Source organism: Phaseolus vulgaris, chromosome 9, assembly GCF_051622355.1.
Source record: "Phaseolus vulgaris cultivar YP4 chromosome 9, ASM5162235v1, whole genome shotgun sequence".
NCBI lineage: Eukaryota > Viridiplantae > Streptophyta > Magnoliopsida > Fabales > Fabaceae > Phaseolus > Phaseolus vulgaris.
In genome coordinates, this window is record NC_143506.1 from 16,242,812 (window position 1) to 16,386,990 (window position 144,179).

Sequence of the window (144,179 nt, forward strand, 5' to 3'; positions counted from 1 at the left end):
TGGGAACCATATGGTGATCAACAACCAGAATTACAAAGGTTTGCTTTTAAAGTATTGAGAATCTCAAGTTCTCCTATGATTTAGGATTCTTCTTTCCTGTGGTTTGTTCTAAGTGAACCATGGAAATTTTTGTCCACCAATGTTCCAATAAATCATATTCATTGATATTGTAGAATTAGCAATAAATGGTTCAAATCATATTAATGATGATACTTATCAAATTTTAAAATTTACTTGGCCTATGATTTCACATTTATGAACACTTGCGTCAAGAAATGCAAATAGCACCTTATCACTTTTTTAAGAGTGGAAGTTCAAGGTCCCAAATTGATGAGAGGGTTTATAACGATTGCAAGGTGATTCCAGGATGCTGATAAAAAAAAAGTGATTCCAGGAAAAGGCCTTACAACTATAGCAACAATAGGAAACTAGGACAAAAGATAGTTTAAGGTTGTTAGGATGCGTACAAAGGAAAGCCAGGTAGAGAGAGTAGATAGTATGGTTTTTAGTCCATAAAGTTTAAGAGAGGGAGGCCAAGAAGGACATTGAGGGATTAGTCATATAAATCTCGTGGAAAATATATCTCTGAAACTTTTCTCTTGAGTTGAACCAATGGGCTACCTACTGCGTATGATCCAAGTATATTATCTCACCTCAAGGGATACGGCTTTGTTGTTGTTGTTGCTACATCATCTTTATGAATCTTCTAATATTCTAAAATTTCACGTATGAACCACTAACCAGCAGTAGCCCAAGTTGACACCCCTAGCTCCACATCAAATCCCCAAAGCCACTAACATTCGTGCCCAGTATCACAAACCTACTTTACGTCACAAAACCAAAAATAGCCAAATATTCAATATTAAATAAACATAAAGGTGAAGGGTGAATCTTATTAAATCTGGAGCAGATGCAGCAGAGTGTGTGATGCCCCGGTAATCAAATGTGGAGGAAAACCATTACTAAGGTGAAGCCAGTCCAACCCCTCTGCCATAACAACTGGCACCAAGCCCAACATCCCTCAGACCTAGCACCACTGTTGACACTTGACACCACTCCAAACCCTCGCTTAACTCATTCCCCAGCAAACCAATAACCAACAAATGATTAAAAAATGAAAAAAAAAAAATCTCATGACCTAATTATTTTTTCTTCCCTTTCATACTCCATTTCACATATCTCTAACTAAACAATCAAAGATTGACCATGTCAACTCCAGCATGTTAACAGTATCACCACTTACCAATTAGAACCAGTAACTTTTTAAGCTTTATATTGCGTACGTCTACTATAACAACACACACACCTCACTGAAACAACATGCATGCACAAAACATGCATCAAATAATAATAATAATGAAAATAAAGCTCAAAAATCATGAAAAAAATGAGTTTAAAATAATATTTGAAGGGAAAAGATATTATTACTTCTAGAAGTGAGAGGAGCTCCTCCACGGACGAAGGAGGGTCTGCGAGCTTGTTACCGGCTTCAAGGAGTTGTTCTTCCAATTCTTTATCGGTAGATGTCATTGGTGTTGCAGTCTCTGCTTTCTGACCTTACACTCTCAACACTCTCCTCTGCTTCACTCCATTGCTGCCCTGTCCTTATAGAGACTAGAAGCTGGTTTTCCAATAGAACCAGAAAATTAGGGTTCTTCTCTGTTTTTCTTTTCTTTTCCTTCTTCTTTCTACTTTTCCCGCTATATTTCATTGATTGAAAAATCTCTCATAAATCCTACTTTGTTCTCTCAGGTACTTTGGTTATATCTTTTTTTTAGATAATATTTCCTAAAATACAATAACATATCTCTCATATTTTAGTTTTTATTAAGAAAATAGAAAATATGTACATATATATACATATACTTCTGAAAAAGAAAATGCAAGTGCAATGAATAAAAATATGTGTATAATATGTAACTAATGAAAAAACAGATATTTTAAACTTTATTTAGGTTAATTAATTGATTAAAATGATTTTTTATAATATTTATTTAAACATAAATTATTGTATATAATTTTTTTGAATAAATAATAGATATGTTAAATAATATACTTAAAATTAATATATATATATATATATATATTGAAATGTCATATGGAAAAATATAATTAATTTTAGGTATCTTGATAATAAATTTTCTTACTTTACTATTTGATGATATTTAGAATAAATACTTAAATAGTTCTGCTCAAAATATTCTTTTATTAATTTATTATTAAAAACTTGCATTCATATTCATAAGCATTAAACCCATAAAAATAATAAAATGTAGCTATTAGAAAATAGAAACAATATACTATGAACTGCTTCTTCTTTTTTTACGAATATATGTTTTGTTTACAAATTTTGAAATTTAAATATAACTATCTGTTTTAGGATTTGGCTGGTTCTGAACTTGAGGTTGAGTTAATATGAAACGAATTTCTCCTACCTGGATAAAATAATTTTCATGTGATGTTTTTTTATTTCCTTGCAGCATTAACGCGTGCATTTTTTTTAGTTTGTGATTTGTAATTATAATAAAAAAGTATTTAAAAATAGCTAATTGTCAATAATTAATAAAATAAGATAGAAAATAGATAAAAAGATAGGTCGAAGTGAAGTGATAAGATTTTTATATGAAAAAAAGAAGTGATCTGCACACATCAATTATCAATTATGTGGAAAAATTCTTTCAGGACCTCCATATCTTCTCACTTCATTTGTATATATATATTTTTTTTTAAATTTTAATAATATCATTTTGAATATGATAGAAAATGTGATTTTTTTAATTCTAATAGTATCATTTTGAATATGATAGAGAATGTGATGTGTATTTTTTTTTTCAAGTGATAATTGGTTGTTTGTGGTGATTCATAATGAATGAAAATAGTTAATATAAATTTTACAGTGTTTTGATATGTACTTATGATTTTGTTCATTATTTACTAACTTTTTTTTTTTTTAAAGTTATGCAATTCAGAAAAAAAAATCAACAAAGTAAAAAAATACAAAACTGAAAAAAAAATACCTTTATAGGAAACTATAAAAAAATTACCTTTATACTATAAACACCGAATACAATGAATCTTTTCTCAAACCCGATGTTAAGAGGAAAGAAAGTGATATGAGGTGCCACTAAAGTTATTTAACATGAGATTATATTTTATTTATATTATTTTTTAAATTTAAAAATATTAAAACTAACTTTCCAGAATTTATATAAGGCTTCTTCTTCCTGCACCTCTACATTTTTCTTCCTGCACTCCCAATATTTTCTAAATTCCAAAATTGGCCTTGACCTTTTATTTAAAAAAGGATCTGGGAGTGTGCTACAGATTCATCAATCCAGAACTGAATCATTTTTTTTTCTGGATGAGGGGGTGTTCCATAAGTAAATTTTGCATAAATTATTGATTTCCAGACTGCTGAATCCGAAAGCCTAATTTTGTTACGGATTGGTGGATCCGAATTGCTTTTTTTGAATGATGTATTTTTGAATGTGAAATGTATATTTTAAATTATGGATTGGTGAATCCAAAATTTTACCAGAAGTTCCAATCTGAAATTTTTCCAGATTCCATAATCCAGAATGCAAAAAAATAAATACAATTCAACTGCATTCTAGAGTTTTTAAAAATAATAGGGACAGTTTGGTCTTAGCATAATATTATGGAGGTGCTGGAAGAAAAAATGTAGGAGCAAAGGAAGAAACTGTCTTTATATAAAGGTATAAGGGAAAGTAACGGAGGGAGAATTTACATTTTTATTTACTAGGAAATATTTATTAGAAAGGACAAAGTTTAAACATAGCATATATTACTTCTTCTGGATCTTATTAAAAGATTTGGAATGTACTATGTTAATGTTTCCTTACATTTGTAATTAATTTTATACAATAATTATGTTATTATAATATGCATGTAACTAAGACAAAATTGTGCTTGTATTTGTGAAAATATACTTATATGGAAGTATTAATTTTTATTTTGCATATGGATGAACTCATACCTATCTATCAAAAGTTGTATTTGACCTATTTTGTAATGTTTAACACAATAATATTTTATAGACTATATCCTTAATATATATATATATATATATATATATATATTAAGAAAATATTTCTTTCATCTCTTTAGAGCAATTACCAAACAAAGGGTTAGTGTCCCCCAACTGACCAACTTTAATAGCTTCCAGCACATCAATCATGTTGTAAGTAATGTCTCAACAAAACAACAACCATAGCTCAAACACTGTGAGATTTGATTGAGTAAGTAGTCAGCATTCTTTGAATGAAGGTTGCTAGCCAAATATTTTCAGGTGTTGACTCAAATAACTAAAGATAGTACCTTATACAAGAACTAAAGTAGCCTAACTAATAACTAAAGATAACAGTGCTAACATCGGGATAACTACCACAAAACGATGAACAACTACCTGATACATGGCTTAAATTCATTTGATCACTCCAGCCATAGGAAGAAGAATTAAATTCTCTGAGGAAGAATAAACTGATAAGCAGAAGACAAGCACCCAGTTAAGGAATAAACAACATGACAAAATATCCACATCTAGTTTTTTCGACGCTTCTTTCCACTCTTGATCTCACTTCCTTGTGCCTTCGACGAAATTAAAGTCTTGCCCTTATCTTCTACCTCTCCTTCAGAAACATCTAAATTATCATTCTCAAAATCTTTTCTCTTCAATAAACCAGATTTCACCTTGCCGGTACCATTAACATCAGTCTTTCTACCACTTTTGGGAGATTTTCCTTTGGAAATGACAGTCTTTGGCGTTGTTTTCTTGGATTTTCCACTTTTTAGAATTTCTTTCTTAGACTTGGAAGTGGTCTTTGACATGCTAGTATCATGGTCCTTTGATTCCCTAGTCTTGGCAGTATCAGTATTTTTCAATTTATTACTCGGTTTCTTAGTAGGAACAATGGATTTACTGCTAGAACTTTTAGGAGTACCATCCTTAGATTTTCTATTAACTTCATCCTCAGATTTGCTATTTGTCTTGGAATCTTTCAATTTGTTGTCATCTTTGGACTTTTGGCTAGACTTCGTGGATACATTTTTTGATCTACTAGACGATGTTACTCCACCACTGCAAATTGATGAGAAAATTTAGATATCCACCAAGAAGTGACACTAAAATAGATAAATTGATATTAAACAACCTTCTGGAGGAAACATCCATCTTTCCTTGCTTGGCTGTTTCACCATCACTCGTTTTCCCTTTCTTCTTTGGTTGCCTGAATAGGATCAGAGAACAATACAATGTAAACAAGACCAAATAAAGAAACAGCTTGAAAGCCATGTTTGCCACAACATAGAAGAGAATTAGCAAAGAGAGCAATAAAGAAGACACATCCATTTGAATCCTTCAAAACAAAGGAAGAACAACAAAAAATCTACTATCACGTTCTTAATTGATACAAATCTAACCACTGCGCAGCAGATAGCCCAATTACTTCACAAGGATAGAAACAGACAGCCAAGTCCAAAGAATCTGGAACTTCTCAATCTCAATCTCTCCTTATGTGTGTTTGTTTGTCCGTTTGTGTGTTAACAGAGTAAAAACACAGCTACATTAAATTAAAGGATATTAATAGTTTTTTATTTTTAAAATGTTTCCTTTAGCACTCAACACAATATATTAAATCTATATGAAAATTCACAACCTTTACATTCTCTGGATTTTCAACCGCTTCAATAATTAAAGACCACAGATATTATTTGAAGATCAAATATACAACACAGTATTAAATACCCTGGACATATCAAAAGCACCAACGTAAGACATAGGCAAATCATCATTCACAAAATATACATGCAGAAGGAGTACGTTCCGGTTTTGGGATCCTGTGTATCATGGCCGCTTTCTTTTAAAAAACGTATCCAACAAATCAGTAGCAAGCACAAACAAAAGCACCAACTAAGCCAAGATCACACAGACACAATTTCAGAAAAAAGGGTAACATAATACACACAGTCCACTCCATAAAAACATGCGCCTGAAAAATATAAGATAATACAGCCATACAATATATATCTATAGAATTGATATTAACAATATGCAGCACATACATATCAGTGGAAGCATCAAGACTTGCCCGATCACTTCGTTCTTCCTGTCCACAGAAATAGTCATTATTAATTTATAAGCAGAAAATTCAATGTAAAAAGGACAAGGCACAGACAAACCTCATCTGTATCTGAGTCCTCTTCAATGACCTTCCATTTCTCCTTCCCGAGATTTAATATTTCTTCATCACCATCATCATATGAGACCTAAAATAGAGAACAGTTGCCAGAACATAAAATAGCCTGTATTTGGATAAGCTTTGAAAAAAGTGTTCGTACAATATAGCTTTATGTTCAAGCGCTACTCATTCCAGCTAATAAGAAAAACACTAAAATGACCTCCCTTTTCATTGTGTTTTACTTTTATTTTCCAGAAAAAACATTTCCAGATACTTCCTTTGTCCATACAGATAAGATTGTTTTTAGAAAATTTTGTCCATTTCTAAAGACTGCCTTCCAATTGTTTCTTGCATTAATTTTTACCAAAATACTCTAAATTACCTTGATTTTTTGTAGTAAAGATATAAATACTATAAATTAAGAAGATAAATATATTCTCTCTATTGTGTTAATGGGAGAAGATGACAGCGTAAATTAACTAACTCTGATGAATCCCAATAATCAGAAGGGTAATTTTGGTAAAATATAATAAATTAACAAGTTTAACTCCACTGACTACATTAACTAATCCTCTTAACTCCCGTGAATTATATGCGGGGAGGTAAAAATAAAAATTCAATTTAAAAAATGTATTTTACTTTTTCTCGTTAAATAATGGCTCAAACAAATGGGCCAAAACAGTAGTAGAATATCATATTTTACTCACAATTTGAAATAATACCAATAAATGTAAGCCCCCCATCCAACCTAAAGATATTAAGCCATCTGAAGTATAGAGCAAATGTGTGTTCAAGATACTTAAATGGCAGTGCAAAACAGAAGAAAAAAAAAGAATATAAAGCTTTTTGTCAGCGATGGTAAGGGTAGAGAAAAGATTTAATAAACAGTCAAATCACCTTGTGCCTCTTTTTAGCAGAATCAAAAGAATTAATAACACCTTTGTAAAACCTGTAACAGATTAAATGTCAGTGAAAGTATATATAAAATGTTTCCATTACATCGATTTGACCAAGCAAACTGATCATAAATAGAATGTGCATGATGATATACACTATTTTAATTCAAACATATACTCTGTCAATATATTTCATATCAAAACTTAGTCACACTAAATTTTACAAAAAGATACAGTTTATTATAAGTAATTTGTGTAATTAGAAAGTCAAAGTCCAACATATAAACTGTCAAATTAAATTAAGAAAAAGTGTGTGGGACAAGTAGGGGAAATCTTGAACTTTAACCATCAAGACTACAATAACTTCAACAAAAAGCATTAAAAAGCTTTACACAAAGATACATGTAGTAATTGTGACTGTAAATATGCAAATATGCATAACACAAACATCATGATCATTGAACACAAAACAATATTAGTTCAGATTAAGAAGTCTAAATACATGTCACACAGCTCAGACAACCATATGCTAAAATGTACATATTAAAATTTAAAAGTAAATGTAAAACAGAACAAAGCACTTCCCAGCTGCTTCTTAAAAAAATTTACAGTGACAGCATATGAAAATTGAAGACATACTAAGTACTTACTCATGATCCTTAGGCCACCAAACTTTGACCCGTAAACCGACAAGGTTTTCACCATATTCCTTTATATCAGATTCCTGATACAACAGCCAGTTAATTGGAAATCAATGCAAGAAGACAATTAAATCCTGGAATATGCTAGGAATGTCAGATAAAGGACTCTCCCAAAGAAAAAGTTCCCCAACGAATATATCCTTTAAGTATCAATAACATAATTAAAAAATTCATACAAAACAGGATACATACATCTTCTTTTCCAGAAGTAAGCTTCCTTTTCACATTTGCCTTGGGAGTCTCCTCCGAACTTTCATCTTTTGTAGATTTTGTACCAGACCTCGGAGAAGAAACCATTTCCTAAATAAATAACAATGATTCCTTTAATGTTTTAGTTTTAAGAAAGTACAAAGTATAATAGATTTATGTAGCAATAATCTTGAAAAATAGTAGCAAAGAAGTAAGCACAGTATAAAACATCAAAAATATACTTCGTCCAAATTCATAGCAAATGATTTTGCTACATCTGTTTCAGACTTAGCTTTACCCCGCCCTCCTTTTTTTCTGTCTTCCGCCTGCCTTGAAGAGGATCCACCACTACCCTTTTTGTTTTCATCTAATTTCTTGGCAGAGTTTTTTTTAGCATCAGCATTATTTGCTGCCCCGCTTCCTTTTTTTACTGAATCTACCACACTATATTTTTTCAGATCATACTTTTCACCAAGTGCCTTTTTCACTGACCGCCTCACAGGTTTGGCTTCAGAATCACTAGCTCCTCCAGACACCTTTGAAACATCATATGCAGCCCCTTCTTTTACAGGGTTGTCTTTCTTTTTTGATCGCCCAAGTTTCTTCGAAGGATTTTTATCATTGAGACTCTCACTTGGAGGAGAAGTAACAACTTCCGATTCATCATTTACTGCCTTTGGTGATGAAATCTTAGCATCAATTTCTTTCTTATTCTCTGAAGGTCCTGCTGCTTCGACAAAATGTTCCTCATGAGGGGAACTGGGAACTATCTTACTGTTACTTTTCTCAGTTTCCTTCTCATTAGCAGCAACTTGAACCTTGGAAGGTTTTGCCGATTTAGTTGAAGAGCTTGATTTCTTTCGTGGTCTCTTAGTAGCTTTTCCTTCCTTTTGTTTACTATTGTCAACCTTTTCAGCGTCCAAATCATTATGCACCTCACGATCAGATATATTCAATCCTACGGAGTGATTAGAACAATCAGCATCCTCTTGCTTTTTAATGGGATTAGCAGTATTTTCTCCAACACATGCAATACCATAGCTCATGACTGAGTTAGGAGATTTATTAGCATCAGGATTTTCTTGTTGAGAGGATGTAACTTCCTTCGAATCCTTTTTAACCCCCTGCTCAAATGACAATCACCATATTTCAGTGTCAATTCTGGATAATAAAAGTCTAAAACAACACATAAAAAACAGGAGCATTAAAGAAGGAACATACCTGTGTTGACTCCTCCAGTGATTGTTTTGCTGACTCGCTCTTATCTTCCTGAAAAAGATCAAAATGAACACAAGAAAACTTCATGAATGTTCTCGTCATGAAATGTTTTAAACATTAATTGCCAAAAGACCAACAGAAAACTTACCACATGCTCACTAGTCACACATGTATCATTTTTCTCCAAATCATCAGATGTATCTTGGCATATTGAAGCAAGTACAGCACTATAATCATCCACAGATATACCCAAGGATTTCACTGCTTGAACCAAGTAGGGTTTAAGCTTGGTTGCACAACTTTCAAGAACCCTCTCCCCCAATTTTTGGGCAATTGGAAAAGCTTCCTAGATTTCAATGATTATCAACATCAAGACAACGATAAAATTTGAACAACAAAAACATGGTTCAGGTTTAAAATCACAATTTACTAAAAAGGATGAAATTGTAACCGTCACAACCTCATTGTCTTTCTTAATGCTGTCCAGTAGTGGAGATAGCAGGTCCAATGATATATCTTCACTTTCCTCTACAACAAGTGTCATAATTGTTTCCATAGACGAAAAAACATTTTCTGGATGATGTTCCCTGAAATTTACAAAACGAACCTCTCTCACTATGTTTTTCTAACTATCTACAAAAATGAATTTGTATACATGTAACAATTATGTTGCACAAGTACAAGCATTAGGTTCAATACAATACACAAATTGAACAATTTTTAAACAATCAGGCATGATAGAGATGAGGCACTATATATTAATATATTGCTTATAGTTTTAATAATTTGGTTTCTTATGATACTTTGATTTTTCCTTAATATAACTGATATTTAGGTTGATTTGCTACAATCATCATATTTTTGCTGGTCTTACTGGAAAAGTATATTGTAGCCAAATTTAAATAAAAATGTTAGATTCAAGTTAAGATACAGATTCCTTCATTATATACACACACAATAGGGTAGAAGATAAAGACAGCTATGTTCTAATATTTGGGTATGGTCAAATTTAAAGTATTTGTGCATCCAAGTGTAGAAATACATTGAAGGAAGTAATCAGTCATCACACAAGTTAGTAAATGTTCATAAAGTACCGAGCAAAAAAAAAATAAAGCATTTGAAAATAGTTCACAGACTATGTAGTAATAGGGGACAAGATATTTAAATTTTGAAGCCGTGATGATGGTGAACTTGTCTAAATCCAGTAGTCCCTACCTTACAGCTTTCAAGAAATGTTGAAACATATCCGAAATCAGAGCATCACATTCAAGGTCCAGCATTACCACACATGATCTGACTTTTGCAACAGTTTCCAAAATTGAGATTCTCTTGGCATATGATTGACTTAACTTGTCATGCAAATTTTCAAATGATGATACTATTAATTGAAAGACCTCCTGCAAGAAAAAAGCCATCGATAAGATTCAATTGATTTACTGATTTTTTCTGTAAAGAGCATGATAATAGTCAAGTGCATTCATAAACTGTGGTAAAAAAATTCTGCACACCTTCATTTGATCATCATCATAAGGAGCTTCAGGTGCAGTAATTCTTGTTATTTCACTGATGCAAGAGGCAACTGCAACTTTGACATCCTTATCTGAGTGCCTTAAAAGTTGGTCAGCAATCAATGCTTTCAATGATGGAGAGAGTGCATTTTGCATAGAATCTGCCGGTGACTGTTCAACCCTTGATAGGCAACTTTCTACTTGCTGCAGTGCAAAGGAAAATACAATATATAAAGTAAAATAACTTTAATACTTTGACTAGCCATTTAGTTAGGACTATTTTTTTATAATCACATATCTTTTATGAGAAAGGAAATTTTCCTCTTCACCTCAAACTCATGCTGTACTTTATGGTTTTTATATTATAAAACTACAAAATCAATTTTTCCTTGAATTGCCTGGATTCAGAGACATTATTTATATCAGAATAATTCTTCATCACTTGTGAAGCTAAACAGCATATAGATTACACACATTAAACAATGCCGCTCTTTCACACTGCTGTAATTTACAATAGATGCTAAATAACTAAAAAAAATACAAACCCAGAGCAACACCAACAATATAAAGTGTAAGATCTATGTAAGATCAGCTACGATATACTTGAGATTTATGTAAGATCTACTTGAGATTTATGTAAGATCAGCTACGATATAAAGTGTTTAGTAATTTAGCATAAAAAAAACATAAGGCAAAGACAGCTAAGGAACACAACCAGATGTGTATATGAAGAGTCTCTAAATTCAGAATATAGTATATTGGTCACTAACAAAAACTAGTGACAGAGGATTATTGCTAATTTTATATTTGTAACAACCCCTGTTGTACCAGAGCAATATTTGACCATGTTTTGCAATATAATTTACTTCCTTTTAAACTATCTTGTTTTAAAAAATTGTATTCACAAAACCCAGCATTGTGAAACCAATATATGAAAAATATGTCACAACTATAGTATAGTGTTAACCATGAATTCAACAAATATTACTAATATGCTATTAAATTGTCCAGAGCAATAAAATATATTCAACTTATAAGTGAACAGGGACGTATCCAATGATTTCCATGTGACTTGAAGTAGATACATTCCCTATGATCAACAAGTTCCAAAATTTTATTGCAGAAGATAACTGTTTAACAGCAAAATCTGAAGGGATAATTAGTTCTTTTTTAATATTTTGATATTCCTTTCTTCAATCTCACATAAGAAATCCCTCCACAGTTGCAACTCCCCTGCCAACACCACTACAACCAAGCTTGACATTCTCAGACCTGGAATCACTGTTGCCAGTTGGCACCTCTCCAAACCCTCCATTACTACACTCACCAGCAAACCAGTAATAAACAATTGATAAAAACTGAACAATACATATTTCAGGGCCTAATTCAATTTTCTTCACTTCCATAGTCTATCTCATACATCCCTACCTAAACACTCAATAATATTGACTTTCATTATAATCATCAGTTACCAATTAAAATATCATAACTGGGTACAGGGAAATAGCATATATATGATCTTAGGATGTCTATTATAACACATTGGCCATGACACCTATCTCATTACACCAAACCAGTTGAAGTTGCAGAATAATAACTTGAAGTCAAACTTGTCTATGTACTCGTTCTTGTTTCCAACAAAATCTTAAAAAAAAAACATCAAGGACACAGAAATTCAGCAGCAAGTTTGCTTTTCCAGACAAAAAAACAGGAAGGGCATGCTACAATAAACCCCTATTAAAAAAAAACAACCCCAAAAAAATATCGACAATCACGAAAATTAGTTAAAACAGCATTTCAAAGGAAAAGGCGTTACCTCTAAGAGTGAGAGGAGCTCCTCTACCGAAGACGGAGGATCTGCGAGCTTTTTACCAGCTTCGAAAAGTTGTTCTTCCAATTGTTTATCAGTAGACGCCATTGCTTTTGTCCTCTCTGCTTTTTCTGATCTTACAGGGACTGTCACCACTCTCGTATGCTTCACTCCATTATGCCCTAAAAACTCACACCATTCAAAATCTGATTTTGAGAATAAAAATGGAACCGCAATATTAGGGTTCTTCTTTGTTTTTCTTTTCTTTTCCTTTCCTTTGGTTTTCCCCCCTTTACCTGATAATGAAAAACATAATAGAGGTACAGCAACACAGAAAAATCTAGAAAAAATAAAATAAAATTTGTTTGTTTTAAAAAATAATATATCAGAGAGAAAAACTGAATTAATGGAAAGAAAAACACAATAAATATATATATTTTAATGTTTATTTATTTATATATTTGTTGTGTAATTAATAAGTACTTCAAAAGTACATTTAAAATAAAATCATTATTATTTGTTATTTTTCATTAGTTGATAATTTTAACTTTTATATTAACAGTTAAAAATATATAGATATTAAACTCCAATAAGAATAACAAAGAAGAATAAAATGTGAAATATTTCTTACTAATTTAATTTGAGTATTTTTAATGAGACACTTGTCTATGATTTAAAAGTTCAACCAAAAAGTTGAATCATAACTAAACAGATCTTATCAAAATAATAACATAGGTATATTATATCACAACCAAAGTACTAAAAATGGAAAATAACATGAATTTATAAGATTTTCACATTCAAAATATATAGAAAATTTAAGTCTATTATAATATTTAAGTTTAATATTCAACAATATATAATAGTATTTCTTAAAAAAAACTTTTTTTAAATGTTAAATACTTTTTCAGCTTTTATCTTTAAGGACAAAAGATCAAAATACTTTTATATTACAAATTATTATAATTTAAAATAAAATACTCATCAATTCTAAATCAACTTTTGGCTAATTTTTCAATTTTTTTTATGTTGTTCATACATTTTTCAAATACGTTCAATTGATGGGTTTGTAATTCAAATAATATAATGTTAATACTGTTTTTCAAATAAATAAATAAAATATATTAAAAGAAAAAACATAAGTACAAAGTATCAATAAACAGCTTTTCTAGTGAATATGAATCTTATAGGTGTGTTTTTTTTGTTCGATATTAAGAATATTATAAAGTTTTTTTTTTATTCATAAGGAGATCACTTAAATTAATGGTATTGTTTTATTTATTTATAAAATTTGAATTAAAGTGCCTTATTTTATCTTTTGTATGAAACACAACTTTTTATTAAAACTATGTTAAGTGATATTAATTTTAAACATTCAGTTATTTAGATGGGTTTACTTGATTATGAATATCAATAATGAAAGTGAGAATAACAGCAAAAACAAATTATTCTTTATGTATTTTATGTTTCATGACTGTTGTTGTTGATATTTAAACTTTGAAGAGTATTAAAAAAAATACTAAATTAGTCATTAAAGTAGTTTATAGATGTGAGAAAGCATTTTTGTTATGTTTTATAACTATTATATGATGTTATATTAGAGAATATACTTTTTCCGAAGCTTTTTAAAAACAACAAGTTTATAAATAATATTTACTTATTTTTATCACCAAGATTATATATAATTTTGGTTTAACTCAATAAATTATATTAACTAACTCGAATTCAATTATTGTTTCAACTTACTAACTGCTTTTAAAATATCATTTATTTACTAAAAACATATTATTTATCACTAGTCTCGTCAAACTTTTAACATGTACCCTAACATCTTAAATGAATAATTAAAAAAATATAAAAAATAATTATAAAAAAATTACTATATTAATTAAATTATATATTATTTTAAAAATAAAAAATTATTAATATTTAAAATAATTTTTATTATTAATAAATAGTTTATATATTTGTATTACCAATTATTTTAAATTCTAAAGTTTATAACTAATTAAATATCAATTTATAAATTATTTTAAATATCAATATTTTTATTAATATTTAATTTAGTTAATATAATAATTAATTATTTTTTGTCTTTAAGATTAATTTTTATTTAATGAATATATCTCAAATATATAATTTTTCAATAACTTTTCACTATGAGATATTAGGAAAAAAAACATAGACTTGTTGTTAGTAAGATATTTTAACGTCTCAAACATCTTTTGTTATATTTATAAGCATCTTAAGAAATGTAATTAGCGTGCATTTATTTTTATTAACTAATTTAAAGTCTACAGATAAATAAATATATTTAATTAAGTTTCAACAATTTAAAAGTGTGAGTATCTTCGATTTACTTACTATTTTCAAATTGTTGTTCTGTTTAAAATTTATATATTTTACATTTGATAGTTAATGGTGTAACAATCTTCCATCATTATTCCTTATGTGTTTCATATAGTGAATGAAAAAATCACATAATTAAAATTTGAAATATATTATAAATTGAGTATTTTTAATTAATTTTTTATTATAAAATATTTTTTGTCGATTAATTTTGATGTCAAGTAAAATTATGTAATTGATTAATTTTATAATCTTAAACATAAGAGACAACAAACCAAAAACATATATGAAATTGAAATTATCTTTATAAGAATATATGAAATTTAAATTATGAAACTAGAGACAACACATTTTTCAGTGAATCTAAAATTTTTTGTTATTATTTATATATAGTCATGTTTAACATTAAAAACTAAATAAAATAGATTCTAAGATTTTTAAAACTAAAATTATCAATTAAATATAAAAATGATAAATAATATTTTAAAAATTACAGTGTCACAGCTAACGTTACATCTAAACAAATATAAATATATGATTGCATCATTTTTCAGTAAACATATTTTTCTTTACATAAAAGACTGTTTTTTCAGTAAACATATTTTTCTTTACATAAAAGACTGTTTTCACCTTCTTCCATGTACTTCCTCATTTAGTTTTCTTTACCACTTTAGATTAATGACTTTTACACCTTTATATAAAACATTTATCTATTTTGATCAAAGAGAGACCAAAAGTGCCAAATGGTTAATATTTATAAAATAATTATTTTAGTGTTCTTGATAAGAAAAAAAATAAATTTGGATCTTTAATAAAAGAAAAAAAGAACATGTGCTTGATGATGACAATTGTACACCAATATAAAAAAATAAGGATGAAATTATCTAAAAAAAATGAGAAGTCTCCAATAAAAAAATTTTAAAAAAAAGATATGAAAGAAGGGAATGAGGTTTTCCATACATTATTATTGAGTAAGAGAGAAGTGAAAATTTGTTGTGATAGAGAGGGAAGTCAAAACTTTTTTTTTTATAGAGAGAGAAAAGTGGGAAATTGTTAAGTTACATTTAATTTGTATATTATATAATTAAAAAAAAAAGTAAATAAAAAAAAAAGACAAGAACATTCAAGATAACAATGATATGATAAAAAAATATCTTATTATATATGTTTCTAAAATAAAATATTGATATAAGGATAAAACGAAAAAGTAAATGTATAAAAAAAAAGGTTACGAAGATAATTTTCTTTATATATAGGTATAAATGAGAAAAAAAAAATCATCTTATATTATATATTTATAAAATATAAAAAAATATTAATATAAAGATAAAATAAAGTAAATGTGTAAAAAAAAGCAATTATAAAAAATATTTTATATATATTATATATGTATAGATTATACAATTTTTTAAAAAATAGAATAATAAAATAAAATTCAAATCAACCACGTGGAGACACAACACGATTTCATTAAAATTTCATAACATTATATTTTTATTGTCATTGGAAGAATGTGAAATCAAATGATTACATTATTATAGTTAATAATAAGCAGTTAATTGAAAAATATAAATATTTTGAATTTTGGTTACTTAGATAAAATTATAATTTTATAAGGACTAAATTAAAAATACACAATGAAGTTTAAACTTAATCAAGTTTTTAATTTAATAAATTATACAACTTTGAACTTAATTAAGTCTTATTTAGTTTAACAAATTTTATATTAATAAAAAAAAAATTAATTCAAATAAAATTTTGAATTAGCATGATTTTTATATTAAATTAACACGAAACAAGTCCAATTCTATGACTGAAGATTTTTTAATACAAATTTAAATTAAACTAAATAAGAAAAATTAACTTATATTTTACTATTTAAATCATTATAATGGATGTGTGAGGATTTGAGGGAGTAGATGTGTGAGGAAAGTGTGAAGAAAGTGAGGGTGTTTGGATTGGGGTATGTTAGGGTGGATGTATGAGGAAAGTTTATGGGAGTTTGTGAGTGATGTGATGGTTACGATAATTTTTTTTTTTTTTAAAGGTATGAAATGTTACTTTACAGATTAACCCTTGTCTATTAAAAAATTTAATAATAAAATGAGTTGTTTTTGTTTAAAAATAAAAAACTTTCACACATTTCGTAAATTTAAAAATTATAATTAAAAAAATATATGTTAAATGTAAATATGTATAATATAAAAACTATAATTAGAAAATAAAAACATAACAAAAATAAAAATAAAAACAGAATTTCAAATAATTTTTTTAAATATTAAACATATACTATAAAATGTTTTTGTTATATATATTTTAAACATTGTACATTCAAATGAAGCATTGTGATACATTCAAATGATGGTAAATTTGGAAATAAGGGATGCTTACGTGACTTTCCTTCTACATCTCTTCATTTTGAGGGGAGATGATATTTATTGTTCACAAGTATATCATCTCCTTCACTTCCTTAGACATCCCTTAGGGTCTGTTTGCTTCAAGGGAAGTACTGTTCACCAGGACGGAAGTGCAGTGATATCCCCTATTTGGATCAAGTGATATACGCAGAAGTGTGAGGAAGGATATCCACATGAACAGTGAAAATCATATTCCTCTAATATGCAGAGATTGTTGTGGAAAAACACGTCAGCATTGGTGGTTTTCCCAATTTACCCCAGATTTTGTTTTGACATGCTAAAGTGAAGGCAAAAGAAAAATAAACAAGACAAGAAAACAAATAAAAAAATAAAGATAAAATCATATTACAAAACAAAAATATTAAGAATATTTATAATAAAAATATAATTATTAAATATAATTATAATAAAATATATAATCAATTATGAATAATATATAATTGATTATGTATATAATTTCTATAAATTATTTTTTAAATATTATTATTATTTTTATATTTATATTATTATTATTTAATTTTAAATAAATAAATATATTAATTAATTCTTTTTTTAAATATAAGAATAAATTTATAATCTTAATATTTTATTAATTAAAAAAATTAAAATTTCAATCATACTCGTCACATAATTTACAAACTTATTATATTTATGAAAATTTTCTATGTTCAAAGAATGATAAGAAATTCATGTTTTTTTCTAAATAATTATTCATCGGTATTGGAAATAATTAACAAAATTTTAATTAACTCAAATTCATAGAAAAATATTTCATATTTCATTATTCAAATATTTTTAAAGACAAGGATAAATTTGTAAACTTACATTTTACACTTTTAAAAATAATCAAAATTTTCTCACAACCATTCCATAAATCACAAATTCCCATAAACTTTCCTCACACATCCACTATAACATACTATAATCCAAACAACCTCACTTTCTTCACACTTTCCTCTTACATCCTCACACATCCACTCTTTCAAATCCTCACACATTCACTCTCCAATCCAAACACACCCTTAATCCAAACCATGGATATCCACTCACATCCTTCCTCTTCAACAGTACATCCATGGAAGCAAACAATGGGTTAGGGTCTCTTTGTATCCTATGATAGAAATACAATATTTTACTGTTTTAAATAAAACACAAAAAATAAGAGAATTATTATGCAAAACGAGAACGCTTTTTAAGCTCAAACTTTCGTTTTTCATAAGACATTTTCGAAGAAAGTTTTAAATATGTATATTTTTATAATTTTATTTTTTATTTTTTTCTATTTAAACTCAACTAATTTTTATTTAAAATAAAATTGAATAATTAAATTTAATATAATAATAATAAAAAATATTAAATGTTAAATATATTTATGTTATAAAAATATATAATAATTAATAATTATAATGATTAATAGTTATTATAAAATTATAATTATAAATAATAATAAATAAAAAATTTATAATAAAAAAAATATAATAATTATATTAATTATAAAAGAAAATAAAGATAAAATAAATAATATTATTTAATATAAAAATAAGTTTTTATTAAATATTTAAATATTTTTTATCAAATTTTATATATTTTGTATTTTTAAAAAAATTAATTGTAATATATTACCGAAAATAATATTTCAAAATCACTGAAAATATTATTTTAATTAAAATTAATTATAATTTATAGATAAATCAATCAAATTAATTTTTAATAATTTTTAAATAGAAGGATAATTTTGTAAACTTATATTTTTATCAATTAAAAAAATATGATTTTAATTATATCCATTACATCACTCACTGTTCTCGAACGGGTTTGGGTCTAGAGAACTATTGCTTCAGTTTTCACCCTCGGTCGGTCTACGATGCTCCAAGTTCCCTGCTACACCTTTCCTTCTCTCGGTCGGCTAGCTCCATAAGCGGGGGAGGTATCTGCAAAAGACACTTCAACACTCAAGTCAATCAGGGTCTTAGTGCTCAGGTGTCAGAGTACTGTAGATGGTGACATACCTTTCTACTTGAAATGCATGGTATTTATATTACATTAATGGGCCTTCATTGGTGGGTTAAATTATGGAATTGACCCGTGTTTAGGGTTGTGCTAAACAACCCTTAACCACGGGTTAATTCTGCTGACTTGGTCAACCCTTGACTCAACATTAAAGGTCAATCGATCACGTGTTGTCACGTGACCTTCTCGCAATGGTTTGGACGGTGATTTGGTCTGAGTGTTGGCCGACTCATTGAGTCGTCAGGTCACACCAGTACACTCTCAAACTTTCAGAAACTTTTCCTACAATTTATACTCTATTTACATTAATCCAAACAACCTCACTTTTTTTTTTTTATAAATCATCTCAAATCCACTATCTCAAATTCACTCTCTAATCCCCAATTAAAGCATTAATGACATGTCGTGTTCAATGATAGCTTTATACATATTGAGATTTAAGTTTGGTTATTGATTACGCATGATTTAATGTTATTTTTTCATTATAAATTTTTAATATGGAGTACAAACTTTTTCCATTTAAAGTACTATTTAGACAACAATGCAATTATTGAAGAACTAAAATACGTTTGAAATGTTTTATATTCCATTTTTTTAGACGTATAAAGTATAAAAGTGTAAAAAACGAAAATTTCAAAATATAGTTTGAGGCATATACCATTTTCTAAAAATAATTTATGTTTTTTTTATAGCTAAATTAAACTAAATAGATAATAAAACATGTAATAAAAGCAACTAAAAACGCGTCAAGAGAGACACAAAAGACGTAGCATAAGAAAAAAAGGTATTTCTTACTGCACCCCTACAAATTTCTTCTTCCATTCCATATTTTTTTTAAAATACTGTTTTGCCCCTTTTAAAAATAATTTCCAAATTACTCTTTCAAAAATGTTTCTAAAGCATATTTTCTGGAACACATTTTATAATTTGTATATTGACTCAATTTTGGAAAAAAATTGTATTTCTTAAAGCACCTCCTCAAATTTCTTCTCCCATTCCATATTTTTGGAAAATACTGTTTTGCCCCTTTTAAAATTAATTTCCAAATTACTCTTTCAAAAATGTTTCTGAAGCATATTTTCTGAATTTTTTTTATAATTTTTGGATTTAATGTAGAAGTAAAAAAATGTGTTTTGAAAAAAAAAAGGAATAATTTGTTGTCTTCTATTCTATCTAAAATTACTCAAACCTGTTAAAGATAATTTGGATATTTTGAAGAATGTAGGGATCTTTTCTTTCTAGGGGTGCAGGAAGAAACAAGAAAATGTAGGTGCGAAAAGCAACCGAAATGTGAAAGGGCCCAAACATTGCCCAAGTGTATCCGCGGAGAGAATTTGAACCAGTAATAAGCATCCACGTCATGCAAAGAGCCACGTGTTGAGTGTAGATTGGGCGAGAGAGTGTAGAGTAACGTGTCTCCAAGATTCCAGCGTGGAAGAAAAAGTAAACTTGCGTGTCGTTCCCGGTGCGTGTGGTCATTGCAGCAAGAGCATTTAGAAAGCAAAGGAACGTTGGTTCATTTGGCAGGGACGTGAATGCGTTTTTCCCCTCTCTTCCGATCTGGATAGTAAATCGGGTCGAACCGTGGCTTCCTCTGGGTCGCAGAACCTCTCTCGAAGAAAGGCTTCTTCTTCGTCATCGTCTCAGCAACAAACTTCCGGGTCGACCCGGATCGTTTACCGGGAGTCGCGGAGCACCTCCGAATCCGATTTCCCGATCTGGCAGCAGAACTGGTTCATCGCATTACTCTTCGTCATGGCTCTCGGATTCTTCGCCCTCGCTCTCTTCCTCTTCCTCACTCTCGACTCTGACGTTGCTTCTTCTTCCACTGCTTCTGCCTCTGCCTCCGCGGCTTCCTCCGAAGGCGTCGAGGTTTCATTCTCTCTTTTCGTTTTACGTTTCTTCGTCGCCAAGAGTTAGCGATCTTCAATGATTTATTTTCCGATGCAAAATTTCGATAACTAACAATAAATGACGATTAATAAATAATTTCTCGCTGATTGACGTTAGTTGTGCAGGTTGAGGTTACCTATGGCACGGTGCTAAAGCTTATGCACGAGAAAACCAAATTTCGGTTGCATTCTCATGACGTGCCCTACGGTTCTGGAAGTGGACAACAATCGGTTACTGGTTTCCCCAGTGTTGACGATTCCAATAGTTATTGGGTAACTTTCTTGTTCATATGTTTTTTCTTACATGAATTGTGTTCTGTGAAGAAAAAAAACCTAAGGTTATGTTTTTGTAACGACTTGAGTGCCATGATTGCTGCATTACCATGGAGATTTGAGTTTAGTTTTGACTTTTAATAGTTAGGTTAGGAATTACCCTAAATGTGACTTTTAAAGTAACCATTACAATGTAAACAATTTTTTTATTGTGTGATAATTTATGACTAGATGACAGTGTTGATCGGTGTCTTACGATTAAATTTTATAAATTTTGCTCGGTAGGCTTTGGTTTTTGTATTCACTTTAGATATGTGCATTGTTTTGTAGGTTGTTAGACCTCAGCCAGGAACTAATGCCAAACAAGGTGATGCCATTAAAACTGGTACCATCATTAGATTGCAGCACATGAGGACAAGGAAGTGGCTGCACAGCCATTTGCATGCATCCCCTATATCCGGCAATCTCGAGGTGAGTTCATTTTTCTTCAGTTGTTGCCTATCTGTACATGCTTTAGAATTTGTTGATGCTTGCTGTAAGTATGTTAATATTGTATTGTAAGCTACATTTTCTACCTTTGTTTGTATGATTGATTACAAAGACTTGCTATGAGTATCGCACGTGGCACCTCCTCTTGCACTTGTGTACAGTTTTTTAGTTAGATCTTAGATTGGAGTATTGTCTCCAAATATTGTTTCATATCTGCTTCAACTCGCCAGGTATTAAGTCCCTCATCTACGCAAAAGGCTGGCAAGGGTTACCTCGCGAGTCATTTAATTTTGGTTCACCACTTTAGTTGCTCAAAGACTTTGAGGACAGATCCCAGATCCCATTTAAAAAGTTCATTTTTTTAAGGACAAAAAACTTTAAAGAACTAATGTGGGGAGTCATAGAACCTTGAAGGACTAAATTGAGAGTTGTTTTTTTTTTCCCTCCGGGGAAGTATGTGATATTTTAAATAAACGGTGAATGATATTATCATACTTTGGAAGATATGTAAGGATTTTTTTGTATTACAATTTACACATTTACTGTTAATGTACACAGTCAATGGCCTCCTTGTCCTCCTCCATCACTATCTGTAAAACAAACTGTAATGTATTAACCATAACCCCTTGACTAAATCAAACTTGAATTTTTGAATAGTTTTTTCCCAAAATTAATTGCTCTTTAGTCCCTAGTTCTCTATGATCACGTGTGCACTATGTATCTTCCTAGCGGAGTCCTTTTCATCTTTAATTTTAATGTTATTTTCCCCATAGCTTTCAGTAAACCCATCACTTTTCATTTTACTGCTCGTCTGTTAATTTGAGCATCATCTGCTGTGCATTCATTTTTAATATTCTTTTAATTTTCCAACTTTATTTCCAAACATGCATGAATAACACGACTAAAATCTGATTAAATAGTTATTGGAATATGTGTCTGCGCTTGAGGAACTAATGTTAGACCGATTTATCGTGAAAGACATTCTATTCGATTTTATACCCCATAATAAATCTATCATTTCTTCTATTCTCGCTAATTTATATTTAGTACCATTCCAGTGATTTATATAATATAAAGACCGATTGTGTGTAAAGATTCTCTTGACATTTCCGTCTTAATTTATTTGTTTTTGGCCTCAACTGGTATAATAGCTCTCCAAACTTGTCTTTTGTATTGAGCTACCAAAGGTAAATGGAAATGACTTACTGTACTCCTTGATGTAACTGTTATTCATTTTTTGTAAGAAAAAACTGCTATTAATTATCCCAATTTCTTCAATTAATCTACCCATATGTAGCTGAACTTATCATTAGGGATAAGTTCCGGTACTATAAATCTACATTCATGCAATTAATTACTACTATAAGCTGTCTCATTGTATCTCTGTCTCCTTCTATAGACTAATGCAAGAAATATTGACACTAAAATTCTTGAACTATCAAACATTATATAGGGCATTTTTTAAAATATCTCTTTTATTATCCTTCTACATACTTTGCATTCTGCCTGTTATGAAATATAACCTATTTTGGACTCTGCCTGTTATGAAATATCTGACTATAACTTCGAATTAAAAATAGGTGAGTTGTTTTGGAGGAGAATCTGACTCTGACACTGGGGACTATTGGAGGTGAGACCTTTTTTTCCTCAATGGATATTTATATCTCAATATTCTTGAAGGTGCTTTATGTAGGTTTCATTGTCCACAGGCTTTCAATAGAGGGAAATGGGAAGACTTGGAAGCAGGATCAGAAGATTCGCCTTCAGCATATTGACACTGGAGGCTATCTACATAGTCACGATAAGAAATACAGCCGAATTGCTGGGGGACAGCAGGAGGTGAGAAATCGCCTGGAACATGAAAATCTTCTATTCTCCTTTCAACAATATTTTATAATACTACAGATGTGCCAATTATATTTTTCGATGCTTACTGCTTTCAGCATGTTTTTCATTTGGATACCGAATCTCATATTTTAATTTTACTTGCATGGGTTTAGAGTGCATCAACAAAATCAGTAAAAGTATTTTGTCGGTGACTTTGTCACTTAGCTATAGTTTTTAGGTTTGCTTTGCCTTTAGACAGTACAGTGGATAATGGATGATGATGGTACATCGTACATGTGATCAATTTTGATAGTGATCCTATTTTATTTTTTAAGTAACTAAAATTTTGGAATTATATCAGGTTTGTGGTGTTCGTGAAAAGCGTGCTGACAATATCTGGTTGGCAGCCGAAGGTGTCTACCTTCCTGTCACTGAAAGCAAATGAGTTGATTGGTGTCAATACCTTTTACAAACGGCTGGCACTGATTCTGAATTCTGATAGCATATGCAGAGATATACGCGAGTATGTAGGATGAGATAACGGTAGTAATATTTTTCATAGGTACACTTTGTTGTTATGTAGAAAGTCATGCCCCTTTCTCCTCCCAAGAAACACTATGTGTTCGATGTTTTGTAAGGCAGTATTCTAATCGGTCATTCCTCTGATAAGACTATGAAGGACAAAGTGTGGCTATGAATCTATTTTTCAATTGATTTAGACGGTTAATTATACGGATAACAAGGGCCTTTAAGGATGCGTTTTTCTTTTTTTATAACGAAAGATCAAATACTAGGTGTGTACAATATTTGAATCCTTAGTGAATGGATATTTTCCTGAAAACAAAAAATAAGTTTAATTGTAATTTTGATCTATGTTAGATCATGTGAAATTTTGGTTCTTCTCGATTCTGAGTTTTTTGGCTGAACAAGAGGCGCAGTCAGCCCAAAAACAAACTCCAACTAAAGGCATGTGGATGGAACTCGGGAGTGTTTATAGAGTTGAACTTTTTTAATATAAATAAATTTTTCTGTTCTGTACTTTTTCCCATCTCAACTCTCCAATTTTGTTCTTATGCAAATATCTAGAAGTTTATGATAAGATTTAACATATACACCGATTTTAAATTTTGAATAAGAAATTTAATGAAAGTTTGATCAAATTTGAAGGATAGTATGAAGATAGATTAACTAGTGAAAATGGGGAAAATGATAATTTTTATTTTGATGATCTTTTTTTTTTGTTGGTGAGTTTTGAGTAAATGAAGATTTAAAATAATTTAATAGGTTTGATTTGTCTAAATTTCGTATAAAATAACGATACGAAACTTTTGGACTGGTATTAAATTTCCTTGAATATGAATTATACGCAATTCAAATCAAAGTGATAAAAATGTAGAAAAATGTAAGTAAAACACTTATTGTACTTATTGAAATTAAAATAAAAAATAAAACAAATTATAAGTGTTATTTTAGCTTAAGTTTAAATATGTTGTAAATTTGATAATTTTTAATTAATTTTTTATTAAATATTTTTATTCTTATTAAAAAAATTATATTTTATTTATCTTTACGTATAAGAAAATATATCTTTACGTATAAGAAAATATTAAGTTTTGTGATTAATATAAATGAATTAGACTGGAAATTGGAAAGCAAGACAACCTAGTTATCAAATGAAAATAATAAATGTTACTTGTAATTTTACATCAATAATATTATTTTGTTTGTTCCTTCTTCTTATTTAATTATCTTTACTTATAAGAAAATATTAAATTTTGTGATTAATATAAAATAATATTATTGATGTAAAATAACAAGTGGTTTTTATTGTTTTCATGTTTGATAATGAGGTTATCATGTTTCCTAATTTTCACGTCATTACCTACAACAATCAAGTGTTTGTTTTTGTTATCGTCATCTATGCGAAGACAATAATTTTTTGTTATTAACATGATTTTGGTGAAAACTAGTTATTTATCATTTTACAATAACCATAATATTATTTTATATTAATCATCAAATTTCATATGGTTTAATAGGTGAAGATAAGTAAGTAAGATGACCGAATAAGATAACATCCATGTGCTCAATTAACAATAGTGACTCATTAAAAAAAATCTATTTTTTTATTAAATAAAAATAATAAAGATTCAATTAAAAACATAAAAAATTATAAGATATTTAAAATTGAATTAAGTCATGTAATTAATGACATTTTCTTATAAAACAAATTTTAATAATTTCAAATAATAAAAAATGTGTCTAAAAAGTACTTTAAATATTAAGTTCTATAATAACTATTTTAGAAAACATGTTTAACATGAAAAACATATTTTTCCTAGTTTTATTTGGCTGAGAGGAAAATATCTCATTAGAGCCAAAGGCAGAGCATCCAATGGTCCTCTTCATTCTTTATGACACAAAATAAAGTTTGGCTTTAGGTATTGTGCAAGTCCTTGGTAGAAAAGGAATTCACTTTATAGTCTTTTAAAAATTGATATTGGGCTATCCAATAACTTATGCAAAATTCCTACCCTAAATGTTCATTACTTTATTATCATGTCATGATTTACCCTAATGTGGCCATCCAGGTTTACAAGAATGTCATAAGTTTAGGGTCCAAGATTGTTGAGAAAAAAATCTTGAATACCATATATGCAATTTGGAATTATTTACCAATCAAATCATATATTCATTGTTTGTTACTTTGTAAAATGAAATACATTTTATCATAATTATACACATTTATATATTATCACTAAAAAAAATAAGAAATAAAAACCAATTTTTAGAGACAAAAAATAATTAGTTGCTATAGTAACTAAATTAAATATTGTTTTAGAGATTAAAAAAATTTTGATTTTTAAATTAATTTATATTATTGTTAAATGGTTTTTAAATTGATGTCTAATTAGCAACCAAGGTTTTTGCTATTAATTATTTAGATTCTAAATTTGGCAGAAAAATTTTGGTTACTAATTAGATACTAATTTAGAAACAACCATTTAACAATAATATAAACTAATTTATAATTTTTTTTTAATTTTTAAAATTGTCTCTAATTTAATTACTGTAGCAATTAATTATTTTTTTTCTCTAAAATTGTTTTTAGTGTATCTCATCTTAGTTGATGTGAGAGATTCAAGATCCTTTCACTTTCTTACCTCTTTCAACTTTAGTTTTTCCCTCACTTGATTCTATAATATGATGTTTCATTCTTTTTTTTCTCCAATCCTTTTCCCTGAACAAAGGTGGGCACAGCTCATAGAAGTGTACAATCATGGTTATCCATTTCCAGTATAAAAGAAATTAAAGAAGAAGAAAAAAAAGCAGAAGTTCCACTACAGAACTTGTGCATCATATATGATAAAGGTGGTGCATGTGCATGTGGTCACGTACTATGTGGGAAGTACAATTGAAACCTCCTATGGTAACACTTTTTCTACCTTTTCTTTCTTATTACTTTTCAATCCACATGCAGATACTAACATTCACTCAAAATAATGAACATTTCTACTAATTCATGCTGCTAAGCACCTTTGTAAAACACGAATTTGCTGTTTTAATTGTATCACCAATCCAAAATATAGAAACCATAGTCATGTCCAACAAAATTAGCAACACCATATCACACAAGTTTTTTTCTCTTTTGGACAATTTCTTTTTTTATATATAAAAAGAAAAATTAAAATTACTTTCTGTTTTTTTTTTTATATAATTGTTCCAATATCAAATCATTATTAGAGTACATTCGAGTATTATTTATTTTGATACTCAAAGTTTTTTCGGATTTTATTTTTAAAAAATATTTAAGTTAAGAAAAAAATGTGTATTTAAAATGTTATTGATCTCGATTCATACTAAAACAATGTGAAAACGTTACGCAACATCATCAATAATAATAATATTATTATTATATTACTAATGGAAACACAAATATTATTATTATATTACTAATGGAAACACAAACACAATTGTGTTTGTGTATCTACATTTTTTTTTTTATTAAATTTTTACAATAATATCAATGTAACATATATAAATGAATATTTTTTTTGAAATTTTCAAAATTGAAAAGAAAAAAATAGAAGGTGATTAAAAGTGGAGGTTATTTTATTTTATATGTGAAATTTGGTGTGTAGTGAAAATGTGTGAAAATATGTTCTTTTTGTTGTTTTAAAATGAAAAATTAAAAGGAAAACGAGGGGAATTATATATATATATATATATATATATATATATATATATAAACATAATTACTATATCTAAACATAATTATTAAATTCATATTTTTGAAGCTCAACACTTGGGTGTGCAATAGAAAGGTATAGGAAAGTGTGAGCATAAATGCAATCTATGAAGGTTTGAGTTTGACTATATTACATTTAATAATGAAGGAGTGAGTACCAAGCACACGCTCTCATGTCTATCATTATTCTACAAAAGTCCCCTTCATCATTCTAATTCTATATTCTTCAAGAAATTCATGTAATAATAATTTATCGATTTTCACAAGTTTAAGTAAGTTTGAAAACAATGTAGGGAATTAATTTTAAAAGGCTAAAAAGGTGAAAATGTTATTAGATTTGTTTTGACTAAATTAAATGTACTTCAAATTATATTGGATTTTAATTAATGTACATGAATAGGAGATAACTCTTTCCAAAAAAAAAAAAAACTCAATTTTTTTTAATTATTGTTATAACTTATTTTTTTATTGCTAATTATATATATATGGAATCTTCTCCTTTGGGAAACTTCAATTGTTTTGACTATCATTAACTACAAGTAAATGCTGATTTATAATTTTAGGTTTGAATTGAAATAAGCCTAAATATTAATTTTAAAATATCTATCTAATTTAGTACCTAATTATGTAAGATACAAGACTGGTTTCTGAAAATTATTGTTTGTTAAAAAAAATATGGTTCTTAGTTTAGTATTGAATTTGTGTTTGAAATTATAACTAACTAAGAAAGTGGTTTTATTGTACTTTTTATACAATTAAAAATTAAAATCAAAATTTTATTTAAAAAAAGTTGGAAACATTTTCCATATTTAAGAGTTTAATGGAATATCTATCCAATTAGTTTATTGAAAACAGTTAGTTATATACACATTGATTTTATTATTAGAGTTAAATTAAACTTAAACTCGTGATTAAAATTATCAGAATTTGTATTATAAATTGTTATGAAATCTATAGAATCATTGTTATCAAATCAGTGCTAGAGTATATCACCAATCTCCAAAATCTAAGTTTTTTTAAACCTGAATTAAATCCAAATACAAATTACAGTGCAATTGGGTTACATAAAAAGAATTGAGTATGAATCGGTATGTCAATATATACTTCTTCATCCCTCAATTCATTTATGCATTTTTTAAGAAAAAAATAAAAAAATCGTGACGAATCACCGACCGAAGTAGAAAATAGATGATTAACCCTAATGATTTATTAGTAGCACTAAAAATTGGTGGTCACATCATTGCGTGGATGCAAATTCTAGACTTTCTTGCAATAAAACTAGAAAACACTGCACCTCAAATAATAGAAGCACACTTTTGGAACCTCGGGCTCAGAGCAGGCTAAAATTTGAAGAAAGTCAATGAAAAGGGGCCCTCTTTGTAAACAAAAATGGTTAATGTAATTAATTTTTATGTTGAAAATAGTTGAGAATATAATATTTTCACTGAAATTCAACAAAATTAAAGAAGTGGGCAGAAGATAACATAACATTATTTCATATGACTGTAGACCCGACACTGATACCAAGTAAGGTAACACGTAGTACTACGTAGTGCCGAGAAAATGCAACAGGTCCCTCTTCTATCATTTCAAACAAATTCAATGAATCATTTATTTACATTACAGTGAACAATGTCATGTGACAGTAAACGGATTGTCTGTTATTAATGAATTTTTTATCTGACAAAATTTATGGCTTTAGCAGTCAAAATCTCACTGCGAATGTTTAACAAATGGTGTTCGTCTCTGCTAATCCAGAGATTCCCGAAAGTCGTACATGTGAAATTTGCAAACAAAGGGAGGAAAGATTCTCAAACAGAAATTGGCAGTGAGCAGAACCCTTATCTATGTTATAGACGAAAATGGCCTTCACCCCCATCCATTTTATTAACTACAATTAGAACAACAAAAACAAATAGCGGATGCAGGGAGGTTCTTATAGAGGTTGTATTCTTAAAGCAACCCTGAGATTTTCCATTTTTTTCTGTCATTCCACTGATGGGGAAGGCCAAAAAAATTACACTAAAACCACCATCTAAAGCAAATCCAAAGAAACAGAATATATCCTTAGCAGACACCCAAAAAACAATAGAACCAAAAGCTACACAATTGAAGTGGAAATTTATGTTATTAGAGTATGTAATCTACTATTTTATAAGTGCTAGGAAATAGCTACAAGACCAAAAAACTCCACGAAACTACAATGTGAAATGTTTTATTCATTGTTCTTCAAAATGGGAGGCTCTTTGAAGTGGAACTCGAAGTGAGTGAAGCAATTTGGGCAGATGGAACGAAATCCTGACGCAAGTTGGCCCTCTTCACGATTTTAATCATGTTATTCTGCAGACTCTGCTGCACTAACTGTTTCACCGCTTTCTTTTCCTCACTCATCACCATTCCATCTTCCTCCTCCACCAAGGACCCTTTTCCTCGTCCTCCACCACCACCCTCGGATGAAGAAGAGCCACCACAAATAGGAGCAGAGACACCCAAATTCAAGTTTGCAGCGTAGCTCCTAGAGACCTGTTTCCCTTTATCCACCCTCAAACACTCCAATATTCTGGAGGCCCTCTTCTGAGCTAACGTGGTTCCGACAAGCGTCAACTCAAGCAGCGACGACACAACCCCTGCCTCGATCATGGCCAGCCTGTCCCCGTATGTTCTGTGTGCCATAATCATCAGCACATACGACGCCTTCTCTTGGCACTCCGGCGAGTCCGTCCAACTCAACACATCCACCAGAATCGGAATCGCGTCCCTCACACCACTGATCGCTTTTCTTCCCTCTGGAGTCGACACTAAATTGCTCAGAATCGCCAGACTCCTCTCGCTCACTTCCATGTCCCCCATCGCGCTCACTAAAAACCAAACCAAATCAGTCTCCAAAACCACCGAAACGTTGCTCTGACAGATCGAAAGATTGTACAAAGCGCGCAGAGCATCTTGCTTCACTTGCGACTGGGATTCTGATACGGTTTTAGTGGCGTCTAAATTTTTCAGGGTGCTAACCAGGAACGGTATTGCACCGGAGGATCCAATTATCGGTTTATTCGAATCCAAAGCACTCAATCCAAGGAAATTCGCAACAATCGCTTCGGCCACCGACGAATCCGAATCACTCGACTCAACTAGCTTCAGCATCTTGTGTACAGTGCCTATTTTCACTATAGCCGCTTTGTTTCTGAAATAATTAAATTAACATCATATTTCATATACATAGAAGATTTGAGTAAAAACAACAGACGATTGATTTGAATGGAAATGCAAATTACTCACGCATCGTTGCCGATTCCGAGATTGAGCAAAGCATAGAGCGAAGCGATTTGCGAATTAGCGTCTTCCGAATCGAGCATTCCGACGAGAGGGGGAATTGCTCCTAGCATTGCGAGATTCGCTCTCGCTTCGGAATCTTCCTTGGCTAGCGACCTCACTCTCGCCGCCGCGATTCTCCGCATCGTGAGGTCTTCTTCGCGCAACTCCTTCACCACTCGCTTCAGCTCCGCCAATGCCTCCTCCTTCCTCTCCGCCTCCGCCTCCGTTTTCATCTCCGCCGCGTTCAGCAGATCCGACAGCTTCTCCGACCTCTTCTCCGACCTCTCCTCCTTCTCTGCATGGCTAGCCTCCGAGCTAAAGTCGCCAACGTCTCCATCCTCGCTGCCACGCTGGCGATACCGGTAGCGAGAGGTGCCGCCGCAGCTGACGGCGTCGAAGATCAAGCGGCGGAGCACGCGGAAGTGGCTGCCAGCGGTGGCATTTTTTGCCGTGTGTCGGTGGTCGAGAGCGATGGATCCGACGTTATTCCGGTGACACTTTGCCATTCTCCGGCGACCTACATTGCAGACACAGAGAGAGATAAGAATGAAGAATCCCTCATTTTTTTAATTTTAATTTTTAGGCTTTTTGTTTTCTGTTTCTCTCGTTTTGAGTGTGTAAGTGAGAGAGAACAGTACCTTCTGGTGCACGTTGTTGCGTCCCTTTGACTGCTTTTATAGTTGTGAATTGTGACGATGCTGGAAGGAGCGCCAAAACTAGATAGTGTTGTTAGACAATGGCTTTCAACGTTGTTGCCCTGTTTCAAAATCATTCATTTTCGCATTCATGGAATCATAAAGAACCCCATAATCACTTCAGACAAAGAAACTACAAAATCGGAGACCCATTCCCCCTTATATTTTCTCTCTTCACCTTCTTTGCCTTTTGTCTTTTCTCTTCTTTTTCTTCTATTCTCTCTATCAATTATTTCTCTTCCAATAATTACCCACACATTAACATTTTTTCTATTATGTTTCTTACAATACTTTTCTTTTTGTTATTATAACCAATTGGTTGCACTATCTAGACACTATGTTTAGTATGTAAGTTTAAAATTTGTCCCATTTATTATCTTTATTTAAATAGATAATTGTGTTTGTAATTTTGTAGGTTGTAATTGACGATCAAACCACTTTTAATCTTGTATTGTTTATTTTTCTACAGATGATTCGTGATTGTGTGTTGTTTCTGCTGTGTATTTTTTTTTCATCAAGTGGTATCAACACTATAGATCCGATCCGCAGAAATTAATCGAAGACCTGAAAATTATAATTGTTGTAACCTATCAAAGTTAGAATTCGCAAAAACCACAATGTTCCAACCTAGGTTTCGCAGGCGGCAACGCTTTCTATAACTCTTTTACTTTTCATCTAACACTTACTATGCCTTTCTTCCAGGAACAAAATCTTCAATCTTCAGCAACTTTAGAGCTGCTCTTAATTAGGACAGGTTTGGTTCATTTCTAAAACTCCTTATTCCCACAGTAGCATGCATATCTTCTAAAATAACATTTCATTTAGCATGGTATTAATTTGAATATAGAGATAGTTTCTTACAATTTAATTTTGATTATGGTGAAAAAGAAGAAAAAGACAAAGGGGTAGTTGAATGAATTATTTTATAACCCATTTTAGAAGGTGTGTTAAACAAAGAATGTGTTTGATTGAGCACAGTGTTACTGATTGCCAGCTAATGATGTGAATGAAGGTTAGTGTGCGTGTCAGACCTGAATTTGATTGAAGGATGCAACGGTGTTAGGTTACATGTGTGACTGTTCTGTATAAAATACAGCAAAATATCTCCAAATGTGGCACTATTCAAAAACAACTACACATATTTTCTCTAGCATGTAAGAGTGGTTTATCATTTACAGATCTTCATGCATTCATTTATGTTATGTCTGATCAAATTATCTAAATTCTCACTCGTGCAAGTTCACGACCACAATTTCTTCAATTTAGTATCAATTCATCACTTATAACCCTGTATTGGATGTTAAAACATACACTTACTTTAATTTATTTTTTTCATCTCGAGGAAAACAAAGTCAAAGAAAAGAATAAAGCAAGAACACCCTAAGAATGATTTGATCACCTCTAAATCTTCATCTTAGTTACATAACAATAACAATTAAGTCCAAACTCAAAAATCTCTACACACAACAATCTCTGAGTATGCACAATCTTTTTTAGAAAAAAATGTTGGAAATTGAAGAAAGAAGGAAAATAAAAAAGCTTGACCAAGACAAAACTCACTATTTATGATTTAGAGTATGTCTTGGCTAGCTTGTAGGTTTAAAATAAAGAAGAAAAAAAAAAGATAATTTTAATTATACGAAGAAGAAAAATGAAATAAATGTGCTATAACTTTAACTTAACCATACAACACCGAGTGAGATATAAGGTGAGTTTGTATAATTTTATATATTATAAATTGTCTTGTGTGAAACTAGATATTTATAAGTGGTCAGATAGTGGTTCGTTAGCTGTCCCAATAATAGATAACATGATACGTCCAATAAACTCTTATTAAAATAAACTCTAAATGATTACGATATCATCTTAAGAATTTATATTTAAGTTTAACTAAATGTTACAAAATCAATTTGTAAAATAAAATTTGTTGATCTATATTTAATTCACGTGAAATCTCTTACATAATTTATGAAAAATAAAAAGTAAAAATTGAAATTTAAACCTAACATACTTACTAAACTCGCTTGCTTTTATTTCTACCATAATCCACAAAAGGCAAACTCCAACTTGTTTTTAATAAATATATTACCCATATTTACTAATTTTATCCGAAATAAAACATAATTATCACACTTCATCCAAATCTAAAACTAAAACACCTACATCACATATTACCTTACATCATTAATCAAATAAATTAGAGTTTGAATGTAAATTAAATTTAATCACTGCTTTTTAATTCGTCTCGTATTTATATTAAAACACAAAGGAAATCCTTACAAATTTATATTATGAGTTATTAGCGTGTGATAAAAAATATTAGTAATAAAATCAGTGATGCAATCTTTTGAATAAATTAATTATTATTGTTCATAATTTAATTATAGAACACAATTTTTTTAAAGTTTCACTTCCATTTTCGATTTCAAATCGAATAAGTAACAACAACAAAAAAACTAATCAACAACTGGTATTTTCTTTGCCAGTGACTTACTAAGAAGAACAGTGAAACTATCAATTGGATTCCTAAACAATGTCACAATTTTTTTTATATTTTTTAAATTTTAATCAATAATAGAAAATATGTTAAAAATAATATTTTTCTGTGTTTTTTTTAATCTTTTTTTGTCTTCTTTTAGTTTATTTATTTATATATTTAAAGATACATGCATCATTAATTATTTCTGACTTATACTTTTCACTTAACCTTGATGTATAAATAAAAAACTTCAAAACTATTTTACTTAGATAAAGAAATTTATATTTATTAATTTTATCTAAAACTTAAAAAAAACACTTGGAAATGGGATATAAATAACAGTGATATCCAATCCTTTTAACAACCACGGTATTATTAACATGATTGAAGAGCCATCCATCACAATAATTCAAAAGTTCAAAAGGAGAATGAGTGACACAGATTAATGGATAATATTATTTATATGTCACGTGTATCTTTTAGTTGCATTGACAGTACATTACTAAAAAGAGTTAATTATTTTTTATTGTTAAGTAGGATGACTAATATTTAAATTTTATTACAAAAATAAAGCTTTTTAATAATGTTTATTAAGTTGATTATGGTTTTGGAAAGGTTCTAATAGTTCAAACATGATTAAAGCTTTGATGTTTATTTTTTGGTGTTGGAAAGGTTCTAATTAGTTCAAACATGATTAAAACTTTGTTTTGATGAGGGTGAAAGTGAAAACAAGAAGGAAATAATGGGAAAGAGAGTAAAAAATTAGATTGTTTGGATGTAGAAAATGAGCTATGTTATGATTGATGTGATTAAAATGTAAAAAAACTATATTATTTCTTAATTGACCAAAATACTCCTATCATAAAATCATAAAATTAAGAATAATTTTAATTAGAATATAGATAAATATTTACATTAACCTACTTTGCAAACTTATTTAATACAAACAAGTCCATATAATCGATTATGCTTGAATGCATAATCGATTAAGATTTACATGCTAATTTATTAAGTGCACAAGTTTAATTGATTATTACAAAAGAAAATGTATAATCAACTAGAGTAAAGAGTTAATGAGTGTGGACTCATGCAATCATTGATTTCAAGTATTCATGATATTCACTTGTAAATTCATACAACTTTGTCTTGAATGAAATTAACTATTTTTTTCACTTTCATAAACTCCCATATACATATGCTTAAATCCAACAATACAACTAACTATGGTCATAATGACAGTCAAAGTACAATATATTTTTCAAACCACAATCAATTATGTCCTATATTATAACAAATTAAACAAATATTCTTAATCAATTATGATTATATGTTTGAGATGACATTTCTCGGTCAATCATTTCATACATATTTTCTTAGTCTTCTTGTTCTCTCGTAAAAAAATAACTAATTTCTTAATCTTCTTGTTCTCGTAAAAAAATAATTAAGAGAAATTCTACCCGTTGAACTCTGCTTTCGTCGGTCAGATCATGTTCCTTCTCAGAGTTACTCCTCAATTCAGATTCTCGATCGAAAAAATATCTACAAAAATATTATTGTGGAATACAAGAACCCAAGAAAGGGTAAGTAATTTTAGTTTCAACAACTCCAGCCAATACTAACAAATAATTCTACGATAAAAAGGCAACACTAAAATTGTTGGTGTGTTATCATAGGGACATAGCTCATCCGTGAATACTACTTTTCCAATCTCATGTCTATTCGTCTCTTCACACTGAGATGGAGCCTTGTGAGCAACATAGTCACCAATTTGTTCATACCTCTTCACTCTATCTATCTATTCATTCTATGTTAAATTGGATTTTCTTATTTGTTTTCTTTCTCTCACAAATAATTATTTTATTAACTTGCACTATGCTTTTCACACAAAAAAGAATAAAGACATAACCGATCAATATTTCACTAGTCAACCTATTTACACTCCATAAACGTTGACTAATAGATTCTACCATTATTCTACAAACAAATCTATAGTTATGGGTCGACGATTCAAATACTCGAATCTGATCTTTGAGGTGGTTCTCATCAATTTTTTAATTTTATGAAATCACAATTATTTTAATACGAGTTATGTATAACTGACACCAATATTTTTAAAAATCTAACAAATATTTTTTAAATCGTGTATATGAGTACCGATACTTATATTTGATACGGTTAGTAAAAGTGTCGAGCTGATAGATGTCATAGGATACGAGGAAGTTTATTGTTTTTCTCTACAGCTGATAACGGTCGAGTGCATGGTGTGTAAGAAAAGCTTTAGGAGGTGAATGAAAGCGTTAACAGAGAGGAATGTTGAAGGTGTACGATGTAGGGGAACTCATCTTGCTCGCCAAGCACGTCAAAACCATAGAATCTCTCCGCCGCTTCCACGCGCTCGCGGTGACGTGCGGCCACTCCTCCAACCTCTTCATTGCTGCAAAGCTCATCGCTCTCTACGACTCTCTCCAAAACGATCACGTTTCGTGTTCCACCCTCTTCCACTCTCTTCCCTCCAAAGACACCTTCGTCTACAACTCCTTCCTCAAATCCCTCTTCTCCCGTTCTCTCTTCCCCCACGCTCTCACCCTCTTCTCACACATGACGCGCGCCTCCAACCTCTCTCCCAACCATTTCACTCTTCCCATCGTCGTCTCCGCCTCTGCGCACCTCTCGCTCCTTCCCCACGGCACGTCGCTCCACGCTCTCGCCTTTAAAACCGGCCTCTTCCATTCTTCAGCCACTTCCTTTGTGTCGTTTTACTCGCGTTGTGGTGAAATGGACCGTGCATGCAAGGTGTTTGATGAAATTCCTGTTCGGGATGTGGCTGCTTGGACAGCACTCATCATCGGCCACGTACATAATGGGGAGCCGGAGAAGGGCTTGAAGTGTCTCCGCGACATGCATGAGGTTGGTGAGGATACCCAGAAGCCCAACGTGAGAACGTGGGAGGGTGGGTTTCTCGCGTGTGGGAATCTCGGGGCTGCGAGAGAAGGCGCGTGCTTGCATGGGGTGGTTATTAAACACGGGGTTGCTTCTTTTCTACAGTCTTCCGTTTTGGCCATGTATTCCAAATGTGGGGTCCCTCGAGAAGCGTATCGAGCATTTTGTGAGGTGATTTACAAAGATCTTTTGTCTTGGACGTCCATCATCGGGGTTTGTGCGAGGTTTGGGATGATGGGGGAGTGTGTGAAGTTGTATAGAGAAATGCTGGAAAACGAAATACGTCCAGATGGGATTGTTATTGGTTGCATGCTTTCGGGGTTTGGTAATTCCATGGATGTGTCTCAAGGGAAAGCGTTTCATGGAGTGATTATAAGGAGACATTACGTGGATGATGAGAAAGTTGATGATTTGCTCTTGTTTATGTACTGCAAGTTTGGAATGTTAAGTTTGGCAGAGAGGATTTTCCCAATGTGTCGCGGGAGCGGAGAGTGCTGGAACTTTATGGTTTTTGGGTATGATAGAATAGGGAAGAGCGTGAAATGTGTTGAACTCTTCAGGGAGATGCAATGTTTGGGTATTCGTTCTGATTCAATTGGCGTAGTTTCAGCTGTTGCCTCGTGTGCTCAGTTGGGAGCAGGTAATTTAGGAAGGTCGATTCATTGCAACGTGATAAAGGGTTTCTTGGATGGTAACATCTCGGTCACCAACTCGCTCATAGAGATGTATGGAAAATGTGGTAAGATGACCTTTGCTTGGAGAATATTTAACAGGTCGCAGAGGGATGTTGTGTCGTGGAACACTTTGATTTCGTGTCATGTTCACATCAAGCAACATGAAGAGGCTGTAAATTTATTTAATAGAATGGTTAAAGATCAGCAACCCAATACAGCCACACTTGTGGTAGTGCTTTCAGCATGTTCTCACCTTGCATCTCTAGAGAAAGGAGAAAGAGTTCACCGCTACATAAATGAAAGCAGTTTTAGACTCAATTTACCTCTTGGCACAGCGTTGGTTGATATGTATGCTAAATGTGGTCAGCTGCAAAAGTCGAGAATGGTATTTGACTCTATGATGGAGAAGGATGAAATTTGCTGGAATGCAATGATTTCAGGCTATGGAATGAATGGATATGCAGAATCTGCTTTGGAAATATTCCGACGTATGGAGGAATCAAACGTTATGCCCAACGAAATTACCTTCCTCTCTCTTCTCTCAGCATGTGCCCATGCAGGACTTGCTGAAGAAGGGAAGTACGTGTTCGCGAGAATGCTGAGTTATTCATTGAGTCCCAATTTAAAGCACTACACTTGTATGGTAGATCTTTTGGGAAGGTCAGGTAATCTGCAGGAAGCAAAAGCTATGGTCCTATCTATGCCTATTTCTCCAGACAGCGGTGTCTGGGGAGCTTTGTTAGGTCATTGTAAAACTTACAATCAAGTAGAGATGGGAATAAGTATTGCAACTTATGCTATTGACTCTGAACCAGAAAATGACGGGTACTATATAATGTTGGCCAATTTGTATAGCTCCATTGGGAGGTGGGAAGAAGCCGAAAATGTGAGAAGGACAATGAAAGAGAGATGTTTAATGGGAAAGAAAGCTGGTTGGAGTCTGCTCTGAGATGAAACTTCTCTTCCCTCGAAAATTATGAAAATGTTAAAGAAAACTAGTGGAAGTTTACCAAGGGCCAATATGCTTAACCTTCTCAATTTTGCTCATTTTATAAGCCATCCATGAGCTTTGTCGTTGAGCAACTGAGCTGACGAAACTTTCCACATTGTATTTGACATTCCAAAAAATTAACCCTCTTAGTGGAGGCTTTAATTCTGTAAATCATAAGAGTTCATGCCTCAGCTAGCAGTGCCAGTGAGGTTTGGCGGGAGGGAGAGAAGACCAAGTTTCCATAAAGTTGGTATTTGATTCGGCAGTACATTGTTCGATTCCTTTGAAATTTGATGCTTAATTTATTTAAGACATGCTCTTATCCAAAATGTTTCTTTTTTTATTGATTTGTTAATATATAATAGTTTTTAGAAACGAAGGTTTTTCTGGAGCTTCCTCGTGTTGTGACTAAAAGTTTCAATGATTTTTTTTTTTCAGGTCATTAAACGTGCTTCTGATTCCCGGTGACCTTTTTTCATTTACTTTCTCAGATAGTTAAACACGTGGCAGAGGAACGTGAGAGAAGCATTGCTGATTGGGGGTATCCTTTTACTTTTTCCGTTCATTATTGGATTCCCGGTAAAGAATTATAAATAACAAGGATCATGTGCTGGGTTTTCTGTTTGTACGCTGTCCAAAGTCATAGAACTGTGTGCAAATGTTTGACAAGGTTATTTCTCTCTTTTTTTCTTCGTTTCTCTTTATTTTATGATGACAATATTGTCTTGAGGGTATCAGTTTTTACGACATAGATGGTGAAGATATCATACCGATGTCATGGAAAAGGCTTTTTACCAAATTATCCCATTTTCACATATTCTATATGGTAATCGGTGCATTTCACAAGCTCCCCATTTCACATGTGGAAAAGTTGAAAGTGCTGCCTAATTATATTTCCAAGCAAATTTATCCCCTATTCTTTTAGTAACATCATTGACTTTCGGTGCCACTGATATTTTCTCTTATTCATATTGTTTTTCTCTACTTCCTTTTACGTCCTTTGGTATTATTGTTGAATTGGGGATATGTGATCACTAGCTTTTATATCCTTTTTCGAAGCTTATTATTGATTTAAAGCAGTCATTCAGCATGTTCTATAGTTTTTAAGGTGAGACATATATCATGAATACGGTTAGCCTATTCCGCTTCGTAGGAAAGCAGCTTTACTGTAAAGTCATGCTAATACCTGATGTGATGGTAACCATACACAGAATTCATATCAATTGCATTTAATTCAATGCATGTTTTACTTTTGTATCCATTACATATCAATATTCCTAATTGCAGTCATTAAGCATTGGTTAAAGAATGGTTTCTTTGCATTTGCTGATTGTTGACCAACTTCGTTGCTGTCTAGAATGGCAATGTGGTAAGCACGCTTATTCTTGTACACAAGTTTGGTCTTTCATCTCCATCAATTTAATTTTAATATATTTCTAGGAACTGGAGACCACATACTAATTTACTCCATCAGCCTGAGCAGAAAAAGGGTGTTAAAGAACCTTTCAATCTTCAGGTTAGTGCGTCATTCCAAACACCACCTTAATTTCTTGTCTCGTCTTTATTCTCTTTTCTTGGCTCGTCATTCTTCCATCTGCGGGTAAGTCTCACCACACAACATAAGAATTTGAACAAGAGATAAAGAACACAACAATTCCACAGAAAAGAAGGTTTGAGCTGTGGTTTTTGGTTTTGAGTAGAGGGAAGATATTTGCTAAAGCAGAATACGGCGAAGGATGGAGCGTTGCATGAAAAAGTAGAGAGAAGAAGGAAGTGTGTTTGCAAGATAAGGAACTGTGAATGAACAGTTCATGTGTATAATTCATATTAAAGAAATTAAATCAGATAAACATTTTAATCAATTTATATATTTACACAATTGTCTTGTCATATAAATGTTCACATTTTAATTTAAAAGTGTTAATCTTTATTTACATATTCTATTAAAATAAAAATAAAAATAAGAATAAAGTATATATTTCATATTATTTTCGGACTTTTTCTTAAGTCAATAAGACTCATTCAGTTAGTCCATTTATTAAACTAGTTCAATCACATATCAAAAGAATTCACACTCGTAAACACGGGGTATCATATTACTTTATAACCGTAATGGTGAGTATATTTTTAAAGAATCTTGATCATAATAACTTTCAGTGAATTATCCAATTAGTATTGTCAGTAAAATGCAAAATTCACATATTATCTATATCTTCTTCTATATATATGAAAAAAAAAATTCCTTTTTAAACCGTTCGATAACTGTAATTTTGTTTTATATAAATTTTTTTCCTATTTTATCTATTTAATATATTTTATTTTTCCTATTTTACCTATTTAATATATTTTATTTTGATTATTTAGTAATTATTTGAGCAGTTGGTAAATAAAGAACAATTTTAAATATGAGAGAGATAAAACTTGGTCTCGCATGATGGTTTTTGCGAGTGTTCTTGACTCCAACATCTTTCTTACTTACACACCACCTATTCCTTTCACCACAAATAATATGTCGAAGCGTCTTCAAAATCACCATTAGATCTTCGAGTTTAGAGTTTTTAACGTAATCTCTCTCCCACAAGGTAGGAAAGAAGAGGTTCGTTACATTACAGAAGAATAACAAGATTAGGTCTCGACAACATAGATTCATATTAAAAATCACCATTAGATCTTCGAGTTTAGAGTTTTTGACGTAATCTCTCTCCCACAAGGTAGGGAAGAGATTCGTTACATTACAGAAGAATAACAAGATTAGGTCTCGACAACTTAGATTCATATTGAAACTCATCATTTGTCCTGTCTTCCGCAACAAGACCCTAAAAACCACTATTTACGGCGTTGCTCACTTAGTGTTTTTTAATCTTTTAATTATGTTTTGATTAATTATTAAAAAAAATGTACATTTTGTCAATATTGATTTAATGTAGATAAATTTGCGTCTCTTATTTTATTTTCAATTAAAAGGTAAATAAAATTTTACCAGTTTCAATTTGTATCTTTATATCTAATTATAAAATTGGTATGTTTTTAGAATTAGTTGGTTTGAGTAAAAATGATTTCTGTTTTTTTTTTTTTACTATTTTTACTTTTAAATATATATATATATTGAGGCGCTCTTGTGACCTGTGTTCGCATTTTTTATTTTATTATTATCATATGTATATAACATTCCAATTTTGAAACATCAATTTGTTTATATATATATATATATATATATATATATATATATATATATATATTTTATAAAAAACACTCATTTTAAATGTCATGATTTTAGTTACGAGGGAGACATTCTTTGCTATTAAAAAAAATAAAATTATTCCTAATGAATATCTTTATTAATTAAATTATTATAATAAATGAGTAAATTTATATTACTTAAATAGAAAACATAATTTAGCTTGTAATTTTGTATAAAATACGTTTTCTTGAATTTTTAAAAACTATAAATTTTATTTATTATTTTCTGATTTGCGCATATTCTTATTAAGATTAAAAAAATAAACTTATTATCATTGTTAATTATTATATCTTTATTTCTTTAATTGATGTAATATTGATGAAATTTTATTGAAAACTGTCAAAATAAGGAAATATTATTAAATATAATACGATATTCATCAAATTTGATGATTTCTAATAAATTCCAAATATTGATAAAAACATATTGCCAAAAAAGTAATTTCGTTGTTATTTAACAATTATTTTATTTTAAAAACTGAACCTTATTTTACTTGAGGTTCATTTACTTTTTCCAAACCTTAATTTATTAGAATAAAAATATTATTTTCATTTAAAAAATGTTTTTTTAAATGTAGGTTACTCAAATTTTTTATTTTAATTAATTTAAATAATTTTACAGTACAGGAAATACTTACTAATAAGTTAAAATATACACAAAATCGTTCATTTTTTTCCACTTAATCATACCAGCATGTGAAAGTATACATTCCGACGTAAAAATAAAATAAAATATGCATACAAAAGATTTTAGGATTAGATTATGAAAGACTAGAGTAGTGTTTAGGGGGTTTTGAGTATAATTTAACTTAAGATCTTAAATTATCGTGAAAGGGAAGGAAATTTCATTGAGGAAACGAAAAAGAAATATTATGATAAGGTTGTTCTATTTCCTTAATCTACATCCATTTAGACATTTTTTAAGGATAAAACTATGAAAATATATAATGTGATAAAAAATTAAAAATAAAATCCAAACTTTAATATAGTCATTTAAAGAATAGAAATCAAAGATTGAGTTAAAAAAAAAGATCAAATTCACATGTTTCTAAAATTTTGAAAACCAAATTAGTTAATATAAAACTATAGAAATCTATGTTTGACCAGAAAAAGTAAAAACAAGTATCTTTGTCTTCTAAACAAAAACAATTATTTTATGTCATTTTTGTGTGTATGTGTAGGATGGTTAGGTAGTTTGATGAGAAGTGGATGGACAGCAACATAATTTACAGATAGAAGGTGGAGGGTTGATTATGTTTTTGAACGTGGAAGACAAAGAAAAGTATTGAGATAGTAGAAGAGAAAAGATGTTGAATAGAAGTGAAAGTAGCGTCATATAAACCCAACCCAACCCTCATCAAAACCAACCATCTATGCATTATACTTCCTCTTTAATGTTGTGTTTGAATTGAGGTAAAGATATGTGAAGAGGAGAAGAAGTGGATTAGAGAGGAGGAGGATGATAGAGTGAATTTGTGAATATAATTTATTAAAATTTGTGAGTAATGTAATAGTTATGAGATAATTTAAAATTTATTTTAAAAATATAAAATATAAGTTAACAAATTTATCTTTATTATTAAAAAATATTTTAATTGTGGATTATGGTATATTTTTGTGTAAGTTTGAATTAATTATTTTTTTCTAATATGTAATATTCATAATTACTCTTATTTTGTAATAAAAAATAATTGTGTTAAATTCAAATAAATTTATCAAATAAATTTATCTAATATTTAATTTTATATATTGTATATATATAATTATGCTAATAAAATAATTAATATTATTAATATTTTAAGGGTATTAACATAAAATACTCTCATCCAACCTCAACATTCCTCATAATCTTGGCATACGTGAGAGAAGGAATCATCCCATTCTCCCACTCCATAGGAGGATTCAAACACACCCCATCCACTCTTCTATGAAGACTCTTGAGAATAGAATGTTAATTAGGAAATCAAAGGTGTGCACATCATCCCTTTAGAGAAGTCAAATTCCAAGAGAAACCATTACCTTTGGAATTACATGGAGCTGACCAACCTCTAACATAACTTCAATTGAAACACTAAAAAATCATATTCATAAAGTTGAGGGTGCATACAAATTGCAGGACTATATTCTTTCAATAATCTCTCCAGTAACTTTTTCGTCTTTTATCAGAAAAAATGTTTTGGACGCCCAAAAATCATGCTGGAGTAACACTAAGCTACAGTTGCAAGTTTAATAAATTAAATTAAATTATATTTCAAACTTGTTCATATCATCTAATAGATTAGTAGTATTCCAGATAAAAACAAAACATAGTAGTAGTATAATTGTCCATGTTCTACTACTATACCCTGCCTGCTTTGTATCATTAAACAATACCATTCACACAACCTTAAAAAAAATGTATTAAGCACTAATATGGAACCAGATAATCATTTTACTTCTCCCAACATGCTCGAGCTATCCTATAGGTGCTGGGGAATTGTAAAGAGGCCGTGCAGGAAAGAACATATACAGGAAAAAAACAGTCTTCAAGAGTAAGTATTGAGTAAACAAAAACTAAATTTTATTTGTTTCCGAGAAATCAGAATGCAAAGGTATACATCACACAGGAACTGCTGAGAAAATTGATTAAAATAAACCGAATAAATTATCTAAATTAAAAGCATGCTCTACAAGAGACCATATATTAAAATCCCAACAATATAAACAAGTGAGGAAACACTAAGAAGCTGCATTTGAATTCAATCCATTTGCACTAAGTGAACTAGTAAATGCCGCGATCATTATCAAATTAGGCCGATAAAATGAAGACTAACCACATTCTACAGCGGCTAAGATTTTGGTAGGAGGTAAATTAGGGTTCATAGATGACGAACCTTGACCTTCAGTGAGCCTTTCTCCTACGCTGCGGCTGTTTCTGGGTTGCTAATCTATAAATCCAATACACCTGAAGTAAATCGAATGAACATAGAGTGATTAGAGATAGAAATGGCGGAATTTATTTGAAATTAGAGAGATGAGAGGAGAGAAAAAATGACCATAGCGAGGACATGCGCTGCTATCAGAATAACCACTAGCATAGGTAGTGCATCCTGGATCCATGGTCGCGTGGGTTTGTGTTGTTCGTACGCCATTCCGCTCTGAAAATTCAAAACGCGAGGAAGCGATACAGGTTCGGTTCCATTTCAGTGAGGATTGCAACAAATGTTTCATAAACTCTACCTATTACAGTCAAAAAAATGGCAGGAGCGGACCTGATTTCGTTGACGGCTCGGCCTAGGAAGTCGAAACCGGACCGGTATTGGCGACGGTGGCGGAAACAAACGCTTTTGACGAAAGTGTTTACGGGTTGGGACTCAATTTGAGTATTGAGCGAAACACTGTTGTTGTCGGTGCTGTTGCACATCTGTTGTTGCGCCAGTGCGGGATCGATTTCAAAAAGAACAGCGAGAAGGGGATCGACGTGAACCGTTTTATAAAAGTATGTTATAATTTCATTTCTTAACTTTTAAGTCAAGCTTGTTTGGGCTGCAACGATTTTTTTTCGTACTTTCTAATACTAATAGCTGTTGTTTTAATTTATTTCAAATGATCTGTTATTCCTTCTTAATTTACCATTATTTCTCAGTATCATCAATAAGTGAAAAAAAAGATAAAATAAGAATACGATCAAATATAACTGTGGGCTTCTAAATTGAGCTTATTTGGTGACTTTGGTACCAAAGGCTAATTCTCCTGGCACAAATTATGACTTACACCCAACACCACAAATTTTTTTTTGTCTATTTTACCCTTATTTTTTTATATTTATATTCACAGTATAATGTCTGCTTTATCCTTATTTTTTTGGATATTTATATTCACAGTATAAATAAGATAGTTTTAAATATACAAATCCGGACAATTTTAAATATACAAATCCAGAATGTGTTTTTCAAATATGATAATCCACAACATAGTAATGTTTTCCGGGTGCTAAAATCTAAAAGCTTTTTTTTTCTTCATTCAGGATGGCGAAAAAGATGACAAGGACAATTTGGAATGATGGGTGCAGATCAAAATTGATCTGCTGCAGGGAGAATTAGCCAACTTCAAATGGAAGTTGTTTCTAATATTAGGAGTATCTCTAAAAGCATCAATAGACCAAAACTATAATTGCAGTTATATATGATTAAAATATCTATAAAATTCAGGATATTTAATGACCTTTTCAATCAACAAATATTCTGAAACAGACTATTCTTATGACAATAATTACACACAAAAAGAAAAACATTAATAAAACACAAGGACTACGGTCGCGTCCTACCGAGTTTAAAAAAAGGTGTGAACTACGCTTTTATCTATGTGAAAGCTCTGCAGTGGGCAAAATTAGTGATTGACAACCATGGCATCCGCAACAGGGCTGTCCAACTTCTTAATAAGTAGTCTATTTAGAGAACGTTCTTTGCCTGATGGAGCCACATCAACATCCACAATAATTGAGTCCTCTTCTTTGAAATCTCCCCTAAGAATTCCCATAGCAATTTCATTTTCAACTAACTGTTGTATAACTCTCTTAACTGGTCTTGCACCAAAATTTGGATCAAAACCCAGTACACCAAGATGTTTAACAGCTTCTTCTGTGAAATGAAGATCAATTTTCTTTTGCTTAAGCCTGTTTTTCACACGTTCCATCTATAGAAGGTAAGAAAACGTAACATTAGCATGCCGCCCCAGCCATCAGAATATAATAATATACCATCAATTTGGTTGCTAAAGTATTAACCTTCTTTAATTCTTAAAGTGATGAAATTATATAAATAGTCCCAAAAATATTAAAATTAATCCTTCAACATTAGTAAAATACATTAATAAGATGATAGATTACAATACTTAAAGGACTACTTTATAATTTTTTTTTATTTTAACTATTGAGGAGAGAAGGTAATAAACCCTAAACCCTAGACCCTCTAGACCATATACCCTCTAGTCCATAGACCCTCTAGACCCTAGACCCTCTAGACCCTCCCTAGATCCTCTAGTCCCTAGACCCTCTAGACCCTAGACCCTCTAGTCCCTAGACCCTCTAGTCCCTAGACCCTCTAGACCCTAGACCCTCTAGTCCCTAGACCCTCTAGACCCTAGACTCTCTAGTCCCTAGACCCTATAGTCCCTAGACCCTATAGTCCCTAGACCCTCTAGTCCCTAGACCCCCTAGACCCTCTAGTCCCTAGACCCTCTAGTCCCTAGACCCTCTAGTCCCTAAACCCTCTAAACCCTCGACCCTCTAAACCCTCTAGACCCTCTAGACCCTCTAGACCCTATAGTCCCTCTAGTCCCTAGACCCTCTAGTCCCTCTAGACCCTAGACCCTCTAGTCCCTAGACCCTCTAGACCCTAGACCCTCTAAACCCTCTAGACCCTCTAGACCCTAGACCCTCTAGACCTTAGACCCCCTAGACCTTAGACCCTCTAGACCCTCTAGACCCTAGACCCTCTAGTTCCTAGACCCTCTAGACCCTAGACCCTCTAGTACCTAGACCCTCTAGTCCCTAGACCCTCTAAATCCTCGACCCTCTAGTCCCTAGACCCTCTAGTCCCTAGACCCTCTAGTCCCTAGACCCTCTAGTCCCTCGACCCTCTAGTCCCTAGACCCTCTAAACCCTCGACCCTCTAAACCCTCGACCCTCTAAACCCTCGACCCTCTAGCCCCTCGACCCTCTAGTCCCTCGACCCTCTAGTCCCTCGACCCTCTAGACCCTCTAGACCCCCTAGACCCTCTAGACCCTCTAGACCCTCTAGACCCCCTAGACCCTCTAGACCCTCTAGACCCTAGACCCTCTATACCCTAGACCCCCTATACCCTAGACCCCCTAGACCCTAGACCCTAGACCCTAGACCCTAGACCCTAGACCCTAAAAGGAAATTCCTTATTTCTACATTTTACATTTTATCCTGCTACATGTTACCTGTTATCTACTACTTGTTACTTGTTTAGGGTTCTTAGGATTTTAGAGTTCTTTATAGGTTTATGGTTTCTATGGGTTTTAGGGTTTCATGTGGTTTATTGGGGTTTTAGGGTTTCTAATGTTTTTAAGGATTCCATGGTTTTTAGAGTTACTGGGGTTTTTACATATTTTAGGGTTTTTACGGTTTCTAGGGGTTATAAGGGTTTTACAGTTTATAGGGTTTCTAGGTTTTTTAGTGTTTTCATGGTTGTTAGGGTTGTTTGGGTTTTTACTTGAGAAATCAAATTGATGGTTTATTCAGAATGGAAATCAAACCAAAAGAACAACTTTACACGGATTAAATTGTAAACAATCTAAAGAAACTTTAGTACGATTATAAGTATGTTAAAAAGAGCAACTATTTACTGAGGAAATCGAAGAAATCAAATTAAGTTTAAAGAGATTAAGTTAATTTAAACATATCAATTACCTGGAGCTCCACTATTTTGCTTATCTGTTTGGAATCCAAAGGCTGGAACACAATATATTCGTCAATGCGATTCATGAATTCTGGACGAAATGTTTGCCTAGCCAACTCAACAACTTGTCTCTTCATCTTATCATAGACTCCAGTTTTATCATCTTGTGTGCTACGAAGAGTTTCAAGTATATTATGTGAACCAATGTTTGAAGTCATAATCACAACACAATTCGTGAAGCTAACAGTCCTTCCTTGGGAATCAGTAATCCTTCCATCATCCAACAACTGTAACAATATGTTGAAGACATCGTGATGTGCCTTCTCTATTTCATCAAATAGGACCACAGAGTAGGGTCTTCTCCGGACCACTTCAGTCAGCTGACCTCCTTCTTCATAACCAATATAACCAGGAGGGGCTCCAACTAAACGTGAAACAGCATGTTTCTCCATGTACTCACTCATATCAATTCTAACAAGAGCATTTTCAGTGTTAAACAAGTAACCAGCCAAAGCCTTGGCAAGCTCAGTTTTGCCAACACCAGTTGGACCCATGAACATGAAGCTTGCAATTGGCCGGTTTGGATCAGACAATCCAGCCCTTGAACGGCGAATTGCATCAGCCACAGATTTTACAGCGATATCCTGACCAACCACTCTATTGTGAAGAACCTGTTCCAGCAAGACTAATTTTTCTCTCTCTGTTTGTTGGAAGTTTGACAATGGTATACCAGTCCATTTGCTAACAATCTCAGTAATATCAAGGTCAGTGACCTCTTCTCGAAGTAAAGATTTCCCAGACTTTCGGAAGTCAGTTAGGTTCTTTTCAGCTTCTTCTAATTGGCGCTGAAGGGACATCAAAGTTCCATACTTGAGCTCAGCAGCACGGTTCAGGTCATAATCACGTTCAGCAGCTTCCATCTCTAGGTTGACTCTATCAATCTGCAAATGTTTACAACATGTAAGGTGCATAATTCTTTTCCAGAGGGGGAGGGGGACTGTGACTGACTACATACAAACTAAACATTACCTCTTCTTTGATTGACCTTATTCGTGTCATAAAAACTTTTTCATTGTCCCATTGTTCTGCCAATTCTTTTTGCTTCTGTTTAAGTAAACTCAAATCATTTTCGAGCTTACTTAATCTTTCTTTAGATGCCTTGTCAGTGTCATTTTTCAAAGAGAGTTTTTCCATCTCCAATTTCAATATTGCCCTGTCTATCTCATCCAATTCAGTAGGCTTAGAGGTTATCTCCATCTTCAGCTTCGCAGCAGCTTCATCAACAAGATCAATGGCTAAAAGGGAAAAAAATTCCAAGCTATTAACAATCTAAAGGCTTATAAGAGAGAGAGATGAAATGGTTTTTTTTTTCTAAACTAACTTTACCCTGTCCTAGCTAAGACCAAACTTCTGCAAGTAACCCTAAAATAAATTATTACAAAGGAATTGACCCATTATATATCGGCTAATGTCAGATCTTACCTTTGTCAGGTAAAAAGCGCTCTGTAATGTATCGATCTGCAAGAACTGCAGCTGAAACAAGTGCACTGTCTGATATTTTGACTCCATGATGCAACTCATACCGTTCACGCAACCCACGAAGAATGGATATTGTATCTTCAACAGATGGTTGACTGCAAAACACTTGCTGAAATCTACGCTCCAGTGCAGGATCCTTTTCAATATATTTTCTATACTCATTCAATGTAGTTGCTCCTATACATCTAAGTTCACCTCTTCCAAGCATTGGCTTCAACAAGTTCCCGGCGTCCATTGCACCACTTGTAGCCCCTGTTAGTTAGGAGCCATTGACCAAAAAAGACCGTATTACTAATTGGTTGCATATAAGTACTGGCAAAAAATAAGGTGGATAACCATATATGAAACAGAATGTCACTCCAATCTGGCCAAGAAAGCATATAGTCATAGTCATGCAAAAGGATAAATATTGGCGTCCAAACAATTAAAGGGTCCGCTAGAGACAGTATGACTATAGATTTACTTTCTCCCATCACTAGACTATTAGCGATTTCCCTGCCCCCAAGTCTGAAGAAATTATTTTCAGATTAAGCTGCTTTGACTGCAGAAATCAATTATTTTGTTCATTAATAGATTAGAACCAAGAATTGATAACATATATCCCTGATTTGTAGGGATGGGGGGAGAGGGCATTGGAGGTGGGTTTCAAAAGCCTAAGTTAAGTGGCAACATAAAATTGGTTTTATATGACATGTCTAAGACACTCTCTCATACAGGAGCCTTTTGAGCTTAAAAAAACACAGAATGCACAGATCCACCTATCTTGAAAAAAATCAACATTTTATAGAAAAATGAGGACCAGCCAGGACCAAACTCTGAACCACTAAGCTAAAGAGGCTATGGTACCATGTAATGAATAACTATCCTAAAGATTTAAGTTATTAGGTCAAAGCATGTGAATGGTAATATTACATCTCTAACAAATAAAAAGTACACAATATTCTAAATGTCCATATTATGAATAAGGTACCAACCTGCACCTACAACAGTATGAATTTCATCAATAAACAAAATTATTTGCCCATTTGATGCTGTAACTTCCTTTAGGACAGCTTTCAACCTTTCTTCAAAATCTCCACGATACTTGGCCCCAGCAAGCAATGAACCCATATCCAGGGAGATCAACTATAACCCAAAAAGAATAAAAGCAAATTTAGTACAAATTTAAACAACAAAACTTACAGCACTGCATCGCTTGCCAAGGCTGCCAAGCAAAAGTTAAGAAAAAGTGTAATATGAAGGTCATTGGACCGCAAAGTATAGCAGATTAGGAAGAGCTTTGCAGCAGCAAGCTGCACTTCATAACAATTTTACATTTCAGAGAAAAAGTTAGGAAAGAAAATATGAACCATAATGTGACACATTTCATAAAGTGTTCCAAGTACAAGTTCAATGTCATAACTGTTCATGGAGACAACAATAAAGCTTGAGAATGATCAAGGAAACCTCCAGAGTTTCAAATAGGAAAAATTAATATATTTTAAGGCAACTAATTACAGTGACAGCATGCTCAAATAATATTTTGCACGCCACTTCAAATATCTTGTTTTGAACGGTAATATTATAATGTATGAAAATATCCTAAATTATCTTTTGATCATATCTTCGCATATTTCAATTATCCTTTAGGATTGGTTTCCTATTTCCATATCTCATAATTTGTTTCCTTTTAGTTAGGATTATGGTTTGTAAAAATCAGGAATAATCTACATTTGTAGTCATATAATCATGTGTTATTAACACGTCATAATTCTTAAAATAATAATATTAAAAAGTCTATATTCTCAATTTCCTCCCTAATACCAAAAATCTCTTTTTTTATCAGCATACCAAAAATCTCTCAATTACAACAGTAGGAAAGAAGCATGCTTTGTATTTTAGAATAGCAAAAAAATCCTTATCCGTTTGTCTGCATTGTGGTAGGAGGAGATTTCTATGTATTTAGAAGTACCTAAGCTTTGTGACAGGTCTTGAAATGAAAAAGCAATAGAAATAAAATGGACATTATAGCTGTAAGAAAGCTCAGTTCAGGGTATCAGGAAACTACAACACTACGATATGTTAGGAGCTTGATTAGACCTTTTTCAGAAGCTTTTATATAATCAGCCTGCATTTAGACTTGACACTACATAATAAAAAACTCAACTCATTATAAGCTTATAATAAAAAGTAAAAACAATAGGAGCTCAACCTTTCTGTTCATCAAGGGCTCAGGAACATCACCACGCACAATACGTTGAGCTAATCTGCAAAATAATAAAAAGATTTTGGTAGAATAAAGAAACAACACATATGATAACAAAGGTAATACTTAGTCCAGTATAAAAAAGTATAAGCTACTGCCACTCTAAATATAACACATATTTTTTATGGGAAACCAAAATCCTAGAGGATTAAGAAGGATCCATTGATGAAATAACTTGTTTCAGTGATTCTGCATTAGTTTTATATAAAAAATACGTGATGGCAATTACTTACATCACATTGATAGAACACCAATTGGTAAACTAATGAAATACAACACTGAATATGAAAACCATACATAATACAACAATGCACTTGCTGTCCCAGAGCCAGAGAATATTCTCTACCCACAAACTGCAAATAACAACGTACTTTTCAAATTACATTTAATTCTGATAAATACCTGTTCACTACCGTCAGCTATTTTCCATGAATAATTGTCATCATGCAGTTTCTAGTACAGAATGAACTAAAAATGACAAATCCAAGACACGTTGTTGTGTATCACATATGCTCCTAATATAATGGCCTCCAATACATCAATAGATCTTTCCTAACCCACTTGGATCTCAGTTCCCCATTCTATTTCAATTGTTTAACTTCCTCAATCGTTGGAACTTGAAGCAGTTAGTTAAAAAGGCACCGCTCCAAAAATTTGTTCTAGTTAATCAGCATGCATACAGTCAATTTCCAAAGCTCATATCAATTAAACAAAATATGTATATATCAAAAAACTCAGTACTTGTTTCATGTTTACGGATTTTAGCCTTGATTCAAAACCTTGACTAAACTCCCATGAAGAAAGAAACTGTAAGCATGTTTTATAAAGACGGGTTATTGTGAAGTGATAATCTTACAGGCAAAAAAACAAGACATAAACAAACCAAGAATTCAAAGTGCTCGTGATAAATTTTGTTCTGGCAAATAGAAGGATATCAATATCCTAACTCAACATTAGCATACACATAATGAAAAACTAAAATAATGGCAAAAGGAAAAATATGCTCAAAATATAAGGTACAAAAATAACAACAAGAACTTATATTGGTATGACGCATTTCAAATAATTGCTATAACATTATATAAGACAAACCCTTCAGCTATTGCAGTTTTGCCAACACCGGGTTCACCAATAATAACCGGATTGTTTTTTGTTCTCCTTGATAATATCTGGATACAGCGCCGAATTTCATCATCTCGACCTATGACAGGATCAAGCTTGCCACGCTTAGCAAGTTCAGTCAGATCGTTTCCATACTTATCCAATGCCTCATATTTCCCCTCCGGATCTACATACAGTTATTTCCAAATAAGAAAAATAATGTAAGATAGAAATATGACAAACAAAACAGCAATGAGACAAGATATTAGAGTTGACCAAACATAAAGAAACAGTGTAAAAACAAGGCTCAGCTTAGAAAATTATAAAATATGACACAGGCCAGTTGAAACAACAGGCACCTTACAAATCAAATATGACAACAACTTATAACTTGCTACTTAAGTTATTTGTACCTTTTATGCTCTAGCTTATAAGAATCATTAATAATCAATATCCTCTCTTTTTTCTAGTAATCCTCCCAACAAACATAATATTTTATACTTCTGCTACAATTTGCTTCCATGTTCATTTCTAAACTATAACAGTTTTCAACTATATTGTAATTAAAGATGGAACCAATCATGTGCACCTATGTTTATGGAAAAATAGAAACATTAAAATATAGACTTGTACTTTGATCAGTGACTCTTTGACTTCCCCGAACAGCTTGTACAGCATCCTTCAAAGTTATCTCGCTAAGCTGAAGATTCTTGAACAACTGCTGCCCAAACCTCTTATCTGAATGAAATGCAAGCAATAAGTGCTCCACAGACACATACTCATCCCCCATTTCTTTCTTGTACTTTCGCGCATTATCCAAGAGGGAGCTAAGATGTGAGCCTATAACAGGTCCAGTAGTGTCGCCAGTAACCTGCCAAATAAAACCGCAGGTCAGAATTTGCCACAATACCAACACAAATCTATTATCTATATCCCCAGCAAACACACCTTAGGTTGCTTCGCTATAAAATCATCAGTAGCCTGTAGAACAGACGTGTTGTCCAATCCTGTCTTAGTAAACACTCTTCGTGCCAAGCCATCCTTTTGCTCCAAAAGGGCTTTCATTAAGTGCTCAGACTCCACAATTTGCTGTTTACTAACCCGAGCCGCATCAACAGCCCCAAGAATCCCCTCCCATGCCATTTCTGTGAATTCAGTCTGGGCTACCTGATATATAACAAATAACACATCATTAAACCAGAAAAGGGAGACACGGACTTGCTCATCAATTTCCAATTTTATTATCCAGTCACAGGGTCTAAAGAATTGGTATGATGATACAATGTTCAGCAGCCAAACAGGATAAAAACCGATGTTTTAACAAACCGAAAAAGGAAAAAAATCAAACCAACGCAATAGGCGCTAAAATCAACTTATGCAACTAATCTTTAGAGTAGTTAACGAGAGAGTTTCTATGAAAGTTAAGCGCATATGTTAAGTTTAACTTGTCACATACACACAGTTCATTATACTTTATATGTTCTTTTCCTTTTTAAGTGTTTATAGAGAAACTTAGTTTATCATGATCGCAGTCAAATTATACAGTTTGCCTAATAATTATAAACTGAAATTTCACCCTACAATTCAACGTCCTCGATTATCAATCATAATTTGACCAATGCTCGACAACGAGGACCAAATTCGTGACGTAACGATATTGGTATAATAGGACTAACGAAAGAATGTGAAACGAATTTTGACACCTGAGAGCTTGCAGCAGAGCGGAGGGAAGGATTAGTGGCGTGGAAGCTGCGGGTGAAAGAGAGGGAGAGGAATTTGGCGGAGGCGACATTGTTGGCCGCAAGTGCGTCGACAATCTGAGACCGAGAAAGGACATTCGGAGAAGTCTCCGAAGCACGAGTTATGGCGGAGAAGAGTCGTCGCGCGGACCGGGAACGAGAGGTTCTAGAAGCAGTTACGGCGGCGAAAAGCGATTTGGCTAGCGTCGGAGTTCGTCTGGCAGCCATTGACGGCGAGAGCGAAGATTCTTTGGCCTGAGCAGCGTTACAGTGCGGTTAGCATTGTCAAGCAACTGAAAAAGCTTGGGAAGGGAACTTGGTAGAATGTTCTACATTTTACCTTCTTTTTCTTTTCTTTTTCTTTTTCTTGAATTTAAAAATAAGTCTAAATTCTCATTAACTCCTCCTACTTAACTTTTTGACAGATATTAAAAAAATAAAAATACTTTCATTGAGAGTTGAACTCAAGACCTCCCGCTTACTAAACGGGTGCTCTAACCAACTGAGCTATGAAAGCATTTGTTAAAATTTCAGGTAATATACAATTTCTATGTAATTCGAATAGAGTCCTCATTTCTTTCCGTGTAATAGTAGATACTTTTTCCATCCTTTTTTTCATTCTTTAAATATTATATAATATTTGTATACATTATAACAGATTACATGACTTAAATGTGTGTTCTATATATAGTTTCTTAATAAACATGGATGTGTTTATAATACTATATTTTTCTATCTATGAAACTCGATTGTCTAATTTGTTAAAATTAAAAAAAAAAAATAACTGAATTTGTTTAAGTGATAAATTTAATTAATATTGTTCCTTTGTAAAATTGATATTGTTGTTAATACTCCTTTCTTATCTTGTAAATATTTTGAATGCACGTAAAGTTGTTTAGTTTCAAAGTATGAATTTTATTTTATGAAGGACAATTAAATTTTGAATACAACTTTTCTAAAATTTCAATTCATAACTTCATTCCAATGTATTTCAATATTATCTATGGAGTATTGATTTTTCTTCATAGTTATTCAACGAATACGTCCCTCTCAAACACCAAGTTAAAGTTGACGTCTTCTAAAACTAAAACAAACACTCCTTAGAATTAGCTAAAAAATGACTTTGATATCATATTAAGAAGTAGACTTAATTTAACTCCATAAAATCAACTTATGAGATTAAATTTACACCCACTTGTATATTATGAAATATCTTAATTTCTAGTCAATGTGTGATTTCCAACGTATAAGGTTTTTATTTCAAACACATCATTCCTAGTATTTGGAGCGGAAAAGAAAAAGTTCTTGAAAACTAATTGGACAACACTAACATATTACCTTTTGTAAAAGTGGTTTTCAAATTATTTTTTTTTTAAATATTTTGGAACAAAATTTATAGAATAGAATTTTCATAAGAGAATCTTCTGAATAAACATTCCAAAACACATTAAATGTATTTGGAAATTAACTTTTTAGACAAAATTTGTAGAACGAGCTTTCCAAAACATATATAATGCATGTTTTTTATAACGAACTTTCTAGACCAAGTCTATCTCTCTTTTCTTTTTCTTCCTCTCCAGAAGTGCAGCACATGATGAAGAAATAATGTGAATGTGACAGTGAAACTGGCAACGACAATGATGGTGAGATGATGCATGAGAAAAAATGTTTTAATCTTTTTTCTCTTAATATGAGATCGGTTAGTAATTATGGGGTTTAAGAAGTAAAAGTGAAAAAAAAAATGAGTTTACTCAAATAGGCCAAATTATCATAGACAAACTAAAGTTCATAATTAGTAAGGAATGACTCTTTTATTACCCAAAAACTTAACTTTAATCCACCAATTCTAGTTCTTGTATGAGTGTTTCCTTGTAACTATGATTTGATAGGGTAAAGTAGAATGGTACTCAAATTCTACTGATTTTGGAGAAAGGTGATGATATTTGAGTTATAGATAAAAAATCTAACACGTACATATCTATAAATTATTTATTTATCTATCTATTTAAAATTTATCTTTAAATAAAGTTATGATATATTTATTTAATATAAAAGCTTTCATGTTAGACATTACTATACAACTTGACATTTCATCTAGGCTGACACTTAAAATAACAACAATTATCTGTCATCACATTAAAAAAATAGTATTAAAAAAACAAAAATATGGGAAGACTATACCAAAACTCATGTTAACAAAAATTATACATAAGTACACTATACTTATTCATAAATAATCTTAAGAATATACTGAATAGGAGCCTATTATACCAATGAAATGATTCTCTGTAAATAAATTATAAATTAGTCAACTTATCAGCACACACATTCCCTTCACGAAAAATATGAGTAATCTTAAACCTGATTTTTTCACAATAATTAAGACAAATATTTCATCGATTACGACGCATCCACAGAACATTAGTCATAGCAATAAACGCAACACAAACCAAGGCAGAATCACATTCAAGCCAGACATTAGTAAGCCACATCTTTTGAGTTTCTACTATAGTATGTATAACTCCATAAAACTCAATAGCCATAGTAGTTTGAACTTTGAGAAACATAGAGAAAGCGCCAATAAACTCACTCATACTCCATGAAAAATACCTCCACAAGTAGCAAAACCATAAACCCCCTAGCAACCCCATCAACATGAATTTTAACCCAACCTGGTGAAGGAAACTCTCACATGACAGAAAGAGGACAAAAAATGTTACCACTACGAATATTAAAACCAAAAACTTAATCACGTTGAAATCCAACATATCATTCTTCATTAAAGTTTTATACGAATTTCCCACCAGATAAGTTAATTATTTAATTACCGAAATAGCCCTAAAAACCTCAATCTTATCCTGAAATCTAACATAATTACTCATATGCCATATCATCCAAATATAAAAAGTTATCACAACAAGCTTAAACAGTAACCAAATGGCTAGCATCAATCTTAGTAAAAGAAATATCATCCACATTAGAGAAATGAGAAGTAAGAAAAATTTGTTGAACCCAATTTCAAATATGCAAAGCATTAGAACATTCAAAAAATAAATGTTGAATTAATTTCTCATGCTTTTAACAAAGCGTACACATAGAACATAAATGCAACCCTTTATTCTGAATATGTTGATCTCTAGGAAACTGCCCATGAAAAACTTTATAGAATACTAGAGTTTTGGAAGGCGGAATAGATGAAAACCAAATGAATTTACCCCAACCACGAGAAATTCCTAGTTTCAAGAGTGAAACAACCAAAGTCATATAGAATCCAATTAGGAATATCTTGTTCCTCCCTAACCCAATATTCCATTTTAAGATTTTTCACCGTGCCTGATTGATTATGCATGAAAAAACACATATGATTTAATTGATTATGTCATAAAAAATAGTTGATAATCGATTAGGCATACATCTAGCCTATATTTTTAGGAGAATAATCGATTAAGTAGTGGGTGTTACAATAGACATAATCAATTATGATATCAGATATTCAACATAATCGATTAGGTTATTTTTTTAAGGAAAACATAGTCGATTAGGCTCCTAAAAACAATGGATAATCAACTATTTTGTATTTTTAAGGCAAAGCATAATCGGTTATGTTAATTTTTGTTATAGATTTTCCAATTTTTCCTTTATTTTTTAGGTTTTTTTTTTCTAATTTAATATTCTGTTTGTATTTATTTTTAGAAATATTAAAAAAAATCATAATTAATAAAATATATTACTTGAAATTATAGGCTATTATTTTAATATTTATATTTATATTATATTATTTAGAATTCAATTATATATTATAGTAATATAGATTTTGATTTATTAATAAGAATAAAAAAACCTATTTAAATTCTAAAAATATAAATAATATAATTCAATTATATATTATAATAATCTAGATTTTAATTTATTAATAAAAATACAAAATACATTTAAATATTTAAATTTTAAAAATATAAATAATAGAATTCAATTGATATATTATAGTAATTCATATTTCATTTTGTTAATGAGAATTTGAATATTGAAATTCTATAATAGAAATAATAATATAATTATTTTATTATTGTGATTATTAATTTTTTGTTTTGTTAACAAGTATCCATTTTAATATTGAAAATTTAAAATAATTTTATATTTTTTATATTACACTATTGATTTAAATTAAAAATATTTATGTAATTATTTTTATGAATGTTTTATTAATGAGAATTTACTTTAATGATTCAAATTTGAAAATTATAAATATTTATTGTCATAAACATTTTATTTTTTCATGTTGAATATTGTTAAAATTGCTATTCAGGTTTTAATGTTACTGATTGTTATTTAATAATCCTTTCAACATAATATTACTAAATTTTAAACATACACAATTTTTTTCTCACCCTAATTCTAAATATCCATAACTTTTAAAATATATTAACTTTTTCATAATAATCATCATTAATATTAACATTTTTTTATGAATAAAATTACATACTTTATATATATAACATAATATAATACAAATTATTTTAATTAACTAAAATTTCTTTAAATTAATTAATTTTTCATTTTTAATTTTTTTATATAAGAATAAATTTGTAATCTTACAATTTAAACCACTAACAATAATTTAGAAATACTCTTACAACCATCCATCACTTTTCCTCACATATCCCCCTCTAATATATCTGAATTTGAACACACTCAACTGTTTTTTATATTTTCTTCTCAAATCTTCACATTTTTACTCTCCTAGATCCTCAACTTTCCACTTCCCAATCAAAACAAAACAAATGAAGTTATTAGTAAATCATTTTTATCAACTATTTTTTAAAAGAAAATTAAAAAATATATAAGCACTGCTAAATGACTATTACATGTTTAAACCTATATTGTGGGTCTGGTGGGAAAATCATGGGAATTTTGACATGGTGACAAAGAAATGATGAAAATGGTAAGACAATGTATTTGTAGCATTTGTGAGTGGTTTTGGGTGTTGGTGAAAGAACTTAGATGCGTGATGACGGCGGTGACACGGGAATGGCATAGGCATTGGTCTTCGAATATTGAGCTGCCATTTTGGACCATGTATGGTATGGGTATTCGTATGGTGGGTGAATGATAAAGGTGACGTGGATGGAAGTTTAGAAATAACTTCATATTAAATTATCATTATTCATTTCACTTCACCCTCACCCTCCCTACCCACTTCAATAAACATTATAAAGACTACGCAATTGTGGTCTCTCTATATATTTTACTTTTACTTAATTTTCAATGATGATTTACCATATATAAAAAAATAATTTTGGATGAGTTAAAATTGAAAAGTAAAAAATTATAACGATTGAAAATGAATATTACTTTATTTGATAGGTTAGATTTGGTGTGAAAATGTATGAGAGTATGATCTCTCTTTCTTCCTGTTGTTGCTTTAAAATAAGAGATTAAGGAAAGACTAAGGGAGTCATATAAAAACTATACGTTAATATTAATTTTAAATTTTTTTTTTTAAATTCATATGAAATGACAAAATACTTCATTGTATTAATAGAATGAGATATATTAAATAATGGTAGAATCGAAAAAAAATTGTTTACACCAAAAATCAGTTAAAATCGGTTAGAATGAGAAATCTTCGCTATATATAGGGAAATAAGCTGGCACAATAACATTTTTTATTTTTATTATTATTATATTTATGTTTTTTAAATAAAAAACTAAATCATAAAGAGATTACAACTAAATCAAATGATAAAAAAAATATTATAATTTTTAAGATTGATGATGAAGATAGAAAAAAAAACACTGTTTTATTGACTGTTTCACATTTAATATATTATTCCACATTTAAAATTTAAAATTAATAACTACTTTTTATTAGTATTAAAAATAAAATAAAATAAAATAAAACAATTTTTAATTAATTAATTAATAAATACTTTAAGAAATAAATAAAAAAATTGACTGAAATATCCAAAATAAAAATAATAAAATAAAATATTAATAAAAATAATTGTGTTAAAAAAACAGCTATATGAGATTCTTTATATATATATATATATAGGTATGAAGAGATTTCAAATATATTTGTTTAAAGAAATGTCACCATTGAGTTTAAATTAATAATTTTACACAGTAAAACATTACTTACTAATTATCAATTAATACAGATGATTTTTTTTATATTTTTTAAAATTCAAATTCAAATATTTAAAGATAACTCTTTTAAATATAAATTCAATTAAAAATGATAACTAATATTCTTAGATTAGATATGATGATACCTAACTCCATCCTCTGATTAAAAAAATAAAATACTGGTGAAAAAATATCTATTCAAAATAATAGATTGATATATATAGTCCTTAGTTATTAATAGAGAAATGAAAATCTAAGCAAATGTTTTACATTACACTGATTATCAATAATGATGAAAATAAAAGTTCTATATTCACTTTAATACTTTATATTACACCTATTAGTTCAAGTATTCTGTTCTTTTTACAATACTTATCTTATTATTTTGATGTTGTATTTCAAGACATTGATATTGGTAGATAATGAATTTATTTGTTTTATTATTTTGTAATATTCTTATATTAGATTGGAAATCTAAGCAATGTATTATTATACTTCAATAATTGATGTTGTTAAATAATATATTTTTTTGTTTTATTAATTTTAGTATTTTTACATTAGATCGAGTATTTTAATCATTATATCATTATATTTTTTTAGCATTGTACTCTAAGGTACTCTAGTCGTTATATACTTTAAATTTGATTAGAAATAAAAATATTGTAAAATGTATCATTAAATTGATCAATAATGAATAGGCAACCTTAAAAGTATATAACAATGGAAACTAAACAACTGTAGTTTAAATAATTTATCTATATTCTAATAATTTATAAAAACACGTCTAATCTTAATGTTTCATATACGTCAACTGCTTTATAATGATTAATTTTAATAAATACTAATGAATTATCAGTTTAATAGTTTTATATTATTATTTTTTAAATTTTGGGTTAACTTTCAAATACTATGGGTTAATTAATTATCATTTATGAAATTTAAATTTATTTTGTTGGTTAGATTTATAATCCATCAAAAATAAAATAATCAATTATTTTAAGAAAACGTGACATTTAGATTTCTGATACAATATCCTATAAATCATCCTTTTAATATGTATTAACATTAAACGAGACATTTAGATGTCTTAGATATTATCATATAAATCATCATTTTTAATATGTATTAACATGGTAACAAAATAATTTGTTCAAATTAAAAACTTTATTTTCTATATATTTAATTGATTCTACTATTTGGTGTTAATAGTATTGAATGTAAAATTTGTTGCATGTATCATTGTTGTTGACTAGTTATTCTTATGCTTTTGTATCTTTGAATCGACTAAAAGGTGTGGAAGTTTTCTTGATGCAGGGTATGATATAATAAACTTAAGAAATAAAAACACACGGGACTTAGTCCATAAAATGTTTTCACTATGAAAGTATGATTACAATATTTGTTTATTTTCATTATTTGTGAGGATAACATTCAATCTCATCAACACAATAATGGAATACAACATCTCTTTAGCATTTCACTAGGATTTATAATCTCACCATTATGGTGAAAAGTGACTTCAATATGAAAGTGAGATTACAATATTTGCTACTCTCACTTTGCGAGGATAACACCCAATCTCACTCGATAAGGATGAAATACAATGTCTCTCTAGCATCTCACTATGATTTCTAATCTCACAATTATGAGTGCAAAACGGCTCCACTACGAAAGTGAAATTACAATATTTGTTCCTCTCACTTTGTAGGATAACACTTCATCTCACCCAATAAAGATGAAATACAATGTGTCACTAGGATTTATAATCTCACAATTATGGTAAAAAACGTATCCATTATGAAAGTGGGATTACAATATTTGTTCCTCTCTCTAGTATCTCAAATCTCACAATTATGGTGGATGTCCACTCTCTCTCTTTTTCTCTCCCTGTGTTGCTCGTTATGGTGAAAAATGTCTCCATTATGAAAGTGAGATTATAATATTTGTTCCCCTCTCTAGTATCTCAGTAAGATCTCCAATTTTTGCACAACAGGGTTATGAAAATCCTCGAGAAGCAACCGGTCGTATTGTTTGTGCCAATTGCCATTTAGCTAATAAGTCTGTGGATATTGAGGTTCCACAAGCGGTACTAACTCTAATTTCACAATTATTGTGGATGTCTGCTTTCTATTTTTCTCTCACTATGTTGCTCTTCTCACTTGCTTCATTTGTTCTCTTACTCAGAAGCTCCCTTTGTACAAAGAATGAGAGGAAGACTTTTTCATAAAGAGATTACATTTTCAAGAGATAGTTACAATTCCAAAAATAAACTTTTGAATGACCATCAGTGAATATATTCAATGGATCGGTTACCAAAATTATTTGGTCATAATCTCTTATTAAATTAAGAAGAGATTCCCAACAATTCTGCCCATTAATTGACTTGGTTGAAGGTATCAATAATTCAGTTATCCCACAATAGTGTTACCAATATTCATTGGTCATAATCTCCCATTAAATTATTGAGAGATTCCCAATTGTGGTGACTATCATATTGAAGCTTAGACAAGTTTGATATTGTTTTTGTTTTGTCTTTATCTTAAACATTTTGAAGATTGTAAAAATCCTATAGAATAGAATCTCAGGTGGCGTGGATGTAGTACTTTGGATAAGGATTTGTATAAGGATTGAAATACATATATGAAGTATTAATTTTAATTATTATTTTATTCTTTGTCAAAAAAAAATCCTATAAATTATCCTTACTTTATAAGCATGTTATAAATATAAATTGAACTTGATCATTGTTTTGCCTCACATTAGGAATGGTTGTGATTAGAAGATTCATAAATTAAGAAAACTAATTATTAAATAAATAACATACAAAATTATACCATTGTCAAAAATGTCTAACAAAAAGAAATGAATACAAATACAATAAAGAAAAATCACGGTATGATTATTTACTTGAAATCTATAAGTAAGATTTATTTTTAATGTTTCATGTAATAATTAAAGAAAGACACAACAAAAATAATATTTTAGAGTTTAATATCAAACACTAAGGAGACACGAGTATTACATTTAGGATTTCGATTTATATTACTGATTCCTAATCTAAAATTCAAATTTCTTTTAGTGCGAAAAACTTAAAGGAAAACCCTATCACCACACAATAAAGGTGGGTTGATTTCCACGACTTCAAAGGTGAATATGATTTAAAGTGGTAATTATTTATTTATATAAATAATATATAAAAAACCTTAAAATATTTTACTATTTCTTAACTAAAATAAAAATTCAATTACATGCTTATAATTAATAAATTATTTATTATAATATATCACAGACTATAATTAATTAATTAATTATATGTATTTTCATATTTAAACATTCTTAAATAATTAATTATATTATTAAATATTTATCAATTTCAAAAATCACAAGTATTTATTAATAAAATATATATACCAAAAAAATATTATATATAATTAAACATTATTTAAAATACATTTTAGATTATTAAAAACAAATATTTCTAACTATTTACCAACTTCAATAAATGATAACTTAAGTTGTTTTTGTGATTTTCTTTTCACAACAAAATTAAAAATATTAGCCACTACCAATTTGTTGTCCAATTGTTTTGTCAAATAATTTTCTCTTTTATTGTTATAACTCAACCCTTTGAACCTGAACATATTTGTTTAACTAGTGAGACAACTAATGTTAAATTGATTATTTTATTAGTTTATTTATTTATTTCATGTATAATCATGGAGTGAAAAAGGATAAGTTGCTGATATCATGTGATTTTTTATGAGAGTTAAACACAGAATTTTTTGTAAGCATATTAAGTTGAGTTAGTGAACATATCGATAATAATATTATTCATGAAAATGATCAGTCAAACTTTAATATTATAGTTTTATGTAATCAATTAAAATGCACTAATTAGTAAAATTATATAACTATATAACTCTTAAAGAATTTATAATGTGTTAAAGATTTGACTATAAATTAGTCATGAATTAGGGTTCAGGGTTATATCCCCTCTTAAATTGAATACAATAAAATAACTAAAATATATGTAAATTTTAACTAGAATGTTATTATATATATTTAATAGAATAAAAATATTAAATGAATTTAGTTAAGTTTAATTTTGATTTTAGTTTTCATTTCAACATAGATGAAGTAACAATTTGAATAAATGATTTAATTTAGTAAACAGTATGTATTTGATGAAGTGTAATAATGACAGGACATAAATATATTATTCTGATAATATAAATAAAGATATTTGAATTGTATTGTTGAATAATTGAAATAAAGTAGTATAAGTTGTGAAAATAATTTGACATAGATATGCAAAAGTAAGAGGAAAAAATAATGAGGAAGTAATAAAATAATGAAGGTCGGTGATTTGGTTCTGGACAGATGTTAACGACTGATAACATAATGTCGCATTTGAGCTCAGTTGTAAACGACACCTCCCGTGTTGTTGTTGCTAACCAAAACGACCCCACGCCCTTTACCCAGTACAAATCAGGTCTCAACCCTCGCCCCCAACTTCCTGTCTCTTCTCCTTCTTCGCTGCCAATCCCCTTCGTTGACCTCACCCTCCCCTTCTTCGGAGCTCAAATCTCCCACTCTTTCGCACAGATCGCACCACCTTCACCTTCGATTCATCCATAACAAGGTTAGATTCCTAACTTCTCCACTACTTCAATTTCTAGGGTTCCTACTTCAACCCTAGTAAACACCAAATATCTCACCATCACTCGCAAACACTCTTCCTTCTCTAACGGATCTTATACTTTTCCTTTTCTTCCAGATCTACTTGAATCTCGGCTGCGGATCTCCAATTCCAACTTTTCCAGTCACTCAAATCCGCTTCAGGTATGCTCATCCTTAGATTTGTGGATTTCATCTTCGTTTTGTTTAAATACCAGAGCTGTTTATCTTGAATTTGTTAGGTTTTGAGATCTGAACCGTTTCCGCTGTTTTTCTTGCCAGATCTGGGGGGTTTGATTCCTGTTATAAGTTTGTTCCTCGGATTCCATCGTAGAAAATGTCGATTATACCGAAAGGCGATTCGGTTCAAATCAGGGAGGTTTGGAACGATAACCTCGACGAGGAGTTTGCGTTGATCCGCGAAATCGTGGACGAGTATAACTACGTGGCGATGGATACCGAGTTTCCCGGCGTGGTACTCCGTCCGGTGGGGAATTTCAAGAACATCAACGACTATAACTACCAAACGCTGAAGGACAACGTGGACATGTTGAAGCTGATCCAATTAGGTCTTACCTTCTCCGATGAGAACGGGAACCTCCCTACCTGCGGCTCCGAGAGTCCCTGCATCTGGCAATTCAACTTTCGGGAGTTCAACATCAGCGAAGACATCTTCGCTAGCGATTCGATCGAGTTGTTGCGCCAGTGCGGGATCGATTTCAAGAAGAACAGCGAGAAGGGAATCGACGTGAACCGGTTCGGGGAGCTTCTCATGTCCTCTGGAATTGTGCTGAACGACGCCGTTCATTGGGTCACCTTTCACAGTGGCTATGATTTTGGTTACCTCCTTAAGCTGTTGACATGCCGAAGCTTGCCGGATACGCAGACTGGGTTCTTCGATTTGATCAAGATGTATTTTCCTATGGTGTATGATATCAAGCATCTGATGAAGTTCTGCAACAGCCTCCATGGTGGATTGAACAAGCTTGCAGAGTTGTTGGAGGTGGAGAGAGTTGGTGTGTGCCATCAGGCTGGGTCTGATAGTTTACTCACTTCTTGTACATTTAGAAAGTTGAGGGATACATTCTTCAACGGCTCAACGGAGAAATATTCTGGTGTGTTGTATGGTTTAGGCGTTGAGAATGGACAGACTAATTGAAAGAGAAAAAAAGAAAGAAGAAATGGATATAATTGGTTGTAGAGTACGTCTAAGTGTGAGTCTTTTTACTTGTGTACACTTCTGCCAAAAATGGTTGTTGTTTACTTGTAACATTTTCATCATCCTTGCTTGAACTGTAACTCAAACCGTAGCTGGTTTTGTTAGCTTGAGTTCTTTGTAAATCATCACTTCAGTTTAGTGCTTCAAATTTCAATAATAATTTATGATGATTCCTTTAGTTTGCAGCTATTTGTTTATTCTAATTGCGCTCTCGACTCATTCATCACCAAAGGCCACACGGTTGTCTGATCTCTGAAAACTGAAAATGCTTACCCAAATCTTGTCTGTTCGAGTTAGGAGTCATGTTTGTGACTGTTCTGGTTGACTGGGTGCAATGCATCAAGCGAGATCTTCTTTCAGAATGGTCCAAGGTTTTGGTGGCATTGTTGTGCAAATTGAGTTGTCCTTTTTGTTATATGGTCTTACAATTATGGCGTGATGCGTTTGGCTTGTAACCGACGACGGATTCACAACGGGGCCGAAGCACTGCACGCTATTCATAAATTGATTTTCGAAGACAGTACCAAGATGTGATGGATGAGATGGCCTTGGTGCTTTTCATTATTTCTCTCCGGGATGTATTATTTGCGATGCATAGACACGCTTTTCGAGGACATGCCACCGTTCATATGATGATTTCACATTTTCACTCATGAGAGGTATTGATTGCTTTGCCTTGGCAATTAGCAGCCTCACCGCAATGAAGAGATGACACGGGCGATTTACATCAAAATTTGATGGTTCTTTCTTGTTTTCGAATTGAAAAACTCTTTTAAATTATAGTACTATTTCATCTAGTGTTTTTTTTAATTACCACCCTTCTACTGGCGACAACTGATGCTATTTTGTTTTGAATAGGTTTCCCTGCAATTCCAGTGGACCCATCAATTTTGAATTGTGAAAAAGTATCCATATAAAAATGTAATGCGACACTTTCTTACTATCCGTAGTTTTCAATTTTGGATTGTTCTAAAAATTAAAGTCTTCGGAAATAGAAAAAAATGCCATCTAATTCAACGTGTAGTAGCATGTTTGGCCTAACCTATGTAAAGCAACTAAGATGATCTCCTCTTGTTTTGGGTTGAGAGTTTGAGAGTGTACCTTATTGGTACACTTCATTCATTTTCATTCTTTTCAATTTAAGCACTTGCATAAACATTCATTCGCCTCTTCAATCCAATATTTATCTTTGCCTTCTTAAATAGCTTTCATACGAAAATCACACATCTTTATGTTTCATCAGAATAAATATATTTTGTCGTTTATTTTACAATACAAATATGCATTTAAATTTTGTAAAAACATACGCACCGTGTTCATTAAGCAACCAGTGTTGGTTGCAGTGTATGTGTTTAACTTCTAATGGACAATTTTAATCCGTACTTAATAGATAACATCTAACAATGAAGATGAGTTGGGAATGTTCTCAAAACATGACTTAGACAAAAGAAATAACTATATATTTTAGAAATTTTTAATGCTTGTTTGTGTGCTGGTTACAATCAAATTTGATTTATGTTCATTGGAAGCAAGTAAGTTCTATGTATTTTGGTCATTTGAAGTGATGAAGGACTAGGATGTCTCAAATACATACTTAATGGTTTGAATGGATAATTCAAACCTGCTATAGAGATTTGCTTATCTTGTTTCAAGAATTATTATGCTCCCATTAATGGGCAATTGTGGTAGAGATTAATTTGAGATATATATTTGAATTTTGTTTAAAGTTTAAACTTTATTATATTTAAATTAATTCTATAACCTTCAAAACAAATTGCCACTTCATGAGTACATGGAGTACACAAAGTTTGATATTATTAATATATAGTATATGTTATAACACACACCATCGAACACCCTATCAAATCAATTACTCTTTGCAAAAAATATATAATTAAATAATTTCTAGTATATAATTGTCAAATGGTTTTATTTAGGATAATCATATTAATATACTCCATCCCACATAAAATATACCAATTTTACTCACTCTTTATTTGTTATCTAGATTATGTATGTTAAAGTGTTTCATATTTGATGGAATTGGCAAGATAACTCAATCAGCAAGATAACTCAATCATATAAATATATATATATATATATATATGAATTGGCAAGATAACTAAATCAGCAAGATAACTCAATCATATAAAATATATATATATATATATATATATATATATATATATATATATATTTTTGTTATCTAGATCATGTACGTTAAAGTGTTTCATATTTGATGGAGTTGACAAGATAACCTAATGATATATATATATATATATATATATATATATATTTGTTATCTAGATTATGTACGTTAAAGTGTTTCATATTTAATGAAATTAATAAGATAATTCAATCATATATATATATATATATTTATTATCTAGATCATGTACGTTAAAGTGTTTCATATTTAATAGAATTGGCTAGATAATCCAATAATATATATATATATATATATATTTATTTAGGAATTAAAATGATAGCAAATATTTAAGTTAATTACTTATTTTTAATATTTCAATGATATATTTTTAACTTTTTTAGTGTCTAAAGTTAAAGTAATAATGTCTTTTAATTTAATGGAACGAAGAGTCATCTACACTAAATAATCCATGTCAAGTTTATCCTTATAATTTAACCTATTCATATAGCTTTTAGGGACACAACATATCACGAGACTGTGTTGGAAATAAAATAAAAATAAAACTAACATATGGATAAGTAAATAAAATAAACCAAATATAAAAACAAATATACATATTAACAGATGTAAGCCTTATTCTAGTGACATTAACATAGAAAGTTATCACGAGACTATAACGATAAGTGTTGGAAATAAAATAAAAATAAAACTAACATATGGATAAGTAAATAAAATAAACCAAATATAAAAACAAATATACATATTAACAGATGTAAGCCTTATTCTAGTGACATTAACATAGAAAGTTAACATTTTTTTTGCTCAGCATAGAAAGTTAACACTAGCACCGCACAACAACCATGCATCGATTTTTGAATTTGTTCTTTACAATCCTTTTTAATATATTTTTGACAAGAGTGTTCAAATTGAGATAAAACTATTTTAAATTGACAAAATGATCCAACAAAACCGAAAAATGATTAAATTGGGAATAACAACATCGAAAACGTCTACTTTTGTTGTTATTTGGTTCACTTTTGTTGTTGTTAAAATAAAAACAATTTGCATACCATACTTGTATATATTTACTTAAATAATGTTGTTTGATAGTACTTTAAGATTTTAAAGGTCATAAAATGTGATTTATAAGATTTTTTTAAGTGATTTGCAATATGTTATATATTTATCGATATGAAGTTTGTGAAAACAAAAAATATAAATCTGTTAAAGATTATTTCAGAACTTTGACTAAATAGTTAAAAAAAATATAAGTATAAAACAAAAACATTCAATCTATAAAAAAACACCGTGAACTCACATATATTTGATGTATTCTTAATTAGTAAAAATAATTTAATGAATATGTTATAACTTTAAAGAAACAACTTAGAAAGATCGAATGTTTTTTTTTGTCCAAAAGCTCAATTTTCTATATATTTAAAGGCGTTTAATTTTGTGCATTATATTGTAATTTTTTATATTTTTAAATGGATTATTATAAACTAAACAAATTTACCACATACTAATATGTGGTAAAATGATAGAGTAAAAAGTATTTTATTGTATTATATTTTACATATTTTTATTAGAATCCCGTGATCAAATTCTCACAGGGCCAGAAATGACAAAAATAAAACCTAGGTGCAAGTATTGTAATTTTGTAGTGTTAAATATCATTGCTTAATTTCGATTTTTTTTAATTTATTTCAGGAAAGAATTTGCAAGTGTGCTTTCGTCTACCAACTTTTTTTAATATATCTTATGATATTAATTACCCCCAAAATTTCAGGGCTTGTTTAGTTGTTTTTCCAAATTTTCGATATAAACAGGTTCCGCCTGGCTGTTAAATCTCGTCACTGTCCTGGTGAGTCTACCATTCCTGTTTATCCCTTCACCGCCTCTTTTTTATTTTTATTTATTTTCATTTATTCACTTTCGTTTTTTCTCTTCTCTTCTTTTCTTAGTTCTCAGGTTTCGGTTCCCGCGAAATTCCGAAACTCCTTTTTCCAGATCGCCGGAAAATATCGCAATCCACGGTACTTCTACCTCTCAATTTTCATTTCACACTTCACTTCGGTCACTGTTAGCTTCCAAATTCACCGATTATCACGTAAATCCAGCTCATAACCATATCCGGAAATGGTGGACCGGTTTTCACCAATCTAGGGTTTCAGTTTTGCTTTCGTAAATTGAAAATGTTCGCAGGCGATACCTTGCATGTTGCTACGAATTAACTATATCGTGCCGTTTCTTCTTCTTTACTTTGTTCGTTTCAGTGGCGGACTGTGTCCGGAATTTTGCGCACATTTTTAGTACGATGTTTTCTTGTTTGTACAGTTTTTAAGTTGTATTTGCAATGTTCTGTGCTGTTTTTGGTTTAAAGAAACTTCGTATGTAGACTCACTACGTCGGGGAGTGTCTTGAACTAGTTGCTAATTTAGGTATGGGAGTGATGAATTAATGACATGTTTACTTTCTTCATTTCAACAGATATTGCAAATGGTTTTTTCATACTGTTTTCCTCTAAATTCATTCAGTGCCTTCAGACAACTTTTTGAGAGCAATTGAACCATAATCGTGTTCGTAAGGAACATAAATAGTTACGGAAATCTATTTGTAGGTATTGTAAAAGCACGTGTACTTTTTTTTTTCAATGAAAGTTTTTTTTACTTAATATGTACCAAATCGTAAGCTTTGATGAACAATGTGTCGGAGTTGATGTTTCAACTGTTGAAACAAGAACCAACCTAAGTCCCTCTCTTTCCTTTCGTGGGTTTTGGAGCTTTCTGGGACTACTCGTGCAAAATAATTTGTTCATCTTATATTTTCAAGCAACAACTTTGTTGGCATTATCTGGGTAAATCATTCTTTTGGTAAGAAAATATATTAAAGGATAATATGTTTATCCTTCAATTTGAGGCTTAGGGGATTTTGATCCCTTTGGTTCTTGATTATAAACCTATTTTTCGATTACAACCCAATAAGTAATAGGTACTTGAACATGCACTTGGAAACCCCCTATTTGCCAATCGAAATGTTGTTCTACTTCCACAAAGATATATTGTTTAATCTTTTCAATGTGTTGATAGAGCATAATAAAACATTCATGTTGTCCCGTCCTCTAAAAATACAAGAACTTGAAGAAAAGGAATTATTTTTATTCATACATCTCATTTCCCCTTTGATTTGTCTACTTTCATCTTTTGTTTGGAATATACTCATAATTCTTTCTTTTTGTTTTCTTCAGGATTTCTATCATTTTGGCAGAACATGAGTAGTTTGGTGGAGAGGCTTCGTGTTAGATCAGATCGCAGGCCAATTTATAATCTTGATGAGTCAGATGACGATGCTGATTTTTTGCCAAGAAAACCCGGGACAACAGAGGAAAAGTTAGAGAGAATAGTGAGAAGTGATGCGGTATTTTACTTCCTTTTTGCTTTAATGATTTTCATTTGAGCTAGTTTTGTATATTGTTCACTGCACTGCTCAATGCTTTGGGTGATGACTGATAGGCAATATTTTACTGCAACAAAAGAAACTCATATACTTGTCTGTTACTGTGTATTAGAATTTCGAGTCTAATTTGAGAAGTTGTTGATAATTTTAAAATGTTCAGTTTACAATTCTTCTAAGGCTGTGTAGGGTGTCACCAAGAGATCCAAAGAATGACCAGTAGTTATTATTAGTACTTTTTCTATAATTCTGACCATTTTACCAGCTAAATCCCAGTCAGCAAGCTAGATGGTAGGCTTTTTATTTTCTTTCCAGTTATTAATAAGGTGCTAAAGGCACAACTTACTTGAACTAGAGGTGTGGAACGATAGATAAATGTATAGGCTTTTCCTTTTCTGTAGTATTGTACCTGCCCCCCAAGGTCTGTCTATTTAAAAAGACAATCTTCCTCTTGTAGCTGACTTAACAGAATAATAATTCAGTTACAATTTTTCTCTACCAAACTGAACTCTATCACGAGTCTTGGAGGCGTTTGCTTCATTGAAGGGGCAGCACCTCAACCAGCAAAAAGGTTCAGATCCCTTTTAATTTGTTGCCTCAGAATGTTAGAGATGCTGGTGACTACACTAATATAGCTTATTTTGCAACATAGATTTAACCCATTCTGAGAAATAACAGGGAGTTGTCTTCTTAGCTTTGTAAAGATCTGATTATGACTATTTAAGAATTAAGACTTCTCTTTGTTGGATATTAAAGGAGATTTGCTACCCTACCCTTGCTTGATACTTTTTGTTGTTTCTTTTCCTGTTTGCCAGTCTCTTCTCTTGTAGTTTTCTTTTTCTATTATCTAACAAAGTGCTGCTATTCAGTGACAAAATAATGAAGGTTTTATGTTATTATACATTAAGAATGAATGCTATAATTCATGTTAGTAATACCAGTTGACGTCTATCTGTAAATATTGTGTATTTAACATTTGTATATAGTTTGCTTGATTGCAGATTTGGGTATATTGTTTTACACTAATGAATGTTTTGCACGCATTATTTTCTCCCCTGTTTTTATTTTTCACATATTCTCAACAGAAAGAGGATTTATGTCAAGCCTGTGGTGAAAATCAAAATCTTGTGAGTTGTGAAACCTGCACATATGCTTACCATCCTAGGTGTTTACTTCCACCCCTTAAAGGCCCCCTTCCAGACAATTGGAGGTGCCCTGAATGTGTAAGTGTTTGTATTTGGTAACAGTTGTAATAGATTTCTTCTTTACTGATAGACAATACATATCTATGTGGGGGTGTGTGTATATATTTTGCAGGTTAGCCCACTTAATGATATTGACAAGATATTAGACTGTGAGATGCGACCTACTACAGCTGCTGACAATGATGCCACAAAATTAGGGTCAAAACAAATTTTTGTCAAACAATACCTTGTTAAGTGGAAGGGCCTATCATATTTGCATTGCACATGGTAAATCTGTAGGAACTTATCCTTTACTGTGTTACACCTTTCCATATGTCTAGTAAACCTTCTGCTTACTTATTATTTTGTGTTATGTGTTGACTTCAAATTTTTTATTTTCTGTATTGTTATGCAAGTTATTTTGCTTTTGAAGCCTCCTTTTAAGATTTTGTTTTCTTTCTATCATTTTCTTTATTTTGTGTATTTTCCCTTTACCTGCTACATATATATATATGTATATATATATATGTATATATATATATATATATATATATATATTTTTTTTTTTTTCTTTTTAGGGTGCCGGAGAAAGAGTTTTTGAAGGCATTTAAGACTCATCCTCGTCTAAAGACAAAGGTGAACAACTTCCATCAGAAAATGGCATCTGTCAATACTTCTGATGATGACTTTGTTGCCATTCGACCAGAATGGACTACAGTTGACCGAGTACTTTCTTGCAGGTATTTTAGGTGACAGTTAGAAAGTTTTACAGGAATTCAAATGATGTTAGTGTGTTGCCTGACTTATGTGAGGGGAGATTCAAATTGTCATTCTTGACTTTGGCTGTGTGTATGACGTGTATGTGTCTTTGTGTGTATGTCAGTTTTTAAAGTTAATATTTTGAAGCAGTAGTTTTGAACCTTCATTTTGCTCTTAGTGCTTCTTTAATTCTTCCCCTCTTATTAGTGATGAATCATACTGGATTCTATCCTAGTCAAGTAATGGAAAATAGTATAGTATCATCTGAAAGTAAATTTTTTTGGTATCTTTTTTGGAGGATATGTTCTATGTCTAATTGTATTCTTCTGCCTCCTCTTTTTCTTTTGCACTTCTCTTTCTATTTTACTGCCTCAGTCCCCAAAAAAATAAAAGGCATCATCATTTTTTTTGTAATAGATTATGACAGAATGATGACACTGCTATGTGCAACCTAGTGTGTTAATAGTTTCCTTAATCTTTACTCTATTTCTGCCTCTAGAAATGTTGATAATTGCATGTTTTCATTGACGTTGTTGTTTAAATGGTACAGGGGTGATGACGACGAGAGAGAATATCTTGTGAAGTGGAAGGAGCTTCCATATGACGAGTGCTATTGGGAGTTTGAATCAGATATTTCTGCATTTCAGCCTGAAATAGAAAGATTCAATAGATTTCGGTCTAGGTCCAGTAAATTTTCTTCCAGTAAACATAAACAGAGTGTTAAGGATGATACTGAATTGAAGAAACAGCAGAAGGAATTTCAACATTACGAACACAGCCCTGAGTTTCTCTCAGGTGGTATGTTATTTTAAGTTATTTATTCTTCTGGAATGTTTTTCTTAATTGGATGGTTTGGATTACCTGATTTCATTTTTACCTTAATGAAGGTACATTGCACCCATATCAGCTTGAAGGCTTGAACTTCTTACGATTCTCTTGGTCCAAGCAGACTCATGTTATACTTGCTGATGAAATGGGGCTTGGTATGTAGTCTCTTTTTCTTTTTCTCTGTCTATTTTTTCCCATTCTTAAGTTTTGGTTATTAAAATGTTTAGGGGAGGGGATTTTACACCATTCCTGAAGGAAGGGCATGCTACAAGCCTCAATGAGTTTAGGCACATGCCTCAGCGGCAAAATCAAGTTTGGAAGGTGTACATGTGCAGGAATAAAAAATAAGATAGAGTGAGTTGGTTAAGAGATATGCTGGGGATGATAGAGAGTGGGTTAGAAATACCTTGTACGAGTAGGATGATTCAAGAGCAGAGAGGACATTGACATTAAAAGAATTTTGGAGAATAGATGAGTGGTCTGGTTGTAGCAGGGCTAACCCTTGGAGTACAGATTTTTTTTCCAGTTACTGTTGTTAAAAGTGTTTTCTCATTCCATTCTATGCTTTGGGTTCATAACAATGAGCGTTTTTACTCGTGCGTAATAGCTGAACCTTTCAATCATAGTGCATTGATCAACCAACCCTGTTGGATTTATCCCTTCTTTTACTGTTTGTGGTTACTCCCTATGACCTTGATTTTTGAATTTCTGGACAAGTATATTATTGCACCATGATAGCCGAGTTTTTCACCTGCAGGTAAAACCATACAAAGTATTGCTTTCCTGGCATCTCTTTTTGAAGAGAGTGTCTTCCCACATCTGGTGGTTGCTCCACTTTCAACTCTGCGGAATTGGGAACGTGAATTCGCAACATGGGCACCTCATATGAATGTGGTATGTATACCGGGATTTTCTCTGCAATATGTGATTTAGGTAGTTACTCAATTAATTATGTTTGTTTGTGCAGCTAATGTATGTTGGATCTGCCCAAGCTCGTAGTGTAATAAGAGAGTATGAATTTTACTTCCCAAAGAAACAGAAGAAGATCAAGAAAAAGAAATCTGGTCAGCTAATTAGTGAAAACAAGCAAGAGAGGATTAAGTTTGATGTTCTTTTGACATCGTATGAGATGATAAACTTTGACACAACATCACTAAAACCTATAAAATGGGAGTGCATGGTATGATTCTATTTGCCATTTTATTACTGATGCCTCTATTACTTACTCTTCTCATTTCTAGTTTCTTCGTAATACTGGTAACCTGATATATATATGTGGATGCAGATAGTTGATGAAGGTCACCGTCTAAAAAATAAGGATTCAAAATTATTTTCCTCACTGAAGCAATATTCTAGCAGGCATCGTGTTCTCTTGACAGGAACTCCTCTTCAGGTTCATTGTAATTTTCATTGTGGTTTATTGTGGGATGATGCCCTAATTCTCCATTATTGATTATTTGAATCATGTTTTTTGTTTTGTTTTTTTTGTGTCTGCTGGCTGGATTTTGTTTGGAAAATTGTGTTGTGGTTTTTGACTAATACTAAGTTCCTTGTACTGTACTTGGGTTTTCAAATTGTTAGAGGATTGTTGAATTTCAAATTATGCATATATTCCCCTTAAAAGCATGTAAAATTAGGTTTTTAATATATCCAACTTGAGATTCCTATTTTAGCATCCATCAATCTGCCTAATATTTTTGTTTCCTTAACTTGGAAATTGTCTCTCCAATATATATGTGTTTGTATTGGCCAATGGTTATGACACAGTGCTTTTGAAGACATAATGTTGTTATATTGTACTATTACCATTGTAGTTACAATTGAAGGGATGCAATCATGCATCTCCACTTCGCACCCAAATTGTTTCAGGTTGTACTTGCCCATTTTTGAAAATATTGATTTTAGGCTCTATTTCTTTTTACAAGCTTGGAAAGTGAAAACAATTCCGTTTCATCATTCCCCCAAGTCAGAATTTAAAAATAACAACATATGGTTAGTCCCTAATCTTCACATTTGGATTTGCTCCAGCATCTTCCTCTACCCAGTGTCGTGTCTCCTCCCACAGTGCTAGCTTGGCCTAGAGGTTGTGGTTCCCTTTTCTCTATTAAGTATTCTACTAGTAGGTTGTGCTCATAGCGTTGTCCCTCTCATGTCCTCTACTGTTTTTTGTTGTTTAGTATGTTTTCATGTTGTTTTAATTATTGATTACATCTTACTATTTATAATGAGATTTGATGTATGATTTAGAAACAGATATTCTGATTTGTTGTTTGAATCTTGATTTGATAACCTTGAATAGTTAATATAATGTGGATAAATTGGCAAATGGCAAAGAGTAAGTCTATGTGGAGGTGCAGCTGTGTACTCTCAAGAGATTGACCTTTCGCACCTTAAGGGGCATATTGCATCACACCTTCGTTTATTTGTCAACAGTTAAATAAGTTAACTGAAAAGTATATTCTACCACTAATAAGAACTCAACTTCTTTGAAGATTTGCCATTTTTTGAAAGAATACCTAAAGTCAGATTATAATGCCTATGCCTTTTACGGGGCTTAACTAAGTTTATATATTGTATCTCCATTCACAGCAACAGTCTTACAATCTTTTTTAATAAATTAGTTTCTGTTTTGTTTCTGGGTTGTGAACTCTACTTGTCGGGTATGTTTTTTTACCTTTTAATGCATGTTATTGATTTGAAGTGTGGTTGCATATCTGTTGGAAGTTTAAATGTACCAATGACACTTTGTCTGATGCCTCTCAGAACAACTTGGACGAGCTTTTTATGCTTATGCATTTCCTTGATGCTGGGAAGGTTAGTATGAGGAATGCTCTATAAGATAAACCGTGATTTTAAGTTACTGATTTAGATGATGAAAGCTGAGTATCTTACGGACTTTAATTTTCAATGTTGGTAGTTTGGAAGTTTAGAGGAGTTCCAGGAAGAGTTTAGGGATATCAATCAAGAGGAGCAGATTTCAAGGCTTCATAAAATGTTGGCCCCACATCTCTTGCGAAGTATGCACTTTTTCTTATGCTAATTTTATGGTATTTTAACATGTTTCTTACTTGAAAACAATAAACAGTAAAATTCAAGTTTTGTGATACTTCGTTGCAATTTGTAAAATATACCAGATCTTTGGTGTCAAGAAGTTTTTCTTGTAAAGAACATCCTAAAATTTTGTTTAATATTCACTTCAGGAACATGTATTGCATCAAGATTATCAGTCAATATTAAGTAAATGACTTGATGTTTATCCTCCTTTCTCAATCTGCACTCTGAAGTAATCTTGTTCTTGTAGACTTTTGGTCTCTGCAATCATTCTGGAGTGAAGTGGTAGGGTACTTGTAGAAGTTGATCTTTTAATGCATATAGGATGTTTATGTATCTCTCAACCAGAAGAAAAGTAACTGACTGTTGTTACAGTAATAGCAGTTGTTGGAATGATACATATTGGAATTGGTCCCTTAATATCTTGAATTTTCTTGTAGTCAGGGATTGACGTTTAATCGCTGAATGATATTAATATTGTTTGGTCTAATGCTAGGCCTCTAAATTGAAGTGCAGAGGGGTACCGTAGAATCTGATAAATTTGATGTGGTGGTTTTAATTTTTGTATTAATGGAAATTTCAAGAGAGCTCTCAAACCTGGTTATATATTGTTCTGTTGTTGTCACGTAAATAAACTAAGTTGGTGATAAGTTGTTTATGGAAATGTGGATTGGCATGTTCTAAATTCAAATTTTTGATGTCCCTGCAGGAGTGAAGAAAGATGTCATGAAGGAACTACCTCCTAAAAAGGAACTTATTCTACGTGTTGAGTTGAGCAGCAAACAGAAAGAATATTATAAGGCAATTTTAACCCGCAATTATCAGATATTAACTCGTCGTGGTGGGGCTCAGGCAAGATTGATGCTTTGATGAACTAACTATTTTGTTTATTACTAATCTTAGCTTCATAAGTAAATAGACAATGCATCTTAATGGTATTGGTGTTTGTGTTTTATATCTGTATGTTTTTGAATCAGATTTCTCTTATCAATGTTGTTATGGAATTGAGGAAGCTCTGTTGTCATCCTTACATGTTAGAAGGAGTGGAACCAGATATTGATGACGCAAAAGAAGCATATAAGTAAGCTTCAATGTCATTATTTTAGACTGTTACTATGGCTGTTGATTGGAAATACTGGGGCTAAATCTTGTTTCTTTACTGAAACTAGTAGCTTTTGCTTGCTGTAACTTGTAACTAAAGTGAAATTAGGTTATCATGCTGGAAGGCATTATTTTTGTAGTGTGTACTATACTTGGATTTAATGTTCCTATTCATTTTCCTTTTCATTTCCATTTGACAGACAACTATTGGAATCGTCAGGGAAGCTGCAATTGCTGGACAAGATGATGGTCAAACTTAAAGAGCAAGGACACAGAGTCCTTATATATTCTCAATTTCAGCACATGCTGGACTTGCTTGAAGATTACTGTACTTACAAGGTATTAAGAGGTTATTGTCTAATCAACATAATTGTTTCTGAAGTTGATTGCTTTCAGTATAATATTCAGCTTGTTTTCCTTTCCTTGAAAAAAAACTAGAATTGGCAGTATGAAAGGATTGATGGCAAAGTTGGTGGAGCTGAAAGACAAGTTCGGATAGATCGATTTAATGCCAAAAATTCTTCAAGATTTTGCTTTCTTCTTTCTACTAGAGCTGGGGGACTCGGGATAAACCTTGCAACTGCTGACACGGTTGTTATATATGATAGGTGAACCTTTAAAATCCTGTGATTCTTTTTTGTTTTTCTTTAAATTACTGTCTGAAGGTTTTTCTATTTTTTGGTTAAAACATAAATTATGTCTTCTCTTTTCAAAATTACTACTCCTATCTTCATTAGATTTGCTTTTTCTACTGGCAAAAATAAATGAAAATAGCTGTATTGGTGGCTGGCCATTCATTCTTTTATTTCTTCCATTTTTTTGTTGTTTGTCTTTATTCATTGTTTTGGGAATGACACTTCTATTGGTTATACACGTGAGTTGTGACAGAGTTATCTTAATTTCTACTTTTTAAATCATACTTGAGTATGAAAAGGTTGAACTGCTTTGGATTTGTTAGCTTGTAAGCATGGTGAATTCATATATGGTTATTAGAAAGTTAGCTGGCATTTGAGACAGCAACCTATTGTGTTGTGTTGCTTTTCTATATTTGACATATAATGTTGGTTGGGTTTCCTTTAATTTCTTATTGAATATTTTTTAGTGTTTTTTGGAAAGATGCCATCAAATGCTTGTTCTAGTAATTCTTTTAGAAACTATCTAAATAGAGCTGGTGGCTATTTTATGACCTATTTGTGTTTATGTATTTTTTTTTTATGTGCTTTTTAATTAAATGATATATTTAAAACTCTACAATGATTACAAATTATTAAAACACATAAAAAAAAGCCCAAAATCAATAGCTTCTGAAGACAAGCTTTATAAAACTACATCATGTATGTATAATCACTTTTTTTTATTCTTAAACAACATTCCCTAATTTAAATAAATATGCACTAGTTCAAGCACATATGCTAGTATTTTCTAGATTAATTCATGGGCGCCTCCAAAATGCTTGGAGAAAATGTTCTGCACAATCAGTATACTCATTTGCCCGCTTCTGAATAATGGATCTTTACAATAGTTTGGGGAATGCTCTGCGACATCTGGGCTGAAGTTAAACAACAGGGGATCCTCACCATAGTCTTTTTTTGTTGTTGTGTGCGGGCAATCCATATGATGCTTAAAGATTAATCTTCTATTTTGGTGTAATTTAATCCAAATTTTCTTTTAACTCATTGATTGAAACATTATTCTGTAGTGATTGGAATCCTCATGCTGATTTACAAGCTATGGCTAGAGCTCACAGACTCGGACAAACTAACAAGGTTTGAGGTTTTTTCATTGCATATAGTGTTTTGATTATTTTTGTTGCTTTTAAATGTTATAATGGTTTTGGCTTTGTAGGTGTTAATTTATAGGCTTATAACACGAGGAACTATTGAAGAAAGGATGATGCAGATGACTAAGAAGAAAATGGTGTTAGAACATCTAGTTGTGGGGAGGCTAAAGGCTCAAAATATCAACCAGGTAACTAATTACTTGTAAAGACTTGTGTTTTAAAAGCTGATAACAGTTAGCAGTTTCGTTATTAAGGCATCTTGAATCATGTTGGTTAGTTGCCTTTTGCTTTTCTTTTCTGTTTTATTATTGCTATGAATTGCAGGCAACAGGTGGAAAATGGATATGGACTAATAGTTGAGCATTGGAGACCGAAATATCAATTTTTTCCTATTCATGCATGCTAATTTGTTGTCATTATTCGTAGTCACTGTCACTTATTTTATTTATTTTACCTTCCGGTCACAATATGACTAACTTTTTTGTATACTTGTATGCAGTTGTACTGGAATATACACATAAAATCATTTTATTCTAACTGAATAAAGTAAGTTAGGAGATAGGAATTCTGAAATTATAGAAAATAGGGGGGCTAAGCTCCTTAGCAGAGATAAAGACTGAAATGCGGAAATAAAAGGAAAATAGACACGAGAATTCCACATAAACACATAATAGTTTACTACCATACCTCCCTCCTCTCATAACCAATTACCTGCTCTTCCCACATTCCTTGCCACACTTGCAAGATTTTTACAGCCCTTTACTATCCAAATCTCCCTTCTTCTCCTTACGTCATATTGTGCTCAAGGTGAATTAGGTCCTTGACACCCTATTTTTTTTTCAAGGTGTGGATTTGTGAATCATCGACTCTTCAAACCCGAAGCTCTAAAAGCTATTATGCGAGTGGTTGTGTTAATGCCCTATATAGATTTTTTCAGGCTTGTTGGTTCGTGGCAATTTTTCTTGATCGAGGTTCCTATGGGGGACAAAACCTGTAATATGCAGTGTGGCTGTTGATTTAGGACCTAGATAAGTATTCCTGTTGGAAAGGAGAAGTACTAGAAGTGGATAAGGCATGTATTCCTAAAAAAGATGATAACATTAACAAAGTAAAGTACTCTATTCTCTGTGCATACCCGAAGTTAATTCCTTTAGATATCAGGTATTATACTTGTTTGAGTGCACTAAAATCCTCAATAAAAAAGCTTTAGACTACAAAGTTCATATATTTAAAATTGAAATTAATACATAAGCTTTGTACATGGTCCAATATTGATCTCTATTTGTATCCCCATTTTCTTTTGTAAAATTACTGATTATGTACAACTTGCAAATCTGTATTTGTTTGTGAATACTGATTGAGTTCAGGATAAATATATGACATTTTGTTCAAGATTGAATATTTCTAAAATTTTAAGGTCTAACATGCATTAGGAGTTTAAGCATTGAATGAAACAACAAATTGAATATTTGATCCATATCGAGTTGAACATGTTAAGGGATTTGATGGTACCTTTTGACTATCAATTGTGTGTAGGAAGAGTTGGATGACATCATAAGACATGGATCACAGGAGTTATTTGCAGATGAGAATGATGAAGCCGGAAAATCCCGCCAAATCCATTATGATGCTGCTGCTATTGATAGGTAAACAAGCATTTTTTTCCTCAAACGTGAAAATAGGAATATGCTTATGAAATTATTTCTTGTATATTTTCTTAACAACAGATTGCTGGATCGTGATCAAGTTGGACATGAAGAGGCTACTTTGGATGATGAGGAAGAAGATGGATTTCTGAAGGCCTTTAAGGTTGACTGTGTCATTATCTTTCACATGCATTTTTGTTCTCGAAATGTTTATCCAACTTTGATTTTTAAACTTTCGTTTGTAGTGAATTGAGAGATGCCCTTGGGTTCTGCTGTTATTTATCATTTTATAGTAACAAAAGTGTATGAAATTAGAGACTCCTATAAATCAATCAAAAGAATATTTGATTTGGCAACTAGAACGGAATTGGAAGATCCACTGCTGCCTCCTGACTTTTCATTATTATTTTTTTGAAAGGATTTTATGGCCTGACTTCAGAATTTGCAGCCATTGATTTGATTTTATTCTGCTGTTACATCTTACGTAAATTCAGAAGTACCAATCTTCCTAATGGTTTCTTAGAGTATGGGCTCCTTCTCTGAGATTTTGGTCAATTTTTGACCGAAGTGCTTGCAGTTCTTGATAGATGATGGGGCACTCTGCCTCCATTACATTTTCCTTTGATGTCAACATGAAAATTGCTACATGAAATTTATTTACCGTTTTTCTTTTCATTCAGTTTTTCTGTTTGGGTTCTGTGCTTTTGGTTGACTGAGTGGATTCCACAATGTAGGTTGCAAATTTTGAGTATGTTGATGAGGCTGAAGCTGCAGCAGAGGAGGCTGCCCAAAAAAGAGCATTGGAGAACCTAAACAATTCAGAAAGAACACATTTCTGGGAGGAGTTGTTAAGAGACAAGTATCAAGAGCATAAAGTTGAGGAGTTTAATGCATTGGGAAAAGGGAAGCGAAATCGGAAGCTGGTATCTAATTCTAATATTTATGGCATTCTTTTTAGTGTAAATTACACTCATTATGAAATGCGAGTATTGCATTATACTTATCTTTTGTTTAAAATATACACTACCTCTTTTAGACAGATTCAAGCATACAGCACTTAATTTTTATTTCTGTTGAAGTTCCCTTAGATTCTGTTAAAAGAAATGTTATTGCCAAAATACTATTTACATAACACATAAATAGAGTGCAATCTTCACCTTACAAGCCGATTTTGTGAGGTTGAGTTAGATATAAGCTTACTTACTAAGATGGTATCAGAGCTGCTTAGATCATATCTTAGTCAAGTTCATTGGAGTTGTGCCACTGCTATTGGGCTCCTGTTAGACCAACTATAAATATATAATCCTATGCCCGAGATGTTCATTCCTCGGTGTGAGATGTGTTGGAGATCCATATCGATCATGAGAAAGACCAGATTATAATATATAAATGGGATGCAATCCTCTCCCTAGAACCTGGTTTTGTGAGGTTGAGTTAGACATTGTTGGAACAACCCCTTTAGAAAGGGGTTGAAATAGAGTGCAATCTTCACCTTACAAGCCGATTTTCGCAACAGACTAGACTAGATTGTCTTGGACCGAACAAAGCAAACAACACAATAGAGATTTATACTGATTCACCCAAACACAAGGGGTGCATCTAGTTCTCCCTTAAGCAGACAATAGAGATTTATACTGGTTCACCCAAACACACTGACTATGTCCAGTTCCCCCTTGAGCAAACTACCTAAGAGGTTTTACTAATCAATTGATGATTACAAGAGTAAACCAACCCCTCCTGGTTCTCATGAGATGAGTGCACTAACGACTCCTGGTTATCCTTCTTAATGTCCCTTGAGATTAAGCTCACAAGGCAAACTTCACAAAGTGTAGAATTACAAGGTGTGCACACCCACAAAGAGCACTAAGATTTCAATAAGCTTGATAAGACTCATGTATTGCACTTGTGTGTTCTTTATCTTCTTGATCTCTTCATAAAGATTCTAAAAAGTGATGACTGTTTGAAGCTTTGTATATGTTAATCCTTGTTTCTGCTTGATGTTCGAATGAACTTCAATGTGTATCTTCAACATTATTAGCTTGGATGCTTGATTAAAGAAGTTTTGATTTGATTCTTCCATGCGCTCTAGCCTTTGTTCTGCTCAAGGAAACAATTCAAACATATTCTAATTGTGATAAAAACAGAATTGCATAAACATTCTTGTTCCTTATAGAACTATCTTTTAACTGTTCATCATAAAACAATCTTTAATTATAGATTTTATATTTGTTTGGAAGTAATTTTAAACTCTTAATATTTATCTTGAAATAATTTTATTGCTACAGCTTTTACTATGACTTAATCTAGATTAACATCTCTTGTGGTCTATTAGACTATCTATCATGATACTTGCTGTAGACACTACATGATCTACTGTATCCTTCAGCTGCCACAAAACACATGTTAGAATGTTGAGATAAAGTAAACTTTTTCAAACAAAATGCTTAGAGTATTTTGTTATTACCAAAACTTCATGTCTATAGGCATAAAACTGTCTAGGGGCTTAGGGTTTCAACTGGCATAAATCCACTTACTAAGAAAGATATGCAATTTTCTTCTTTAATAAATATAAATAAGCTATAATTTTCTATATTTTTATTTCTCTATAGAAAATTATGATCTTAACACAAGGAGAGGATAATGTAATACTGATATGTCAGGAGATAGAGTGCTATATAATCTTTCTTTTGTTAATCTGCAGTAGAAAGATTAATGGTGTTTTTTTTGTATTTATGGAGTTATTGTGAGATTTCATTTAATTGTGTCAAATGATGTTCTGTTTTCTCTCTAATGTAGCTTTCAATGTTCCTTTCAATGTTCCTTTCAATGTTATTAAATAACTCTTACTCCTTTTTTCGTTTTAGAAAACCATTTTAAGGGTTACTTCATACTTAAAATATATCCACCCAAACCAGGTTTTTCTTTATTTTTTTTCTTTTATTTGTTCCATTATTCTCTGCTTATTCTTCAACTGACCTTCATTTCTTCAGATGCTCCTCATATCGTTTTCTCTCTTATTCTCATTGTGGCTATTCTGTTCAATGTTCTTGTGCTCTTGTAATTTTAAATTTGTTTTTCTGTACTTTTTTTTATCAAAGCTACAATGTCTAGCTCCCAAAATATTTATGTTAGACTTGTGATGTTTTCTTGGATTTTAGTCAATGATTTTTTGTTTTTTTTTTTTAAATTTATTTATGCTGCTTTCATTCTGTTTTTTAGTTTTTATATATACTTTTATTATTCGTTTTAGTCTTCTGGTGGCTATCATGCCGTCTGCCATATTTAAATGGCGGCAGTTTTTCGTCTCAACACCATAGGCCGCCATCCATTATTGATAACCTTGGTTCATTTTTGTTTTCTTCTCAGTATATAACATGCTAATGATATTTATAACTAAGCATTAACATTTATTGATATTTGTCATGTATGTAGCTAACTTTACCAAGTGGAAAAAGCTGTTGTATATTGGCATCCTAGGTTCTTGACACTTAGCAGTTTGTTTTTGTTTTCTAGAGGGGGAAATTGCTAGTTGGTTAATTTTGTCTTTAAGTTTTCCTTTGAGTATCTTCTTTTAAGGTTGCTTTTGTTAAGGTAGTATCTATTATTCCCTGTTTGATTTCCCAGATGGTTTCCGTGGAGGAGGATGACCTTGCTGGTCTGGAAGATGTAAGCTCTGATGGTGAAGATGATAATTATGAAGCAGAGCTTACCGATGGCGATTCAAATTCCACTGGAACTGGAACTACTACTGCTAGAAGGCCTTACAAGAAAAAAGCTCGTAGTACGTGTCATTTTATAGGTTTTTATATTGATATGATGGGCCTGGATTATCTGTTTCTGATGTTAATATTTATTTAATTTATTAACAGCAGATAGCACAGAGCCACTTCCTCTGATGGAAGGTGAAGGAAAAGCATTCAGAGTCCTTGGTTTTAATCAAAATCAGAGGGCTGCATTTGTGCAAATTTTGATGAGGTTACTTTCTCGACATGTGGTCTTTATATGTTGACATGACATGAACATATCTATTGGTCATCTGACCCTCTCTGTGTATTGCAGGTTTGGGGTTGGTGATTTTGATTGGAAGGAGTTTACTTCCCGTATGAAACAGAAGACTTATGAAGAAATTAAAGAGTAACACTAATTTTCTTTGAAATAGTACCATATTTGGGATATTATAGACAATCATTAGTTTTAATTTTATGGTCACTTTCTTTTTCACTGGGCAAAAGAGGGGCAGATTTGATGTCACAGCTCTGCAGCTGTGCCAATGCATTCTTAACCATTTAGACACAAATTAGGTTGAGAATTGGAATGTGTTTAGTACTTATTAAGTTCAATCTTCTGACACGCCTATATATTAATGACAGCTTGTCTCTTCATTTGGGTACGGTGTGTGTGTGTGAGGACGTTGCATTGGTTTTCTTTCCTTTTTTCTTTCTTTTTTATTTTCATTGCAGTCTGTTACTTCCAAAACTTTTGGCCTATGACAAAGTATATAAATATTGTTAGAAGTTGTGAAAGAATGGTATTATTACCCCTTTGGGAAATCCTTCATGGTAATATATCCTTCAAGTTTACATTAATGGGAGGATGAACAACCTTTGCAGAAAAGCAGTATGTTGGTTGCCTTTTAGTGGTTGATGTGAGATTTTTCCCTTTTTTTCCTTTTCTTTGTGCCCTTCCATTTTAGATGTGGTAATTATTTATATATGGTATGCATATGATATGGATTTTTAACATTTATTAATAACCTGAAGTCTTTCTTTGTGAATGAATTGATATAAATATATATATTTATTTCAGTTATGGAACCCTTTTCTTGTCCCACATTGCTGAAGATATAACTGAATCATCTACATTCACAGGTCATAGATCTTAATCAATATTTCCCTCATTTGCTTTCTCCGTCCCCTTTTTCTTTTTTATAATCTTAGTATTTTCTAATATTTTTCCTTTAATTTTCCTGCAGATGGTGTACCAAAAGACGGACTACGAATCCAAGATGTACTTGTAAGGATTGCAGTTCTACTCTTGATAAGGGACAAGGTAAGTTTTGACCGAACTTTCTGTATTTGAACTTTCACTATTACTAGTGTTATCCCACTCCCCCGGTCTTTCTGGAACATGTAGGTTGGTAAGAGTTTTTAGAAACGCATTCTTGGTAAAAGAAATATTTCCAGTTTAGGGACAATTAACCACTCAATTTTATTGAAGGAGCAAAGAATGGTTAATGCATAATTAGCAGTTTGAGTAGTTATTGTTCCATACTAAATATATTTTTACCAAGATCTTTTTATTGTTTTTATTTTCAAATATGCTTCTGGTATCATCTCATGAGAAGCTGTTTATAAGTTCAACTACTACTCTAAAATTTTGGGATAGCATCTAGATGCATGCCCAGCTATTAAATACTGCCACTATTCTTTTCTGTATTTGCTCCGCTACCTTTGTGTGTAGTATTTTTGGAAATATATAATGAACATTAAACTTTACACTTCAATATTTGTGATTGTAATCAAATGACTATATAAAAAGGATTACTGTGAGTAAATAACTCCTTTTATCAGCTGTATTCTGTTAGTTTGTTACAGTTGTCATTGTTAGGTTACTTAGTCAGCTAGATGAGCTTCTGTAGTCTATATACTATTGTTTTTTTTATATAAAATAAAGATTAATCAATACAAAGTTTAGTATACTTTATAATTGAACCATGTGGTTCACCTATTTAAAAAATGACAATAGACTTTCATTTAGCAAAAATCTTAGTTTCTTTTATTTATAATAATGTGACACTTTGTTGTTTGTTGATTGTGATTGCATGAAAATCTAAGGCATTGGATCAGTTTTAAACTCATCTCTCTCTTTCAGGGTTCTGGCATTTTATTTTATTTATTGTTTTTGGGTGTGGTGGGGTTGAATGTGTTTTTGAACTTAAAATGCCCTCTAACTAATGTTCCTTTTTACTCTTGGGATGTGAAATTACAGGTGAAGTTTGCATCACAACATCCTCAAACTTCATTGTTTTCAGATGACATCCTATCACGATATCCAGGTTTGAAGGGTGCGAAGATATGGAAGGAGGATCATGATTTGGTTTTGTTGCGTTCCGTTTTGAAGTATGTATTTTAATAAAGCTATCTTCGAACTGTGTGACATTAGCCATTAAATATTTGTGGGTTTAGTTATGAAAAAAAAAATCATGTTCATTTTTCTATCTGCTATACTATGTTCTATGTTTGACTTGATTTGTGTGTGATAGCTTTTGGTATTTCGATGTTTTCTAGTTATAATGTGCATGGATTCTTTTTTATTGATGTATTTGTTAAACAATTCTTTCTATATAAGGCATGGGTATGGAAGGTGGCAAGCTATTGTTGATGACAAGGATCTGAAAATTCAGGAGGTCATTTGTCAGGAGTTGAATCTTCCCTTTATAAACTTACCAGTTCCAGGACAAGTTGGCTCTCAGGCACAAAATGGTACAAATTTGACAAATGCCGAAGTACCCAACAGTCAATCCAGGGAAAATGGTGGAAGTGATATACCAGCTGATGGTGCGCAAGGTTCTGGTGATGCCAGGAATCAAGCACAATTATATCAAGACTCCTCCATATTGTATCATTTTAGAGACATGCAGAGAAGACAGGTTGAGTTTATAAAAAAGAGGGTTCTTCTTTTGGAAAAAGGGCTTAATGCTGAGTACCAGAAAGAATACTTTGTAAGTGCAAAAAATTATCAAAAATTGATCATAGATGCATTGTTTTTTTTTATTAGAAGTTTCCTTAGGTGTTTCCAATCAAATGAACTAGTAGTTTGAGAGTGTTAGAATTTAGCTATATACCTAGGATAAGAGATGAAGCAAAACAAACATGGCAGTTTTTTTAATGGGCTATGGAAGATAATGAAAGAACTTGTTAGAAAATGCATGAGGGAGGAATGCCTTTCCGTACGTACCCAACTTTAGATACGTGGGGACTTATTTTCTTGGCATTACTGATCGTTGTTATGGTTGAAAAAGTTGGGAATATACATTCTTTATTAATGGTGACTGTTAGGGATCCTTGTTTATGTACTCTCCTTTTTGTATTTTTTTTTAAATTATTAATAACATATAATGGAAGACCATAATAAGGGGCCGTTGTCTCTATGATTAGCTCTAAGGCCAAAAGGTTACTGATATTTTCTTAAACATTTTAGGTTTCGTGCAATACTTACTACTGAAGTATCATCTCATTTTCCCATTCCTGTTATATCATATTCATTTTCATACTTGTTGGAACTTTTTGTTTACTTTGGTTTTCAATTATTGCCAATGGTACATCACACAGCATTACAAATCAATACAGAATGCATGATTGTATTTGAAAATGTTTTCTTGACTTGCTTGTGGGCTTACATTTTAACTCGTGAACATTATTTGCAGGGTGATCCAAAATCAAATGACGAACTTAAAAGTGAATCCAAGGCTCCTAAATTAAGGGAAAATGAATCCCAAATAATTGATCAACTACCGCAAGTAGAAACAATAGGTATGATTCTATTTTTGTTCATTGGATACATTTTGTCTAGATTAGACAAGCACTTACCTAGTTTACATCAGATCATGGAGAGAAAATCTTGCATACTCGAGTAGTTCTACTAAAATTGAAATGACATGAGGCACAGAAATGTGACGTGTTGTCAGATTAAACATTAAACAAATATGAATAATACCCTCAGAATATGAGTAGAATCTCTCCAGATGTTTTATCGATGTGGTCAGTATTTCTGTTATATTTTATTTTGTGATTTTTCCCCTTTCCTATTTTTTCCCCTTTGAAATGTTTTCCTACCATCTACGGAAGCTATCTGCATACCCAACTGAGAACGGGGAAAGAAAGACCCGAAGACTTACTTGTAGTGCTGCCATTTTCTGCAGCTTCAGAAGAAATTTCGGCTGTTTGTGATAGTGATCCCAATCGATTGGAGTTAGTTCGTCTTTACAATGAGGTAAAAGTACCATGACCTGCACTTTCCGAAGGATCACTTTCATTCAATTAAAGAGGTGGTGGACTATTTAGTATCCTACTCATTATCTGTATCAACAATATTTCCTGTGTTGGCAGATGTGCAAGGTAGTGGAGGAAAACCCCATGGATTTAGTTCAAACTTCTTTGGCAAGAAATCCAGCAGAGCTTCATGTAGGGAAGAATTTCCCACCACTAGAAACCATTTGCAAAGACATCAACAGAATTCTAACACCCACACAAGAACAATCTGCGGCAGATATTCCAAAGTCAAATTCAGACAACAAATCAGAGGCTATGTCGGACGGCGAGATTTTGGTCGCCAAATCACTTCCAAAACCTCAAGATGCTGGCAAACCTGAAGACTCAGCAAACAATGGGAGTAAAGACATGATAATAGAATCTGAACCTATAAAAGCAAGCTGCTCAAGCCTGGTAAAAGATAAGAATGAAATTCAGACTTTTCCGGATAAAGAGAAAAGTAATACAGAAATGGATGAAACTATGACTGATGCTCAGTAGAATGAAAACCCGGAGAAATCTGATGCTGGGGCATTGTAATGGATGGTAAAATGCAAAAGTAGAAAGATATCTATTGTACCGTGTAATCATAGTCAACGTTGTTTTAGCACATTAGAAATGAAGTAAATTACAAACAAAAGGCACTATAGCATATGGCGGTAGTGGTTAAATCCCTTGCTACTAACTCGGCTAGAAATTGTTCTTTTTCTACGTATTGCTGTTCTACGGGTTTATTTTTCAAGGAGGTGAAGAATATGACCAATTGTATACTACACGGCACGTTACCCTTCATTCTATTTAAGAGTGATCAGAGAACTGAGGAAATTTCCCTGAACCATTTTTAGTTCTTCTATTTATCAGTTAGCAATTTTTTTCTGACCACGTATTTCAGTATGGAAGAAGATTAACTGAGTCGAAAATAAATTTGACTAAGAAGAAGACTTTGCATGCGGATTCTACTGCGTTTGTATTTATGACGTATATTTCTGATGTCAAATGTTAAATTTTTCCGTCGAAGTCTTCGTCGAACTAAATATTAAAGACTATTCTCTTTCTTCCCCGATTTCACTACAGCTCTTCCTACTTGATCGTACATTTAGTTCTCGCTTTTTGGTTTTCGGAGTCAAAAGAAACAACGCATGAAGCGGAGCCTTCGATACATGAGTACCAAGAAAAAGTAGGCCCCAGATTGCTATGGTCTCGGGAGCTGTAGAAGATACCATGCAATGAAGAGGGTCTTCTGTGGTATTGGTAATAAAACATCTGTGCATGAGCTGGACCAAGATATCCCAAAAGGAAAGTGATAGAGAGCTCAACCACAGCTCCTTTAGTGTGGTTGATGTTGATGCCATTGTCTGCTAAAAGCTTCCCTATGTCACTTCTCAAAGAAGCCAGAGCTTTGTGGCTTCAGTTTTGAGTCCATGGATTTGGATGCAAAATTATCAGATTCTCTGGCCTAACTTTTATCCAACACACTTTGTTTCGCAGAACGGAAATTGGGATTGCTATTACTGCTCCAAATCTTTTAGTAACTAATAATTGCTTGTTTTATTTATGACTTTTTTTAATATCTTTGACTATTCACAAACCTAAATGCTGAACTTAATTCCATTGCATCATTTGAATAGTCATGTATCTTCGTCAATGGAATGCTGACTAATCTTATCACATACAAAGCTACACTTTTTCAGCTGTCCTGCTCCCTTATCTGTCTGATTTAGTGCTGAAGCCTAAAGAATTGGAGCTGCAGTCAAACTGTAAAAAACCCATGCTTGGCTTTTCTGTTTGAGACTGGAACACTAACACAATATTCTTTACTGCTTCAACTTCTCATCAGGAACGCTAAATTTAACGGCGAAGCTTTCCCCTTTTCTGTTCATCTTGTGTGTACCTTGCTCAGATGATTGGCTTGCTCCAAAAGAAAGTAAGGGGGAATTTGAGATAGTAGCTACTGCCTTGTAGAGATTACAAGGATACACACATTTGAATGAACCCAGATAAAAGGCCTTCCCCAGAAAGCAAGGGTAACTGCCACATTTCTTCATGATTTCAGTTGTGGAAAAAAGAAAGGTTACTTGGCATATTAACATATTGTTAAAACCTTTTAAAGAAAAAAAAAAGTGTTTTTATTTTATATATTTTATCAAATTTAATTTTAGTCTTTATTTTTTCATTTTAATAAATCCGTCTAGAACTTCTAAAAAATTGTGAATTTAAGAGTAAAGAATAATTAATTTTAAATATTTATAAAAGTTAGAGAGCTAATTCCTCAATTTTAAAATAAAAGGATTAAAATCAAGTTTAACGAAAAATAAAAAACTTTAAGCATAGTTTTCCCTTTTAAATATTAAGTAGAATTTAACCAGTAAAATAAGCTTTCGTCAGCAAAAGTTAATTATAATTCGAAGTATATGCATATTTTTACTGTTTCATCAAAAGAATTCTTATATTTTTAATTATTCACTGGTATAGAACTTCTTTAACGTTTCAAGGTCAATATTAATTATTCAAAGTTAATTTTATAATAATGTAACCATTAACAAGTTTTTATAAAAAAAATATTTAACCATTTTGTACTAACGAAAACTAAAAATGGATCTAAAACCAAACCAATCATTATATTAAATTAAAATAGTCCAATTCCACAGTCCATGCCTTATGCAGAATTATTCTGATTGCAGCTGCATTGACGTGACAATTGGCATGAAACAGGAATAATGGGCGTAAGTAATTTTATCCTTTTATCATTTCATTAACCCTTTTAGGTAAAGATGAGTTAAAAGTTGCGTAAACTTTGACTGTGATGAGTATCTTGAGTCTACTGCCACGCAGAAAAGCATTTCTGTTTAGCTTTATCCAGAAAAAAAAAAAGAGATTCGATTCCTTTGCCACTAATAGTGTATTTTAAATATAAAAGTCTGCAGCTATTGATTAGTAATTGATAATTCAACTGTAATAAACATATTCACACAATAGATTATAAAAATATTACAATATCAATAGTTAAGTTCACAACTATAAGCTGATAACTGTGCATTTTAATTCCTGAAATAATCTAACTTGAAACGAATCAAATACTAGATAAGTTGATCATCGTGCATGCCATACAAGATTGTATTTACTGCAACGTCTTTAAATAAAACTAAATGCATAATTTTGGTAAAGGCAACATTTCCAAGGGGGGGTCGTGTTTATTGTTACTCATCATCGTAATCACTTAAACATTCAACAAAGTTGCATTCCCTGATCTCTCTCCAGAAATGTGAGAAAAACTCAAAGTTCAAGTGGTACCCATTTGTCTAGTGAGTTCCACCTGGCCCATGTGTCTGTCTCTTCTCAGTACAAGCATGAATGTGAATGAAGATTAAGGTCCAATTTGCAGGCCAACATCATGGCAATGGAGATCAAACAAAGTGATTAATAACTTGAAACTGCATTGCTGGACCCAAAGACTAGGTAAACAATGCATTTCTATAAAAAGTTAGAAATCCCTTGATGGAAGAACCTAGAGAACTTTGCTCAGTACAAAGTAACCTGGAGAAGCTAAACTCTACAGTAAAACTACAGGAAGACAAAAGTGGTTAAACACAAGGAAAACTATAAAACTCATCGACATGGAAGCATGTTTTGGTATGTGCTGCCAAATCTCCTATCACATAGATAATCCACCAGAGTAATTATCGCAAATGAGGTTTCCATCCAATAATTTCAGCCTATCTTTCTCCTGCATGGCATGAACATTGGCACTGAATGAGTATGAGAGGGAAATATTTAAGACAGGTGCAAGATAAAACAGCTGAAAGATCAATAAATACTAAAATACTATTTGATTGTAAGTCAAATGCTAAATATCATGATATTAAACAGTATACACAAGCTATTTAACCAATCCAGTTAGACAAATCAGATGGACTTAGCCAATATGAAAGTCAAAAGGATGGTGAAAGTTGCTCTTATTTGGCAGATCTACCACAATGGACCCTAACGAAATATGTGGCCCATAAATTTTAACAGGTACGAAAACCAAATTTCACCAAATGCTCATAATAATGTAACATTTCAAGTCCTTTGCAGTGTGCAGGACAAATATAACAATGCTTACATATTATATAATCTAAGGAGAGTGACATACAGCAAGTATGTGAGGCCAGGCAGTGAAAAGTGGGAATGGTATTAGCTTAATCAAAAGATTCGCATATATTATGCAGTGATTGTATTTAAACGAAAGCTACAAAACAGATAGACCACCACCATGTGAATGTACCAAATTTTTTAAATAGTTAAAACTTTAAAGCCCTTAAGCATGTGAGCACTTCGTGTAGTCAATATGTTAAAAGAAATACAGAAACATTTCATGAAAACCCTGTATATTTATAAATGTCATTACCTGTTTCATCATTGAACTGACCAAGTCTTCCAATGAACCAAGATTACTAGAGAAATGACTATGTTGAGACTTCTGCTGGTTCAGGATATTCCCCTGATGTTGTTTAGATAAGATCTCTTCAGTTAATTCCAAAAACCCATCATGCTTCATTTGTAAGGGATCACAAAAATTAAAGTCTAAGTTTCTATGTGAGGCTGAGTTTGTTGCTGCATGGCCCGCGGGAACAGCAGCACCATTGACTGGAGTCAGTGAGTTAATTGATGCAAATATATTATTTGAATGATGTGTAGCATCCTGATTACGGTCATCCCACCCTTGAAATGGTACATTATTGCTTATATTCCCAGGCCTGTTAGTTAAAGTCACTCCTTCAGAGTTCATATCTGTTATTGAATCATGGGATTGCCTGGACAGTGAAGTGATGGATGGACCAATAAGATTCCCACCTTGCAGGGGTATAGAAGCCATATTCTCCGGAGGAGGTATATTTGTCTGTCTAAAACATTCACTAGGAGGGTAAGAGTTTGTCTGGATGACAGATGGCTGCACAGCTCTTGTCCAACTATCATTATATCTACCTTGATCCAGCAAAGGCAAAGAAAATTCTGAATGTTGAGAGGCTACTGAAGAAGATAAAGCTTCAATGCTTACACTCCCCTGTGTGCCTTGAGGGCATGGTTCCAACATCAAGGCATTGTTTGCAATACCTACGTCTGAAGTGCGAGGGACAGATGTTATTTTTGGCCTTGGTTCTGGGAGTTTATTTGAGATGGGAAAATTTGTTTTGGCGTTAAAAACAGCGGTCAAATTTTGAACGGAAATGACACTCTTATTGTTTTGAACAGGCATTGGCATTCCCTGAACACCATTCTGATTAACAGGAGCCATGGCTGACCGGAACTTCAGATGATCGTTGTTGGTGTTGCTTAAATTTTGTGACTGACTCAACTGAAGAACTCCAGAAGGAAATCCATGCACATTCAAACCAGCAGGAGTGTTCAACCTATTAATTATGCCACCAGTTGGAAAGGATCTAAAACCATTGTTATGAAGCTGTCCAGAACCACTCAATGTTTGTAAATGTCCGACCCCACTCACAGAACTCATTCTCAAATAGGATGGATCTGCACCCCCTAAGGCCGCCACCATATTAGCCTGTTGGTTAGCCACGCAACTAATTCTTTTCAGATAAAGCCTATACTTCTGCAGCCATTTAATAAAGAATAAACATTCAGTGAATGAAAAAGTATATGTTACAGTAAATTAAAACACAAAGGACTAGAAGAAGAATGCCTGGAGATGGCTCGCCACATTCTCCCTTGTAAGCTTTTCAACATTCATCAAATCAAGAATTTTTTTAGGTACAGCCTCTGCCAGCAAAACAACAATATCATGAAGCCCAAATACATACTAGTAAGGGAAAACTACATGTCATGGCATAAAATTTGAATAATTGTGACCTAACATTCCCAAGTGTCTCTTAAAAGAAGGAAGAGTGTTGAGAAACTCTTCATAATAATTAAGAACATATATAACATTAAATTGATGGTGCTAACATCTAACCAGATATCAAAAAACATCTTGAAAACAACAACAAAGTTGAGAACATACTGTCAATGCCTAGCTGATTAACAGCAGCAACAAACTTGCGGTGCAGCTCCACAGACCAAACAACCCGAGGTTTCTTCTGGGATGACGGGTCCTCATTGTCATGATCATTCTCCTGCTCCTCATCTTCATCTTCATCTTGATCCTTCCGTTTCTTAGTCAGCTTCTCATTTTGATCTGAATTTACAGCTCCTGATGATCCATGTCCATTGCCACTATCAGAAGTGGGTTTGTCTAAGTTGCATGTTTGGTTCTTCTCCTTTGAGTCAAACTTCTTCCTTCTGATTACATGCTGCCAGATGTTCTTGAGCTCCTCCATTCTCACGGGTTTCAGCAGATAATCACAGGCTCCATGAGAAATCCCTTTCATCACCAGCTTCGTATCACCATTTGCAGACAACACTGAAATAAAACATTTTATAACACCAAAGGTTCACCAAATAAGTTTATTGGCACATCACATTTTCACATTTATCAAAAATCAATTATGAAACTTAAAAAGTTCTATTGTAGGACTGGACTATTTATACAAAAACATAGTACACTTGAATATTTTTTTCAAAAGGAAAAAAAGTTAGAAAACTCATTATTTCACATATAAATACCTTAAATTTCTAACTTGACTAATAATTATATCAATAATTGTTAACCATCTAGTAATAAATGGTGAAATAATGAGAGTCAAAATGAAGAAATGGTAAATATTAACAACTGAAGATCACATATAAGCATACAAGATCCTCTCACTCACTTATGACAGGAAGGTCCATCTCAAGTCCCACTAGCTCAAGCAGCTTAAATCCATCCATGTCTGGCATATGCACATCACTGATTACCAGGTCAAACTTGTCTTTATGTTCTCTCAAAAGCGTCAACGCTGTTATTGCTTGATTTGTTGTAGTTACTGCAACCCCATCCATAACCAAGATAAATATCATTTTGAAAGAGTAAAGTGGCTCATTGCACACACATCCACAGCATAGAAAGTTACAAAATTAACGTTAATCGAAGTGCATATTTCTAAAATCACATCCAAAACCTGGAAAATCATGTACAAAATATGAAGCCAAACACGCAACAAAATACTCATCCCGGAGAAATATTCAGATCTTGTTGTGTCGAAATCAATCAAGGCATAACAAGCAGTAAAAAAAATATGTAGCCTATAACCTATAACAGAAGCTTCTTCTGCAACAATTAAGGAAGTTGGATTCACTGTAGCATTCTCTATAAATAATTTCATTATTAAGAGTATATCCATTTTAAACAACCACGAACAAAAGAATCTGAAACAGAACACAAAAATCTAAAAGAAAGAACAAAGCACAAACCAAAACCCTAAATCATGAATAACAGTAAGTAAAAGCAACAGTAGAAGATTCAAACCATGATATTGACATTTCCGTAGGAGATTTTCCAAAACCATTAGGCAGATGGGGTTATCATCGACGGCGAGCACACGCATTCCGACGGGAAACTCTTCGCCGGAATCACCCATTCTCTTCTCCACAGTCATCTTCTTCTCCAAACTTCACAAATACCACTTCTGTGCTTGTGGGTCAGAAACCAAAACCCAGAAAGAAGCTATGAAACAGAAGACACAGGAAAAACAATTGAAAAAAAAAAAATACTTTTTTGGTTGGGAATAAATAGTAATTTTTTAGGACAATGTGAATGAATAATTGAAAAGAACAATAAATGCAAGGAAGGAGCGAAAAAGTTGGTGTCTTTTTGTGCTTATGTGGGTGTCAGCGTGCAACAGTGGAAGGAGAAAGTGATGGAAAGAGAGAGAAAGTGAAACTATTATTGTGTCTTCCTCTCACAATCCAAACTTCTAAAGACACAAATATATTATTAATTTATATTATTAAACATGTTCCACTTTTTTATGCTAATCTCAAGCTTTTTTAATCTAATTACCTCTTTCTACTTTTAAATTTTAACAACCTTGGGCCTTAATCAATTTTATTACCATATTTTACTAAATTGAATCAATTAAATTTGGTTTTACCTAAAACTCATTTACCAACTCATCAAATTTTATTGAAAGAGTCTCAAAGATTTTGTCTTCAAATCTTAACCTTGTCTCTTATAATTTTTGTATATCTTATGCAGCTTTTTATTCATCCATAAAATTTTAGAATTTTCCAAGTTCTTTTCAAACAGCACTCATTTTTCTTAAATATGATTACTGCACCGGTCTTAATCACAATCTTATAGTGAAGCCAAATCTTAAGATTTGTGAGAAAAACTTGCGCGTCGTCAGCACGCGCTCGAAAGAGAACCGAATCCAATCAGAATATATTTTCTCATTCACTGGACATTAGACGGTGCTTGGATAGAAACTGTCTTCAATTGATCCAGACCTTTTGGCTTTTCACTATAAATTTATATTAATATTAATTATTTCTTTTAATTTTCAATTTACTTTTCTAATATATCATAAAAATAAGAATAACTATAAACAAAAAATAGAATTCTAATGAGAATTCATAGTCAAATTTTTTTCATTATTTTTATAAAATCATAAAAAAAAATGATACTAGGACCAATTATTTATGGTGAAAAACAATAACTAATGTCCTCGAAAATAATTTATTTTTTTGAATAAACATAGTTATTTTCGTTTAACATATTATTTATTATTTCAAAATAAACTTTAAGCCTGACTAAATTCCACAAAATCAGTTCATGGGTGAGGTTTGGACCCACTTATATACAATGAAATGTCTTAATCTTGTTGAAGATCCCACATCAACTAGAAATTAGGACATTTCACCTCATGAATCAGTTTTATGGGGTTGACTTAGACTTAAAGTCCACTTTGTAATATAATATCAGAGTCATTTCGAGCTTATCCTAACGAGTATTTGTGTTGGACTTATCGTGTCACCCCATTATCGAACCACCCATAATATATAGTCTCACGTCTTAAAGTTCCCTTTATAATATTTATGTTTACATAATTCACTAATAATTATTTAATGGTCCAACTATAATACTACAAATGATCTACCAACTTTGGTGATAATGAATTATTTTTGAAGAATCTAACCGAGTTTTTTTTTAATGAAAAATTCTATTACAGTTACATTTTTAATCTATAAAACTGGAACTTTTGTTCACAACTTTGAGTTTACTACCACCCATATTAATAATATAATTTTTAAAATCCACATCGATAACATAATTTCCATAAAATAGCATGTAGTTTCCTTTTCTTTCTACTGATTATAAAATTATTAAAATTCTGTTAAGAGAAGAATGAAAATGAAGACGACAAGTTTTGTCCATAATTTTCTCCATCAGATCTTCTTCTACATGATATGCATTTTGGTCAAACTAATCACTTTTCGTCAATGCAAAAATCAAATCTGTCTTCCAAAATCATTCATTTGAAATCCCATCCAAAATATAAAGATATTTGAAAGTCTTGAAAGCATATATGATAACATAATTATAACAAAATACCTTGTAGAAAATGAAATAAATAGCAATAGGTAAAAAAATTAAGTATAAAATAAATACATTGAAAAATAAGTAATAATATATATATATATATATATTTATTTTATTTTATCAGCTAGTAATAATAATATATATATATATATATATATATATATATAACTACAAGTTACTTAAAGTGACTTAACTTATAAAGTTAAAAGTATATTAACGACATACGTTGATAATAGTGAATTAGAGATTGAGCTTTTTTTTCAAAATTAAATGAAAATTTAGCAAAAATATATGTAATCTCATTCTACCAAAATAAAAATTTCCCATGGTTGGAGGAGTTAGGAGCAATTTCTTTATTTGCTATAATTTAATATTACATATATTAATGTGCAAAACACTAGGCTTTTCTGTGAGTACACCATAAAAGCCAACACGGACATAACTATGACCGAAACACATAGACAGTCACTACTCATAAAGAAAGAAAAGTTGGTAGAAAAAAAGAAGAAGATAGATATAATCATCAAAACATCATATTCATAGCCTAATGCAAACAACGTCACTATTTAATTATTGCAAATTTACTAATAATCTTTTTGTATTGTCCATTCCACTTTTGTCCCTTTGTGTGCCCAAAAAACTTTCCCATGTATGGTTTACATATGGATATGGCTTCATACAATGATTAACCCATTCATGTTTCCCTTTACTTTTTACAACCACCAAGGACTTTCAACTTTCAATCATATTGTTGTCCATGTTGTTGCCCCTTAAGTTGATATTGTACTATGTAGCATCTGACACATATATGGATACGACACGGACACGGAAATATGTATAATCTTTAAAATGTGTGACATAGGGATACAAATCTATATATTATATAAAAAAAATATGTGCATAAGTATGTTTCAATTTTTTTTGTTAGAATAGAAAGATGTTTTTCATTGATGGTTCAAAATGATTTGTTCTTTATTTTTATAATCATAATAAAAACTTATACAGTAAGTTTGAGTTTTTAAAAAATTAATGTATTTCTCATTTTTAAAATTATGTTATACCCGTGCTAAAATTGTTAGAAATTCAACAAATATTTTTTGAATTAGACACTTCACCAATACATATCCTATAAGTATCATACGAGTGTCGGTGTCCCATACATATGTCCGACACGGACATGTCATTTAAGAGAAGTGTCTGAGTCTCAAAACTATATTATATTCTCTTTTTATATAAGGTAATTGTTTTTTCAAAATCTCGTTTAGAGAATTTAAGTATGACTTAAATGAATGACATGTTGATCCATAAAGGCTAAATACATGTTCTTCTACCCAAAACATGGCATGCTTTTAAGATAGAGTTGAGCTTAAATCAGAACAAGCTGGCAAAACATGTTCAAGAGTCCACAAATGGTAGAAAGGAAAATTATAAAAAATAACTTTGTCTTAGTTGGCTTCTCAACTCACATGTTGCAGGATCTTCATGATCATTGTGAATTAATATACGAATAGAAAAAAACATTAGTTGTCCACTAATATTCAAAAGGTTCTTCTAACTTATATAATATGTATGAATATTTAATATTCATTTTTGCCACAAAATCTTGGGATTCTTTGCCTTTAAAAACCTTATGACTTCCTATTGCCAATGTCAATTTATTTATTTTTTGTTTTTGTGACTTGTTGGATGAATTCGAAGAGAATAATGTCATATACTAACTTGCTTAAATTAATGTTTGTGTGTACTTCGGGTTACTCAATTTGGTCTATTGTGTGGCACAATACATGTAACCAAACCAAAAATGATATCATCTTCGATAATGGAACCATAACAACATTAATTAATAGCTAGCTTACTTATAGGTACAACATTCTAAAAAAGTCACACGATATTGTTCCTTCTAATATATATACATATATTTAGATTTAAATATGTATATGATGTTATAAAATATCAAGTTTTTATTTCAATTTTTATAAATTTTTTGTTTTTTTTAATAGGAAATGTTTTTTTATGGTACTAGCACTCTTTAATTGTTCAACGGTTGAATGAAAGATTAGTTGTTATGTAACATAGATACTTACATGGACACTGATATGATACAGAGATACAGTCACAAAAATATGTAAATTTTCTAAAATATAGGATATGAGAACACCAATTTATATATTATATAATTATAAATTATATAATTTGACAATAAAGGTTTATGTTTTTTTAGCAGAAATATGTTTATCGTGACTGATTTAAAATGATTTATTTTTTATTTTTATAACTATATTAAAAATTGACACAATAAGTTTGAGATTTTAGAAAATTAATGTATGTATATTTTTAAAATTGTGTTAGAACCGTGTTATAATTGTCAGAAATCTAATAAACATTTTTTTGAATTGGACACTTCAGTTATACATATTTTATGAGTGTCGATATCTAATACGTGTGTCTGACATGAACATACCATTTAAAAGGCGTGTTCACCATTTAAGAGACGTGTCCGAACTTCATAGGTTAGTTGTGAAATGACAATACAAATGCTCATGATATAATAATAACATGTAATATCTCTAAAAAATATAAAAATTCAACCCCTTTATGTAACATTTTGTTACTGTTATCAGAGAAGGTATCATTACGTTGTTGTAACACGGTTATTCTTTTTTTTTTTAAATATCATAATTAGTATGATTCTTATTTTCTATTTTTATTTTTTGATTATTTCTGTTTATGTTATTTTTACAGAGTCATTGGGTGTGAAAAATATATCAAGTGGTTGCTACACATTACCTTTTTCTAAGCGAACCCAAACAACAATAGTTATCGATGTCACAAATTTCATTAACCCGAACAAATTTAGAGTCAAAACAAAATTACGAGAAGAGGCCCAAAAGCAATAAACACAATAAATCACTACAGATAAATCCAATCACAAATTGACCAGTTGAAAATAAAGATAATAGCCAATGAATAGTGGAAGAACGACCCAATTACATAGCCCACTACAAGTCCAAGAGCGTCATTGAAAACCCAAATAATAAACAATGAATAATGAAAAGTAAACCCTTGGATGTGTAACTACACATTAATACTTAAATTTAATTAAAGTGCTGTGGTAGTGTAATATTATTTTTTTTCTTTGCATTATCATCCAATTAGAGACTTTTACTTTGTACCTTTATACTCTTAAAAATATATTAATAATAATGACTAAATAAAGAAATTAAAAAATAGTGGATAATTGTATCAAGTTGTTGGTGATTTGTAATATGTTAGAGGGCTTAAATGTGTAGTTATTTTTTAGTATTTAGACCATTTATTTTAATTATTAATTTTTAATTTCAAAATATAATTAAAAATTAAATACAAATATCAAATGTGTAATGGAAGTGAAAAATCTTCTTTATATATTACTAGCGGGAACACAGGCACGTCAGTGCCTGTGTATCGCATTTTTTATTTCTGTTTCTTTAGTATTTTTTTTTTATTTTTTAAAAATAATTTCTCTTAATAACATTAAAATGAGAAGTTAAAGAGTATACAGTTAAAAGAGTAGTGTGTATAGGCATTTTTTATTTCTCTTTCTTTAGTATTTTTTTTATTCTTCAAAAACAATTTCTCTTAATAACATTAAGATGAGAAGTTAAAGAATATTCAGTTAAAGAGTAGGTTAATAAAATAGTGGAGAGCGGTAATTAAAAGTTACATGTAGTAAAGAGAATGAATGAATTTTCAAAATTTAAAATTTAAAATTACTATTTGAATTCAAAACCGTCTCTCAAGGTAGAAAATAATTAAATAGAACTTGAGTTTCATATATTTTTTATAATTTTTAATATTTTATTAATTATGGGTAAAAATATATGTATGTGGTAATAGTTAAAATTTATTTAAAACTACAGACTCAACCAAAAAAATAATTAAATAGAATTTGAGTTTCATATATTTTTTTTAATAATTTTTAATATTTTATCAATTATAAGAATTCTGCTTCTCTTTTCTTCACCTTGGACCCTTGGACCTATATAGAGACTCGTTTAAATTGTTCTCATCTTTCGCACCAAAATCTAATATTCCTTCGTGTTAGAACCTTACGATTGGGATTGGGGGAGTGAGCGCGACAACAAAACGAAACTCAATTTTTTTCCTTCTCTGATTCCTCTATTTTGCTATGAATATTAACTCTCTACAATTAACAAATAAAAAACAAACAAAATATTAGTATAACATGTAAAACATAGATTTAAGAACACGATGACATACCTACCTTCTTTACATAATGCTCTCTGGTGAGAGAACCTAGTTTGAAGGTGGTCTCTAAAATCATAACTTTATGAAAAAGTTAAGATGATTTCAAAATCAAAACCTAAAAGGAAAAAATATAGAGGAAGAGCAAAGATAAAGAAATGGTGATGACAGAAAACTTAAAAATCAAATTGGAAGTAACTTTTTCGTAAAATATGAGGAAATGAGAATATAGTTTAGTTAATGCTCTGCATGATTTCATTTAAATCCATAAAATTGTTACCAAAAAGGGTCTTATGATGACTTTCATCATGTACCTCTGTCTCCTCTTGTTGAATCTTTCTTATCCCTCTAGTCACATGTTTCAATCACAATTTCAGAAGACAAATTAGTGTTTTACAAATTGAAATGCATATAAAGAGAATTACCTATTGTTGTGATGAAGCGCGCAACTTTTTTTTGAGTCTTTTTGTTCCCTCTAGTCACAAACTTCAATTACAATTTTTCATGAAACAAATGTCAAATTAGGGTTTCAGAAAGATTAATCAAATAAATGAAAGTATGATTTTACATGAAAGTGAAAAAGAAAGAGAAAAGAAAGTGAAAAGTATGTAAAAAAAAATGTGTTATGTGTAGTGGAGAGAGAAAGTGGGAAGTAGGTACGGAGAGAGAAAGTGAGAAGTAAGATACGTGGGTTATGTGCTGTGGAGAATCATAAAATCTGTTTCTTAAATCAATTTTAAAATTCTACAATTTTAATAAAAAAGAATATCAGTTTAAATCAGAAAAGTAACGTACCAAATCTCCATTCTCCTGCAAATATTACAAATATCTTTAATTTTTTATTTAATAGTGTAGAAGATCTTTAAAACAGAAAAGTAACTAATCAATCACTCCACCCTCCAGTTAAATAATAACAAATAAAATAAAATTAAAAATTAAAAAATTATTTTATTAATTTTTGAAATTATAAAATATCCAAATAACCAAAATAAATTAATACAATAAATTATTAAGTAAAGATAAAATGAAAAAAAAAATTAAGAGCAGTTAAGAAGAGGAGAATAAAAAATGACACAATGATCATAATACAATAATAAAATTAAATAATAATATAAGGATAAAATAGAAAAAAAAAATTAAGAGCAGTTAAGAGGGGAATCCCCTCTATATATATAGGTATAGATTATAAATAATAAAAATATTACCTTTTGTAATAGTTTTAAAAAGTTATATTTATGTACATATATAATTTTTAATTAAATTTTTCTATAAAATTAGGGGGGAAGGGATTCTGTTTAGGCCCATGCTTGATATTTAGAAACGTAGTAGAAATGATGGTTAACCCATGAGATTTAATATGTGTGCTTTTTCTCTTAAGCGATACATACAGAATATTATAAACTAACCTATCATACAGATGTATGATAAAAAAAACTGGTGTTCGTAAAAGACTTTTTTTTTTCCGTGACTAGTTACGGATTTTGAAAAAACATTCCTCAACTGGACCAAGGTGCATTTTATTTCCTAACTTTTTTTTTACACAAAAATTATTTAAAATTTGGTTTTTGAGGGACAATTTTGATTATTTAGTTTTGGTGATGGAGTAAAGATATATGAATTTTTCGGTGGATTATCGAAATTTGCTCAAAAGAAAACTGAATTGTCACTTTTTTTTTTCATGAAAAAAATCGTTTTGAAATTTGATTTTTATTTCTGACATTTTATATATATATATATATATTTATTTATTTATTTTGCATAACTACAATAGTTGCAATGCATGAAAAAGCGTCGGTTGTTTGTTTGCGAAAAGTCCTTCATTTTTGGGTGATTCGTTTTTCTTCTGTTTTCGGATTCAATTTCTGTTTTTGAGATAGGAATATGGAACGTTGCAAGTCATGTTGCACATTCTTCATTTTTTCTTTTGTGTGCTCTTTTACTTTTTTTGGACATGATCTGTTTTTGAGCTCCTTTCTTTATTTATAAATAAGAGGCACAAGAATGTTTCAAAAATATTATTATAGTACATTCTTTCTTCTTTTCTCTCTTCACTATTTTTCTTTCTTTTATTATAAATATTTTTGGAATTTTGGATTCTTATTCTTTTAAGAGTTATTGCTAGTTTAGATTCTCAACATTTTTCAACAAAATCCTGTTATATCCTGAGAGATTTGCGCGATATACAATAGATAAGTCCTTACAAATAATGATCACTCACTTAATAGGAAATCAACATTGTTCATGTGTTTCAATATTTATTTACTACAAAAACGGAACTAACTAATTGTATGAGTGTATTTTCCAAAGTTATCATAATTTTGAAATTTATTTTTCAATTTTGACATCTAAAACTTTATCAAAATACATTCTTTTGTAAATTACATTCTTTTGTAAATGAATTTGGAGAAAATCTTCATTTTCTTCGTAATGGGTGCGAGTTGAACAATAAAATAAATTTTTAAAAAATTGCAGGTAAAATATGTTTAAAAAAATTAATTAAAAATAGGAAGAATAAATTTTATATATCAGAAAAATAATTATTTAATTATATAAGGTTGAATGCAATAGGAATAAAACATTTTAAATTTGAAAATAGAAGTATATAGAAACTGAAAGTTAAAAATTAAAAATGATATACAGTGATTCAGTTGAGGAATTTGAACACGTAACAAAATTAAAGTATATATTTTGTGTTTGAAATATTACCAAAATAAAATTGAATATTCATACTCATCTAGAAAAAAAAAATCAATTATATAGAAGTGTCGACGAGCTATTACACTAAAACTAATTTGTATGACCAACTATTGAACACTAAATAAAAAGCATATACTAACGAAATGTTTTTTATACTTTAGTGGTAGAGAGCGAAATGAATAAACATAGTTGATACTGTGACATTTACGTGGTGGCAACGTATTGGTTGGTCAAAAAGAATCCATGTGACCCACATCAGATTAGGTTAACACGTCTGAGTTGGTCTTCTAAAATTACGTATTTGTAGATTGGTCTATGAAAAGAATTCGAAAAGAAAATTAATAAAGTAATTAACATTTTTATGTAAATATAATATTTAAAAGAAATTTATAAACAATTTATTTATTATTTACGGTAAGTAAATAAAGAAAAATCAGATTTATTATCTGACAATATATGATATTGATCAATTGATAAATAAAAATATGTAATCATATTTATATACAAATAATTTTATATAATAAAAAAAACATTAAAAAAGTTCGTGTTTAGATGTAAATTAAATAATTAAGAGAAATGTTACTTATTTTCGACCACTTTGACATTGTTTAGGTTTTCATGTTCACAAGATATGTTTATTGTACCGCTATGTTAACCATATCTTTGGGCTTATAAAGAATATGATAATATTTCACAGAAAAAAATGTGTTTGATTTAAATTAAATTCTCTAATTTAATTTGTCAAATAAAGTATTTTTTTTAACAAAAGTATTAACTCACTTTTAGATTAAATTTTAAAACCATAGAATTTGTTTTATTATAAATAAAAGCTTTTATGTTAAACACCACTATCCATAACTTGACATCTCAATTATGCTCACACCTCAAATAACAACAATTATTTGCGTATAAAAAAAAGTATTACTAAAAAGGAAAGAAAATGCAAAAATATGGGAACTAGACCAAAACTCATATATTAACAAAAACTATACATAAGTAGACTATATCTATTTATAAACAATTCTAAAAACAAACTAGATGATAGCCTATTATACCAATGAAAAAATTCTCTATGAATAAATCCAAAATTAGTCAACTTATCAGCACATGCATCCTTTCATAAAAAAAAAATATGAGTAACCCTAAACTTGATTATTCAATAATTAAAACAAGTATTTCATTGATTACGAAACATTCAATGAACATTTATCTTATCAGTAAACGCAACACATTTCATTTTATTATTTGATGTTGTGGGTTAACTTCAAATTAAGATTAATATGAAACTTGAATAAGTTAATACATTGTTTGAAATGAAGATATAAGGAGCTAATAGTATTATTCCATTGTAAACTAAAATTATGATGATTGATATAGTTGGGATAATGTCATTTTAAGCACAGGTAGGGCTTGTGGAAAAGTAATTTGACTCCTTGTGCTTTAATAAGATGACACAGCATTGTGAATATCTGAAGCGGTTGAGACGATATGTAAGAAAAAAGAGAGAATAAAAGCAGGAGATATTATTGGTGAAAATTGCGAACACGACCATCTTAGGATTCACAATAACATGAGTGCGTGACTATTAAGGGCACGCCATGTTTTGATTTGTCGTGACATTTTGTCATCATGTACGTGTGTTTGTGCTGAGCGTGTGGGAGCTAGAAGACAAGGGCAAAGAAAGAAAGTAGCATTAAAGTCCTCATCTTTCGATTACTTTGATATGGATCCTAAAGATTTTATTTTTCCCTTTTGTGATGCTTTAATAGGTTGGATTTTATGAGAGACAGAGAAATCTCTAAAAGAGATTTGGTTCTATGCATTTATTACACATCTAATTAACCATATACCAAAATGGAATCATACAAATCATAATCATTACTTTATATTCCCAAACTCACTCATCATCCTTTCAAGTGGGCTTATCATTTTCATAATCACCTGTCAAAAATCACTTCTCATCGTGGTAAAGTTATTCTATACGTAAAACCACCATGTTCTTTATGTTCATGTTCTGGTATGTTAAATAGAGTTCAAATCTTATGTTCTTTCCTCCTTCAATCTATGAAGCGTTTTTCAATCACAAAATTGTTGTAATGAATGAAGTACGCACAATTTGAGATAAAAACAGACCACATTATTTTGGTATGTCAAAGCGTTAACTTTTCCTTTTTCATTTTCGACAATTTGGCTCTACTATAAAAACTTTGGGCCTAAGCCCATTTATCATACTTATTCCTTCTTCTTTTCATTCTCCTTACACATGTTTTTTCTTCTTATAAAAAAACCTCGCTCTTTAACTCAATCTCTTCCATTCTTCTCTCTTACATTTTATTATTTTTAAAATTCGATTTTACTATACAGTACTTTAAAAAGTAAATTAGAAAGAATTTTAAATATTCAAATTTATTTACAACTCACACACTACTAAAAATCATTTATGATCCAATCATGTTTTGGTTGAGTAAATTTTATTTTCTTTCATATATAGTTCTGTGTTAGCGATCTCATCTAAGTACATTTCTTTCTATTAGTCTAGGACTTTAGTTATCTCTGTAGTTTCAGAATTAGACTTTTTTGAAGTTATGATTTTTCTAATTTCAATTTTTAGATTCTATTTGAGGAGCACGATAGTAAAAGTGAGGGAAACTAGATTATTTATTTATTTAAAAAAATTTAAATTGTTGAAATTGCATTGTTGTGTCTTAAAAATTAAATGTTGACATTGTAGGAAGAAATACTTAGTTTCTTAGATGTGCATAAGTTGATGAAATTTAAATTTAGCATTTGTCAATTAAAAATATTTTATTGAAAACTTCACCTCTGATGTGATGTGATGAAATTGGTAGTTTGACCAAAGAAAGTTTTTATGTAGAAATGTGTGGCTTAAATGTACATGGAGTTTTGGGTATATACAAGGAAATGAAAATTTGAATGTTTTAAGTGAATTTGCTTAATTATAAAGTGGAAAATGGTGTGAAATGGTATGGTTAGTGGGGTTTAGGATAGTTAAATGGTCTTGTGCATATTTTTTGTATAATATCTAGTAGTTGAATTGGGTATTTATATTTTTTCAACTTGCTAAAATAATTAGATTTGTCAAATTTGAAGTATTGAGTTGATATTAAGATAATGCAAAAATGTATATTTGTTATAATTCGCTTAGCAATTCTGAGACCATGTTGAAATGAGTGTTTTTTTAAGATATCACTCAATAAAATCATTCCATTGACAAATCCAAAATAATTGCATAAAAATTGCTTAACGGATTATAATTTTGCAAGATGAACTTTTATTATTTGCTTATTTTGATTAAATGGACTTAATATTTATAGTTATATTTTAATTTAATATATTTAAGTATATATTTTGAATATTTAAAGTTAATGTTTGAATTTTGTGTGTTTAATCCAAATTTAGTTGTTTGATGGAATATGTAGTATTATGTAAGTAAAAATGAATCAGGTGTTAATTAATCTATCTTAAGCTTAGTACACATAATATTATAATCATTCATTAATATAATAGAGAATTACTTCATTGGTATAATAAGTTTTTTCTAGTTTATTATTAGAATTCTGTATTAATAGGTATAATTTACCTATGTATCGTTTTTCTAACATATAGGTTTTAGTTTAGTCTCCCATATTTTTGTATTTTTTTTAATAATATTTTTTTTCCATGTAATGACAGATAATTGTTGTTTCTTGAGGTATCCACCTAATTTAGATGTCAAGTTGCATAATGAAGCCTAACATAAAAGTTTTTATAAAAAAAATATTAAAATTATTAATAAAAAAATATATTTTAGTTTCACTTAGCTCCTATATCACTTAGATGAAAACTTGTGAAAGTTTTGCATATATATTGGTTGAATGCATACAAGGAAGTACTTTACGTGCCTGTGAACCATCCTAGAAATATATAAGTTCAAACATTGAGTTAGGTGTTAACATGGATATATCTAATTCAGTATGTGTTTTTCACAAAGTGTTAATCCTTTAAATTTATAAAGACTATCATTGAGTGTTTAATTCTATCATTATAAATGAATGATGACAAAAAGTGATTTTTATGTTTATTCTAATAGTAAAGTATTAAATATGATTTTTTATTAAATATACTACACTACTCATGTGTTTTCTTATGCATTGTAATTATGATACTGTGTTAATGGATGAAGAGATGTGGGGACAGATAGTGAATATTCTCATAGACAACAATAACAAGTTTTATTTTCATTTAATGTTTTGAAAATTTTTAGGTACTTCAATGTTTATAATTTAGTTTGCAAGAGCCATTTATTTGAAATTTTATACATTTTTACCTATAAGATATCTATACATGTCAAATATGTTATATTTTAAATTAAAAATACTATTAGTATATATATTGAGATTCTTTATACGACTGATTATTTCCCTTCTCTAAATAAAAATTCAAAACTACCCATCAATTCATCACTCCATCCATCGAAATGAAAGCTTACTTAAAATAATTGTATTCTAATACTCACTTGAATCACAAGACACACTTTTTATAGAACTAAACATTTTTATATTTTATTTTCATCAAACCATCATTTTATTTTGATATATTTAGCTATTTTAATTTTATATAAGCTTTGATTTTATCTGCAAGTATAATATTGTTTTACTTTAGATCAAACTTTGGAACAAAAGAAGTATGAGAAACTAAGTTTAAAAGATGTGAACTGAGAAATGAAACCTGATATATTCTACTTTTGTGATATTACAAAAATTGTCTTGTAACAGTAGTTGTTTTTACTCCATAATTGGCAATGCCTTGTTGGATGGATAAAAAAGATGGTATGCATTTAAAAATCAACAAATCGGAATAGAAAGTAATTTTAGAGCATTAACAGTGATTAATGATGATTACTGGTTTGAATTCTCATCATATTTTCATCAAGCCGAATTGTATGACTCCTTAAAGAAGCAAAAGCTTCTTCGTCACACTAATTTTGTCTGCTGTGAGACAGGGAATGCACCTTGATTTTCTTATCTTGAAAAAATGAGGAATGGCTTTCACATTTTATACAAATATGCTACACATAGAGTGGGCCTGAGTATTAAACTGTGCCTTTAAAGTTTTATCCAGAAACCAGAAAGGCAGAGGAAGAAGAAAAAGCCAAAGTGGAGAAAAAAAAAATTCTCCAAATCAGAGATGCAAAGGGACAGTCTAACAACAACTGGGGACATGTTGCCCTGATTGATGGACTTTCAAGTACGAAGGGAAGTTTGTTTGGTGATGAGTTTGGTCTCTATGACAATGTTTGGCTTTGTGTCCTATATGACATTATTAGTTTCACTTTTGAACCCCGCGTGATGGCATTACTTGATAATACAAATCTTCTCCTGGTCCTTGATGCACCCAAAGGCCAACTCCAAATGTTGTACCTCAGTGCTGCTCTACAAGACCAACAATGATACCACCATATGTGTCTTTACATGAGCATATGACATAGACCAGAGAGTTCATGTTGAAAAGGGAGAGGCTCCAAATCATACAGCTCATGCAGATTTAACTCTTTTACCTATGGTACTCCAAGCCAAACCAAAAGCTTTTGCATGTGTGGGCCACCATCTAAAAGTACAATGCAAATACACACCTGCATGAGTCTCAGTCTGTACAGCAGGCCACATGGGTGACAGTCTAACTCCTGGATTTTCAATAAAACTCTAAATTACTGTCTACAAAATATATACCTATTCTCTACTCTCTACTGTACTTTTTTAATTAACTTCCCAGATTCATCATAATAGTGAAATATTTTAGTTATGGTATTAGATATGAGAATCAAGTCCATGCCTTTTTAAGTTACTGTAGTTCAAATTTGATGTGTTTGTTTAGCCTTATATGCATTAATGTTTACTTGAATTGGGATAAAAGAACCCCATTTTTTAGTTGGAGGAAGCTTAAGAAAATTGGATTGGCTGAATCAGAACTTACAGAAGCAAATAAGAGCTAAAAATGTAATTAACTGCTAAGTATAAGTCTTTCTTGACAATAAGGTAACTTCATAGGTGATTTCCTCTGTACTAAACCTGACCAACTAATGTGATGCTGACCTACTTAAAATTATAAAACCTATTCTTATTTCACACACTTACCTATGACAGTAAATAAAATGGGAATAAAGTGTGTTGCCTCCTTCAGTATACTTTTTTTTTTCCATTTAAAGCTAGGTGTCAAGAATCAGTAATAGAGTTTTTAAAAGTGATCTGCAATGGAAACACTGAGCTACGAGGCTCCCTTCTATGATAGCCTTTCTGCTGTGGAGACTCCTCCAAGTCCAAGCACACCATTGCAGAATCCACAGGAGAAGAAACAGCTATCTGTTGAGGAAGAGGAAGAAGAAGAAAAAGAGACAAAAACAGGTACTTTACTGGATCTAAATATCCCTGGTGATGATTCGGCTACTGAGTGCAGTCCAGTGCTGAATCTCATCACTTGTCTGAACACGGATTTGTCATCAGAAAACCCCCATGAGCCACGGGTGTTCTCTTGCAACTACTGTCATAGGAAGTTCTACAGTTCACAAGCTCTAGGAGGACACCAAAATGCTCACAAAAGAGAGAGGTCAGTAGCAAAAAGAGGTCACAGATCAGCATCAGCCATGATGGCCCCAGCAACAGCTTTTGGAATTCCCTTTCTCCACAATCACCTTCCTCACTATGCCACTGTGGCTTCTCTGCCTCTCCATGGTGCTTGTATTAATAAACCACTTGGAATTCAGGCTCACTGTATGATTCACAAGCCTCCTCCTCCTCCTCCTTCTTCTCATCTTTCATTCAATGGATTTTCAAACACTATTGGACATCATCATCATGGGTGGTCAAGGTCAAGACCCCTTATTACTCAACAACCTGGAATAGGGAAGTTAACTATGGAAAGTTGTCACAAAACATCAAGAGGCAGTTTTGGGAGATTAGAAGCGGGGAGCACCATGCTCAATTCAGCAGTTAATGAAGAAATAAGTGAATATCTGGTTAGTGAAAATGTTAGTTTTAAGAGTAGTCAAGAACAAAAGCAACATCTTGACTTGTCCCTAAAGCTCTAAGCATCATGGGACTGTGTCCAAGTTTTAGTACTTAATTAGTAGGGTTAATATTTTGCCAAATTTATTGTTTCACAGCTTGTAATAATGTATTGTGTAAATTTGTTTGAGAGGATCAAGTTCTTTGAAGTTTGTTAATTCCTTTCTGAAGATCCATTTTTGTGTTCTAAACTGTAAACAATAAACAGTTTCTTTTCAAATCTATGGCAGAATCTGCCACAATTGATTTCAACTTCAAAATCAAACTGAAATCAATCAAATCTCTGAATTAGTGTCAGCAAAGAATCAATTTCCAACATCTTAAGGGTTGATTAATTAAGTTCAGTATATCAGACTTAACTTAGAGTGAAACTTTTGACAAACTAAACAATTATGGTTTGACTCAACATCCTAGAGATACCACTATGAATGATTACATTTATTTTCTTAGAAATGTGTGCCTTAGTTACCACCGATAAGATGAAATGTCTCTATCCTGACCATTTGTGTTAGAAATTTGAGAGATATATACATAAATGGTAGATGGATGACATCTCTTCAAGATTTGACTTTCAGATTTAGTAAGACATGAGCGTTAAATTTGAATAAGAAATGGATAAGATTTGGTTATATGAAATGAAGAGAAAATCTTACGTAAATTGAATGATTGTTGAAATTTAAATGAAATAAAATATGGAATAAGGATTAGATTTGAATGTTAGGAATTTAAGATCAAATAAAAATTATAAATGAATTAAAAATGAGTGAAAAAAATTAGGGTTATATTTGGATTATAAATGGATGAGAATTGAGTGTTAACTAGAGGTCTAGATAATGTGAAAGTCCAACATTGATTAAAAACAAAATCAGATTTGAACTTAGATTTGGATTATAAAAAAAATATTTTGTTGTTAGATTAACAATTGAAGATGTAGGCATCCTACACGTGAATTAAAGATGAGTGAGATTTAAGCATTGAAAATAAAATGAGTTTTGAGTATTAAATTATTAATTTGAGAAGAAGTGATGGTCTTGAATAAATTAAAATTAAGTGACATTTGAGTTAAATAGTAGATATAAGATGAGAGTTAAAGGTGTATGAAAAATGAGTAAGATTAACTTGAAATATTAGATGGATTTACAAAACTTCAAAGTTAAATAAATGAAATATGGTATCTTAACTCTTTTATATATGAATTTATTTATTTTAAAATGATTGGTGTCCATCCTTTTGATAACCTACTTAAAAAAGTATTACACATTTATTTATTTAATAAAGAAAATATGTTTTATTAATAATTTTTTTGATTGAATGATGAAAATTGAAGAATTATTTTTTATTAATTAAGTTAAGAAAAAAAATATTTATTTATAACTATTATTGTTTATTTATTGATTATTTTAATTATTTATTTGATTGTAATAAAAAGATGTAATTGTTAATAAAATATTAATAAAGTCTTTATAACTCAAATATATATTTAATATACTAATTATACTATAAATAATTATTATGTTTTGAAATATAATTGAATATATAATTATTTTGTACAACTTTTTCATATTTGTTCAAAAATAATTGAATGTCTTTTTTTATTTCTTATATTTATTAACTTTTTATATATTTTCACTAATTTCAAACTCAAAGTAATCAATCAAATTTGTGATACATATTATAGATTGTAGTACTCCTAATACTTCCATTTTCTTATTCTTTATTGTTGATAAAAAAAAAAAAAAACAAATTCTTACTACAAATACTAAACAAAAGACCAACTATATGAATGGAGAACAATTAGGTAGGTGTTTGCTTAGTTATGAAACAAGAAATTATACTTGTTATATTAATAAGTTTTAACATATTGAAAGACATTCATCTTAGTTGTTAGTGCATCTACAAAGTCACAATGATTAAATAATTCCAAATCTTGCAAAGTATAAACTGCTATTAATATTTAATTAATGAAAATTAAAGAATTATTGTTTTTAAGTTAAGAAAATAAAAATAAAAATATTTATTTATAATTATTTTAATTATATATTTGATTGTAATAAAAAATGTAAATGTTAATGAAATATTGTAAATATGTAAATGTTAACAAAATATTTATAATACAATCAATTGTATATTTAATATAATAATTATATTATAAATAATAATTATGTTTTTAAATATAATTGAATATATAAATTTTTTGTGCAACATTTTTTCATGACAAAAAGAATTGAATGTATTTTTTTTATTTCTTATATTTATTAATTTTTTAAGTCAAAGTAATCAATTTCAAATTTGTGATAAGAATAATTATAAAAAGGTCAACAAATATATCTATATATATATATATATATTTGTAACTTCTCTAACTAGATTCTATAAATTATATGCATTAGAATTGAAAAATGGCAAGGTACTAACAAATTATTAGTAATATAATATGAAAATGTATGTGGGCAACAATTATTTGGAGAATTTGAAACTATATAAACAATGTGATTTTTAATGTTAAAGTGGTGAATCCAGTTGAAATATTCATTGTGGCATAAATCAAGACTTGGAACATAGGTTAATCACAAATTCTCTAGTACAAATTCTTCATACTCTGATTGATGTTTGAATTTGATTATATGTTTAAAATTCATAAATTGATCCATTTTTTTATGTACTTTTTATGGTCATATGCTTTGCATATGGGAGGGGCAGTGTTTGGTTTTGGAACAGGTTACTGATTATTGTCTTTTTTTGTTGATGTATGAATCTTAAGGAACTCAAAGCTTTTGGAATAAGTTATTGATACTTTTTAGTTTTATGTTGTGATACTAACATCTATATTTTGTGTTAGATTTGTTGTATACAGGTTGTAGTACTTCTAATACTGTAATTTTATTCATTTTTTTTGTTAATAAAAATAATTTTTTACTACAAATACTAAACAAAATACCAACTATATAAATAAAGAACAATTACATAGGTGTTTGTTCACTTATAAAAAAATAGACTTATTATATTAATAAAAAATTAATATATTAAAATACATTTGTTTTAGTTACTAGTGGGTCTAAAGTTACGAGGATAAGTGATCCAAATCTTGTAAAATTTCAACTGCTATTAATATTTAATTAATAGCTTAATAATAACTCTACTCAATGGCAATGAACCCACCCAATAAATTTTCTTGGTTACTAAAATATAATGCTGAACCCACCCAATAAATTGTCTTGGTTACTAAAAATAAAATGCATCATGGTCGCATTCGTTTATATAATATAAGAAACTTTAAATAAATAATTTAAGTTTTTAAGTATATATTAACAGTCTCCTTACATTCTTACCCTTCTTATGTTAGAAACTTAATTTGGTAATTATAAAATTGTCATATCAATCCAAGAGCCAAAATAAATAACTGTTTATAAACACTTATTTTTCTGATTCACAAAACCATCTTTTATAAACAAAATGTAATATCTATAAAAAAAATAAAGTATGTTTTTAGACCAAAATATAAAGTTTATTATATATTCAAAACATAACTTTTCAAGGACTTATTTCCATTTTAACTAGGAATAAAAATTTATTATTTTTTTGTGCTCATAAAATCCTAATTGTTTTGTATACATCATGATTACAATAGCAAGGAAACCTTACCAGCACTAGTTATATTCAAAAGTTATTAAGTTCTCTTTAAAAAATTGATCATGGAAGTGCTTGAGGGTGAATAATCAGATATTCCTATGACATAATTATATTTTTCTTATCTCTACAAATTCTAATACAACTCAAACAAAATACAGGTTAACAATTGCTGAGATAATAATAGGGATAATAAAATCATAGGATGATTGAATGGGTTAGGTAAGCTAATAATAACAAAAAAATCTCTCTAGAGTGATTTTCAAGGTTCTTCTCATTATATGAAGGTAATTTTTTCAAATTTATTAAAATATATAAATTCTTTAAAAAAATTAAAAACAAATAAATCTTGTTTGTACTTTAAAAACACTACTTCTACGTTAAAATAGAAATCAGTGTTTTGAATACATAACTTTTTGTTTTTTAAAGAAATTGTTTCTCTAATGTACAATAATTTGTTTTCAAAACTCTTTACTTTTTTCAATTTTTTATACTTTTATATTTTTTTAAAAGTCATGTTCCTAATGTAATTCTTCTTATTTTTTTTAAAAATGCATACTTTTAAAAAAAATATATAAATATAACAGAAAAGAAATAAAGAATTGATTCCTTTAGTACTATAGTTTCCGAATAAAGTTAAGAGAAGCTTGGTGGAACTGGGAAGTTAGTATTCTATAACTTCCCAGATTGAAAGATTGAAGTTCGATGGTGGAGTTAGCAAATTGGTGATATAAAGTAGTGACTAGCCCACTAAATTCGAGTTCAGGTTATTAATGGACTTTTCAGCCCAAACCACTCATTATTCTTCAACCCTTTTCCTCTTCAAGTAAGGAACAAAATAGTTAGCTATTTTGTGTGCGTATATATATTAATACATTTTTAAAATAGATTTTTTTTTATTGCAAGTCAACTGATACAATAATAAAAATATGTGTCGAATATTAACACTGTTTAAATAAAATTCATAAGCTTTACATTAAAAAAAACTAAAATTATATTAAATATATGCTAAAACTATTAAATTAACATAAGCATGAAAAGCAGAAGCATTTAAATTAAAAGGTATAAAAAATATAATATAAATTTTAGTATATAAAAATAACACATATATAATATAGGGGGAAAACATAAACAGATTCGTTATTTGTAAAGGAATTGTTCATGTGTAAATGAAGTTGTTCACCGTTAACCAACAAGAAAGAATGTGAAGTGAAAAGAAAGAAATTGCAAAAGATAAATTGAGAAAAAGAAATTAAAGGAATTGCTCACATAGAAACTCTCATGGATCAATGTAAGTGTCTATCTCTATTATAATTGAATGTGATGTGCGAGAATCATAATTGAAAGATTCATATGATGTGCATTATGTATGTGTTATTTTTACATTTGGTATCAGTAGGTTGTTCAAATTTATGATTCTCCATCAAAGATATTTTTTTCCAATCTTATGAACCTTAATTTTAATTTTTCCCCAATTTTAAGAACCCTAATTTTAAAATTATGATTTCATAATTATGAAGAATTTATTGAATAAAATATTTTTTTTTCTCTTCCGCGTTGCCCTGCCGAATGAAGCCATTCACTTTTCTTTAATGCTACCAATACTTTGTATGAAAAGTACAATTTCTTGAAAGAGAAAAATAAATGAGTCCATGTAAAAATAACATACATAAAATTAGGATTCATAAGATTGAAGAAAAATATCTTTGATGGAGATTCATAAATTTGAACAACCTGCTTTGATACCAAATGTAAAAATAACACACATACATAATGCATGCAATAATGCACATCATGAACAACCATGAGAGTCCCTATGTGAATAATTTTTTGCAACTTCTTTATTTTTACTTTCTTTTTTAATGGTTAACCATTAACAACCTTCTTTGCAGCGACAGAACCCATTTAATCCATGAGAGTCCTTATGTGAGCAGTTTCTTGCAATTTCTTTATTTTCCCTTTCTTTCTTGATGGTTGTGCGTGAACAACTTTTTTTGCATAGACAAAACCCATTTGATCCATTAGAGTTTCTATGTGAGCAGTTTCTTGCAATTTCTTTCTTTTCCCTTTCTTTCTTAATGGTTATCTGTGAACAACTTTCTTTACATACACAGAACCCATTTCTATTATTTCCCAAACTCTATCAGATTATGTTTTTATGATATATATATATATATATTCTCACATTGACTAATGGAACTTTTATTTTATTAAATCATAGTCAAGCTTAAAGTTTAAAATCTATTTCATATAAGTTACATTATAAAATTAATTTTTTAAACACAATATAAATATGACACGTGAGGGATTAACTGTGAAAATAAAGAAGAATAAATATATGACCTAAAAGTTTAAAATTGATTATGGATGGAGAAAAAACAATTTTATATTATTTTTCATACTCCACTTTATTTTTCATTGAAGATTATTTTATTTTATTTATCATATATCTTAATTTTAAAGCCAAACTAACTAAAATTAGATTAAATACATGCTAAAACTATTAAATTAACATAAGCATAAAAAAATATAGGCATTTAAATTAAAAGGTATAAAAAACATAATATAAAGTTTAGTATGTAAAAATAACACATAAATAAGGCATACCCTAGGAAAAAAACATAAACAGGTTTGTAAAGGAAGTTGTTAACGGTTAACCATCAAGAAAGAACGTAAAGTGAAAATAAAGGAATTGCAAAAGATACTCACATAGAAACTCTCATGGATTAAGGTAAATGCCTATCTCTATTATAATTAAATGTGATGTGTGAGAATCATAATTAGAAGATTCATATGATGTGCATTATGTATGTGTTATTTTTACATTTGGTATTAGAGTAGGTTGTTCAAATTTATGATTCTCCATCAAATATATTTTTTCTCAATCTTATGAACCCTACTTTTAAATTTTCCCCAATTTTAAGAATCCTATTTTTAAAATAGTGATTTCATAATTATGAAGAATTAATTGAATAAAATATATATTTTGTCTCTTTCGCGTTGCACTGCCTCATGAAGCCATTAACTTTTCTTTAATGTTACCAATACTTTATATGAAAAGTACAATTTTTGAAAGATAAAGGTAAATGAGTCCATGTAAAAATAACACATACATAAAATTAGGATTCATAAGAGAAAAATATCTTTGATGGAGAATAAAAAATTTGAACAACATGCTTTTGATACAAAATGTAAAAATAACACATACATAATGCATATCATAAGGATCTTTCAATTATGATTCTCAGATATCATATTCAATTATAATAGAGATAAATACTTACCTTAATCTACGGGAGTGTTTCTTGCAATTTTTTTCTTTTTACATTCTTTCTTGCAATTTCTTTCTTTTCACATTTGCAGAGACAAAACTTTTTTTTTTTTCAATCTCCATCCGATTATATTTTCATTAAGTATCATAATATATATAACTTTTCACACTAACCAATAGATTTTTTATTTTATTAAATTATATTCAAACCTAAAAACACAAAATCTATTTTATATAAGTTACATTATAAATATGACACATGAGGAATTAACTAAAAAAAAAGAATAAATATATCTCCAAAAAGTTTAAAATTGATTATGGATAGAGAAAAACAATTTCATATTATTTTTCATACTCCACTTTATTTTTTTCATTGAAGATTAGTTTATTTTATTTACAATATATCTTAATTTTAAAGCCAAACTAACGTATATTGTTATGAATGAATGAACGAAATGTAAAATGAAAAAAAAAAAAAAAGATTAACTGTGGTTGTACGTGAAATGGTGGGAAAAACGAAATTAGGTTAAGTGAGATAAGAAAGATGAGAGATTAATAAAATATTAATTTTAAACATTAATGGAGTTAAGTTGACAAAGTGACATTTTTTTTATATATTTTAACAATAGAAATGAGTAAATTAATTATAAAAATAAAGAAGTAAATAAACAAAACATAGAAGATGATTAAGTATTCGTATAATTTAGACATAAAATTATAAAAAAGAAAATTCAATGTCTAATTTTAATAACAAAAGTCTTTTCAGGTTTTTAATAATAATATAAAAAATCATTATTTCCCTAACCAAATTTTTCTTTATCATTTGAATCTTTGTAATAAGAATCTTAGTTATGGATTTAATTAATAGGAAACAAGTATTTACAGTTTTTATCAGTAATAAACAATGAATAAATGTGAGTCACTTTAGGGATGACTCAACCCTTATACAAAACACACGACCTTTAACCTTGTTCACAACACACACCCCGCCAACTCTTAAGAACTTAAATAAAACCGAAAAGAACCGCCTACAACCCTCACTCTTATACCCAAATAAGACATCAAAACATCATCTTCATACAGACCAAAGGATCAACACACCAGTCAGAGAAGGAAAAGATAGCATCCTGTGACTTGGAAGTAACTCAAGCCCATGCCTTTAGTTGCACCAACGCGAATACTTCCAATACATCTATTACACCCCCTCTAAAAATTACTCTGTTTCTATGTTTTCAGATTTCGTTGACGACCGCAATCCAATTCACTCCCCAAACCTCATTTACCGAAACAGACACGTTACTCAACCTAAACTAAGAGAAATTTTGCAGTGGAACATTATGAAAGACACTTTGCACGCCCAACCAAGCACAACAAAGGTTCCACACTCGCCACGCAAAACTACACTCAAAGAACAGATGAGTGTTAGATTCCTCCTCCACCCCGCAAAGACTACACACAGAACTTACCACCGTGATCCCACGTTTTTCCAAGTTAGCCTTAGTAGCCAACTTATTTTCCAACACCCTCCACGCCGTAGCATGTGCAAAAGGTACAACCTTACACTTCCAGAACTTCATAAACTCCCCCTCTCTCTCCCCTATTCGCCCCCCCTTAGACGGAGATATCCAGTTTTAACCGAATACCCAACCTCCTTCCCTTTCTTCCACTCCCAGCTATCTTCCTTCTCCAAATTCAAGCTCACACCCTGAACTTCCTGAGAGACAGTAGACACACTAAATACTTTTCCCACTCAAAAAGACTCATTCTCTAACCAAACTTCCAAACCCAAACATTATTTTTTCAAACCCAAACAAGTATTTACAGTGATAAATGTATTAAAATTTACTGCCATTTATCTGACCTTTGAGATCTTATAGTACATATGTTGTTATATATAATATTAATTTAAGTTTTCGTAAAAAAAGTATTTTAAAACTTTGGGTTTTTAAGTCTTATAATCAATTACAGTTGTTTATTTGAAAAAACAAAATAAAAGGATTTTAGAAACATGTAAACGTAATATATTTTGATAAAATTGTCTGAAAATTCTTACTGAAATTTTCCTCGTCATATAACATCAACTTTGTGATAAATGCCTTAAAATAATTATTAAATAAATGGGAGTGAAATTAAAAAAAGAATATATATTAAAATGATAATATTATTAAATATTAGTGGGTTCATGGCGTGTGATCTATAATAATGATAATTCCACCCCTACCAACCAATGTGAAGACCTCGTGCTCCAGTATCACGTGGCCTTATAGTGTGCTTTCCATGATTAACTTAGCAATTATGGAAGACTTAAATTTGGAATATCATCACAAAAAATTGGAATATGTTTGGTAGAATAAAGTTTCTTTTACACTTTAATAATAAAAAACAATCATTCAATAATTTATTTAAAATAATAATTTTTTTAATGTCAATATATTAATATACGTAGGTGGCGCATTACTATTTTTATTTTTTATTTTTTATTATGGGTTATTCTTTCTCTAGTTTTTCTTTTTCTATTATTTTTTCTTTGGAAAATTCTCTCTCATACTTTTTAGAATCACATCACATTTTTACATATATAATAAATAATATAGTAATATAAACAGAATAAAACTTTAAGTTTTTATGTTTCCTCCAATATTTTTATTTTTCTATTGACATTTTGCATGCATACATTTTTTAAGACGTATGTCTGAGTTTATCAGATATATTTCAATAATTCCAGGTGTACTTTTGAATTATACTTTTTAAAAATATTTTTAAATTTTTTTAAATTTTGAAGAAATTTCTAAAAACATCTAAAGAAAGGGAAGCTGAATTTTAAAATATGAAAGAATTTGATCATGTGCAGTGGAATTTTTTTGAAAAGAGTAATTGTTGAAATAATTGGGACTGTAATTTAAGAAGTATGAATTGAAATATTATTAATGTAGTTATTATGTTTTGGATATGAAATTTTTGTTTGACCGGAACAAGTGAAAATGTATTAGGAATTATGTAGAAGATATATTTTGTTACAAATTTTTAACTTGTTTTTAAGTGTTTGAGAGTCATATTTTAATTTAGTATACATCCAAGTTTGATTGATAGATAGTCTTATTTTAATATTTAAAATTAGATACAAAAGTTAGAATTGTAGTTTTGGTTATGGATTTGTTTTATGAATTATGCAGACTTTTTTCATTGTGCATAATTTACTTACTTACATGAAAACAAAAATCTTAAACTATTTTGAATTTTGATTAAAAGTAATGATATCATATAATTAAATCATGAAATTAAGAATAAAAATTAGTTAGATGAATCTAAAATTTATGATGATTTGAAATAGGTGTGGCATGAGTAGGTGGAATGAAGAGACCTAAGCATAGCATTTAGCATTGAAATATGCGATTTGGTATTTCCAAGGTAAAAGAAGAAGAGTGGAGTGAAATCAGAAAACTGGAATAAAGAAGTTACTACTATTCCATTCCGGAATTGGGTCACTTGGGAAATGATTTTGCACACTTCAAAAGGAGTTGTATGAGAATAAGGGAACACACTCATTACCTTCCAATTTTTCCTCATCTTTCTTTCAACTATTCCCGCATGCGCCACACCCTGCAACCAACACACTGAATTTTAAAAACCAGAACAAAAAATCATAATTCAAACAATTTTTGTTTCTCTTCATTTCATTTTATATATTATACTAAAAAAATAGTTAACCTACTATCTCACTTTGAATTTATATAAATAGACTTATTAATATTTTTGGTCTATGTAAGATTAAATTAAATTATTAGTTGTTGAAGAAACATTTTGAAAAAAGTGAGTGATGAGTTGTTAAACTTGGTCAAATTCATCTTTTTCTTTCCCTAAAAAATTAGGGTGACGTGAGTTTTGGTCTTATCTTAGGTAAGGACTTACTTAATTCTAGAAAATGAAAAGAATATTGATATGTTGAAAACTTAACTAGATTATAATTAATTTTTTATTATTAAAATATAATAGTTTTAAAATTATATTATACTATATTATACTTGTAAACTGAAATATTTTTATTTTATCATTGTCAAAGTAATTAAATTTACTAAAAATAAGTGAGAGAAAAGGAAAGGTGTAGAGAGAGATTTGAGAACGAAAAAAAACATGCATGGGTTTATACTAGTATTTGTCAAAATTACTATATCTTTTATGCTTTCTCCTTTTGTTTTTATCATTCATTAACTAATACTTTAATAACACTTAACACCTTAGGTTTAGATAAAGAACGTTACAATTTTTTAAGACATCCAAGTATACTAAATTTGATATCACTTTAAGTTATTTTATTTTTAAATGTTTTTTTTAGATAAAACAATACAATTCAAAATATTGAATTTTAGTTGTTTCATTTAAATAAAGTCTTTTAATTATCAAATACAAAAAAAATATTAAATAATTCTTAATAATTCACGTTATTAATACAATGTTGTTGGTTGTGGTATTGTCAAAGTTCCTCCTACTCACACACCGACTAAAAGAATCCAAGTCAATGTTGACTTAATATTGTCCAATTAATATTAAAAAAGTATCCTAAGACTTGAGTAAAAGAATAACCATGAGACCTTAATCGAAAATATAATTTATACCGTAAATAAAAATATCCCAACATTGGTTAAGAAAATTATGTAATGTCAAAGTGAGAAATAACATTAGTTTACTACAACACTAAATATAATTATAATAATTAAAATAATGACTTTTAACAACATCAACAAAATAACTATACTCAAAATCAATTGAAATGTAGTAATTCCATCATTAGTGAGAAAAATAATCTCAATTTCACTTGTTCAAAAACATCTCTATTGAAATTAGTTGAAAAATAACTTTGGACAACATGAACTAAATATAACCTCAGTGGATATATATATATAAATACCATAAATATTAAAAAAGAAAACCCTAATTAATATTAGTTGGATGTGTCAACCAAAACAAAAGAGAAAATATAAAAAAACATAATTTAGATAATATAAAAAAAAATCAATTTCTTATTTATTAAGTTAAATTTAAAATAATCCAAATATTTTTATAAAATAATAAATTTGAATTTGCTTTAACTTTCCTCCTAAATAACATATTTTAGTAGAAAACATTATATTTTTTTATATAAAATAATGATCTCTTTAAAGTCCTTTATAAAATCATTATCAAATAGAATGTCCTTTAAAATCTTTGAAAAAGTGTATAAAATAATTTTGTTAATATTTAAATATTAGGTTAAAAATACTTATAATTTTTGTTAATATTATATTTTTATCAATGCTCGTAGAGAATAACTAAAATATCAAACGCTAGGAGACATATTATTTTTTTAGAAAAACACACTTTTCATCTCTCATTTTTTAGACTTTTTTTTTTAATTTATAAACAAATGTTTAATCAGTCTTACTTTTAAAACTTTTATCCAATAATGTTTAATTCCTGTCTCTCATTAAGTAATAACATGGAACCTGTATTCAGTATGGCTTGTAAATTTGTTGAGAAACGAAAATCAATGAACAGAATTTTGTAAAATAAAATAAAATAAAAGTAAATTTACCCAAAAACATATAATTATCGCGTCACCTTAAGAAATACAAATTTAAAAAATAAAAACCTATTTTATGATATATATTTATTATTATTAAGAATTCAACACCTACAATCCTACTCAGCTACACCACGAGAGGGAGACATAATATAAATACTAGGTAGGACGATAATAATTTCAACAAGAATAAAATAATAATAATAATAATAATAATAATAATAATAATAATAATAATAGTATAAATAAAAGTAAAAGGTGGGTGGAGGAAAAAAAGAACTTTCGGCCGCCGATAGATGCCAGACCCACCCATAGAGATTCTTCATATTCTTCTTCTTTCTATTCTTCTTCCATTTCTTTACTTTTCTTCTTCTTCACTAAAAGAACCACTCACTTATTCTTCTCTCTAACTTCCACCACCAAAAACGCTTTCTTTCCATTTTCCTCACCATTATTTCAGACACCCATATCAACACGCACCACAATGCTGCGCAAGCTTGTGTCAGGGCCACGCAAGAACAAGCCTGGCACCGTCCCCGTTCACCTCAACGTCTATGATCTCACCCCAATCAATGGCTATGCCTATTGGCTTGGCCTTGGCGTCTACCATTCTGGGGTTCAAGGTAACCCTTTAACCAATTCGCTCTCTTTTCTTCATCTTTTTTCTTTTTTTTCTTTCACATCACCAAACCCAAATCGTGGTGCTCTTCAATTTACTTCCACCGCCAAAAAAAAAAAAAGTTGCTCAGACCAAATATTCTGGTTGTTTGGTACAACGTTATCAGTTTGTTTGTTTGTCAACTATCGTTACTCATTATTATATTACTAATCCAACCATATTCTGTTATTTGGGTGTACAACAGTACATGTTTTTCCTTCCTCAGTTGATAATTAAAGTATTGTTTTACATTTAGTTCATGGAGTTGAGTACGGTTTTGGTGCGCACGAGCACGACACAACGGGGATTTTTGAAGTGCAGCCGAAACACTGTCCCGGGTTTACTTTCAGAAAGTCGATTTTCATCGGAACAACAGATCTGGGTCCGAAAGATGTTCGCGCGTTCATGGAGAAATTGGCCCAGGAGTACTCTGGAAACACCTATCATCTCATCTCCAAAAACTGCAACCACTTCTGTAACGATGTTTGTCTCAAGTTAACGGGAAGGTCAATCCCTCGATGGGTCAATCGCCTTGCTCGACTTGGTAAGGAATACATAGATCCTATTCTTGTGCTCTATTAACTTATTATCTTTTAAAGTTTGTGTCTGTTGTTTTTTCACATGTTGCCAGTGGAAATTCCTATGGCTCCTATGTTGACGTTATCATTCTGGAATGTTGTGTTCGGCTTTAGCTACTGGTGTTGTTTCTTTTTTTTAGTTAGAATGATACTTTTTAGGAAAAAAAGGGCAGAACTTACTCGCTTGCTCTTGGTTTTGTTTTTTTAATTAATTAGAATTGGAGTTCTTAGTAGAAGCTTTCACAAGAAGTGAAAACTACATCTACAAAATTGAGCAGCAGTTTCTTATAATCAAAATTAGAGTTTTGAAGTAAAGGTTTGTATTTGCGTCAACATGGATTATTAAAGTGAAATTTCAATTCTGATGGCAAAACAACTACATTTAAATTTGTAATTATAAATTGGCTGACAAAGAAGCATGCTTCTTGCTGCACGAGATGCCCAAGAATGCTTTCTAAGAGATTCTACTGATATATTTTAATTTTATCATGCAAAAAATTTCTTTCCAATTTGGTATGTGAATTGATGTTCCTATGATGAACTTTCCAAAACAACTAGTAATCATTCCTAAGTTTTGGTTGTGCTCCTTTATGTGAAGGTCTTCTGTGCAACTGCGTTCTCCCACCTGGGCTAAATGAGACAAAGGTTCCACACGCCACATCAGAGAGAGTTCAGGAGGGAGAAAAGAGGAAAATGAGAAGTCAATCCTGCAGGTACGAGGGTTCCTCCAATCCTTCATTGTCTCGACGTTCAGCAATTAAAAGTGGTAGCCAAAGACATTGTCTTTCTGGATCTTCATCTCTGGTTAATACGGCTTCAGCCTCAACCTTAACAGTAGTGAAGTAGTAGTAAAGCTTCGACAGGAGTGAGACTCTGAAATACAGGGTGCAAGCAACCGAAGATGAGCAAGGAAGAAAATTGTTCGTTTGCTCAATCTTTCTGTTCTGATGTATATCTTTATGGCAATAGCTGAATGGTTGCTTTGTTTTGTCTCTGCTCGTTGTAAAATGCTTTCATTCTCGGTGAATGGGAAGTTCTTCTGTTTCTACATTTTTGGGCTATGTAATCTTGTTTCATCTACATTATTAAATAACGCTAGATCACGAACAGGATCGATTTTCTTAGAACAACAAGATCGATTTCTTTAGGCATGGATGATCACTGCTTTTAAGAATTTATTTGCGATGTATTGCTAAAACCCATCAGGATACATTAACATTGAGAAACTAAAAACTATTAAGAGCCAAAATACCTAGGCCTGGAGAAGTAGAAGTAGAAAGAAGAACATGTGAAGATGTGTTTTGAAGAAGAGTCAATTTATAGGTGGAGGAAAACCCCAAGTTGGTGAAAAGGAGAAAACAAAGTAATTTCACGGGAGAAATGTGCAACGAGGTCAGAAATGGAGGAGTATTTTTCTTGTGGACTTTTTTTATCATAGTGACACTGGATCTGGAAGCATTCGACAAGAGCAGGATAATACGCATCATCCTTTAGCGGTTTGAGACTTACGGAGAAGATCCAATTTAGAGTGGGTTTGTGTTTGAGAAGTCCTGCAGATCAGGAAGCGAACCTCAGTAGCTGGTCGAAAAATATGCAGAGATTTTCGCAACATTCTGTACTTTGTTTCTTTTGCGATACTCTTCTTTAATTTTACAACAATCTCCCCCTTGTTTCAAAAGATACAACAAGAAGGAAAGAAGATAAATCTCAGATCTCATATTAGATCTAAAGCATCAGAGTTGATATAACAAGTTATGAGGAAGTTATGAGTCAGTCCTAGATGATGAACTTAATATGTAATTGGTATATTTTTGTTATCAGAGTTGATATAACAAGTTATGAGTCAGTCCTAGATGATGAACTTAATATATAATTGGTATATTTTTGTTTGCACAAATGTGTTTGGTAAAACTAGAGTCTACTACAAATTTTCTCACATTGATCATAGAGTTCACTTATGAAACGATCACAATAATTGTATCTTTTCCTTCGATTATATTTGTCTTAGGAGGATTGTTGTTTTAGACTATATGTATGCGCTAAGGTGCATGATGACCTCGCTAATGTGCATGATGACCTGACCTTTCAAACCAAAGACAAAACAATTTCTCTTCTTCTTTGAAGGTGTGGTTAGATCTATTGGGACGAGATTTTTCTTTTGTAATCAAGTTTTTTCTTGTACCTTTTTACTGTCACTTTTTCTTTTACCTTATTTTCTTTAACATAAAAAAGTTTTAGCCCTTGCGGCAACACATTTCTTTTTGTTATTGTTTTTAATAATGATATGAGTGATAAGATTTAATAGTGACAATTATCTGTGTCTATGCTTCTGTTGTTATTTTTAGTCAGTTTAAGACTGCAGAAGTTTTTCAATTAGCAGTTTTGAAATGAATTCACTGGGTAAGGTTGTGTTCTCTACTTTAATGTCTTCAAGCAGTTTTTGGTATCTCTTAATCTAAATCTTTATGTTCTTGGCTTTGATCATCTTTCAACGGTAGTAGTTTTCGATAACGAATATTTATCTAATGACATATTCAGTAATATATTTGAGAATAAGAAAATTTCAAATATCTTTTGTTTCTTTATGGGAGTAATACATATTAAACAAATTGTTAGATAATGCACTAAGTAAAATATGACGACATACCTTATTTGCATGAGTTCAATCTTCAATTTATTTAGTAAGAGTATTGGAGTCGGGGTTAGAAGCTAACAGTAAAATGGAAGAATTTTCACAACATTCTGCAGAGCGTTCATTTTGTGACACTCTTCAGGACTACGACAAATTATATTCCATTACGTCGATCCGATTTTAAAAACCAAAGCATATTAAAAGAAAACCAAAATCTGATTTTTTTTTTGACAAGTAGTTTCTACACTGTTCTCCTATATCCTTCGTTATTAACAATATCAAGGATGAACAATTTTTCACTTATCTGTCTTGCTATAGTGTATGTAATCTATATGTTTTTATGCATGTTTGTTCCACTTAATCGTTTTACAAAAACTTCCAAACATGACAAATATAAATTCAAGAGTCTATCCTTCCTCGTTTTACAAAATTGTTAAAACCTCTCTCTTGATTTCATAGATTCTAGTAAACTTTAACAACAATTAAGAGCTTACTAGGAATATATTCTTAATAATCTTTTGTATAAAAACCTTTAATTAGGTTATTTATGAAAACCAATTGGAACTTTCGAAAAAATAGATATAATGTACTTAGAAGACAAGTTTCCATTGTATTTTGGCTGATCTTAAATTTTAATCAAGACTAATATCATATATCCTTTTATAAAATAAAATATTTAAATAATTGCCTATTAATAATACAACTTCTTGACATAATAAATTATATTTGGGCTTCTCATATTCATGGGCTGTGATGTTTTAATTTAGTATTCAACAAGAGGGTTTTAGCATTACGCATTTCCTCTTCTTCTGTCTTCTCAACACATTACCTAGTTTGTTTTATTTTACATTTTGAACATTAGTTTTCGGAATGTAAAAAGAAAAAATAAAAAAATTAGAGAAATTAGAAAAAATATTATTATATCCAACCCGATAAGAAAATAGAATAGTAAAATAAAGAGGTTCGTCATTGACTTTTTAAACAAATATTTAATTAAAATTTAGAAAGAGCGTGTGTGGTACGTGTTTGAATGCATATGATCCTATAAATTGTTATAGAAAAAAAAATCTTGAAAATAGGCCTTAAATTGTAAACGAAGAAATTATATACGAGTTTTTTGCCAATGAGACTTTCTTCGATTTCGTGCTGCATGTGCTTGTTGACAGAAACACGATATTAAAATCAAAGCATATAAATAAAAATGGAATACGTGTCGGATAAGTGTGAAACAAGTCAAAGTTAATTTTATGAGAAAAGTTTTCTTCACACTATAAACATTAAATAATATTATAATAATATAATAATATTTTTAAATTAAAAAATAAAATAAAAATCAATAAAATATTAATTTATTAAAATGTGAAGTGTATATTGTTATTGTTAAAGTGTTAATATATCCACATCCTAATTACATCCTTAAAAAACAGTTCATAACTATAAACAAATACTTAGTATATTTTTTTTTAACAAACAAAGATTTTAATTATGTATCACACTAACAAATATTTAAGATTATTTAAGTTTTTTAAAAATGTTAAAAAACAATATTCACCATTAATATGGGATGCAACCGGAAAGTTAGTGAGAATTTGTTATAATTATGTATTTTTAAATAATCTGAACTTACCTGCACCTCATATCTCTATGTAACATTTTCATTTTTCTTTAGTCACAATTTTTTAGAGAACAACTTTATCATTTGAGTGTGTAGGAGGATTAGCGAAAAAATTCATTGTATTCGTTTTTTTTTTTTTTTCCTTTACTTTTGCACTTCAATTATTTTCTTTTTGTATTTTTTCACCACAATACTTACTTTAACCATCAAGATTTATCATTAGTCACCACAAACAATCACCATTACTTAAAAATAAATAAAAAGACACCAAATTTTTCACCATACTCAGAAAAGTATTATTATAGAATTAAAAAAAGTATGAAGTTGCAAGAAAAGAGGTAAGTCACTACAAGAAAAATTGGGCTTTAACGGAGGTTAATATAACCTAGTAATTGATATAATTAATGGAGTTTTTTTAACCTTTCGTTAAGTTTCAAAGGTTATTCTAAAATCTAAAAAAAATAACAGAAGTTTTTTAACCTTAGTTAAATTTCAAAAGTTTATTTTAAAACCTCAGCAAAATAACATAGTTTTTTTTTTACCTTTGTTAAATTCCAAAGGTTTACTCTAAAACCCAAGCAAAATAATGGAGGTTTTTTAATCTTCAGTAAGTTCCAAAGGTTTATTCTAAATTTTCAAAAAAATAACGGAGGTTATTAAATTCCAAAGATTTATTGTAGAATCTCAATAAAACACTCTAGATTTTCCAAACTTCAATAAATAAATATAATTAAATCATTTATAAATAAATAATTAAAAACTATATAGTTTTAATATATTTTATTATTAAATTCTCTAAAATTTTGAAAGTGTAACTTTACATAACAAATAAGTTTTCTAAAGTTTCATTTTTTTTTAAAAAAACTTAGCAAAATAGCCTTGGATAATAAGTTTTTTAACAACTAATCTTGGATAATAAGTATTTCAATAATATTTGCATATTTCTTATGATTGATGGTAGTTGATTTATATAACTTCTAGTTTTTTTACGAGCTCATACTTTAAAAAACCTGACTTATCTTGTTTTAACTTTTGATGTACATATATTCTATGTTTAATTTTAGTTTTAGTTATAATTGTTAATATTTAATTCTCATAATTTTGAAATATTTTAAGTTAAGACTTTTATTTTAAAATGCACCAAATAATTAATTCACTGTGAAAGTGAGAAGTAATGAAGTTAATTTCTCCTTGCAATATGTTCTTGCAATCTTTAGTCAATAACACACATGACTTTGAAGCTCACATCTGACTGATGATGCAATTATTTAGGATATATAAAACAGTGATAAACACTAGTTGTTGCCAAGGTAGGTAACGGTGGTTTGTGGCCCAAGTTGGGGCAATAATGTGATGGAAGCAATATTGGAGTAAGAAGAAGATATTGTCTTATTTAATATTTCTTCTCCTTAGATATGATAGACATAAGTGTAGTTGAATTGTGATTCCTTGTTATGACTATCGTTGACGGCCATTGAGCTTGTGCTAGAGAACAGTGTGTCTACAGTGGAAGAGAGAAGTCAAGAGAATCGTCAGAGATGATGGAAAATGGGGTTGAAGGTTATTTCAAACGGCAAGTCATTTTATGAAAATTTTGAGACTCATGGTATTTTACGAAGGTTTTGAAATCCATGGTAATTTACGGAGGTTCTTAAACCTATGGTATTTATCAGGGGTTCTAAAAGAATTTTCCTAAGGTTTAAAAAAACCTTGGGAAACATGTTCCCCTGTAATAGTTTAGTGGAACAAATTGTAACCTTGAATAAATGACTTAATAGAGATTTTAACTCTGGATAATGTAAAATAAACTTCCGTTAAAATTAATTTTTTAATGTAGTGAGTAGAGGTAAAATTTGCCTAATTAAAAAGAGGGTCTTGTATCACACTTATCCTAAATGACTGTAATTATAAGAAAATATTAGTACTTAATTAGATAAGTAGGTTAATTTTGGTAAGAGGTTGTAGTTGGACATAAAATTGGTGGTTGAGTAAGAAACCTGAGGGTTGAAAACCCAAATGAATGGCTCATACTTTTTTGACTTTATATGTGGGTGCATTCCTTATTTCCTAACTTCTAAACTCTGCCCCAGTGAAAAGTATCCAAGTATTTGTACTTGGTGTTCAAACCACAATATAACAAATGTGTAACTTTGAAAAATATAGTTTGAAAACTCTAATTCTTAATGTGATGAGTTTAAATTTATAATCAAATGATATAAAAATATATATTAAAATAATAGTATTAAGAATTGTGATGTAATTATATATAAATTATGAGTTATTAATGTATCATTACCAACTCTTTAACTACTTTCCACAAAATTAACTAGTTGAATTTTCAAAGTTCACAACGTTTCAAAATTTAACTACTTTCCCTATAAACCCTAAAGTAATTTTTTTAAATCATTTTGGATTTTAATAAAGACAATTATTTACTCACAACCAAGTCAATATTGCTAATACTGGTACACAAGTGATATTGATTTGTATTCACTAATTAAGTGGTATAGTATTTACATTTTAATACCACTTTAAATACTAAATAAACCATATTGAATGAACTCTACAAACCTATACCATTTTTTTGTGATATAAATTAATCACAAATTAAATCAAGTGTATAACAAAGTTGTTGTTTTTTATAATTATTATTTTAAAGTTCACAATAATATTGGTTTGTAATAATTATTTTTAGTCAATAAAAAACATCAATATTAAATTCTTAAATAAAGAAAGAAGTATACGTGACAGATTCGAAAATAGCTTTGGTTTGACACAATGAGAAAAATTCTTGAGTGATTGACTTAATATATATATTTTTTTAATCATATCTAAAGTTAAATTTTAGAACATTGTTTTTGCATGTAAAATTAGTAATAATAAGGATTTTACTGTGATTATGCTTTCTGACAAATGACTCAATATAAGAAAAAAAAGTTTATTATATGTAAGCTTGAGTTTGTAGTGGTGAAGGTAGTAAAACAAATTATGTTTTGAACCTTTTGTTGGCATCAATTTTCAAAAAACTAATTTACATAATGAAAACTAATAAAAAAACTAATTTTCAAAAAACTAATTTAGTCTTTTGAAAAATGAAATTAAATAACATTATAATGTTTATTGTTTATTTCTAGGTTTGTGAAACTGACATTTATATTACAATTTAGATTTCATTGCTTGGCTTCCGCCACATTGTAGGTGAGTTTTGACCTTATATATATATATAATTTATTTATTTATTTATTTTTATTTTTTTTACTAAAATTTAACATATATATGCTCTGTCTTTTATTATTGTGGGTAGTTTTTCAGAGTTTGATTACAATTCCCTTTTAATAAGAGTAAATTTTGATTTCAACAATAAGTTTAGTTTATTTATGAGTTCTTTTGATTGATCAAGATAGAGTGCTTAATACAAATATGTGTAATCAACTAAAAGGTAGAGGATTTAACTATACTTCAAATTGTTGTGACTGAAATTGTCTTTTTTTTAATACTACAAGCATGTCGATTAAGCATGAATTTGTGACTTTCTTATATTTATGTTCATTTGTTACTTAGTGTCACTTAATATTTTTTGAGGATGCATTTTTGTTTCCTACTTGTTTTTTTCTTTTCTTCTATTTGTTAAAAAAAATAGTTTTAATAATACATTTATCACTAAATATTATAAATATGTATGTTATTAAAACTAAGTTATATCCAGCTTCTCACTTTTTATATTTTAAATTTTAAATATTTATGTTAATGTGAGTGTAGTTTGAGGAAGTGTTTAATAGCGGTATGATTGATCATTCGGAAAAGTTCACCTTGATCTAACTAAAAGTATGATCTTGGATTACATCTAAATCTGTTTCTGCTTATTTTTCTTATTTTAGTGTCTTAATCATCTAGTTTGTATGTTTTTTTTATTAGCTTGTATGTTTTTTTTATTAAATAACTTTGAACGTTAAGGTCTTTTTGTTTGAGTTGGACGAACTTGAGAGATTTAATTGTAATTGTAAGACTTTTCGTTTAGTTGGTTCTATTCTTTAAAATCTTTATATACATTGAACAATTTTTAATTTGTATTGTTGTACAAAATTGTATTTTAATTGTAATAAGAAACGTCATGGATTAAATGACTAATTTAAATTAGTGGAACCAATTTTATAACGCAATGAAATTGATGTTTCAATTTCAGTTTTCTTAATTAAACCAAAAATCAATAAGAAAAACTTGAGAAGGTCCTTGGTCTTCTGAATCCCTCCATCAGTATGCATGCACGAGGTATGCAATTATTTAATCTTTTTACACGTGAATTAAGCAGCGTGTAGAACCCGTTCGACAATTCATACGCGTGTGGTCAATTAATCAGGTCAAACAAAATACTCTCCTCCATATAATTCCTTTTAAAAATAAATACTTTGACCCTAAAGAGTACAAATATTAATTTCACAATCATTATAATAACATATATTATTATTTTAAATTAAATTAATATATATAAAATTAAAATTCTAATGTATTAAATTGTTTGTAGTATCCAGATATCATCACTAAAACTTTATTTTATCAAAATCACACATGCGTTTACTTTGACCATTGGTCTTCCTTCATACGTTTTTTTTTTTCATTATTTATTAAATTTAATTCTTACTTCACCTCATCCAAAAGTTATGCTCCAACCCCTCCCTTTTGTTTTGTTGCAACCACTAAATTTTAATAATGATAATAATAATAATAATAATAATAATAATAATAATATAATAATAATAATATTATAATAATAATAAAAAAAAATATAGTTAAGAGAATTAAAGTTTAAATAACATGCAAAAAACGAAGGCTTTGTGTTTAAACGTGGATTTGAGAATTAACTTTTGTGCTCGAGTATTTTAATCGTGATTTAGGGGCATCATTAATCACGAGTTTAGATAAGATAGATATACAGAAGGAAGATTTTGTCGATTTTTGAAGTAGGTACACTCTCCTCAAACAAAATTCATTTCATGAAAATCAGTTTTTAGATAAATCTAAATCACTTTATTTTGATACTTTTAGCAAAATCATTTTTGAAAAACTAATATTATTCAAAATAAAAACCCAAACACGCATGATACAAATTATATATCTTCTATACTGTACGAGTAATTTTAAGTTATATTTTATTTCATAAATAATTTTTAGTACATTAACAAATTATCTTAACTATTTTTTTATTCTTTTTTAATATTTCAAGTTAAAAGTGGTTGTTATATATATATAACGAGTCACATGACAAATTTTCAAGAATAAGAACCATGTTTTTTCCAGTAAAAAATAAATTATATGAGAGGTAATTGGGTGCTTTAGATTTTATTTTTTTTGAAAAATCATTTCTATATTTGATTTGTTTTTACAATCTTTCGGCATTTATAAATAATGATAAATTACATCTTCCATCTTTGTGCACAAGTAAGAAGTGTTGTAAAAGAGAGTCTCGTATTGCAAAATAATAAATGAAAAAATAGAGTGTGATTTTGTAAAATAAAATAGTGTGTGGAAAAATCTTAACGTTTCTCAGTGTCGTTGGAAGAGATCGCGGAAGTTCAGTGGAGACTGGATCTATTCCAAGAGTGTCGCACGATGTTGGCCCCTCCACCTAGAATCGTGGTTACACGACTCTGATCGTTCACATCTCCGCATTGTTGGTCTTGCGGAATCTTGAAAATGTTGCAAGAGTTGTGGGTGATTGGCTCCTTCCTTCATGCGAGTCTTCCTCCATCTCCGACGGCCATGACCCCTCAACTAGGGTTTGACACTGCGGTAGTTGTGGGTTCTCCATCTATAAATATCGCATCTCTTTGTTTCAGAAAACGTATCTCTCACTCACACTTCTTCTCTTCTTCATTTTGGCACTACGCGTGCACTGTTCATCTTCTTCTCTTCCTTTGCATCTCTCGTAATCCATTTTATTTTCTATTACTTTATAATTAATTTTTTGGGTTTATTGGGTATTTACTCTTTTAAGAGTAACTTGCTAGTTTTGATCCTAGGACATTACCGGGAAGTTCCTGTTGTATCTTGGGGGACTTGTTCAATACACTGCGGATAAGTCCTTACAAACAGTGATTACTCATGTTTCTGGAAATATTGTTCGTTTTTAAAGCCTCATTTAATACAAGAAGTATACTTTAAGTTTAACTAAATTTTACATAACCGATTCTTGAGGTTTGTATCCATTTATATACTCTTAAATGTTTTTATCCATCGTCAATGTGAGATCTGCAACACATCCTCTCACATCAAGACACGCTTTAACTTGTGTGTGAGACTATATAATGTGTGGTTAACAGTGACCTGATTAGTACAACAAATTTTCGCTAGGATAAATTTTAAATGAATCTGATATCATTAAATAAAGTGAATTTTAAGACTAATTTAACTCACTTATAAAGTAAAATTTGTACCTATTTATATATTATAAAATAAAATATTTTAATATGAAATATCCAACACAACGTTGCCAACACATACCACATCAAGTTATCTATCATTTTAAAACAATCAGTCCATTATATGTTATTATATTTTTTTGTCTTTTAATTATTATATTTTATATCCCTATATTAATTGAATTTAGAATATAATTCAAAAAATGTCGTTATCTTAATATTAAAACAAATAACATAAAAATATTTTTATTAAAAAATGGGCAATTAAATAGTTGAAGTAAATGCAGGTGATGTTAAAAATGAAAGTTGAGAACTGCTAAACTCTCCATACAGAGAGAGGTATTGGAAGAGGGAATTAAGAAGGAAAAATTGAAAGAAGATCTGAACTCTGAAAGTCTCATAAACAAGGATGGATAACCAACCATATTTAATTTGGTCTAGCATGAAGGGAGCCGAATTGAGGTTAACCTAACGTTGTTCCCAACACACCCTTATAATCAAGAATGTTTTGTCTCTATGTGTGCCTCATTTTATAATATTTTATTTTTATGATACATCATTTTTATTCAGACCAAGATCTTTAATTTTATATTACATTACCATATTCTAATCAATATTTTACCATTTTAATTATAGTTTTTTTATTATTCAAAATACCTTAAACATTCATACACTTTGTTTGGACAGAAAAATTGCGCTAGCAAACGGATAAGTTCTGGATCTATCCCGTTGCACAAGATAAGCATTAACTGCGATAATATCTTCCAATTGATTACGACTTTTTTTGAAAAAAAATATTTTTTATTAACTATCATAATGCTATTGTATAATTTAACTAAAAAAATTGTTTACAGGTTGCAGCTTCTTTTATTTACTCTTAAAAAATATTTTTTTCACATCCATACTCCACCCTACATTTCAATAAATATTAATATATAATTATTTATAATTTTTTTAATTATTTTAACATTTTATATTTTGATTATATTTTTATTTTAAAAAATTTTAATTATAAATATTAATATTTTATAGAGAGTGTAAAGTGGAACAGGGTGTCGTAATATCACCACCCTTTACTCTAATGAAATAAACAAATCATGTGTGAGGTTTTGTAAATCCTATAGAACATGTTTAATTTCTTATTTAAATAAATAAGAGTGTATTTGATGTGAATTGACCATCATATTATAATGTAAAGTATGTATTAATTTCATTTTCAGTTAATTATATATTTATAAATGTATACATCATTTTTAATGAAATCTCTATTTCTAATAAAAAAAATTTAGATAAAATTGAAATTACAGATATTCCTCCACTTAAATCACACACATTAATATTGTTTTCAATTTTAAATTTAAATAAATTGCAAATTTGTTATTATAATTAATTTAAAAATCTAGGAGTTTGTCATCCTTTTCCAAAGCCATGCTCTAACCTACGAATCTAAATGTGAAATTCACCATCTGCCTTTGGGAAAATAAAGGTTTCACCTGTGTCCTTTTGATTTTACTAAACTTAAATATGATTGATTTTTGGTGAAAATTCAAGTTCGATTAGGGATAGTGACATTTTATGATATATAAGTGTGAGTGTAAACTTTATCTTATAAATCGATTTTATAAGGTTGAGTTAAATTTAAAGTTCACTTTTTAATATAATATCATAACTATTTAGAGTCGTTGGACCTATGAGACCCCATACTATATAGTTTCACACACAAAAAGATTGCGTTAGTATCTCACATCGACTAGAAATAAAAACACTAGTATATAAGTAAGTACAAACCTTACTTTATAACTATAAATTTAGAAAAATAAAAATAAAAATTTATGAACAACATGTTAGAGCTAGGCAACGTCTCTTATTTCAAAAAATAGTATACATTGTCCAAAAACTACACCTATATCCATTAAACGTGAAAAAAAAACTATACAGAAAATATTGTAAATTGAAAAGTAAACTATAAAATAATCACCACTCAATACATAAATAAAAAAATGAAGTTGGTTCCTAAGTTCTCTTCTTAATAAAAAAATGAGATTCACTCGTAAGTTCTTCTTAGTGTATGTGTTTAAAATTTGTTTTTATCAAAATTGGTTATAAGATTAAATACACAATAGTAATATTTGAGTATAAGAGAATTATTTACTTTGAAATGTATTATTATCATGAATTGTTATAGTGACTTTTAATCTATTAAGATTATGTGTTGACATAGGAATAGGGAGTTGAAGAAACATGAAAAAGAGTTGCCCAAATATTCATATCTCCATATGTTTTTTCAAACTTTTCTATTATTTCAAATGTAATATATTTGAAAGGTTTATATGTATAATTTTAAGTTTAAGATTTAAAATATATTATAAAATAGAACACACATAAATAAAAGAGAAAAAGAAAAACAAAAGATATGAGAAGAAATATTTTTTTCTATTTTATTTTCCTTACTTAAATCAAAGTAAAAAATCTGAATATATACCAATAATACATTCATTCTAGGTCTAGTTAAAGAAACATAATATAAAATAAAAATAAATAAAGACTAGAATAAAAAAAGATAAATTAAGAGTTAGAGATAAGTAAAAAATATTAAACCCTAAAAAATAAACACCTAAAAATTAGAAAAGACGAATTAATATTAATTTTCTTTTATAAAGCCCGTATTCATATCCTTTCTTAGAATTTCTTAGAATATAATGTAGAAATAAATAAAGATGTTACTAAAAAGAAGGAATAGTTTGATTGAAGAAAATAAAAGTGGGAAAGAAAAAGAAAGATTGAGAGTGAGTGCAGCCGTGAGATTTTAAGGGTCATTGACCTTTTCAATGAATGTGCATAGTGCTACCTACACGTCCAACCCACTTCTTAACCTACCATTTTCATCTTATTCTAACTCATTTTAAATATGCTTAAAGCTATACACTCAAAATATATTAATTTTTTATTTCCTTATACGATAAGAATTAAAATTTTGGGTCTTGAGTTTGTTATCAATGTAATATACTAGGGATATTTTACATTTCTAAATATTTTATTTAACTTAATTATTTGTGTATCTTTTGTGAAATGTTTTTTATTTCAACATAATGAAATTATTGATGAAACTATGAAAAATGTGATTGTCATGGAAATTATATAACCTTGTGTGAATATAGTGTTCATTGTGTTATAGAATAAAGAGAGATATTCAAAATTTATAGATATTCTAAATCATATAAATAAGTGCATTAGAAGATGGAAGGTCGACAAATGTTATTTACTATCGGAAGAAAAGTCGTCTAAACTTTACAGGTATAGAAGAAACTACTCTAACATACTTAATTACTAATTGGACAATTAAGATCAAAATTATGAAACAATTTAATGGTAAGGTATATAATGAAATATAAAGATATGACAAATCGGAGTATTAATTGTTCAAATTCAAAATCTTTTGATGGAAAACGTTAAATCTTATCATTATTTGTATGATCACTCTTGTCTTTAGTAAGTAATAAAGGTGTATGAGATACTTTTATTAAATAAAAGTTTTGTGTTTTCTATATTTATTACGTGTTTTGTTTCTTATTCTAATTGTTACCTTATTTTGAGGTATATGATTTTAATTATTATATATTTTATAAAGAGCATAGGATTTTGTGACCAATGACATAAATTACTAGAAGAACATAATTAAATAAAGATTAATTTTAGAAACAAAAATAATTAGTCACTATATTAACTAAATTAAATATATTGTTTTATATACTAAAAAAATTTTAGTATCTACATTTGTTTCTATTATTAATAACTAAGTTTTAAATTTATATTTAATTAGCTAGTAAAGTTTTAACTATCAACTAGTTAGATTTTAATGTTGATAACTAAAATTTTGATAACTAATTAAATATCTATTTAGAAACTATTTATTAATAATAAAAACTACTTTAGATATCAATAATTATTTTAATTTTTAAATTAATATCTAATTTAGTTAATACAATGATTAATTATTTTTTATCTTTAAAATTAATTTATATGGATAATGAAATCACTTGTAAGAAATAATAGATATTGAGATCACTACAAATACTCTTGTTATTTATTTTGTTTAAAAATATCATATTGAAAAAAAATTAAATAAAAAACTATAAAAATAAAGTTTAAAAATACAAAACAAATTGTACACAGTTTTTTTTAATAATTTAATTGCTATGCATTAAAAATATCATAAATTTTATATCCTTGCTAAATTGTAATTTTCTTATAAAATTGTATTTTTGAGACAATATTATATTATATAAATTTAAATAAATACTCATTGAATACATGACTAAGTTTATTAGCTTATTATTATATTTATACATTATTTTAATCCCAGTAATTAAAAAAATTAGATCCAACATATACTAAAGATGCAAAATAGTCATTTTCATTTTAGTGACCACAGTAGCGAATAAATTATCTTAGTGACAAGTTATTAGATACCAGTTTAATAATATGTCATATGTTGCAACCATTTGATCGTTAATTTAAGTAACTTTGTTAGTATATTTTGGTCCCTTAATAATATTCAGCAAATAGCAATTGACAATGTGATTATAAAAATTGCACTCATCGAAATCGAGTGAGCCACATCATTGGACTTAGGTGACTGATTAATCCAACAATTGAAATTACATTAAAAATACAATGTTAATAGATAACACTTATGATAGTTATGAAAATTTCCTACAAATTAGGAACTCATTTCATCAACTAACACTGATTTATTGAAAATATCCTCTAAATACTTCCCTTTAAAACATGGCAATCTTTCGAGAAATTAGTTAACACTGATTTAATACAGATTTGACTCATCATTCAGATGACCCATGACTCAATATTATAAATAAGCTCTTTACAATGGAGTAAAGTACATTGTTTATCAATTTTACTATACACTCTCTTAATACAGTACTTGATCATCAGAGAACCATCAACAGGTTTATTTTT

General features: G+C 30.2%; 10 protein-coding genes, 1 non-coding gene and 1 pseudogene across 23 annotated transcripts in view; 6 read left to right on the plus strand and 6 right to left on the minus strand.

The window, feature by feature from the left end:
* The window catches only part of LOC137821382 (sister chromatid cohesion protein PDS5 homolog C), a 9,068-nt gene extending 7,331 nt beyond the window's left edge, over window positions 1–1,737 (minus strand). For all 5 annotated transcript variants that reach the window (XR_016515448.1, XM_068625945.2, XM_068625943.2 and 2 more), the window contains exon 1: window positions 1,429–1,737. Coding sequence is in view for 4 of the 5 variants with exons in the window: in XM_068625945.2 (XP_068482046.2) it covers window positions 1,429–1,530 (102 nt within the window). In the remaining variant the exon portion in view is untranslated. The remainder of the gene's footprint in view (window positions 1–1,428) is intronic.
* A 2,396-nt stretch (window positions 1,738–4,133) lies between these two features.
* On the minus strand, window positions 4,134–12,829 carry LOC137820295 (sister chromatid cohesion protein PDS5 homolog C). The gene is made up of 14 exons (XM_068624285.2): window positions 12,526–12,829; window positions 10,710–10,913; window positions 10,417–10,598; window positions 9,662–9,788; window positions 9,350–9,547; window positions 9,205–9,252; window positions 8,226–9,107; window positions 7,987–8,094; window positions 7,744–7,817; window positions 7,095–7,146; window positions 6,199–6,285; window positions 6,082–6,125; window positions 5,172–5,246; window positions 4,134–5,098 (listed from the first exon to the last, which is right to left on the minus strand). The coding sequence occupies exons 1-14, from the start codon at window positions 12,625–12,627 to the stop codon at window positions 4,561–4,563; spliced, it is 2,721 nt and encodes a 906-aa protein (XP_068480386.1). The 5' UTR covers window positions 12,628–12,829; the 3' UTR covers window positions 4,134–4,560.
* Window positions 12,830–20,728: 7,899 nt separating this feature from the next.
* On the plus strand, window positions 20,729–24,515 carry SDF2 (stromal cell-derived factor 2-like protein precursor). Its single transcript, XM_068628232.2, has 6 exons — window positions 20,729–21,167; window positions 21,314–21,460; window positions 21,791–21,931; window positions 23,530–23,579; window positions 23,659–23,788; window positions 24,138–24,515. The coding sequence occupies exons 1-6, from the start codon at window positions 21,051–21,053 to the stop codon at window positions 24,219–24,221; spliced, it is 669 nt and encodes a 222-aa protein (XP_068484333.1). The 5' UTR covers window positions 20,729–21,050; the 3' UTR covers window positions 24,222–24,515.
* A 5,619-nt stretch (window positions 24,516–30,134) lies between these two features.
* On the minus strand, window positions 30,135–32,315 carry LOC137821632 (U-box domain-containing protein 45). Its single transcript, XM_068626315.2, has 3 exons — window positions 31,976–32,315; window positions 31,302–31,854; window positions 30,135–31,206 (listed from the first exon to the last, which is right to left on the minus strand). Exons 2-3 carry the CDS (start codon window positions 31,841–31,843, stop codon window positions 30,255–30,257), a joined length of 1,494 nt encoding a protein of 497 aa, XP_068482416.2. The 5' UTR covers window positions 31,844–31,854; window positions 31,976–32,315; the 3' UTR covers window positions 30,135–30,254.
* A 4,381-nt stretch (window positions 32,316–36,696) lies between these two features.
* On the plus strand, window positions 36,697–40,995 carry LOC137820100 (Pentatricopeptide repeat (PPR) superfamily protein). Of its 3 annotated transcripts, XM_068623913.2 has the most exons (5): window positions 36,697–39,362; window positions 39,555–39,786; window positions 40,404–40,485; window positions 40,557–40,632; window positions 40,817–40,995. In XM_068623913.2, exon 1 carries the CDS (start codon window positions 36,822–36,824, stop codon window positions 39,072–39,074), a length of 2,253 nt encoding a protein of 750 aa, XP_068480014.2. In that variant the 5' UTR covers window positions 36,697–36,821; the 3' UTR covers window positions 39,075–39,362; window positions 39,555–39,786; window positions 40,404–40,485; window positions 40,557–40,632; window positions 40,817–40,995. The 3 variants fall into 3 exon arrangements, with proteins under 3 accessions (XP_068480014.2, XP_068480013.2, XP_068480015.2); XM_068623912.2 differs by having other exon boundaries at window positions 40,557–40,995; XM_068623914.2 differs by lacking the exon at window positions 40,817–40,995 and having other exon boundaries at window positions 39,555–39,657; window positions 40,557–40,696.
* A 3,899-nt stretch (window positions 40,996–44,894) lies between these two features.
* Window positions 44,895–55,778, minus strand: CLPB4 (casein lytic proteinase B4). Its single transcript, XM_068623910.2, has 12 exons — window positions 55,350–55,778; window positions 54,595–54,813; window positions 54,280–54,517; window positions 53,638–53,833; window positions 52,492–52,546; window positions 51,275–51,425; window positions 50,244–50,552; window positions 49,791–50,056; window positions 48,773–49,702; window positions 45,608–47,030; window positions 45,392–45,493; window positions 44,895–45,300 (listed from the first exon to the last, which is right to left on the minus strand). The coding sequence occupies exons 1-10, from the start codon at window positions 55,611–55,613 to the stop codon at window positions 46,725–46,727; spliced, it is 2,934 nt and encodes a 977-aa protein (XP_068480011.1). The 5' UTR covers window positions 55,614–55,778; the 3' UTR covers window positions 44,895–45,300; window positions 45,392–45,493; window positions 45,608–46,724.
* A 50-nt stretch (window positions 55,779–55,828) lies between these two features.
* Window positions 55,829–55,902, minus strand: TRNAT-AGU (transfer RNA threonine (anticodon AGU)). Its single transcript has one exon. It is a non-coding gene; the product is annotated as a tRNA-Thr (tRNA).
* Window positions 55,903–65,822: 9,920 nt separating this feature from the next.
* LOC137821554 (putative CCR4-associated factor 1 homolog 7) lies at window positions 65,823–67,588 on the plus strand. Its single transcript, XM_068626199.1, has 3 exons — window positions 65,823–66,156; window positions 66,292–66,356; window positions 66,474–67,588. Exon 3 carries the CDS (start codon window positions 66,529–66,531, stop codon window positions 67,348–67,350), a length of 822 nt encoding a protein of 273 aa, XP_068482300.1. The 5' UTR covers window positions 65,823–66,156; window positions 66,292–66,356; window positions 66,474–66,528; the 3' UTR covers window positions 67,351–67,588.
* Window positions 67,589–71,267: 3,679 nt separating this feature from the next.
* On the plus strand, window positions 71,268–92,226 carry PKL (chromatin remodeling factor CHD3 (PICKLE)). Of its 6 annotated transcripts, none has more exons than XM_068627524.1 (32): window positions 71,268–71,423; window positions 71,524–71,595; window positions 72,807–72,976; window positions 74,098–74,235; window positions 74,330–74,484; window positions 74,775–74,936; window positions 75,506–75,753; window positions 75,843–75,938; window positions 76,541–76,677; window positions 76,751–76,963; window positions 77,069–77,176; window positions 78,547–78,597; window positions 78,701–78,800; window positions 79,544–79,686; window positions 79,812–79,915; window positions 80,136–80,274; window positions 80,374–80,543; window positions 81,635–81,701; window positions 81,781–81,903; window positions 83,252–83,361; window positions 83,443–83,524; window positions 84,096–84,284; window positions 86,986–87,142; window positions 87,231–87,336; window positions 87,421–87,495; window positions 88,168–88,229; window positions 88,334–88,410; window positions 89,350–89,480; window positions 89,710–90,082; window positions 90,788–90,893; window positions 91,283–91,353; window positions 91,470–92,226. In XM_068627524.1, exons 3-32 carry the CDS (start codon window positions 72,830–72,832, stop codon window positions 91,890–91,892), a joined length of 4,263 nt encoding a protein of 1,420 aa, XP_068483625.1. In that variant the 5' UTR covers window positions 71,268–71,423; window positions 71,524–71,595; window positions 72,807–72,829; the 3' UTR covers window positions 91,893–92,226. The 6 variants fall into 6 exon arrangements, with proteins under 6 accessions (XP_068483625.1, XP_068483627.1, XP_068483626.1 ...); XM_068627526.1 differs by having other exon boundaries at window positions 87,234–87,336; XM_068627525.1 differs by having other exon boundaries at window positions 71,286–71,423; window positions 75,506–75,750.
* A 2,375-nt stretch (window positions 92,227–94,601) lies between these two features.
* LOC137821555 (two-component response regulator ORR24-like) lies at window positions 94,602–99,219 on the minus strand (annotated as a pseudogene). Its single transcript, XR_016515657.1, has 6 exons — window positions 98,773–99,219; window positions 98,138–98,290; window positions 97,390–97,788; window positions 97,072–97,148; window positions 95,779–96,981; window positions 94,602–95,115 (listed from the first exon to the last, which is right to left on the minus strand). The product of XR_016515657.1 is annotated as a two-component response regulator ORR24-like (transcript).
* Window positions 99,220–112,933: 13,714 nt separating this feature from the next.
* Window positions 112,934–115,006, plus strand: LOC137821548 (zinc finger protein 1). Its single transcript, XM_068626190.2, has one exon. It carries the CDS (start codon window positions 114,038–114,040, stop codon window positions 114,869–114,871), a length of 834 nt encoding a protein of 277 aa, XP_068482291.1. The 5' UTR covers window positions 112,934–114,037; the 3' UTR covers window positions 114,872–115,006.
* A 12,511-nt stretch (window positions 115,007–127,517) lies between these two features.
* LOC137821361 (deSI-like protein At4g17486) lies at window positions 127,518–129,589 on the plus strand. The gene is made up of 3 exons (XM_068625917.1): window positions 127,518–127,926; window positions 128,218–128,505; window positions 129,138–129,589. The coding sequence occupies exons 1-3, from the start codon at window positions 127,788–127,790 to the stop codon at window positions 129,383–129,385; spliced, it is 675 nt and encodes a 224-aa protein (XP_068482018.1). The 5' UTR covers window positions 127,518–127,787; the 3' UTR covers window positions 129,386–129,589.
* The last annotated feature ends 14,590 nt before the right edge of the window (window positions 129,590–144,179 follow it).

Coding starts and splice junctions, on each gene's coding strand:
- LOC137821554 (XM_068626199.1), top strand. CDS start 66,529: ATGTCGATTATACCGAAAGGCGATTCGGTTCAAATCAGGGAGGTTTGG.
- LOC137820100 (XM_068623912.2), top strand. CDS start 36,822: ATGTTGAAGGTGTACGATGTAGGGGAACTCATCTTGCTCGCCAAGCAC.
- SDF2 (XM_068628232.2), top strand. CDS start 21,051: ATGGCTCTCGGATTCTTCGCCCTCGCTCTCTTCCTCTTCCTCACTCTC. Junction 21,932..23,529: donor CTATATCCGGCAATCTCGAG/GTGAGTTCATTT, acceptor AATTAAAAATAG/GTGAGTTGTTTTGGAGGAGA. Junction 23,580..23,658: donor GACACTGGGGACTATTGGAG/GTGAGACCTTTT, acceptor CATTGTCCACAG/GCTTTCAATAGAGGGAAATG.
- LOC137820295 (XM_068624285.2), bottom strand. CDS start 12,627: ATGGCGTCTACTGATAAACAATTGGAAGAACAACTTTTCGAAGCTGGT. Junction 10,599..10,709: donor ATGATGATGATCAAATGAAG/GTGTGCAGAATT, acceptor TTTTTCTTGCAG/GAGGTCTTTCAATTAATAGT. Junction 9,253..9,349: donor GTGTGACTAGTGAGCATGTG/GTAAGTTTTCTG, acceptor GATCTTTTTCAG/GAAGATAAGAGCGAGTCAGC.
- PKL (XM_068627524.1), top strand. CDS start 72,830: ATGAGTAGTTTGGTGGAGAGGCTTCGTGTTAGATCAGATCGCAGGCCA. Junction 74,485..74,774: donor TCATATTTGCATTGCACATG/GTAAATCTGTAG, acceptor TTTTCTTTTTAG/GGTGCCGGAGAAAGAGTTTT. Junction 79,916..80,135: donor GACGCAAAAGAAGCATATAA/GTAAGCTTCAAT, acceptor TCCATTTGACAG/ACAACTATTGGAATCGTCAG.
- CLPB4 (XM_068623910.2), bottom strand. CDS start 55,613: ATGGCTGCCAGACGAACTCCGACGCTAGCCAAATCGCTTTTCGCCGCC. Junction 53,834..54,279: donor TCAAAGAGTCACTGATCAAA/GTACAAGTCTAT, acceptor AACTGTATGTAG/ATCCGGAGGGGAAATATGAG. Junction 52,547..53,637: donor AAAACTGCAATAGCTGAAGG/GTTTGTCTTATA, acceptor ATTATTTTGCAG/ATTAGCTCAACGTATTGTGC.
- LOC137821632 (XM_068626315.2), bottom strand. CDS start 31,843: ATGGCAAAGTGTCACCGGAATAACGTCGGATCCATCGCTCTCGACCAC. Junction 31,207..31,301: donor CTCGGAATCGGCAACGATGC/GTGAGTAATTTG, acceptor TAATTATTTCAG/AAACAAAGCGGCTATAGTGA.
- LOC137821361 (XM_068625917.1), top strand. CDS start 127,788: ATGCTGCGCAAGCTTGTGTCAGGGCCACGCAAGAACAAGCCTGGCACC. Junction 127,927..128,217: donor CTACCATTCTGGGGTTCAAG/GTAACCCTTTAA, acceptor TTTTACATTTAG/TTCATGGAGTTGAGTACGGT. Junction 128,506..129,137: donor CAATCGCCTTGCTCGACTTG/GTAAGGAATACA, acceptor CTTTATGTGAAG/GTCTTCTGTGCAACTGCGTT.
- LOC137821548 (XM_068626190.2), top strand. CDS start 114,038: ATGGAAACACTGAGCTACGAGGCTCCCTTCTATGATAGCCTTTCTGCT.